The sequence below is a fragment of the Acipenser ruthenus genome, chromosome 4 (genome assembly GCF_902713425.1).
Source record: "Acipenser ruthenus chromosome 4, fAciRut3.2 maternal haplotype, whole genome shotgun sequence".
NCBI lineage: Eukaryota > Metazoa > Chordata > Actinopteri > Acipenseriformes > Acipenseridae > Acipenser > Acipenser ruthenus.
In genome coordinates, this window is record NC_081192.1 from 66278015 (window position 1) to 66422193 (window position 144179).

General features: G+C 39.5%; 3 protein-coding genes across 3 annotated transcripts; all 3 read left to right on the plus strand.

Moving 5' to 3' along the window:
• Nucleotides 1-2319: 2319 nt before the first annotated feature.
• On the plus strand, nt 2320-16157 carry LOC131736919 (uncharacterized). The gene is made up of 3 exons (XM_059022674.1): nt 2320-2395; nt 4495-4545; nt 14769-16157. The coding sequence occupies exons 1-3, from the start codon at nt 2387-2389 to the stop codon at nt 15342-15344; spliced, it is 636 nt and encodes a 211-aa protein (XP_058878657.1). The 5' UTR covers nt 2320-2386; the 3' UTR covers nt 15345-16157.
• Nucleotides 16158-18120: 1963 nt separating this feature from the next.
• Nucleotides 18121-21869, plus strand: LOC131736920 (uncharacterized). The gene is made up of 2 exons (XM_059022675.1): nt 18121-19101; nt 19977-21869. The coding sequence occupies exons 1-2, from the start codon at nt 18138-18140 to the stop codon at nt 19991-19993; spliced, it is 981 nt and encodes a 326-aa protein (XP_058878658.1). The 5' UTR covers nt 18121-18137; the 3' UTR covers nt 19994-21869.
• A 25788-nt stretch (nt 21870-47657) lies between these two features.
• On the plus strand, nt 47658-114411 carry LOC117399471 (receptor activity-modifying protein 3-like). The gene is made up of 4 exons (XM_033998679.3): nt 47658-48105; nt 72242-72271; nt 73123-73279; nt 110225-114411. The coding sequence occupies exons 1-4, from the start codon at nt 48045-48047 to the stop codon at nt 110478-110480; spliced, it is 504 nt and encodes a 167-aa protein (XP_033854570.1). The 5' UTR covers nt 47658-48044; the 3' UTR covers nt 110481-114411.
• The last annotated feature ends 29768 nt before the right edge of the window (nt 114412-144179 follow it).

A 144179-nucleotide genomic window follows, 5' to 3' on the forward strand; every position in this document is an offset into this window, starting at 1 on the left:
ATTTAAAGACATCCCTAAATCATTTCCAGATATCTAAAATACATTTAGAGATATCTGAAAATGATTTCCAGATATCTTTAAATGTAGCTTTAAATGAGATATCTAAAATGTTTTTGAGATATCTTTATATTATTTTCAGACATCTGAAATTCAATTTAAGATATCTCAAAATAACTTACTGTTCATTTAGAGATATCTCTAAATGAACAGGAAGTGATTGCAAGATATCTTAATATGAAATAGAGACATCTCTAGCAACTGACATTACCATTAAAAAACGTACCCCAAGCAATTGCCTTTGCTGTAATCTTTATTGCCTTAGCGCCATTCGTTATGCAGTACAGGCCTATTTAGAAACATTTACATTATTAAACAATTTTTATATATGTGACTGCAGTGTTTCATTATATATTCACAAAATGAAAAAGTGCACTTAAAATATTAAATGAGTTGCAATTAATTACGTATCACAGATAAGAATTATGGGCTTAACACAAGAAGGACCGGAGATATACTCATAGTTAGAAGCCCCGCAGCAGTCTTTCTGACGGCTGTATTCAAAACACTGTAAATAGAATAACGAAAGGAGAAATGTCAGATGTAATTTTTTTTTTTTTATTGAGTACGTTACATAAACACCTGAACAACTGAAGCATATTTGATATATTTTACATATATATATATATATACATTTATTTTACAAATCAAAACAAGAAAATGTAAATAAATAAACATCTGAACAGACATCGGTTTACCACATACATATTTATAAAACTGAAATGATATCAATACATTTTTAACTACTCAACAGCAATCGGTTTATTATCAGATGAGCAAAAGCAACTGACCAGCGGTTCTCAGCGGGGTTGCCAGCTTCAGCTGTGGGTACACGCTTGGCAGTCTCCCTCTGTTCCAAATGCTTCTTGTGAAGTTCCTGTGCTAACTGTAAAATATATTCTCTCCTTGGTAAATTCTGCTCCATGCATTCTTTGTAAAGTATCCAGGAGTTGATGGCTGCTAGGACCAATACATTGTAAAACACCTGAACAGGCCACCGTCGGGAGCCAGCTTTCACGGAATACTGTCCAAAACATCAACTCCGTATTTTCTTGCGTTGTAAAACTCCACGGTTTTTGACAGCCTTTGGGCATTTTTATGTACAGTAATAAAAAATAAAAAAACAGCTCCCTTAGTTTAACTTTTGTAACCTGATTATGTTAGCTACAGATGTTGAGACAACGCTGGTCTTGCAGGCAAACATTTTCTCATAGACACAGCTTTGTTGACCACTGAACTACATTCACTGAGGATATTTTTTACAGCATACACTATTAATCATTCAGCAGACTTGCCCTTATGAGCATAGTTCTCTATTTAAAGTGTTTCTATCTTAATAGCATTGTAATCAACCCTCTGGTGGTTCAAGCGGAGATGTCTTACAAGTTCTCTGTAGGACTTACCACTTTTATGGTGATCAGATTTCCTTTTAGGGGTATCCTATTGTTTGTTTCAGGATTAACTGCAATGCCTTGTGTTTGATTTACATGTTGCTTAGATCAGTGGTTCTCAAACTAGGGTACGGGGACCCCTTTAGTGTTTGCAAAAGTCCTTATTCACAGTATTTAGTTTGATGTCTCTATTCAAAATAGTTTGAGAACCTCTCAATGGACCACTCAGGCCAATGTGTGGTTTCATGTTAAAGCACACTAGAATGAAAGGCAACTCATTCAAAATGACATTAACTTTTGTTTTAGACAAATGCGCCACCTGCTGGTGAAACACTGTAATGTAATTTGTAAATACTGTATCATGTATAGTACACATTAAAATCATGAAATGTTTTATGGTCTGCACAGTCTTGCTGTAAAATAAACAAAAATCACTATCAGGCAAGAGATGACCACCTGGAACTTTAGGATTGAGATAGCATTTAAAAAATAAAACTATATGAACATAATTTAGATCTTTTATTTAACATCATGTTATCAAAGAACCTGCAAAATGATTTTATAAAAGTCTCCTGAAAGCCATAATAGATTTCACATTTTTTTCATTTTTGTCAGTTTTTCATGAAGTATACGGAAAAATACAAAGCAATATGTAATTCAATATGTTAACGTAACATTATTTAGCAGGTTTCATTCGACTTTATGAAGCAAAATTTTCACAGCGCAATGTCAATCCATGACATCATGGGAGCTGAGCTTCTAAGCTTTCCAGTCTAGCTGCTACAATGATGGAGCAATAGACTCAAAACGAAACCTAAGCTGTGAACTCTGTCACATGATGAGAGGCTTAACTTCAGGCGATCGTAGTTCCGGCTAGGAGTAAAGCATACACACACTGAGTCTTTGGAAAACCCAGAGTCTGTACTTTTAAAGAAGCCATGAACAAGGTAGGTGACTTTTACGGTGCCTGAGTAATATGTGAGTAACCTTCGGTGCGCTGGCGCCCCAAAATGAATGGGGCTTTAAGAGTTAAAGTGAAAGTCACCACTTGCAAAACAACACCTAGATAGACTTAATATCATCTGTTTTTTTTTCAAAACTGTTTACTCACTGCAGTGTACTGAGCTTCTATAATGCTTAAAGATAGTGTCAGAGAATCACGTACGAGAGAATAAAGTCTTGCGGCACATAAAATATCCAGCACTACTTTTATTTATTTATTTATTTTAATCAGAATGCGGCTCATAGTGCTTTCGTCACTGACACCCACTTCCTTAGAGATTGTTGTAGTGTTTCAGGCATTCTGCTCCAGAATAACAAGTTCTGCAATGTTCTGCCCCGCCTTCTGCTCCAGCTTCACCTATTTTTTGGAAATGTTCTTTGAGACAGGTGTATAACTCTGTGGCAAAGTGGTTTATTGTGTGTATGGTGCAGGAGTGCTGCGGTGCGTAATCAACAGACAGAGAGGTTTATAATCCAGTTGGAAAATGGTTTATTATTTGTTTAATCTAGGTCTGGTGACCAAATAATAATCCCCGGCAATACACAACAATGTGTAGTACATGGGGTAAATAATAACAGGGTTGCAGTCCCAAACAATAAACACGCGTATCCTTTCCACAATATACTAACACGGTCAGCAGTCCTGGGTGTGTGCAGTAGTGCTCGTGGTGGGTGATACAGGTTTATATGTGACAATAGTGTAGTGCTGTTCCGGGTTTTGTGCTGGCCCTTGGCGACGGCTCCAGACCGCGTTAGCCGTCTACTAATAACAAACAAGAACAATTATAGACAAAACAAACAAACACTCATGATACGTTTATCACAGATTTCACACGGTCCTCCTGTCTTAACCAAAGCGAAGGAACAGATCGCGTCTCTCCATCCCCTTTTATGCCATCACACATGACCCCTTTGGTAAATTAGTGCAGCCACCCCTCCAATCCGCGACTGCTGCATCGTTTCCCTTCCGGGTCGATGAGTTAATGCACCGGAGTTCTGCCCCCTTTCTAGCTGGCCGACTTCCCTTGAACCCTGGGAAAGAACTGTCGCGCCAGCCTGTCCAAGGTATTCAGTTCTCGCTACTTAGTGCCCTCACAGGTCGGGAGGGAGATTTACCACCAAGAATCACTGTATTTCTGTCACAGACTTTGTGTTTCCCCTTCTAGAACCTGTAGACCTCTTCTGACCAAAGGATTTCATATTTGGTCAGAATTGCAGCCTTAAGTTTTTCATAGTCCATTTTTTCACTGGGGTCCATTGCTAAGTATGTGCTGCGGGCCTTCCCTGTAAGCAATGGCACAAAATAAACAGACCAGTGCTCCTTGGCGCAATGATGAGCTTTTGCCAGTGTTTCAAAAGTAGTACTGCTCAATGTCATCCTGTTCTTATAAGGGAGGCAGTTTGGGGGTTTATAATCAGTCCCCTTGAATTGGACTGGCTCTGAACGACTACATCCCATTTGGTTGCTTCATCCTGCCTCTGACAGTTCAGAACAAGTTCTCATTGCAATTGTAATTGATTTGTTGCTGCATAACTTGCCACCATTGCTCTTGCTGCTGGGCTTCATGTTCCTGACGCTCCTCTTGGCTGTTTAGCAATCTCAGATAGTTCTGGAACATGCCCATCAAATCGGCAACGGTTGCATCTCCACCACTGGTCTGCCCCTGGCCCGAGCTCTTCTCCTGCATTCTCTGCTGCTGCTGCTGCTGCTGTGGCTTTTGCTCCCATCATTAATTAATATTAAGCGTGCTCACGGCTAAATTAGAACTGATGTCGGCATGCGCTTTTAACATGGCTGTGCCCATTCACAGCAGAAACACAAGATTGCCTGCAGGCTACTGGAGAAAGGGTAACTATTTTCTCATTCAGCTTTCAATGTTTACTTTAGTCCTTGTCTAATAAAAACTAATTAATTTAAAAGACTGGTCTGACGCTTAGTAGAACCTGGTGTATACCACAAAATATGTACACCTATTCTGCAAAATGAACACCATTGCCTACCGCTGATATAACTTCTTATTAACATTCTCTTTTCCTTTTACAGGCTACTATTCCTGTCTTGCTGAGAACATTGCAGCACCTTTCCCCTTCACAGGTAAGTTATTATTATACAATTTATAACAATATATAAATTTATAAAGCAAAACTGTTATAAGCCTAAAAAGTCCACCATGTGTTTAAAATGTCAGGGCTCAGGATTAGTGATGGAAAACAGGAAACTCTCCATCACATTTCCCTCCCCTTCTGGTTTCGTGCTTGAATTTGAAATGATTCATCAGATACCCTTCAGCTGAAAAAAGTTTTAGGAAAATAGTCCAAAAAACGTTCATAATGGATCACATACATAAATAGAGAAAAAACACAAATAACTATTTCACTTGTCAGGGTTGCTTATAGTTTATCTGAACAGCACCAGATATCTGAATGTAGCAATACTACTGAACTGTCCGTGTCTCGGTTGGTGGTTGTTGAAAGATGCTGAGCTCTGAAATCATAAGGCTGCTGCTAAATGTTATTGATCCAGTTGGTATCATGCACTGACAAAGGCTTAGACTATACTATAACTCTGGCACAAATTTGATGTGGCAAGTTGCTAACTTTGCACTCTATATAAATGGTTACATGCAACTTTATGGTCTATATAAATGGTCCTGTCCGGGGGGAGTTTTTTTGATATTATAGAAAAAACATAACTGATTCAGAAATCATAACTTTTTTCTTCTTTATTTTTTTTCTTGCGAGGAAGAAGAGATCCACTTACATATTTGTTATTTAATTTGTATAAAATCTTGTCCAGTGAGTTTTTTGGATAAGAATACCGTAACTGATTCAGGAATCATTATTGTGTATAATTATTGAGGGAAATTTGAGTAATTAATTGATATATTGTATGTGTCATTACATTTTAATTAAGTGCCACCTCCAGGTAGAAATTTGCTGGTTTGGGTTCATCCAGCTTTGGTCAGTTTAAAACTTAGCATTTAGTGGAGATATGGGTGACTGTAGAACACAGGAGTTTAAGACAACCAAGATGAATTAAAAAATAATTTATCAGTTTAAAATAGTTTATTAGAGACAAAACACAGGTAGACACTAAAATCAAATAATAATTATAATAAAAAAGTACACAAACTGTAACATAGAATACAGAAAAAATTGGCTTAAGTTTAGATATATATTCTACCCACTGACCTCCTACCCTCTTACTAAACTCAAAGAACCAAGTCTAATATAGATTCTATTAACCCCTCCCTAATATATGATTGGTAAATCACATTCTCTAGAATTAAAATATAAAACACAAATAAATATTACATTCAAACTGTACATTGGGTTCTTCCAATAACATCTAGTTATTTTTTTAAACATGTCTTTTCATTTTAATATTCTATCCATTAATATTAAACAGACCACAAAGAAATAAAAGGATATGGGCATATTAAAGGATATGGGCATATTAAAAACGATATTAGTATGGGTTTGCTTTTTGTTATAAACTGTAACATTCTCAATGGAATCCTATTAAGGGTGCTCCCGTATACAGCAGACAGAGCGGGCTCGCGTTTTACCATGATGGCAGTCTCAAAAAATTGGTACCTCTGAGGACCATCCAAACCACGGACAGCAACAGCTAAGATTACATTTTTCTACATGAGACATTTATGCAGAAATAAAGTTTGTAGCTAATATCACACTTCACCAAAGCACAGTTCTAAATTCATCCAGAGAAGCATGCACTCTTCACTTGGAACTCTGTACTCTGCTGAACAGTCACCCACAATGGGAAGACTCATTGTATTCCCGCCCAGCGAAACCAAAGAGCACCTCATGGTTGACCCCTCATGATGTACAGTACACCCTTCCTCATCTCTAAGGTGCAGATAATCATCTGTGGACTAGCAGTATGGATTCAAATTTGGAATTGTGAGAGTGTTGCACATGAAGAAACTATCTCTTGACACAACCATGTTTGAACTATTCTCCCTGTTGATGGCTGAACGTGGACTTGATCCCCCAGATCACATAGAGCAAGTCACATATCTCTACATCTCTGAGAGAGGAAATACAGGCTTTGCTTTAATTTGGGGGGTTTTCATTTTTACTTTTAGTCTGTAAAGCCGTCTATTCAAACCTGTTGCTGCTACTGAATTGAATATTTTCCTAAACTAGAGCTACAAATGAAGTTAATCATGTAATATGATATGTGATCTCTTCAAGCACTATTAAGATGTGGCAGCACAGCCTGTATGTTATTTCTGATTTAATGCTTAAGCCTTTTTGCATCATTCTTCTTACAATTATTTATCAGTGGTAATGGAGATTTGTTAACCAAAGAAAAAACGCATTAGACAATACCAAACAAATCAACTAAATATTAAAATCTGCAAATACAATTTTGAATAAAGCAGAGACTAAATATTTATAACATCCTCTTTTTTTTCTTTAATCAATATTTTTTCCCTACACCAATGGGGAAAAAAATGGGAATGGTCACAAAAACGAGGCTAGTTTTGATTTTCCAGATATTTTATTGAAAATGTAAAATGTATTATATATTTTAACAAAATGGTGGTGTGAGCAGTAGGGGGCTTGTGGGACTGATAGGTACCTGAAATGAAGAGACCAGGGTTCAAGTGTTTCAGAGTTCAAAACACAAATATATGTATTTACAATATGTACAGGTATTGCCAGAATGTTGCGAGGAAGTCACAGCCGTCCACGCAGAAAGTCATATCAGGAGCCAGGTGTAGCATCAGCTGGCTGCTCACGTAAGTTTTTACGGGCACTCTTGGTACAAGGATTAATGGTAGTCCTTCAGCCCCTGGTCACAAAGATAAATAAATCAATATCCACATAAAGTTTAGTGTTACTTATTACTGTGTCCTCGCTCCCTCATATTCACCAACAGAACTAACTTCCCTAACTCACAGTCCCCTGTATGGTCTAGGCTTCGTCCTATCAATCCAGCAATAGCCAATTGGATTACTGCTTAATCCCTGTATTGAGGTGGAACCAGGAGCACCTGTGTGACTGCCCTTACCAAGATGGCCCCCAACGTGACAGCCATTTTGGCAAGGGAAGGAAAATGCACCTCAATAGCAATACTCTGTTGGGAGACCAAACTTCATTCTTCCAAATAACCCTCACCCTCAGGGCATTTTAGTTTAGACCAAAATATAACAGAGGCAGTGCGTCCTGAAAATTTCAAAGTGAAACATTCCTATATTAACAGTAATTCTGACTGCTGAGAGGAACCAAGAGAGTTTTTTTTTTTCCTCAGTGGAGACAAGCCTCCTTTATAAACTTCTATCTATCTACTATTAACCACAGTCCTAGCAGTAGCATTTGACATGATCTAAGCACAGGTTTTAATTGGAGGAGCCCAGAGAGTTTTTCTTCCTCAGAGGCAAGTCTCTGTTATAAACTCACAGTGCTGTATTTTTATGCTTAGTTCACATCTATTGGACAGTAAACACTAAACAAAGACACAATTGGTCCACATGTATTTTATTATCCACCAAAATCAATACTTTGCATTGACAAAAGCAACCAATCCTGTACCTGCAAGTGGTGAGTTAGCCAATCACAGCCTGTCAGCTCACCTGCAGTTCAGATAGCATCTTTCAACAACAACAAACCAGGACACTGACAATTCAGTAATATTGCTCCATTCAGATATCTGGTGCTGTTCAGACAAACTATAAGCAACTCTGACAAGGAAAAAAAGTTAGTTGTTTAATAAAGTTATTTTTTTCTCTAATTATGTGTGCAATCCTTTCTGAAAATTTTTGGGACTAGTTTCCAAAAAGTTTTCTCAGTGGAAGGGTACCCGATGAATCATTACAAGTTCAAGTACAAGTAATGAGAATAATTGTTTTCTAATAGTGATAGTGCCCTCTTGATGAAGGCTCTACTGTGTGGTAGTTGACCTTTTGGTTTCTTATCCAATTTTCTGAAGGAGAATATATATTAAAACAGCTGTTTTATTATTAAAAATTCTAAAAAGAACAGTTCATTTCAGAGTGGTTGGTATGACAGTGGATTGGCTGACCTGGGGTGCAGCTAATAACCATTTTCCTGGCCCTGTTTACTTGTCAGTAATGTGGTTCCCTTTCAATTTGAAGATGACCGCCAGTGATACTTTTGGGATATGCCTGCTTGTCAAGTATTCACTAAGCATTTTATATCAAAGCTGCCGATAGGCCCCCCCACGGACGTCCTTGGTCCCGCCTCACCAAGGGATAATAAATAGTCACTGCGTGGAGACGTCAGTCTCTTTTGCCTTTCACAGACAGGTAGGTAAGGTGAGTATAACTCTAACCTTTTTTCCAGTTGTGATTGACTCTTTAGAGCTCCTTCTTCGAGTTTTTCTGGAGTTGCCTTGCCAGTAATTGCTGGAAGTAGGCTTGCCACTTCCCCAGAATCAGAAACTCGGCAACTGAAGGCTGAGCTAACGCTACACAACTGTGTTTCGTTATAAAAAAAAAACTTTCTTCAACAGCCTACATCGCATAGCGATTGTAGTTTGCTTTCTAACCTCTGAAGCTTGCTAAATGTTCCTTGCTATAATTTTCCTCTGCTTTTTGCAGCTGTAAAAAAAAAGAAGGGAGAACACAACCCTCCAGCAAGTCCAGCCTCACTCTGCAGCCGTTGTTGACTCGAGGGCTCTGGGTGACTTCAGTACGCGCGGTCTAGTGACCCTACAGGTTGTCGATTACTGTTGGTTTTACGATATTGCCGAGTTAAAGGGCCAAATGTCCCAAACAGGCAGCAGGTCCCCCCTGCGCCTGCCCCAGTTCCACCAGCACCTGCCCCAGAGCATACCCCGGCTTCACCAGTGGTTGCTGCAGAGGTTGATCAGCAGGACGTGGTGATGAGTGAGGAGGAACAGGATGCGCTGTCCCTAGCAGGTTCCTGGGATGAGAAGTCCTTCTTGCAGACGGAGACTCAGGACCCAGACCTTACTCAGGTAACGGTCCTCAGCTCCGAGCTTGCCTTGGAGCCTGAGATTCCAGCGCCCTTCGGGCACTGATGGAGAGGGCCGCCAACTTCCTCCAGGTACCCTGGAAGGCAAGTTCCGAGCAGCGCAGGTCTGTTTTCAGACTAGCGCAGACTTCAACCCCCCAGCCTTTTCTGGTGTTCCCGGACTTTGTGGAGGAGGACAAATCCTCTTGGCAACACCCGGCCTCAGCGTCCAGCATGTTCAAGAGCGCAGCCGCACTTGCCTCCAGAGCAGAGGCGGTAGGGCTCGCACAGTACCCTTCGGTGGACTCCACCTTAGCGGCCTTAGTGCGAGCTCCCCCAGTGGGAGGCCTGTCCAAGGATCCTGTATGCCATAACGGCCAATGCAGGATCATGTAAGTCCACCTTAAGAAGGCTTACGCGGCTAAAGTGCAGGTAACGAACACAGGAGGCCTCTAACGGCCTACCTTGATGGAATGCTGCGCTCTGTAACCCTCCCCGAGCTGCTAGCTTCAGAGCTACGCGTGGTCTCGGGCACTTTGTTACAAATCTCGGGCTTCCAAGGGCAAGCCCTGAGCAGAAGCCTGGCGGGATTGGTGGTGGCGTGTAGACAGCTCTGGCTGTTTGAAGTGAGGGTCCCGGATGCGAGAGCGAGAGGCATCCTGGCAGGTGGCTGTGATGCTCCCCTCCTATGGGGAAGGGGAAGGGGGAGGAGATGGCGTCTGGCAGTTCCCACGGTAACCCGGACTATCCCGGTCCCTACAGCACCACGGGACGACCTGAGGCACGGCCTCCAGGCCTCCGTGGCAAAGAGCCAGCAACAAAGACAGGGGAACGTCAGACGTGGGGCCCCAGTGCACCAGCGCCCAGGGAGACAGTTCCAGTGGAACTGCCCCAGGCAGCCTCCAATGCAGCCTCCGCCCCAACCTCAGCTGCCCCAGCAAGGGCCCTGAAGGCTTGCAGCCCCAGACCCACCCGTTCACACAACACCATGTGCACTACTGGCGCAATTGAACCTCAGACCCCTGGGTGCTCGCCACTGTACACACCGGCTACGCACTGCAATTGCACTCAGGACCTCCTCCGTTTCGAGGGATCACGGTCACATCCGTGAACGACCCTCTCCAGGTCTTGGCCCATGAACAAGAGGTAGAAACACCACTTCAAAAACAAGCCATCCGTCTCGTACAACACACCTCTCAAAGAGAGGGGTTCTACTCAAGGTATTTCTTGGTGCCAAAAAAGAAGAGCGGCCTTTGCCCCATCCTAGACCTGAGACACCTCAACGGGTTCTTAAGGGAGAGGAGGTTCCAGATGGTCACACATCGCAACATCCTCCAGTCTGTCCGGCCAGGCGACTGGTTTATAACAGTGGGCCTGAAGGATGCATATTTTCACGTTCCTATCCATCCAGCATGCAGGAAATATCTCCGCTTCGCCTTTCAGGGGAGCGTCTTCGAGTTCTCTGTGCTGCCATTCGGCCTCTCCTTAGCTCCCCGCACATTTTCAAAGTGCATGGATGCCATCCTAGCTCCCTTGCAGCTGCAAGGGATCAGGGTGATGAATTACCTGGACAACTGGCTGATTTGTTCCCAGTCCCAGAAAGGAGCAGTGGCCCACACAGCAATTGTGACGGAGCATCTGTCGAGGCTGGGTCTCACCCTCAACGATGCAAAAAGCCAATTAACACCGGTGCAGAGTACAGTCTATTTGGGTCTCTGGCTGGATTCCCTTACAATGCGAGCCTACCTGTCAGACGACAGGGTAGCTGCTATTCGCAACTGCCTGGCCCTGTTTCAACCAGGGTCCACAGTGCAACTAGTGTTGTGCCAGAAACTACTGGGTCTGATGGCTGCAGCATCCTCAGCCATTCAACTGGGGTTACTTCACATGCTTCAAGCGTGGCTCAATGCCTTTCGGCTACACCCCAAGCGTGACAGACACAGTCGGCTGACAGTGTCTCGTCTGTGCTGGAAAGCGCTACGCTGGTGGAGGCAAGCCCCTCACCTGAGAGAAGGTGTAAGGATGGGAGTCTGTGGCAATGTGCCCCGCCCCTGTGTGTATATTATGTGTTGTATGTTGCGTGCGTGTGTTAATGTCGGTGTATAGTCATTGGTACACGGGATATAAACGGGTCTGCAAGATCTACTAGAGGCGGGTAAATCCCCCTCTTTGTTGAAAGTGTACCTAGCAGCCCTATCTGCTTGCCATGTTCCCATCGACTGTCCCTGGGCGCTCATATACTGGCGGCCCGTTTTCTAAAGATTGCTCGGCGGTTACGTCCTCTTATAAACTCCCCGAATGGAGTCTAGTTGTGGTACTAGAGGCTCTCACTAAGACCCCATTTGAGCCCACAGATACCATAGAGCTGAAATATCTCTTTATGAAGACAGCCTTTCTGTTAGCTATCACCTCCGCTAAGCGGGTCAGTGAGCTACAGGCACTTCCGGTTTGGGCATTGAGATGCTATGTGAATAGAACGAGAGCGCTGCATCAGTCTAACCAGCTCTTCGTTTGTCATGGCGGACCCAGGGTCAAGCCCTCTCTAAGCAGCGACTGTCCCATTGGATTGTGGACACGGTTTCGACTGCATATACTAATGCCGGCCTACCCCCACCTGGGAGGGTGACCGCGCACTCTACCAGAGGTCTTCAGAGGTGCCTCATATGTACTGCGGCTAGCTGGACTACCCCGCATACATTTACAAGATTCTACCGACTTAATGTCGTAGATCCCTCTATCCCTTTAATAACAGGTTTGCAGTTGTGCCTCTTTTAACGTAACAACTTTGTTTAGAAGATATTTTATGCGAAGTATGTTAGTGATGTGGTCTTGAAATCTAAATGCTATATTAATGGTGTATACAGTACATTGTTAAACAAACACTGGCTGTGTGTAACTGTTGATGAACCCTCTTTTGTCTAGTGAAGAAAATGCATTTAACAGCCAAATTGGGGTACAACGTTAAGAAGATTTGAAAAGTGTTGTCAGTCAAAATGCAATAATAAGATTATACTGTTACTGGAGACTTAAGGGGACCTCAAGCCCTCTGCCATTTTTTTGCCTCCCCATTTTTTTGGACAACAGCCGCACTGGAATATACAATATTAAATATTATAATATTCATACTGTTTGAACATGTAGTCTAACCTGATAAATAACACCTGGTGTGCTTGGGAAAGCACTTGTCAATTTTGGAAAATGACTGGATCTGTGCATGGACCAAGAAGGTTATTAAAATAAAGGTTACATGTTTGTTAGGTTTGATGCACAAATTTAAGCAATATTATAACGTTGTATATTCTAGTCTAAAGTTAAACTTTACACATATATATTAAAACTTGATATTGATATTAAAACTTGCAAGCAGCGGAAAGGCCAACCCAAGCAACCACAGACAGCCATTATCAGGTAATAAGAACAACATACAGTACAATTCTCTGCAGATAACAGATATTCTGAAATGAGCCATAAAATTGAGAGTGAAATTTATTCCTTTATGAAAAGCACTTTATATGTTATATAACAAACCAGACGCAACTAAACTGCAAGTAAGAACTCCTTAATTAACATTTAAATGAACTTTTCTTTTAGGAAAAAAAAAAAAGTTACCCATTGTAGGGTTGGAATCTCTTTATATTGAATATGGCCTAAAATATGTTGTGTGATTTAACAAAATAAGCACTAGGTGGAGCTGATAGCCTACAGCTTTTTCACACTTGGAACACATTGGTAGCTAACCACATTACTTCACAGTTTGTCTGCTTCTGTTTATTATACACTCAACTATGTTGCATTTTGTAACACTATTGATATGTGTCCAGAACTGTCAACTCTCCCTTATTTGCTGTGACACTCCCAGGACAGATTTTCTCCCGTAAAAACTCTACTGTTAAACCCCTCTGTCAGCAAACATTTAATTTCTGCAAAAGGCATGTACAGTCTGTGGCTATTGCAGTTCCTGTCTGTACGTAGCAGGGTTTAGTACCCAGGGGAGCCCTGTGGCCGGCATGCATTCAGTAGTTGACCATCTACGATGGCTGCACATGCGATAAGCCTAGGGTGACCAGATTTTCAAAGCTCAAAACCGGGACACATTGTTAGATAATTGATAAGACTAATTAAACATACTAAATATAGGCTATTTAATGGCTATTCTCTCACTTAGTATTATCTTTTTTTTTTTTTTTAAGCAGCTAGCTAATTTCAGTACACTTCCGGGTGTATAATTTGTGGCTAATTAGTTTTACCTACCATATTGTGTTTTATATGTAATGCTTTATTATTATTATTATTATTATTATTATTATTATTATTATTATTATTATTATTATTATTATTATTATTATACATTATACATTAAATAATACATTCTGTAGCTTGTCATTAAAAATACAGTTTGGGTATTTTCCTTTCTTTATTATTTTTTTACTCACTGCGTCAGGATGGCTCTATTGGTGTTGTCTTTGATGTGGTTTAACCTTTAACCGGGTGCTGGCAGCCTCTCGCTGCTCTGTGTCTGGGCTAAATCCCACCAGAACTGAACAGCTACAAAATTATAGTTTTGCACATTATTGTAGATTCATATTGAATATAAACTAAATGAACACATGGCGCACTGAGGAATAAGCATGTATGTCTGTGTTAATCACTTTATAAAAATAATGTTCTTGATTACCCTAGTACTTTTTTTTATTGTATTTTGTTTTCACTGCAGGTGCCGTAAACTAAGTTATATAGGAAGCTGTTGTTGACGTTATTTTAACAAAAGGTATTTGAAGCATGTCGCGCTACAGGAAGTGGCTGAAAAATGTCAGGACACTGGGACCTTTGATGGAAAACTGGGACGTCTGGTCACCCTAGATAAGCCCTGCTGATCCAGTAAAAAAAATATTGATCCAAATGTCAAACTTCTTGGACCACAACATATTCTCACATAATCCTAAGCAACATTGGAAAATGACATACTTTCTGTAAACTATGCAGGACTGATTTTAACGATGAGACATGAATGATGATGTGTGTGGTAATCTCCCTCCCAATTAGAAAGGGTGCTGTGTAAGGGGGAAGGTAAGCTGCCTCCTAGATCTGCCACCTTGGTGGTAGGTGGAAACCGGAAGGTGACCATATTAGGAGGGGCGCGTAGCTGCAAGTACTCAGGACGATTCCATTGCAGTCAGCTGCGGGGCAGCCCTCTATTGGAGAAACCATGGCGACGCGTTGACTGCAGGGAGGAGTTTGCTGGGTACAAAGGGGAAGCAGCTACGTCAGTTCCTCCTCTTGTGCTGAGAAACTGAGCCACCAGCCGGAGCATTGTATTTTTTGGATTACGTGTTGTTTGTTGTGTGTTTTCAGAGGCGGAGTAGGAGCACGGGACTGCAGCCACGGAGCCAGTTCCAGACCACAGAGCACTACCTTCCCTTCACCAACATCAGCACACCCCATGTGGATTACAGAGCACTTTCATGCACAGGACACTCGGGATTTCATTGTGGACACTTTCTGTTTGTTTTTGTATTTTTGTTTGTCAGCCAGCTGTTCCCCCCAATACCCTCGCAGGTAAAGGGGAGGTTTATTTTAATAAACACAGTTGTTTTTGTGGGAGAAATACTGTTTCAGGACTGTTATTTATTCACACACCACTCGCATCCGTCACAATTGGAGTCAGAAGAGGGATTCATCATGGACGCCGCCGCATTGGGAGCAATATTGGAGGCGCAGGAGCAAAGATATCAGGAGGGTATGGCAGCTATGAAGGAGAGGATGCATGCTATGTTCCTGGAAGCCAATCGGGGGAGAGAACTGACGGCCGAACCAACGGTGCCCCTACCACGGATAAAAGTAGTGAAAATGTCGCTGGAGGATGATCCCGAGGCCTATTTAGTTGCTTTTGAGAGCCAGGCAATGGCAGCCCAGTGGCCTCGGGATTAATGGGCTATCCAGCTGGGACCCAACTTGATTGGGGAGGCCCAGGCAGCCTACCAAGCCTTGACTGACGAAGACGCCCAGAATTATGATCGGGTGAGGCAGGCCATTCTCCAGTGACTTTATATCACTGAAGAAACGCACCGCCGTCGGTTCCAGGAATACCAGCGACCCCCAGGGCTGCGACCTTGCGTGGTAGCGCAACAACTGGTGGACCATGTGACCCTGTGGCTCTGCCCCGGCACCAATAGCGCTGAAAAAGTGGAGTAGTGGTTAGGGCTCTGGACTCTTGACTGGAGGGTTGTGGGTTCAATCCCCGGTGGGGACACTGCTGCTGTACCCTTGAGCAAGGTACTTTACCTAGATTGCTCTAGTAAAAAAACCAAACTGTATAAATGGGTAATTGTATGTAAAAATAATGTGATATCTTGTAACAATTGTAAGTCGCCCTGGATAAATCAGCAGTCAGATTGGCTTAAGGGTTCGAGGATGCCATGCCTTCCTCTCCAGCGGTTGCCACCCCGGCTCAAGCCTCCAGCAAGCCCCGGGCGACTGGACCTCCACCATACATCACCACCACCAACCCCGGACCAGCACTAAAGCGTCACCCTATGGACGACCTCCCTCCAACACAATGGAGACCGAGGGCGACCCCCAGCGGGGTAAGAGTAGAGCACCCCTCCCCGTTGTCAAATCGGCAGCGGGACATGCAGGCTCCATGGGCACCCTTTCGCCCCACTTGTTACCGGTGCCAGGAGGTCAGCCACCTGGCAAGGAATTGCCCAGCAGCAATGGAGTGTGGCGTGGCTTCCCATTATGTTCTAACAGCACCAGGTAAGTCCAGGAGTAATGATTGGGAGGGGCCTTGCATTGTTGATGTACGGGTTGGTGATGTGAGCACCCACGCATTAGTGGACTCAGGGTGTGGGCAAACTTTAATTTTGAAAGCTCTGTTGAAGGGGGTACCTTGGTGGTCACGCGGGGTTGTGATCATTTCCTGCATTCATGGGGATAACAAGGACTACCCGGTGGCTGAAAAGTTGCCCTATCCAGTTATTTTGGGTTGAGACTGGCCACATTTTGATAGTATGATTTATAAAACGGTAAAGCCAGTCTCCGGTAAGGCCATGGGAGCAGCAGGGGAAGCTATTGGGAATATTTTTCCACTGCACACTGACCTGTTCCATTCCCGATTTCGCCCGAAAAAAACAAAAAGAGAGCGAAGGGTTGAAAAATGGGAAGGAACATTAACCCTTTGCGGTTCATTGTCGGACCAGGTCCGACATTGCAATTATTCCTATCCGGTCCATTGTCGGACCCTGTCCGACATCATCAAAATAACGCAAAAAACGGGTTCCTAGTCATTTTTTCTCCAGAAAAAAGCCGAGAAAGCCATTCAATGGCTGAGTGGGAGCGACAGGAGCCGAGACAAGCTGATAAAAAAATGTAAAAAAAATACAAGCGTATCTCATGATTAGTCATACATGCCCCTGGCATTTCATAGGGGCGGTCATAAGGAAACAAGCTGAATGGTACTGTATCAGCGCACAGAGACTATTACGGACATTTGCAGAGCTTTTTTGAGATGTTATAGTAATAAAATAATGACTTGGATTGCATTATTGAGGAGTTTGGTGATAAAACGAGTGATCAGGGGATGATCGATCGGTATGTACGACTATTATTATTTTTATTATTTATTTATTAGCATATGTGAAAGCGATAGCGAACGAAAGGGTGGGGCGGGGCTGGAGATGCCTAGTGAGTGCTTTGTTGATATGTAGGGCCTTTTAAACCCGTTTGACTGTGAAAAAAAAATACTTTTAAACAGCGCGTCTAAAATTAACTGAGCGTGTGAAAATAAATTGGACCTGACGCGCCTGACGCGCACTTAATAAATGGACTGCAAAGGGTTAATAAGACAAGGTTGGAGCTTGGTGGGGGATACTGCTCAATCAAATGTAGGGGAAAGGGGGTTGGGACTCAGTGTGATCTGTGGGGGCAGGTTACTGAGACCCCCAGTGCTGAGGCTACTTTAGCTCCGCTCGATATTCTGAAATTCTGGGACCGAGATGTGGACCTAGCATTGGAGCAAAAGAACGATCCCTCGCTGGTACACATCTGGGGGCAGGTTTGGTCTATTGAGGGGAAGGATGTAGAGGATAACCGGCCACTGACATATCCCCACAACATTATTGTCGGGCATTTACTATATAGAGTATCCCAAGCCATGAACACAAGTCAGATTGTAACACAATTACTTGTTCCCCAGTCTTTTCGACGTGAGATCATGCGGTTGGCGCACGATGTCCCCTGTTCGGGCCATTTAGGGATCGAAAAGACTCGGGAACGAATATTGGCTCGATTTTATTGGATGGGAGTGTTTAGTGATGTGGCGCGATATGTAGCGGAGTGTCCAGAATGCCAGCAAGTAGCGCCAGGGCGAGTACGCCCGGCCCCGCTGATCCCACTGCCCGTGATCTCAGTTCCCTTTGAACGCATTGCTATGGACATAGTGGGTCCATTGAGCCAGTCTGACTCTGGATATATGCACATTTTGGTAGTGGTGGACTACGCGACTAGATATCCAGAGGCAGTACCATTGAGATCCACTAGTGCCGCAGTAGTTGCTCGAGAGTTAGTACAGATTATAATGAGGGATTCCAAAAGAAATCCTCACTGATCACGGAACGAACTTCATGTCACAATTTTTGAAAGAATTATATAAATTATTGCAAATTAAGTCCATTCGAACAGACGGACGGTTTGGTGGAACGTTTTAATCAGACTTTAAAACAGATGCTGAAGCGGTTTGTTAACCAAGAACAGAAACATTGGGCTAAACTCCTCCCCTACCTAATGTTTGCAGTAAGAGAGGTGCCTCAGAGCTCAACCGGGTTTTCTCCCTTTGAGCTCCTGTATGGGAGGCAACCACGGGGCATTCTTGATCTTGTAAAAGAAGGGTGGGAGGAGCAAACAAAAACTTCCAAAAACATAGTCAAGTATGTAATCATGTTAAGAGACCGCCTGGAATTGGTTGGTCGTTTGGCACAAGAGAACTTAAAACTAGCTCAGCATCGCCAAGAGCAGCAGTACCACAAACAAGCAAGAATTCTGACCTTTCGGCCAGGTGATAAAGTACTGTTGCTACTTCCCACATCGGAATCAAAGTTGTATGCTAAGTGGCAGGGGCCATATGAGGTGATACGGGGAATTGGTAGTGTGAATTATGAAATTAGACAACCCGATCGCCGGAACAAGAATGAAATTTATCACATTCATTTGCTAAAACCCTGGAATGAAAGAGAGGCCCTATTTGTAGCAGGTGACAGTGTAGAAGAGGATTTTGGTCCCACTGTCAATCCACCAGCACCAACTCATATTCCGATGGGGGAACAGTTACTTCCGGATCAGAAACATGAGCTCCACCAGGTGGTGGAAAGGTTTAGTGCTGTTTTTTCTGACTTGCCCGGCAGAACTAATGTTATTTCTCATGCTATTATTACTCCACCAGGTGTCAAGGTCCGAGAGAGACCGTACCGGATCCCGGAGAGTCACAGGGGTCCTGTCCACAAGGAGGTGGAGGATATGCTCAAGCTTGGAGTCATTGAACCTTCCCGCAGCGAGCGGTGCAGTCCGATTGTGATGGTGGGAAAGAAGGATGGCTCCACTCAGTTCTGTGTGGACTTTCGAAAGGTTAATGGCATCTCCAAGTTCGATGCATATCCAATGCCCCGGGTGGATGAGCTCCTTGACCGACTGGGTAAGGCGCAGTTAATTTCGACCTTGGATCTGACGAAAGGATACTGGCAGATTCCACTCACTCAGAGCTCAAGAGAGAAAACTACTTTCTCTACCCCAGATGGCTTGTTCCATTTCTGGACCATGCCCTTCGGGTTGCATGGAGCTCCAGCCACTTTTCAGAGACTGATGGACAAGGTCTTAGCTCCCCATCATCAGTACGCAGCCGCGTACATTGATGATGTGGTGATTTTTAGCTCCACCTGGGAAGAGCATATTGTTAGACTTTTAGCCGTCCTTCAGTCTCTGAGAGAGAGGGGGCTAACAGCCAAACTGGGCAAGTGTACATTTGGCAAACAAGAGACCCAATATCTTGGCTACATTATGGGTAATGGTCGGGTGAAGCCGATCGCCTCCAAAGTCCAGGCGCTGGTGGAGACGGCAATCCCGAGAACCAAGTCACAGGTGAGCTCACTATTGGGGTTAGCCGGCTATTATCGCCATTTTATCCCCAAGTATGCCACCATAGTCAACCCCCTAGTCGAACTCACCCGAAAGGCTGCTCCAAAATTAGTTAAATGGACAGGGCAGTGTCAGGAGGCATTTGATATGATTAAGAAGCGACTCTGTCAAGCTCCCGCTCTAATTTCACCAGATTTCAGCAAACTATTCATCCTGCAGACTGATGCCTCCCACATTGGTCTGGGGGCGGTCCTGTCCCAACAAGTTGACGGGGTAGAACACCCTATTATTTACCTGAGCAAAAAAATGGCTCCTAGGGAAATTAACTACTCCGTCATTGAGAAGGAATGTTTAGCTATTAAATGGGCTACTCACGCTCTTCGCTATTACTTGTTGGGGCGTTCTTTCTCTCATCACTGATCATGCTCCTTTAAGGTGGTTACACCCGATGAAGGACAATAACGCTCGGATAAATCGGTGGTATCTGGCGCTGCAACCCTTCCACTATACTGTGAAACATCGTGCGGGTAAGGAGCATCAAAATGCTGATTTTTTTTCAAGGGAGGGGGGACCATTGGGGAATGTAGAGTTGGCCGAGTGTTCCTTCGGCATCACTCTGAGGGGTGAGATATGTGATAGAGAGAGAAAGGATCGATGCTGTAAATCTCCCTCCCGATTAGAAAGGGCGCTGTGTAAGGGGGAAGGTAAGCTGCCTCCTAGATCTGCCACCTCGGTGGTAGGTGGAAACCGGAAGGTGACCATATTAGGAGGGGCGCGTAGCTGCAAGTACTCAGGACGATTCCATTGCAGTCAGCTGCGGGGCAGCCCTCTGTTGGAGAAACCATGGCGACGCGTTGACTGCAGGGAGGAGTTTGCTGGGTACAAAGGGGAAGCAGCTACGTCAGTTCCTCCTCTTGTGCTGAGAAACTGAGCCACCAGCCGGAGCGTTGTGTTTTTTGGATTACGTGTTGTTTGTTGTGTGTTTTCAGAGGCGGAGTAGGAGCGCGGGACTGCAGCCACGGAGCTAGTTCCAGACCACAGAGCACTACCTTCCCTTCACCAACATCAGCACACCCCGTGTGGATTACAAAGCACTTTCATGCACAGGACACTCGGGATTTCATTGTGGACACTTTCTGTTTGTTTTTGTATTTTTGTTTGTCAGCCAGCTGTGTTCCCCCCAATACCCTCGCAGGTAAAGGGGGAGAAATACTGTTTCAGGACTGTTGTTTATTCACACACCACTCGCATCCGTCACACACTCAGAAAACCAGCGCTTCAATAACATCTTTCGTTGCCAAAGGAAAAACGGAGATCAAGAAAGTTACATATGCAGAGACCTTTTTTTAGAAATTCAGATTCATTGATAACATGCAGGGCCGGATTAACCTATACACAAATGGCGCTATAGGGTAGGGCCCCCAGCAGAATTGGGGCCAACGCAAGGTCACCGTTTGTTTGGGACATTTTACAAAAACTGCATGCTGGTGGACGGGCCCACACACACAGGATGAGAGGTGGACAAAAGCTTGCTTTTGGTTAATTTTGTTATTTAATGACAGCTAGGCATTTCTTTATCGATTACAGCATACCTGGTCCCTGAGTCTCTCACACAAGCAGCTTCCTGCTAATGTACAATACCAGATGCCCCATGCCCTCTACCTCCTGGGAGAGATCCGTCCCTAGTCATACGTCAGAGGCATCAGTCTGCAGGATAAAATGTATGAATCAGGCTCAATTTACGTATTTATTTATTTCAGTTTTAGGGCCAATTTAAAAACCTGTCCTGTCTCAAATGTTCACAGTATGCCTCTTCAAATTTTGGCTGGAATTTTAGAAAGGCAGATAAAGGTAAATGTGTACAATGTGGGAGGCTGAAGGAAATTCAAATGTGGATGTCTGCAGGTGGCAAGAACGGTTTAAGTCCATTGTTTCTGTCGCTACAAAAGAAAACCCAAAAAGAAGTAAAGGACAGAAAAGTGATTCACTTTTTTTGTTAAACTACATTGTTTTGTTCTACTGAATGCAATGCTACTACTGGTCCGTAGAAGGAATCTACGAACAGGTTTGGGAAAAAAAACAAAAAAAACATTGTTTTTGTTTTGCTATATATATATATATATAATTCTGCTGCTTTTGTATATATTAGTTGCTGGACTTTCTGTTAAACTAACAAAACCACTGACACATTAACCCCAGTGGATGTTATATTATGCACCTACTAACGCTTTTGTACTTTACTGCCTGGGACTGAAGCTTTTTTTATGTCTGTGATGTATATATTGCATCATTTTCTGTTCTATATCCCCACAGATGTTTGAATGTTAATTAAAATGATCATTAACAACAGTGAGATTTAATTATTGTCACTCGCATGTGATTTCTGTCATATGGTACAAAGCAATAAAGGCCTACACAGTTTAACAAGCCTCATGCCCAGCTATGATCAGCAAAGAAAAAAAGCCTACATAAAATGCTCAGATAAGTTATCTAATTCAATTAGAAGACGCTTCCTCATTATTATTTATTGGTACTGAAAAAATGTGTAAATTGAAAATAAAGTAAAACTTAGGAAATATCATCTTGCAATTAACAGGTTCCTATGATGTTGTGTACGGTGTACTCCCCTATTTCAAACTTTGCATATGATTCGTATCAAATTAGCTTTATACTGGGCTTGTTTGTATCCAAATGTCTCATAGGGAGCTCAAAGCAACCCACGAACACATATGAGTGAGTCTTAACGGGGCTGACAGACCACCCTGTAGTGTATGAACTATCAAGAGTACAGAAAATATAAATTGTGTTTATACTAAATTGCCAGTATAATACCATCATAATCCTTTCACACAGCCAAAGGGATCATGTGAGTGCCACTTTCAAACCTGTCAGTTAACAGATCGTTTTCATGGCAATGGTGATTCACCCATAAATTACAGCATTGCACACTGTCCTTTCTATTTGTGAATTCACTTCCTTGTCAGCCTGTAAAGTTAACAATTCCTTAACTTATTCTGGTCTCCAATTACTACCTTGTTCTTGATCCGCCATTGTAACAAAAAATACCCAACACGTCCGGTATACAGTCACGTGGGATATTGACTTTCAATCCACGCCCACTATAATACTTCAGTGTCGGCATAGTCATTCACACAGGATTTAAGACGGTTGAGTGTCTCTCACAAGGTGGTTCAAAGATGGCATAAAATATGATGGCTCTGTGATGGTATAGGCAATTCACACAGACCAAAATGCCACATCAGTGCCAGTTCTGAGCCGTCATAAGTTGTCTGTGTGAAAGGGGTATATGTCACCTTCTTTTTTAAATTTTTTGTGCGAACATGCATTTAAGAAAAATAAAACCGTGCTTAGTTCTTCTCAATGCTGTGAAAGAGAGGGCTGGAAATGTCCGCTCCACTCTCCGCTCCAGCAACTAACCCACTCCATATTCAACTGGCTTGCTCCGCTCCCCACTCTGTACTGCTCACAATTTCTGTCCCCAACGCAGGGCTGCATAAACCAATATGCCAATAACAGTATTTGCCATAATATGCATACGGACCCCAAAATATGGGTTAGCGTAGAGCCCCCACGTCCTTTAATCCGGCCCTGATAACATGTGTTTATATACAGCAATAGTGTGTTTATTTAAAATAGAAGATAGTTGACAATGAAATGTTACCTTACAGTGGTATTATTGATCCACCACATATGTGCAGTGTAATGAATGACATTGCAATACCACATTGTTGTGTATTTTGGCATTTTTTTTAATATATTGTTTTATGATGGACTTACTAAATTTATAGTTTTTTTTATCTTGTTATAAAGTAGGTGCCATTGATGATGAGGTCAATGTGAAGTACCAAACTCAGCCTTTAGGTGTGCTGTGTGATGAAAGTAATAATGCCAGCTGGACCTGTGTGCTGTATAGGCTGCTGCCAAATCAGCCACCTACACCTACAGCACAATAAGAACCAGAGTTTGTTAGAGAGCATATCTAAACAAACAGCATCATGACGACCAAGGAGCTATCAAAACAAGTCTGGGATAAAGTTCTGGAGAAGCACCAATCAGGGTTGGGTTATAAAAAAATATCCCAAACTTTGAACATCCCCCGGAGCACCGTTAAATCTATTATTAAAAAATGGAAAGAATATGGCATAACCGCGACTCTGCCTAGAGAAGGCTGTCCACCAAAACTCAGTGACCAGGTAAGGAGGGCATTAGTCAGAGAAGCAACCAAGAGGCCAATGGTAACTCTGAAGGAGCTGGAGAGATCCACACCTGAGATGGGAGAAACCGTCCATGGGACAACTATAACCCGGACGCTCCACAAAGCTGGGCTTTATGGAAGAGTGGCGAGAAGAACGCCATTGCTGAAAAAAACCCATATCAAATCCCATTTGGATTTTGCCAAAAGGCATGTGGGAGACACAGCAAACATGTGGAAAAAGGTTCTCTGGTCTGATGAGACCAAAATTGAACTTTTTGGCCTTAGCGCAAAACGCTATGTGTGGCGCAAAGCCAACACTGCTCATCACCCTGAGAACACCATCCCCACGGTGAAGCATGGTGGTGGCAGCATCATGTTATGGAGATGCTTTTCATCGGCAGAGACTGGGAAACTGGTCAGGATTGAGGGCAAGATGGATGGAGCCAAATACAGGGAAATTCTAGAGGAAAACCTGTTTCAGTCTGCAAGAGACCTGGGACTGGGGCGGAGGTTCACCATTCAGCAGGACAATGACCCTAAACACACAGCCAAAGCTACACTGGAGTGGTTTAAAACAAGAACCTGAATGTCTTAGAATGGCCCAGTCAAAGCCCAGACCTCAATCCAATTGAAAATCTGTGGCAAGACTTGAAAATTGCTGTTCACCAACGGTCCCCATCCAACTTGACAGAGCTTGAGCAATTTTGCCAAGAAGAATGGGCAAAAATTGCAGGATCCAGATGTGCAAAGCTGGTAGAGACTTACCCAAAAAGACTCACACCTGTAATTGCTGCCAAAGGTGCTTCTACCAAGTATTGACTCAGGGGGGTGAATACTTATGCAACCAACAAATGTCTTTTTTTTTGTTTAATTAACTTTTGAGTCACAATAAAAAATATTTTGCACCTTCAAAGTGTTAAGTATGTTGTGTAAATCAAATGGTAAAAATCCCAATTAAATCCATTTTAATTCCAGGTTGTAACACTACAAAATGTGGAAACGTCCAAGGGGGGTGAATACTTATGTAAGGCACTATATATATATATATATATATATATATATATATATATATATATATAGATAATGAACAGCCTGTTAGATAAAATAAAATAAAATAAATAACATATCTAACAACCACCTTTTTTAACATACCGGTACTTTGGTGAGTCTAGTTTTTAAATATTACCATGGTGGGCCGAGAACACACCAAGCATGAAGGGATTAAGAAAAAAAGCCTTTTTATTTTCAAAATAAAATGTAGTCTACTCTGAGAGCTTTTAAATTTGTGGGCTCTCATGCAGGGGTAATGTTAACAATATTAATTCCAGGTCAGTGATGTTTGTTTATGATCCAAAAATGCTTTGAGTAGCATATCAAACTAGATTTAGGAAGTCAAATAGACAAACTTCTCTGGATGTGTCACTACAATGGAATCTCTTGCAGAAGATCCTAAAGGGATAATCAAATCATTTCTCATTCAGCCTGTCTACATTTTCCTACCATTAATCAAAATGTTAGCAGGGCACTTGGGGAAAAACTGTTACAAAACTGAATTTGATTACCGTACTTAATGGCTGGAGAGCTGCATTGCACTAGGTTAATGTACTTAGCCTTAAAGAAAAAATACTTTATCTTACTGAAAATGTTACTATTATAATAGCAGTATACTCTACTGTAGAAAACCTAGCAGAAACAATAGCAGACCACACTGTTATCAGCGATGGCAACACATCTTGGTCATGATACAGTAGTACGCATTGGTTCTAACCTTTGTAAACCAGAAAATAAAATATGGAAGCTGGTTTACTTTTGCTAGTAGATGCTTATTCCGCACACTCAGTTGGAGTTGCTGTCATTACACCTGAAGTCCCTGAACTCAAATCCCTGGTTTCCTCTGTGGCTGTAATGTTGGTGTGCTGGATACACAGGTAGGTGGTGGCTGTGGTTGACTGTCACACTGGTGGGATTTACACAGTACACTCTCACGGCCCACTTTTTCTTTGGAATTGCAGAGAACTTTGTTAAAGGGAAATATTCAATCCCTAAGTCCAATTTTCTTACTTCTCATTTGCATATAATAAGTTCTATATCATTTAGTTTCTATTACTTTATTCTAATTTTCGCTCAGGTAAGGCCACCCCATTATTAAACTCACTTCCTGTGCAGCACGTATCAGGACCCCACCTAACCCCACATACAGCGCTCCAGATAAGGTTTTGGGTCATTAAGTAATTTACCCTCCAATTTAAACACTACAGTACATGCGTAAAATGTATTTTGGGTGAGTCAAAGTTACAGAATACCTCGATTTGAGCCAAGATCCTCAGATTCTGTGGGCTGCACAGTCAATACTGCACCACAGTCAGTCACACTGGGCTTGACTACTGTTTGTTCTTCCTATAGACAATAGATTGGTGATCACGTTTTTTGTGTGTGTGTACTGTTACAAAAACTTGGTCTTACAATAAATACTTCCCTTTCCTTATTTTCCACCTGAAAAAAATTCTATACTTTTTTGCAGCCAATTAGTCCTGCTGCCTTAATAATATTATAGTCCAAGAAGCTGCTACTCTCAATGTAGTTATCTACTGCCTTCCCCAAATCTCCTCTCACTAGTACAAGGCTGTTACAGTTTTTATAATTGTTTTTTGTAAATCTTCCTTTTCTCAGTCTCTGGTGCTCTCCCTTTCCAAGTTGACAGACACACTCCATGGAATTGTAATCTAAAAATATTTTTAGTCACTAGCAGGGATGTGCCGAGAGCCGTCACGGGCCCCAGGGAAGGTTGGTATGTGCCCCCCCCACCCCCACTATCTAACAGTTTTTTAATGAACTTCATTCCCGACTTGTCTCTACTCATACAATAGCCACACAAATATATGCTGCTGTTACACCACCTACACAAAATCATGATAAAAAAAATCTGATTTAAGAATATTTTTAAGCACTGTATAACTTTTAACCTGCAAAAGCATGTTAACGGATACGTCACTGCAATAAGGGGTCTGTCGGTCTGTATACCAGTTTTACACTTTACCGCAGTTAGGTACATTACAGTATTGATACTGTTACTGTTATGCTACAATTATTGTAATTACGGTATACGATATACAACGGTTAATGCTATTTTTGTGTTCCTATGAACAATGTGAATGAAAAGGCCATTTCCATATGAACACCTTTGTAATATTCAATGTCCTGTACAAAACAAGTTTCAGTACTGCTCAGCTTTCTCACCTTGCCTTACACTTGAACACTCAATCCACTTCAGCTTTACTGTCAATCACCATCCCATCATATCCATCATCTTACATTTTAACTTTCATTTTACTTTGAACTACAGAACAAGAAAGTTATAAGAACATAAGAAAGTTTACAAACGACAGCAGGCCATTCAGCCCATCTTGCTCGTTTGGTTGTTAGTAGCTTATTGATCACAGAATCTCATCAAGTAGCTTCTTGAAGGATCCCAGGGTGTCAGCTTCAACAACATTACTGGGGAGTTGGTTCGAGATTCCCATGATTCCTTGTGTAAAAAAGTACCTCCTATTTTCTGTTCTGAATGCCCCTTTTTCTAATCTCCACTTGTGATCCCTGGCCCTTGTTTTTTTTTTTTCAGGTCAAAAAAGTCCCTTGAGTCGACATTGTCAATACCTTTTATTGACAATCTTCTTTGTTCAAGACTGAATAGATTCAATTCTTATAGCCTGTCTGCATATGACATGCCTTTTAAACCCGGAATAATTCTGGTCACTCTTCTTTGCACTCTTTCTAGCGCAGCAATATCCTTTTTGTAGCGAGGTGACCAGAACTGAACATAGTATTTTAGATGAGGTCTTACTAATGCATTGTAAAGTTTTAACATTCCTTCTTCAATTTCAGTATCTCCCATATGGTATTTATAATGCACATTTGTATTGCCTGCATGCAGTACCTTACACTTTTCTCTATTAAATGTCATTTGCCATGTATCTGCCCAGTTCTAAATACTGTCTAGATCATTTTGGATGACCTTTGCTGCTGCATCAGTGTTTGCCACTTGCAAATTTAACAAGTTTGCTTACTATACCAGAATCTAAGTCATTAATGTAGATTACAAATCGCAGAGGACCTAATACTGATCCCTGTGGTACACCACTGGTTACCTTGCTCCATTTTGAGGTTTCTCCTCTAATCAATACTTTCTGTTTTCCACTCCCTAATCCATGTGCATGCATTTCCTTGAATCCCTACTGTGTTCAGTTTCAGAATTAATTTTGCAGGACTTTGTCAAAAGCTTTCTGGAAATCTAAATAAACCATGTCATATGCGTTGCAATTATCCATTGTCGATGTTGCATCCTCAAAAAAATCAAGCAATTTAGTTAGACACGATCTAACTATTTATATATATATATATATATATATATATATATATATATATATATATATACATACTATATATATATATACAGTATATATACACAATTTCCTAAAACCATGCTGGCTGTCTCCCAGGATACTGTTACCATATAGGTAATTTTCCATTTTGGATCTTATTATAGTTTCCATAAGTTTACATATAATAGAAGTCAGGCTTATTGGTCTGTAGTTACCTGGTTCGGTTTTGTCTCCCTTTTTGTGGATCAGTATTACGTTTGCAATTTTCCAGTCTGTCGGTACAACCCCTGTGTCAAGAGACTGTTGCATGATCTTGGTTAGCGGTTTGTAAATAACTTCTTTCATTTATTTGAGTACTATTGGGAGGATCTCATCCGGCCCAGGTGAGTTGTTTATTTTAAGAGCTCCTAGTCCCTTTAACACTTCTGCCTCTGTTATGCTAAAGTTATTTAAAACTGGATATGAACAGGTTGACATGTGGGGCATGTTGTCTGTATCCTACTTTGTAAAAAATTGAAAAGTAATCATTTAATATATTTTCTATTTTTTTCTCTTTGTCTATGTATCTCTTTGAATGTTATAATATAATATTGCAAGTTTACATATATATATATATATATATATATATATATATATATATATATATATATAGAGTGGCTCTCAAAAAGTATTCACCCCCCTTGGACTTTCTACATTTTATTGTGTTACAACATTTTTGCCACTGATCAACACAAAAAAAAGTCCATAATGTCAAAGTGAAAAATAAAATCTACAAATTGTTCTAAATTAATTACAAATATTAAACAGAAAATAATTGATTGCATAAGTATTCACCCCCTTTGCTATGACACACCCAAATAAGCTCTTAGTTGAATGGAGTCCACCTGTGTGCAATTAAGGTCTTTCACATGATTTCAGGTTAAATACACCTGTCTCTGGGAGGTCCCACAGTTGGTTAGTACATTTCCTAACAAAAACTACGTCATGAAGACGAAGGAACATTCAATGCAAATCCGGAATATGGTTCTTCAAAAGCACCAATCAGGGGTAGGATATAAGAACATTTCCAAGGCATTGAATATCCCCCGGAGCACAGGAAAGTCCATTATTAAGAAATGGAGAGAATATGGCACAACTGTGAATCTGTCTAGAACAGGCCGTCCTCAAAAACTGAGTATCCGGGTGGGAAGGGCACTAGTCAGGGAGGCCACCAAGAGGCCTATGGCAACTCTAAAGGAGTTACAGTCTTCCACGGCTGAGCCGGGAGACACTGTGCATACAGCAACAATAGCCCGGGTGCTTCACAAAACTGGCCTTTATGGGAGAGTGGCAAAAAGAAAGCCATTGTTGAAAAAAAACTCACATCAAATCTCGGCTAGAGTTTGCCAGAAGGCATGTGGGAGACTCTGAGACCAAGTGGAAGAAGATTCTATGGTCTGATGAGACCAAAATAGAGCTTTTTGGCCTCAACGCTAAGCGCTATGTTTGGCGCAAGCCTAACACCGCACATCATCCTGAGAACACAATCCCTACAGTGAAGCATGGTGGTGGCAGCATCATGCTATGGGGATGCTTCTCTGCGTCAGGGCCTGGAAAGCTCGTGAAGTTAGAGGGCAAAATGGATGCAGCAAAGTACAGAGCAATCCTGGAGGAAAACCTGCTGAAGTCTGCAAGAGACCTGGGACTTGGGAGAAGATTCCTCTTCCAGCAGGACAATGACCCCAAACATACAGCCAAAGCCACACTGGAGTGGCTTAAAAACAAAAAGGTCAATGTCCTGGAGTGGCCCAGTCAAAGCCCGGACCTCAGTCCAATTGAGTATATGTGGAAATAGTTGAAAATTGCTGTTTACCAAAGGTCCCCATCCAATTTGACGGAGCTTGAGCAATTTTGCAAAGAAGTGTCCAGATGTGCAAAGCTGGTAGAGACTTATCCAAATAGACTCATGGCTGTAATTGCTGCCAAAGGTGCCTCTACCAAATATTGACTCAAGGGGGTGAATACTTATGCAATCAATTATTTTCTGTTTTGTATTTGTAATTAATTTAGAACAATTTGCAGATTTTATTTTTCACTTTGACATTATGGACTTTTTTTGTGTTGATCAGTGGCAAAAACTCCTAATTAAATCTATTTTGATTCCATGTTGTAACACAATAAAATGTGGAAAAGTCCAAGGGGGGTGAATACTTTTGAGTGTATATATATATATACATATATATATATAAATATATATATATATATATATATATATATATATATATATATATATATATATATATATATATATATTCTTATTTGCTTTATTGACCAAACAATATGGCTGTGAAGCAAATAAACACAGAAAAATTATTTTTTGTATTCCAACGCTGCAGATTGAATATACTTAAAAGCCCAGTCACTTATTCACCAGTCACAAACACACATTGCAAGTGGGTGGATTCAACCATACTTTTTAAATTTTTTACTGATAACCCGGACTTACTGGTTACATGTTTCTGGCAATTCCCAGCAGGTTACAATTAGCATTTGTATGATTCATTCTCTAGCTCCCGCTTGCAGTATATTAACATTTCACCATTGAGACTCAAGCTGTGCAGCAAAATTGCTATCCATATGCATTAAATTTAAATATCATGCGTAATTCATATTTTTTTCAACTTGAAAGCTATCTGACCTCAGTCAGAAGTGAAATAGCAGACATCCATGTGTAACTGATGCACAGTGCAACACATTATATTAATGTTTGTCTTGACATTGAGGCAGACCACTGACCTTCCTTGGAGTAGATGGAAACAAAGCTTTAGAGTCCTACTACTATATGGTGATTACAGCATAAATTGGCTTCACTTGATCCAAAGTAAAAATACATAATTTCAGCAAAATAATATTAAGAGTTTTGTGAGAATATTGATATACTATTTTTTTTTTTTTTTAAATATATATTACCCATGAAAATTGCTTTAAAGTTGAGACCATGTTAAGCTATTGAATCAAAACTAAACAAAAAGGCATTTAACAGCTGCCAATTGAATTGTACAGTATGTGCCTGAAATAGTAACGCACTGCACTTTTTTTTTTACATGAATTAGTTGCATCTACATTTTTTGCCACTCTATGGATTTTAAAAGTTTAAACTGCTGCTTGTCTTCATACATAAAATACAGTTTACCAGATCACTTTGTTTGCATGACTTCCAATGTCTGTGTCCACTCCCATGGTTAAAACCAGTGATAAGCTTTTCAGGATTTTAAGAGTTAAGAAAATGTATTGGAAAACCTTGGTTATCCTACTTTAAATTACTGAAAAAAAAATAAAATAAATAAATAACAAACACCTCACCCGTTGTGTTCAATTGTAATTGCATTTGTATGAACTGTATCAAAATAAAAGGGCTCAATTCAGTAAATACATATAAGATTAATATTATCTGTCTGAATTAATTTCTCATGATTGCAGTGACAGTAAATTACAATATTGTTAGTTATGCAGAAATAGCTTGTTTTAGATTACAGAAAACAGTTTTAGAATGTGCAGGTTTGTGAAATGTGCACACCATGTGAAAAAGGTGTTTACCAAAATGTCACTGTAATAAAGCATGTTAATATTAATCAATTTTAATTTTACAAGAAAATGTAGAGTCAGCACAGTTTTATTAAATGTGATACAATTAACTTTGAAGCCCTTGTGATCTTGACCTCTCATGTAGAAGCAAAATTGCTAAAATAAATCATTTTAATATATAATTTAGCTATTGCATTTCATTTTGTGCATGTCCTTCACATTTCTTTTCTAAGTCACTACTAGGCACAAACCAATAACATTGTGACAGCTTTGAATATACAGCATGCCAGATGTATATACTATTGAGCATACAATGCACCATGCTGCCTGAAGACAGAATAAAGACCTGAGCAGCAGCAAGCTGAGGTATTGAAACCAATCAGCGGTTAGAAGAGGGCTTTATTCCATTGGTGATATAGATTTAAAAAGACTAAAGTTGGATCCCCAGCTGGTTCAACTGGTAAAGACACAACCATGTGGTATGCAGGGAGAATCATTCAATTGATTTGTATTCTGTGTGCATTGTTGACAATCTTGGATGGGGAGCTGACTGGGAGTTACATATTCCCTGGCGCTCCCTCGGGTGGGGAAATTCAATTCATTAGGGACCGTTTCACCTCTCCTTGCTACAACGGACCCTACAGGCCCGGAGTGCGGGACATCTGCAGGGCAGGCCTTGTCCATCCACTGCTGGGTTTCTGGGTTTTGCCAGGTGGGTAGGAGATCTCCCATTGCCTTTCAGTTCCCCTGAGCAGTTTTTGGGGGTTGCTGCAGTGTGGGAACACCATTTTCAGGCTTTGTTATCAGAGCAAGGTAGATATTGCTGTGTCCAGATATAAACCAAAGGCAGTGATAACCTGTCTGTGCCAATTGATTATGTAGGTAAGAAGGCAACTCACTTTACTTATTTATCACCACAAAATAGACCTGGAATTGGCCATTTAATTCTGGTATATAACGATTCCGTTGTTATAAACTGTTTTATTAGAATGAGCCATTTAAAAGGTGCTGAATAACAAAAAAACATCTTCTCTCATACATCACAATCTAAAACTGTAGCTCAGAAACCAATGAAATCATCATCAAGCAGTTTCAAAGCAATACCTCCAGCCATAAAATAATCCTGACCTTTTCAAAGTTATTGCTTGACCGTTTACTTTATTTAGGAAAGTTTTTATTATAAAGTAGAATGAAAAAAGAGGTTATTTTAAGGAATACTATTTAAGCACAAACATCTGCACTTAGAATACTTTGCAAACCTAAAACTCAAAAGTCTCAGATTTCATTAGGGTGTGAAAACAGGGATATCATGATTTTAAAAAGTCATGAATACGGTTGTAACCACAATTTTATTTTCCCTCTTAACCAGTGCTTCCCTCCCAGTTCAACAGTTCAGTTAATTTTCTCCCACTCTTTCCAAGTCCAGTATACCACTAAATAGTGTGCCAATATGTAGCAACCCCAAACTTTGACCAAGAGAAGGGAGCAATCTCAATAATATTTCATTAAATAATTACTTTATTAATTAAGTGGGTTTAATGACTACAACAATTTGAAGCAAGTTAAACTCCAAATAATTGAAAACACGTTCTTTCTTGAGATAAAGATCAAGGAGCAAGTGAGATAAACAAGTCGTTTAAACCATTAAGCACAGAAATTATATATATATATATATATATATATATATATATATATATATATATATATATATATATATATATATATATATATATATAAAAAAGTGGCTCTCTAAAGTATTCACCCCCCTTGGACTTTCCACATTTTATTGTGTTACAACATGGAATCAAAATGGATTTAATTAGGAGTTTTTGCCACTGATCAACACAAAAAAAGTCCATAATGTCAAAGTGAAAAATAAAATCTACAAATTGTTCTAAATTAATTACAAATATTAAACAGAAAATAATTGATTGCATAAGTATTCACCCCCTTTGCTATGACACACCCAAATAAGCTCTGGTGCAACCAATTGTCTTTAGAAGTCACATAATTAGTTGAATGGAGTCCACCTGTGTGCAATTAAGGTCTTTCACATGATTTCAGGTTAAATACACCTGTCTCTGGGAGGTCCCACAGTTGGTTAGTACATTTCCTAACAAAAACTACGTCATGAAGACGAAGGAACATTCAAAGCAAATCCGGAATAAGGTTCTTCAAAAGCACCAATCAGGGGTAGGATATAAGAACATTTCCAAGGCATTGAATATCCCCCGTACCACAGTAAAGTCCATTACTAAGAAATGGAGAGAATATGGCACAACTGTGAATCTGTCTAGAACAGGCCGTCCTCAAAAACTGAGTATCCGGGTGAGAAGGGCACTAGTCAGGGAGGTCACCAAGAGGCCTATGGCAACTCTAAAGGAGTTACAGTCTTCCACGGCTGAGCCGGGAGACACTGTGCATACGGCAACAATAGCCCAGGTGCGTCACAAAACTGGCCTTTATGGGAGAGTGGCAAAAAGAAAGCCATTGTTGAAAAAAACTCACATCAAATATCGGCTAGAGTTTGCCAGAAGGCATGTGGGAGACTCTGAGACCAAGCAGAAGAAGATTGTATGGTCTGATGAGACCAAAATAGAGCTTTTTGGCCTCAACGCTAAGCACTATGTTTGGCGCAAGCCTAACACCGCACATCATCCTGAGAACACAATCCCTACAGTGAAGCATGGTGGTGGCAGCATCATGCTATGGGGATGCTTCTCTGCGTCAGGGCCTGGAAAGCTCGTGAAGATAGAGGGCAAAATGGATGCAGCAAAGTACAGAGCAATCCTGGAGGAAAACCTGCTGAAGTCTGCAAGAGACCTGGGACTTGGGAGAAGATTCCTCTTCCAGCAGGACAATGACCCCAAACATACAGCCAAAGCCACACTGGAGTGGCTTAAAAACAAAAAGGTCAATGTCCTGGAGTGGCCCAGTCAAAGCCCAGACCTCAGTCCAATTGAGTATATGTGGAAATAGTTGAAAATTGGTGTTCACCAAAGGTCCCCATCCAATTTGACGGAGCTTGAGCAATTTTGCAAAGAAGAATGGGCAAAAATTGCAGTGTCCAGATGTGCAAAGCTGGTAGAGACTTATCCAAATAGACTCATGGCTGTAATTGCTGTCAAAGGTGCCTCTACCAAATATTGACTCAAGGGGGTGAATACTTATGCAATCAATTCTTTTCTGTTTTATATTTGTAATTAATTTAGAACAATTTGTAGATTTTATTTTTCACTTTGACATTATGGACTTTTTTTGTGTTGATCAGTGGCCAAAACTCCTAATTAATTATCCATTTTGATTCCATGTTGTAACACAGTAAAATATGGAAAAGTCCAAGTGGGTGAATACTTTTGAGAGCCACTGTATATATATATATATATATATATATATATATATATATATATATATATATATATATATATATATAGTAATAAAGTCATTCAAGGGCACTATATAAGCTTGAGGATGGAAAGAGCTTTATGTCCTGTGATTTCACTGTACAACCACTAGAGGTCTTGGCCTGACTACACGGGAGTCAGGAAGAAACTACATTGCCCAGAAGGTCACAGGGTTTGACTTGTTGGCCCAGTTAATTGATTTATTGTTGGTAGGTGGATTTAAATCAGGTAATTACAAGCCCTTTAAAAGGGACAGGTTCAACCCATCTGGAGGAGGTGTGTGTGGAGCTGGAGAGAAAAACTAAAGAGAACAAATGCGTTATTGAAGAAATTAAGTTTAATATTTGTTTTTGTTACGGGTAAACGGCTAGCTGTCCCGTGGTTAGACAGGGCTTCCTTATAAAAGCTGAGTTAGCGCTCCTTGCCGGAGTTAGGTTTTTGTTTTGTTTGTTTGTTTTGTTATAGTGAATTAAAATAAATAAATAAAGAACACCAAGAGTGTTGTTGAACTGCAATTCAAGTCTCCTATCTGTGGTTTACTACAAGACCTACTACACCTCAGGGTCATGTCATCACAATATATATATATTGTGAGACAGCAGGGAGGGGGTTAAAACCTCTCTGCAGTAAAAACATGTGCGGAATGTTTTCTGTTAATTGTTTTATTGTTAATTATCACCTGCACCTGGCTATGATTGTAAATTAGAGCCAGGTGCAGGGTTTGTAAGGAGAGCAGTCAGTCTGCTCTAGGCTGCTGAGTAGAAGGAGGCAGGAGAGGTGCTCTGTCTCCGAGTAGCCAGAGAAGAAGTAAGTGCGGTGTGACACCAGTGTGTTTTTGTAAGGACGGGAAAACAGCTTAGCTGTCCCGTGTTAGGAAGGGTGTTCCTGGAAGTTGAGTTAGTGCTCCAAGAGGAGCTAGGTGTTTATTTTGCTTTTGTATTTTGTGTGTTTTTGTTTACTTTTGTGTTTATTAAAAATAGCGCACTAGCGCTCAAAACTCCAATTCATTGTTCTGGGTCGTATTTTTAAAGGGGCACGAACCCGAGTGAGTTGTGCTTTGTCACATATGGTGGAGAATGCGGGCAGAGAGTGTGGGCACCCCTACGACCCAGAAAATGGATTTTAAAGAATTGATCGCAATGATCAATCGTAACACCGCTGCTCAGAAAGAGCAGACAAAGAAGTGGAGACAGGAGTGGGGGCTACCGGATCCGGAGCCGACAGAGCTAGACCTGCTACTCCAAAAGTGGGAGCAAGCAAGAGGTACCCTGCTGACTCCAGCTCCAGAGCCCAGAGAGGAGGAGCTGCCGCTTCCGGAGCCCAGAGGGGAGGAGCCGCCGCTTCCGGAGCCCAGAGGGGAGGAGCCGCCGCTTCCGGAGCCCAGAGGGGAGGAGCCGCCGCTTCCAGAGCCCAGAGAGGAGGAGCCGCCGCTTCCGGAGCCCAGAGGGGAGGAGCCGCCGCTTCCGGAGCCCAGAGGGGAGGAGCCGCCGCTTCCGGAGCCCAGAGGGGAGGAGCCGCCGCTTCCGGAGCCCAGAGGGGAGGAGCCGCCGCTTCCGGAGCCCAGAGGGGAGGAGCCGCCGCTTCCGGAGCCCAGAGGGGAGGAGCCCAGAGGGGAGGAGGTGAAAAGCATACCTCCACCACAGCCCCGACCACCACCCCTACAGTCCAGTTCGGCGCCGCTGCGTCCAGTCCCTCAACCCTTGCTCCTGGACACCCTGCCGGTCTTCCTGGACCTCCCTGTGCTGGACCTGGAGCCCAGGAGTCTGCAGCACTGGCCACAGCTCTGCCCCTGGTTACCTGCTCCGCTCTCCCCGAGCACCCAGACGTCGCTGGGCTGCTGCCAGACGTCGCTGATGCTCCCCCTGTTAGCTGCTTCGCTCCCCCTGGGTGATCGGACATCACTGCGCCAGTTCCCAGGGGAAGACCTGTGTCCACTGCGGCATCCTCCAGTGCCCCGGCCTACGCTTCGGTCGGCCCTGTTAGCCCGGTGGGGTCCCGTGTTGCCGGTTTGCGGTCCCTTCCTGGCAGCGCCGGAAGGACCGACCCATCCTCAAGCCCGCCCGTGGAAGAGGGCGGCAATGGACATTGCTGGACTTGAGGCTGGGTTGTCTTTTAAGGGTGGAGGGAGGTGGCCGTGGCATGGCCGGTGTCTTGAAAAGACATGGGGGGGGATGTCTGAGACAGCAGGGAGGGGGTTAAAACCTCTCTGCAGTAAAAACATGTGAGGAATGTTTTCTGTTAATTGTTTTATTGTTAATTATCACCTGCACCTGGCTATGATTGTAAATTAGAGCCAGGTGCAGGGTTTATAAGGAGAGCAGTCAGTCTGCTCTAGGCTGCTGAGTAGAAGGAGGCAGGAGAGGTGCTCTGTCTCCGAGTAGCCAGAGAAGAAGTAAGTGCGGTGTGACACCAGTGTGTTTTTGTAAGGACGGGAAAACAGCTTAGCTGTCCCGTGTTAGGAAGGGTGTTCCTGGAAGTTGAGTTAGTGCTCCAAGAGGAGCTAGGTGTTTATTTTGCTTTTGTATTTTGTGTGTTTTTGTTTACTTTTGTGTTTATTAAAAATAGCGCACTAGCGCTCAAAACTCCAATTCATTGTTCTGGGTCGTATTTTTAAAGGGGCACGAACCCGAGTGAGTTGTGCTTTGTCACAATATATATATATATATATATATATATATATATAATATATATATATAGTGAAAGATTTGCACTCACTCGGGTTCATTTGCCCCTTTTAAAACACTGACCCAACACAGGATTTAAGTTTTCAAAGTGTGTTGCACATTTTTTTATTTACAATAACAAAAATAAACAAACAAAATCTTACCTCCGTTTTGGAGTACTGACTAAACTTTGCAACCCTTTTACCCAGCGGTACTGGACTGGTTCGCAGGGCTGGTGGTCGGGGCTGTGGTGGAGGTGGGCTCCTCACCTCCTCCCCCTTCCCTGTATCTGACGGCAGCAACTCTTGCTCCAATGCAGGCTTTTCTTGTTCTACCGCAGGCCTAGTTCTGTGACCTCTTGCCTCAGTCTCCTGGTGCTTTCCTTTTGCGCTGTCGCGGCCTGATTCAATGCTCTGATCATTTCTTTATGTCCATACTTCTTTTTATTTTTTTCAGTTGGTTCAGATAGGGGCACTCTTAACCACTGCCACCATATTTGAAAGATTTGCACTCACTCGGGTTCGTTTGCCCCTTTTAAAACACTGACCCAACACAGGATTTAAGTTTTCAAAGCATGTTGGGCATTTTTTTATTTACAATAACAAAAATAAACAAACAAAATCCTACATCTGTTTTGGAGTACTGACTAAACATTTTGCAGATTCCCTAAACTAATACAAAAACAATACTTTTTTACACACAGTTTACAAAAACCCAGAATTAAACCAATCGTAGGTTTCACAGTACTTTCACCGAGGAACACACGGCTTTACACAGCCTGGCACAACAGCCCTCATTATAGGGTTTGTAACCCTTTTATGCAGGGCTTCATTACATTCAATGGGAGCCAGGTGTACCTCCTATATACTGTATAGCAAATCGATAAGTCAGTACTTAAGTTAAATCATCTAATAAAAGGCCCCCCTATAGTTAAAAGGACAGTATACATTTAACTCTTAGTCCAGTAGTTAATTGGTAGCCGACAGTGTCTGTCGCGTTTGGGGTGTAGCCGAAAGGCATTGAGCCACCCTTGAAGCAGGCGCATGTGAAGTAACCCCAGTTGAATGGCTGAGGACACTGCGGCCATCAGACCCAGTAGTGTCTGGCACAACACTAATTGCACTGTGGACCCTGGCTGAAACAGGGCCAGGCAGTTGTGAATAGCAGCCACCCTGTCGTCTGACAGGTAGGCTCGCATTGTCAGGGAATCCAGCCAGAGACCCAAATAGACCGTACTCTGCACCGGTGTTAATTGGTTTTTTGCATCGTTGAGGGTGAGACCCAGCCTCGACAGATGCTCCGTCACAATCGCTGTGTGGGCCACTGCTCCTTCCTGGGACTGGGAACAAATCAGTCAGTCTTCCAGGTAATTCATCAGCCTGATCCTTTGCAGCTGCAAGGGAGCTAGGATGGCATCCATGCACTAAGGAGAGGCCGAATGGCAGCACAGAGAACTTGAAGATGCTCCCCTGAAAGGCGAAGTGGAGATATTTCCTGTGCGCTGGACGGATAGGAACGTGAAAATACACATCCTTCAGGTCCACTGTTGTAAACCAGTTGCCCGGCCAGACAGACTGGAGGATGTGGTGATGTGTGACCATCTGGAACCTCCTCTCCCTCAAGAACCCATCAAGAGGTGTTTTCTACGAGACGGATGGCTTGTTTTTGAAATAGTGTTTCTACCTCTTGTTTGAGGGCCAAGATCTGGAGCGGTTGAAAGGGAGGTGGTCCTGAGTGGAATTGCAGTGTGTAGCCAGTATGTATGGTGGCAAGCATCCAGGAGTCTGAGGTGCAACTGCACCAGTAGTGCAGATGGTGTTGTGCGAACGGGTGGGTCTGAGGCAAGCCTTCAGGGCTCCTGCTGAGGCGGTGGTGGAGGCTGCCTGGGGCGGTGGGTGCTTGTGCGCTGGGGCTCCACGTCCAGTGTTCCCCCGTCGTTGATGAAGGCCCTTTGTATTCGCTGCCGCAGAGGCCTGGAGGAGGTGCCTTAGGTCACCCCGTGGTGCCGTAGGGATCGGGATAGTCCTAGTTACCGTGGTAACTGCCATCGCCTTCCTCTTCCACCTGCCGGGACACCTCTCGCTCTCTATGAGAGCATTGTAAGATTTCTTCTACCGCTGGTCCAAAGGTATGGCCAGAGGAGATAGGTGTATCTAGTAATGCGGACTTGTCCACGTCAGGGCACTTCGTATGAGACAGCCAAAGCTGTCTGCACGCCACCACCAAGCCTGACAGGCTTCTGCCCAGGGCTTGCCCTTGGAAGTCCAAGATTTGTAACAAAGTGCCCGAGACCACGCGTAGCTCTGATGCTAGCAGCTCGGGGAGGGTTACGGAGTACAGCATTCCATCAAGGTACGCCATTAAGAGGCCTCCTGTGTTCGCCAGATGCGTTACCTACGCTTCAACCTTCTTAAGGTGGGCTTCCGTGATCTCCATTGGCCGTTATTATTTTATTATTATTATTATTATTTATTTCTTAGCAGTACAAGTAATAATACAATTAAGAGCAAGATAAATACAATGACTTTGGTTCAAGCAAGTACAAGTGTGACAAAGTACAATTCAATAATACAGCAGATAACAGTGTCAGTGATAGTTACATCAGGATATGATTAAATACAAAATACTACAGATTAAACACTTTGCAGGGAGAGACAGAGAAAAAGAGATGAAATAGTGATCAGAAAGGTCCAGGGGGGTGACAGAGAGGGTGGAGGGGCAGCAGGCCCTGGAGAAGGTGAGGTCCAGTTGACGGCCAGCTTTGTGGGTAGGAGGGGATGGAGAGAGACAGTCGAAGGAGTGAAGGAGAGGGAGGAATCCAGCAGAGTGGCTGGGGTTGGAGAGATGGATGTTGAAGTCACCTAACAGGACAGTTGGGGTAGACAGAGAAGGGAGGGAGGAGAGTAGATAGTCGAGTTCATCTAGAAAGTGAGCGAGAGGCCCAGGGGGACGGTACAGTACAATTAGCAGGAGTTGACAGGGAGAGGTTAGTTGGACTGCATGAAATTCAAAGGTATTAACAGAGAGTGAGGAGAGATAAGAGGGGACAGAAAAGAGTAAGGAGGGAGAGAGGAGAAGACCAGTCCCACCTCCCTGTCCAGTGAGACACGGGGTATGGGACAGGACATAGAGAGAGGACAGGGCAGCAGGAGTTACAGTGTTATCAGGGGACAGCCAGGTTGCAGTGAGAGCAAGGAAATCGAGAGAGAGTTGGGAGGCAAAGGCAGAGATGAAATCAGCTTTGTTAGCAGAAGAGTGACAGTTCCAGAGTGCACCAGAGAGTGTGCGGGAGGGGGGGAGAGGCAGAGGGATGAGGTTAGAGGGGTTGGAGGAGCAGCAGCGGAGAGGGGGCAGAGGATGAGGGCGAAAGAACAGGGGATGTGAGAGACAGTCATAGCAGGACAGGCAAGACAAATAGGCACAGTGGGAGCAGTGGGGTAGAGGGTACAGACCTGACTAGTAGATGGCTTCTTCCAGAGCGCTGTTAGGTTCGGATCTATTCCAACAGTGTCTCGGCGCAGGCCTCCCCTTGCTGGACTCCCACAGCTAGACTCACGGCTCTTTTGTTGAGGCTCTTCGGTTTGCTGGCGCTTCTTGCTGGTGCGGAAATAGGCTGCTTGATTAATATTACAACTGCATGGCAAAAGAACCAACTAAACTGTATGGAAACCAATCAAATAGCAAATCAACTTCTAATAAATTTAACCACTCACCTGGTACTAATCACACACTAACTCAGCTAATTCAAACACCACCTTACAATGTTACCAAATGTAGTTAGGGCATACAGGATCCTTGGACAGGCCTCCAACTGGGGGAGCTTGCACTAAAGCCGCTATGGTGGAGTCCACCGGAGGGAACTGTGGGAGCCCTACCGCCTCTGCTCCCTCCATGGAGGCAAGTGTGGGCTGCGCTTTTGGACACGCTGGGTGCTGAGGCCGGGTGTTGCCAAGAGGATTTTACCTCTTCCAGGAAGTCCGGGAACACCGGAAAAGGATGGGGGTTGAAGTCTGTGCTGATCTGAAAACAGACCTGCACTGCTCAGAACTTGCCTTCCAGGGTACCTGGAGGAAGTTAGCGGCCCTCTCCATCAGTGCCCGAACTGAGGCAAGCTCGGAGCTGGGGACCATTACCTGGGTAAAGTCTGGGTCCTGAGTCTCCGTCCGCAAGAAGGACTCCTCATCCCAGGAAGCCGCTAGGGAGAGCACATCCTGTTCCTCCTCGCTCATCACCACGTCCTGTTGTTCAACCTCTGTAGCAACCACTGGTGAAGCCGGGGTATGCTCTGGAGCTGGGGCAGGCGCAGGGCTTTGGACCTGCTGCTGACTTAATTGCTCGAGTATTTGGGCCATTTGGCCCTTTAACTCGGCAATATCCCTTACCTGGTCTGCGTTTCTAGCTCTTTTTCTGCCCCTCGAGGGAGATTGTCACAAAGACGGCCGGAGTGGGTGGCGTCAGACCAGATGCAGGAAATAAATAAACAGAGAGATGTGGTTTGGTATAAGCTGGGCGCGTGATCGCGCTCAGCATTTAATAAACAGAAAATAAAAGGTTTTAAACACAAAAACACGGGACACAGCACTACACGCCAAAATAAAGAGACAAACAAAACGGACTACACAGACAAAACACGGTGAGCAGATTTTACTACTACTACTTCTTCTTCTTATTATTATTATTCTTAACATTTACCTCCGCTCCAATCCCGTTTTCCACTCACCGAACACCTAACCACGAGTGACTAAACGTGCATCTATTTATACTGTTTGTGCTGGGATTCAATTACTAATTAATTATTCACTTGAATCCCAGCACGTGAATTCATTACGTGAAACCCTGTGTTCACATATTATATTTTAAATGCACGTGCGTGATGTGCAATCCCGTGCCTAAATACAAATATACACTTTTTAAATACACGTGAAACACAGACCCGTTTATATCCCGTGTACCAATCTATACACCGACATTAACACACGCACGCAACACACAAATGCACACAGGGACGGGGCACATTGCCACATATACCCCCCCTTGTGCGCAGCACACATGGCCTCAACGGCCACCTCCCCCCCTTAAAAATCCAGCAGTCCAGGCCAAAGTCTCGGGCTGGGAAGGGAGGCTTCAGTGGGCCCTTGGCTGGCAATGCTGTTAGCACCCCTGCCGGTAGTGGCACGGCTGACAGCCTGCTGGTCCACTCCTGCAGCGAACTTGCTGCAGGGGATGCTGGTCTCCTGACCTCACCCCCTTCCTTCGTAGCCGGTAGCTCCCCTTGGTGGGGCTCCGACCACAGTACTGCCGGCAGCGAAGAAGCTGCAGTGGGAGCAGGTCTCCGGACCTCCCCCACGATCTCTGGCAGCGAAACTGCTGCTGGGGTTGGTGGTCTCCAGACCTCCTCCCCCTTCTTTGTGGCCGACAGCTCCCCTTTCTGGGGCTCCGGCCACCGTACTCCCCGTGGTGGAAGTATGGGAAGCAGAGACAGCTCCTGCTGTTCTGCTTCTGGCGGTGGTGGAGGCAGAGGCAGCTCCTGCTCCTCTGCTCCTGGAAGTGGCAGAGGCAGCTCCTGCTCCTCTGCTCCTTCCGGTGGTGGTGGCGGAGGCAGCTCCTGCTCCTCTGCTCCTTCCGGTGGTGGTGGCGGAGGCAGAGGCAGCTCCTGCTCCTCTGCTCCTTGCGGTGGTGGTGGCGGAGGCAGAGGCAGCTCCTGCTCCTCTGCTCCTGGAGGTGGTGGAGGCAGAGGCAGCTCCAGCTCCTCTGCTCCTGGCGGTGGTGGAGGCAGAGGCAGCTCCAGCTCCTCTGCTCCTGGTGGAGGTGGAACCAGCAGGTATTCACCCTCTGCTGGTGGAGGTGGGAGGGGCAAGCAGTCCTCCCACTGCGGTGGAGGTGGAACCAGCAGGCATTCACCCTCTGCTGGTGGAGGTGGGACCAGCAGGTATTCACCCTCTGCTGGTGGAGGTGGGAGGGGCAAGCAGTCCTCCCACTGCGGTGGAGGTGGAACCAGCAGGGATTCTCCCTCTGCTGGCAGCTTGGGTCCTAGGGCTGTGGAAGCCCCGACTTCCCTCTCTTCGGGCTGTGGACGCACCGACTCCTCCCTTTTGGGCTGTGGACGCCCCGACTCCTCCCTGTTGGGCTGTGGACGCACCGACTCCTCCCTGTTGGGCTGTGGACGCACCGACTCCTCCCTGTTGGGCTGTGGACGCACCGACTCCTCCCTTTTGGGCTGTGGACGTTCGGGCTCCCCCCACTCAGGCGTAGGACGTTCGGGCTCCTCCCACTCAGGCGTAGGACGTTCGGGCTCCTCCCACTCAGGCGTAGGACGTTCGGGCTCCTCCCACTCAGGCGTAGGACCTTCGGGCTCCTTCCACTCAGGCATAGGACGTTCGGGCTCCTCCCGCTTGGGCTGTGGACGCTCGGGCTCCTCCCGCTTGGGCTGTGGACGCTCAGGCTCCTCCCGCTTGGGCTGTGGAGGCAAAACCAGCAGGCATTCTTCTTCTGCTGGTGGAGACGGGGACAGCAGGCATTCTTCCTCTGCTGGTGGACCTGCTACCTGGGCTGCTGTTCCACTTATAACTGCCTCCAGGTAGCTGAGGACCAACCCCACACCTTCCTCCCAGGTGCTTACGGTCTGCTCCCTCGCATATGCCTCCCATCGCTCTCTGTCCATAAACCGCAGGAACTGGACGACTACTGGGATAGACTGGGCCTCCAGCCCAGCATTTTCCAGCATCCAGTCCCGCACTTTGATTGCGTCTTCTGCCATTTTTTCCCCTCTTTTTTTCTCTTTTTTTTTCCAATCCAAAAATGCTGTTCCTGCTCTGGCCTGAGTCCTGGAGGCGCTGTAGATCCCACGCAGGACACCACGTGTCACAAAGACGGCCGGAGTGGGTGGCGTCAGACCAGATGCAGGAAATAAATAAACAGAGAGATGTGGTTTGGTATAAGCTGGGCGCGTGATCGCGCTCAGCATTTAATAAACAGAAAATAAAAGGTTTTAAACACAAAAACACGGGACACGGCACTACACGCCAAAATAAAGAGACAAACAAAACGGACTACACAGACAAAACACGGTGAGCAGATTTTACTACTACTACTTCTTCTTATTATTATTATTATTCTTAACATTTACCTCCGCTCCAATCCCGTTTTCCACTCACCGAACACCTAACCACGAGTGACTAAACGTGCATCTATTTATACTGTTTGTGCTGGGATTCAATTACTAATTAATTATTCACTTGAATCCCAGCACGTGAATTCATTACGTGAAACCCCGTGTTCACATATTATATTTTAAATGCACGTGCGTGATGTGCAATCCCGTGCCTAAATACAAATATACACTTTTTAAATACACGTGAAACACAGACCCGTTTATATCCCGTGTACCAATCTATACACCGACATTAACACACGCACGCAACACACAAATGCACACAGGGACGGGGCACATTGCCACAGAGATCTAGAGTGATTGTGGTGGCGCTGTGGAGCCTGCGCATAAGGAATACTTTGTGTAAGGCTCGGAGGGTGGGGAGGGGAGGCCTGGGATCCGAAACTGACAATGGCTCTCCTAGACTGGCTGCAGGTTTCTTGGCCAACAAAAGCAGCAGTCTTATTTTCAGGGTGCTCTCTTTGGACCCTGCCAAGGCAGCAGAGGCGTGCTCGATGCCCAGGCACCTCACACACAGGGTGTGTTTGTCCTGCGGAGGCAATTTCTGCCTACAGGACGCGCATGGGTGGAAATTCAACATTTCAGTCAAGGTGTGCAGCTCTGGAGCATCGACGAAGCACCGAGGCGTCGAGGCTGTGTAACACCAAGGCACCGAAAAAACCCAGAGGGGATCGAGTGTGCTGGGTGACGCGCCACAGACGTCGACGTGCCGAGGCGGCGAGTCCTCGAGGCACAGAGGGTATCGAACACTGAGGTACCGAGGCTATAGAGCACCAGGGCCCTGACAGACTCGATGTACTGAGGCTATGGAGTGCAGGGGCACGAGGCAACCGAGGGCACAGTGTGCACAGCTTAAAGCATCGAAGCGCCAAGATGTGGAGTCCTCGAAGCGCCGGGTTACCGTTGCTCTGGGGCAGCGCGGGACCAAAGGCGAGGCGTGGAGCTCAAAAAGCCTCGAGGCGTCGAACTGCCGAGGCACCGAGGATGCCGAAGCACCGAGGCTATAGAGCACCGGGGCATGAAGCCACCGATGTCGGGAAGCGCTTGAGCACCGAGGGCACCGAAGCACCAAGGTGTCAAGGCTTTTGTGCACTGAGGGCGCCTAGGCACTGAAGCTCTGAAGCACCGAGGACCTGAGGGTACTGCGGGCGTTGAGGCCTAGACACTGGGGCGCCGAAGCACCGAGCACCAAGTATCGAGGGCAAAGCACCAATGTACTGGGCTGAGTGTCTTTGTCTAGGCTTCTTGTAGTAACACAACCAGGGGCAGTGCGTAGCTTGCAACGGTGTGGAGCCTTCAGACAATTGTAGTACGGTCACGTGACCAGTGCAGCGCGAAGCTTGCAGTGGAGTGTAGCATCCAAGATGGCATCCGGACCGTGTGGAGCATGCAACTGGTGCAGCGCGTAGCTTGCAGTGGGGTAGTACAGTCATGGACCTGGAGAAGGGGGAAAGACAGACAGAAGAAAAGAAAACACACCTGTGTTTCTTTTTTACACATGAACACACCTCTTTATGGGCGAGTGGTGATGCGTGCGGTCTGCTCAACACTAAGGCCAAGGCTCAATGGAGGAAGTGTGCGGTTGTTGTTTATTTATTTATTTTTAAACTGCAATGCAGTAGAAAAGAGACACTCGACAGCAAGCTTTTTATTTCTTTTTTTTTTTTTTTTACTGTAACAGTAAAATCAATAGTACTCTGCCTATCGGCGGCTTTGATATAAAATGCTCAGCGAATACCTGACAAGCAGGCATATCCCAAAAGTATCATTTGTGATCATCTTCAAATTAAAAGGGAACTTGGGATTTACAAATGTTCTAAATTCATGAGAAATGTGTTTATAAGAAGTACTGAACAAAACAAATATATCATAAATAATTACAACTGATGCTATACAAGTGTGCGGTATCTGTGTATCAATTTGAATCAGTTAACAGTAGATGAAAATGAAATGCAATACAATATTAAATGTTTATCAACACACTGACAAATATATGTATAATGCTCATTGTGGTATCCTTGCAAATCTACACAAATGTGAATGTCAGGTATAAATACAGCATATAAAGTACATTCACATGTTAGTATTTCAATATATTTGGTAGGCTAAATGCCAAATATATGACAGATATAAAAAATAAAAAGCCACAAATTATTGGTTTAACAGCCTCCAGTTTGCACCATGCCAAATGTTACCTCAGATAAGATAGTCCAAGAATAAATCGGGGTCTGAAAAAAATAAAAAAGTAAAAAAATTATATATATATATATATATATATATATATATATATATATATATATATATATATATATATAAAATAAAAATAAAAATAAAAAAATATATATATATATATATATATATATATATATATATATATATATATATATATATATATATATATATATGTGTGTGCATATTCATAGCGGGCAATATGATTAAATTATTTTACTTAACCCGTGTTCATATAGGATACCTGAAACGTTGTGAAGTCGCATGTTCTAATAATATAATATATTAAACGCGTAGCCTATTAATGTTACCATAAATTTAGTTTCAACCCCTAAACATACACTTTGTTCCCATATTATGTTAAGTTGCCTTGCTAACTTCTCGTCTCAGATTCCTTATGAAGGATGACAAAGTGCTGGGGAGGAAAGACCACTGTTTATTTTGTTTACCATGTGATTTCCTTCCTCTATACCGTGGGAGACTGGATTGCTGACAGTAAACCGCATATCAACTTGAAGGAGCAGGGCAGACCACTCACACATACAACGGGCACATGCACTGACATGCTAGTAAACCAACCACACTTTTATCGGATTTCGCTATTTTAAGGATAACTCTGTGACACTGACGTCTGTATTACAAAGCCATTGCAACTCGAATGCCCAAACCCTGGTTTCTATTGGAAAGTTGGCTTTGCATAACACGGAGAAAATACTGGAATAAAAATTGACATAAACACTTAATATATATATTTTTTATTTGTATTTTTTGTAAAGGAGGTCTTGTACATGAATGATGATGTTTTGCTTTAAGCATTTACTCGCCAGCTGAAAGCGTATTGAACGCATCCCGATTCAACTACCAGGTCGTCTTCCTTATGATCGTAATGGATAAAAATGCCTTCTTTGTGTTCAAACTTTTTGTTGTTGCAATATGGGGTAAGTACTACCATATTTACTTATATATATATATATATATATATATATATATATATATATATATATATATATATATATATATATATATATATGTACACACACACACACACACAAATATATACACAAATGTTCGGAATTGACATCTGGGGTGAATGTAATGCAAACCTGTATACAATTCCCTTAAGTGTCCTCTTTTTCATGATTGATATTAACTGTCCAACACCACCAAGAGTATATTTACTTTCTGCTCATTGTTATGTAATATAGTGTGGCAATGTTTATACAGTACTGTATTTTGTCTCATTTTTTTGGTAGTGGGATCTTCAGATAATAGTAAATCAAACTATTCATTGTATTAAGTAAAATGCATTCTTGTTGTGGGCCAATAACAATGCATGCTAATAATAACAAATTCGATTTAACAAAGTATTTTATTAGGTAGGTAGGAATACAGTTCCATTGTGTTAGTTTTGAAGAAAGAAAGTATCCTGTATTATACATTGGGATTTTTAACACCTGTGAATGTTCTAAAAGCCATTTTTGTCCTTTGGGAAATTCAGGCAGCCTCCGGTAAAATATCGGAACTTATTTTTTTTATGTATCAACTATTTGAATTCTACTTACCAGTACACCTTTGAATACTACAGGTTTCCGTACAATTAATGTTCTCATTTGGAAATACACGAAAAAAAAAGTAAAGGTGTGATCTGTACTGTATATAATCGTGTAAGAAGGGTTTTGTATTTGAAATACCAAAAAAAGGTTAAAGTTGTAGTGTACTATGCGATTTAAAAATCACATTCATACTAGCATTTAAGGTTGTTAGCTTATCAATCGCTCTTGAAATTATCAGCTCTCTGTCATTCGTTTTGTTATCAGTATTGCAAAACATCTTTTGGATTATTTTATGGTTTACTTTCTGAGCTATAATAGATCTTGAATATGCCATGAATAAGTAGACAAGATACTAAAATAATTATGCAATTTGGATTTGTAGTAAAATAATAAGCTTTTCAATGAACAATATAATCAACCCTGTGAACTTTGCCACATGCACCAGCAATCCAGGTTACACATTAGTTTGCAGTACAGTTTAAGGAAAAATCTAAATTTATCAAAACTCAGCTCTTCTCTATGTAACAACTGTCAGATGTGCACACTACAATAACATAGTACTAATTAAATCGCTGAACAGTATTGTTGCAAAATATATGCAATGCCCTGTAACCAACAAAAAAAAACCTGGTTGCTTTCAAAACTTACAGTCTTGAGGTGTAGATGTATGTTGGAAAGTGTATTTGCCCACATGCTTTAGACACTGTTTTTTATCTTGCACATTGGTCCCATTAAACGTTTTATACTGTACAGACTATAATTTAAATCTTCAATAGCTTAGCAGCAGTAAGAAAATTAGATACTGAATAAAGACTGATTAAAACACTTTACCAAATAACACTCAAGTTGCTGTTCAATAACATTTAATTATGCCCTCTAACATACAAATCTTGTTTTTGTTTCTGACCTCACTCACCTTGCCTTTCCTGTGCAGTTTCTGATCCCCCTTCGAAATGCCACTCTGTCAAAAGGTCTGATCTATAGGCAGTATCACATATAACACCAAATACAATAGTAGGTGTAAGCATGATTTTAATGTATATCTATTGCATTATCTTTAGCCTGTACAAAACAGGGTAAGAAACTTTGCAGTTTGATGACATGTTGTTGTTGCTGTTCTGAACATGCTGTATGGAAACGGTTGAAGGTTAAGTAGTTACAAATAAATATTGGGCCACATTTTTTAGACAATATCCAAAGTGCAGTAATAATTGAGAAAAGAAAATCATTGGTACAAAACTACAAAGAAACACATCAGATATTTACTTTGACATATTTAATAAATATACTGTATGTTGTTTATTTTCCGTTTTGTAACTTGAAAGGGAATTTTTTACTTTTTGAAAAATATACAAAATAGAAAAACTCTTGTAGATTGTCCTAAGGTACCCCAGAGTGCAATATGCACTATTTTTAAAAATGTATTTTGCTAAAGAAAAATCTAACTGTTAGTAATACTATTTAGACCAGCAACAAACAATTGAACCTTATTACTAGTTTTGTAAAAGCTCATAAATGTCACCATTATCATCATATCTTGCACTTCATCCATTACCTCAAGTAGGCAAATGTTTTGGCTTAGTTTCTTAAGTTTCTCTTATTACTACTGTTGCCATGGACACATTCTCCCTAGTCAAGGAAAAAAGCATTCAGCATTGTGGAGCACTGCCACAGAAATGTATAACTGTCAGGAGTTTCAATGTTTATATGTGAATTCTATTGTTAGAATGAAAGCATTTTTCAACAAAATGATTCAGAGATTTCCCATACTTACAACAAGGTGGCAGAGTTGGAGCAAGAAACGTCTTCTAGCTTGGATAAAAAAAAAACATTGATCTAGAAATCTTTGCTCTGTGTGAGTAAATTTGTTATCTTTATTAATCATGACAAACAGCGCTGTTTATTAGAGGTGATGGGGCAGTATTTAGATAGGTGAGGATAAGTGAGGGTAAGTTTGAAAAGTGACTTTTTTTAAACGGGGACACTAACTTTAAGTACTTAATAATAAACCAAAGAGGTGTTTTCCATTGGATATGGAGTGTTCATAAGAAATGTTTGGCACATGATCTTGTTTATTTTTATAAGGGCCTGCTGAATAATTCACAAATGAGGGTGTATGTGCTGAGGAACACATCCAACAGCTCATTATGAATGTCGACAAAGCAATACAGGTGCTTTTTACTGTTAAAAACGATCAACTCCGTTACCTGTTTAATTTCTGTTAATGAGAGATTCTGTAATTGATCAGCTTTAATGTAAAATGTACATCTGATTTGTTTCTATATGTATCACCTAGTGACAGGGTTCATCACCCCAGAAAGTGTAAGCCTAATAAATTCACCTCTCAAAACAATTAGATAAGATTGATATCATGTGAATCGTCCGCTCCATCAAAATCCTTCAAAACCTCGATTTGTTGGCGTCTTTGCAGAGCTGCCAGAATCTTTAATTGCTGCAGCTCAATAATGTAATCTGTATTTACCTGATAATATCATTAAGTGTTTTACATTAACTTAACCATTCCGTGGTAAGATCTTACTTGGAACAGAGTCAGTATACATTTGATTCAAGTATTTATGTATTTTTGCTCTTCGTGTTATTATTTTTTGTACCTCTGTCCGCCCCTTTACACGTCTTTCCTGCTTTTCTTTGCCAAGTAATACATACTTCTTATTTTTACCAACATCCTTGTTCTTAACAGAACTTTCCTATGCTGTGCTTTTCCTACCCTCAGTCAAGGTTAGTCTTCTTTTGTCTTGCATGTATGCTTGCAATAATAATAATATTTCTTCCATCAAAAGCCAAACACTACTATCCCAGAGTTGTGGTTTAATGAAATGAAACAGCTTAAAGGATGATAACCCAGGCTTAATAAATCTTAATAGAACCTTATAAGCACAAGCAACATTATCACTTTTCTGTTTCATATTCTGAAAATGTCTTGGTCCTTTAATGAAGCAATGCATTTTTTTTTTAAATAACCACAATTCTCAAAAAATTGTTCTTGCTGCCAGGAAGCCATGTGATGTCGGTCAGATTCCCTCCAGTGGTTTAACTGCAATACAAGTATGTGACCTACTGATCAGAAAGGGATTAGATACTAGGCAGTTTAATCTTTCAATCTATATATTTGTATTTTTGAAAAATATACATATTTTTTCAAAGAGAAAAAAACAAACAGTCTTCAGTACAAAAGAAGGGAGGTCAGTAAATGCTAATACAATATAAGAAATTGATTTTGGTTATCATTCCTTTAACTTTAACAGATGCAAGAACCCATTGCTGGTTCATCCCGTAATTGGCTCCATGACATCTAAATATTACATTTGTCATTGATGGCCATTATCCTTTTTTTAATCAGTTTTTATGATGTTTCGCTCATTCTGAGAGGTTCTTATTTAAAGTTTAAACTCATCATATTGTGTTTTTTTTTTTTTGATAAGTTTGTGTTAAAGCGATTTAACAATGAGTTGCTCTTCAGTTTTAGCTGCATGCCATATGTACCTAAATAAAATCACCCAAAGTATATTAGTAAGCGCCAGCACCATTTAGTGCACAGCAATGTATTGCCAAAAAGAAAAAAAACAACTTTATCCAAAGTGGCAGATAACTACAGTAAGTGGCACTGACTCTTACTTCTATGAATCTTTGGCTAATCTAGAATATGTCTGGCAGGCACACCGGGTGAACATTCTTCTTTTATTTTCAACCACTTTTAGTGACCCCGTTTGTTTGAAAAACACGTTATATAGTATGTTTCGGTTTTTTTACCTGTGATTACTGCTATGTAAAATAAACAAAGTAAACATGTTAATGTGTGTAGCTATTTATGTAATTCTAATTATAATACTGTACTGCTGTAAGTGAAATTATAATTATTATTATTAATTTCTTAGCAGACACCCTTATCCAGGGTGACTTACAACTGTTACAAGATATCACATTATTTTTTACATATAATTACATTATTTTTTTACATACAATTACCCATTTATACAGTTGGGTTTTTACTGGAGCAATCTAGGTAAAGTACCTTGCTCAAGAGTACAGCAGCAGTGTCCCCCACCTGGGATTAAACCCACGACCCCCCGGTCAAGAGTCCAGAGCCCTAACCACTACTCCACACTGCTGCCCAATTATAATTAACCCCAGGTCTGCTTCACTCAGATGGACTAAGAAAATGTAATTGTTGTCAGCATCCTTATTCTTTTCCATCTAATTGGACGTGGGTACAGGGTTTAGTGCTTGGCACCAATCATCTTTGTGGGAGATTACCCTTAACGAAAGGTCAGAATTGTGTTGTACAGTTCTGCAATTTATTAACAGTAGTACAAATTGAGCAGCCCACACAGTGATACTGAAGCAAACCGTGACCCAGCACTCTGTTCACCATGAAAGGTCAAAGATCTGTCACTTGGCAGATGGCATTCAGTATATGCATACAAATTGGACAGTATTTATGTGTGGGTCATTGTTTTTCATTTCTGATGACACTTTTGAGGTAATCCCAGGATAATAATTAAGTAGTTCTGTTGGTATCATTTTAATTATTTTATTTAACCAAGATTTTAACAATATCTTTTAGGAGGTTTTCTGCAAAACAGCAGTGTTCACACTAGTTAGCACACAATGAACCATATAAATATCATGTAATTACAAATATGCATGTAAGCTAAGAATAGATGGTAAGTAAACTATGGTATGAATAGTTTATATTAGCCATGACAAATCTGTCAGATTTGGAAGATCAACCATACAGCTACATTTTGAGTAAACACCTTTTTTTTTTCACCGAAGATAATGTAAACTTTAAACGTGACTTTTCTGTGAAAACCCATTTGTTTTCAGATTCAGCATGTAAATAATAAGGACTGGTGAAAATTCTCTGATTTCCGTTCCCCAGAATGCTTGTGACGAGGGAAAATTATTGTGTTTGTTTATTTGCTTCTGTTACGTTACAGCCCCTAAAAGATTCAGGACAAATAAATAAGTACCAGAGATTCAAAGTGGGGATATACATCTAAAACAAAATCAGTTGGAAGATGCACATCTAGAACAGCTGCAAATATACCTACGATGTTACACATCCCATTCAGAAGCACTCTTACTGGTTGTGATTTAAAAGCGTACTGCAACCCTAACCTTTGCTGCTTGCGACAACCCTTTGTGATTAAATACGGTTCTGTTGAACTTTGTACTGCCTGAACCCTGGTAGAATGAAAGCACATTGCACATTACATAGAGTTTGTATATTTTAAGCATGACATATTGGGTAGAAGAATTCAGAGTCAGTTCTAGGCCTTCTAGGAACCAGGTTACCCGATTCTTGGAAAGGGTTAATTACACTGTTTTTGCCCCTAAATTACTACAAACTAATGCATGCATGTTTGTGGCTGTAGGTCGAAATAATCAAGTTTGAAGGTCATTGTACGTCATGGCTGGAGCAGGGGAGAAGGGAAGGGAAGGGAATGCAAGCCAGCTGACCACACGCATTGCTGTGTGTTCTGCTTTCACATTTTTTAAATGGTCATTTTGAGAAATAAACTTTGTTCAACAGCTGACCCTGCTTTAGTACAAAGCTCATGTTACATACTGGTTTACATAATAGTAACATTGCTCTTAAATTACTGTGGCTGCTGACCATGGAATCTTGTGCAATTAAACCACTTAAACTCACAATGTACCAAAATCCGGATACCCGAGTACCCTATGTGATCCCTAATATATATTTGAAAAGACCAAAATGAAATGTTTTTTTAGCTGTTTGAGTAAATTATTTTGCTCAAATTGCGAAGTGTAAAATACAGACTAAGAAAAGATCGAAGCAGAAGACAAAAACATCTGCATCGGTCTTTGTATAAAGCAATTTAAACAAATTGCGAATTGGAAAATGACAAACAATCAAATAGTGAATTGGAGAAAAATAGAAAGCAGCATTGTTCTTTGCGTAAATCGATTTAAACAAATTGCGAAATGGCAAATGACACACCAACAAAGAGAGAATCGGGGAAAAAATTAAGGCTGCGTCAGTCTCTGTGTCAAGTGATTTAAACAAATTGCGAAATGGAAAATGACAAACTACCAAAGAAGGAATCGGAGAAAATAGAAAGCTGCATCGGTCCTTGTGCCAAGCTATTTACACATTTTGCAATGAACAGGAAAACAACAAAACATAAAAGCAAAGACAGTTTCTTCAGTCTTTGTGTAGTATTGTTAAGATTTGTTTATTAGGAGATGCCTTACTTTTGTTAATGCATTGACAGTTCCTGTGTACATTTTGAATATGCTGCTGCATTGATCCCCAGGGCCCTAGCATACCATCAGTAACTTATATTGAATATGATCATATTCTATAGGTGCAATCACATTCATAGCCTGGATGTGCCACCACAAGTTGGGCATAATTTAACACAAGCACCACTGGAGTTATAGGCATAGAACTGCCATGAGCTGTCATTTTGATGGCCATATTAAAAACAATATAATTATTGCAATGAAAGATCAAACGATTCAATTTAAGTCGTAGTTGTATCCAGAGACAGCTGGACAACTGAAATAACGTAAATAAGTGAGAAACATTAAAAAGTGGATAACATTTTTATCATTTTAATAAACTCTGCCCCCAACCCCATGTGATCTATAACCGACCAGAGGTAGTTCCATTCCAGGTGGTCAAAAGCTTTTTCAGTATCTAATGAAAGGACAGCACACGGGGCTTCAATGTCCATAGCCGTATGAATAATATGAAGGAGATGGCGAACATTATCTGCTGCTAACTGGATCTTAATAAATCCCAATTGATCACAGTGGATTAATTTAGTCATATAAGTCTCAAGTCTACGTGAGAGCACCTTGGCATACAATTTAACGTCTGCGTTTATCAATGAAAGGGGACGATAACTAGTAGAGAGAGAGGGGTCAGTTTCTTTTTTCAGTAACAGTGATATAATAGCAGTATTAACATCTCTGCGAAAAGAACCCTCCTCTACAGCCGCCTGCACCATCTCCAGTAACAGGTGTCCCATTTGATTCCAAAAAGTAAGAAAAAAACTCTGGGAGTATGCCATCAACCAAGAGATTTACCCTTACTCATATCTTGCAAAGCCTTTCTCATCTCCTCCAGAGAAAATAGAGCTCCCAGCACAGCTCATTCGTCACCCGAGAGGTGTGGCAATTGAAGGCTCTGAAGAAACTGCTCACATTTGTCACTATCATAGAAGATATCAGAACTTTATAGTTCAGAATAAAAGGAGGGAAATTCAGTATTTATTTGTAGCAGGTCAGATACTATGTCTCCTTGCGTGGTCTTAATAGACTAAATATCTGCAAAACGTTCATTGCTACAAAGCCTTAAGGCTAGGAGGTGAAGGGCTCTGCTACCATTAAAATAATAATTCTGCCTAGCCCTTTGGATGAGGAACTCCACAAATTATAAAAGATATATAAAAAAAAAAGATATTATAAAAGATATTAAAGAAAAATAAGATACACCAATAAAAATGACATACAGTATGTATGTACAGTACAATACACATAGTACACATAGGAGGCTGTGTTGTCCAGTGGTTAAAGAAACGGGCTTGTAACCAGGAGGTCCCCGGTTCAAATCCCACCTCAGCTACTGACTCATTGTGTGACCCTGAGCAAGTCACTTAACCTCCTTGTGCTCCGTCTTTCGAGTGAGACGTAGTTGTAAGTGATTCTGCAGCTGATGCATAGTTCACACACCCTAGTCTCTGTAAGTCGCCTTGGATAAAGGCGTCTGCTAAATAAACAAATAATAATAATAATAATACAAGGGTTGGGCAAAAATTAGAAACGTCATACCATTGTTATAGTTTGCAGAGCTACCATGGGAAGCCAGAGTCTGTAAGGGGGGCGTATATGTGACCTACCACCTCAAAGTCCTTGAAGAAAGTTCTGCAGCAAAATTCCCAGGGATTCATGAGTTTTGAAATTGTTCTGTATGAAACATAGGGCTCTTATTCACTATACTGGGCTGTTTCAAAGAATGTTTTGTTAAAGCCCATTTGATTAATTAAATACAGTTTAAAGAACTGTTTTCAAATTTTAGAATTTTATTTAAGTTGGTTTTTCTCAATTTTCAAATAACTTAATAATAACAGATCATGTTTTTAAATAAAAAATCACGTAAGTCATTCGGCAACAGGCTGCTATGCTATGCTGTGAGTGGAAGTCTGTCTTCCCAGTACTGGCCTGTATACTGAAGGATATGCAGATTCTAAATCATAATTAAAGAGAAATAGATTCCACTTGTAATACAGAATACACCCAGGGATTCTATTTGCAGAATAAATGATCATTTGTAGAGATAGCCATAATACAACATGGTTTATTATCATGCATTTCCTTTCAAGACAATTTGATACTGTATAATCTTTTGGCAAGTAGCACTAAACAAACAACAAGCGATTTAGTTTGGCAGCTGTTTCTCTTTACTGTTATCAGTAAAACATAGTTATGAGTCTATATTAATAGAACTGCTTGTAATGCTGTACATTTATCTTTTTGATTTAATATTCCCTACAGAATATTGTAATATATCATATTTAATTATATGAAACAGTTCAAGTCTGATTAAATTCCTTTTAAAAAAGCTAACGGTAAAACTGTGAATGTGTTCAGGAGGATTAATGATAAAAACAAAAAAAACAACTCTGGACCTAATTGTTGTTAAAGAATGCCCTTAGCAAGTTTTGGCAAAATGGTACATGTCCAGATACAGTATATACAAAACTGTACGTACACCTGTATATATGCACCCGGTGGGGGGGAATAAGTAATTTCTGATGAATAGAATATCAAAAAAGATCTTGAACATGATTTTGTATACTCCCACCCAAGATAACAGATGTTAATTTAAAGTGAGTTCCGATGTTTCTTAAGAAAATACACAAAGTCCTTTTCTTCAATTTATAATAGTTTTATTATAATACATGCAGGTAATCATGTCCCAAGCACAGAACAGACAGATTCCAAATTCTTATGACTTTACAAGATGTTAAATACCCCTTAACACAGGGCGGTTCCCCTACCTGTTTCTGGTATGTAACCAATGGTAAAGCGACCTGTTAATTGGTGTTGGTATTTTTACGTGCCCCCCACCCAGCCAAAGCCTGAATTTCAAAGGTCCTTTGGTGGCGTTGGTTAATTTAACCATCTTCTCAAGAATATGCAACTTCAGATGACATTACCACTCGCTCCCACTTCCTCTGCTAATCCTTATGAACTAACAGTGCATAGGAGGTTTGTGAATTTAGTCACTCAAGTGCACGTAATGTGTGCTGTAAACAGACAGATCATTTAAACCAAGCAGAATAATATCTGCTGTTATTTCTCTTCTCCATGTTACAACAATAACTTATTGTGAACGAAGGAACCAGGTCACTGGTCACCCGGGCAACAGCTGCCTCTGCATTAATACCAGTGTTGGATGCCAGGGAGTATCTCCTGAAACATTTAATGAGGAATACAGTCGTCTCTGCATATAGAAACACCTCCTAAGAAAACACTTTGCCTAAGAGAACACCCTTGTGGTGAAACAGATTTTTCCCATTGTAAATGCTCCGGCCAAAGGAATAGGAACTTCGCTTAAAAGAACACCTTTTTGGCAGTGCTAGCAGTTCATTCACAACTGATACAGCACTGTTTTGTAACCAGAAAACTCATCATCAAACTTAAATTCAAATGGTTTATTCAGTCTTTTCAAATATCATTGCAAGAGTGTCTTGAGGCACACTGATTGGTTTATTCAATCTTTCCAGAACCGCTGTTATATCATTGTCTCGCTTTGTATTCTGATTGCCATGAGTGCACCTCACCGCTACAAAATGACATGTAAACAAATGGTGAAATGCGCCGCTGTTTCTCCTGCTACAAAAAGTTGGAAATTGTTTGAGCTCCTGAAAAAAACCTGAACCAGACACAAGTCGCCAAGCAATTTGGTGTTTTCCGTTCTGGTGAGTTGCTTCACCATTCTGTTAAATAATTTTGTATATGTCTTGAATATTGCTCATCTACAGGTATTCATAATTAATCTAGAGCTGCTACCGCATTTTTTAATGTGTGTAGGGATGCTGTGTTAATTTAGTTTGACAGTTAGTTTATTATTATAGTTTATTCCAGGGCTGGCAATGGAACGTGAAACAAGCAATGTGATTGGTGAAGCAAGGTTCCAGCTGTCCGTATATTGGATAGATATGGACAGTAGGAGCCTTATAATCGAAATCAGTGCACTACCTCACAGAATTTAAAGTAACAGTAGCCATCTTGTTTACAGTTACAGTAAAGCTATAAAACTGAGTGATCAATTACCAGCAATAAAATCTCAAAAGTAGTAAGTAGACATGCTGATTTGTACGAAGAACAATTAAATGAATTGGAAGATAGCAAAACAGAAAAAAATACCAAATAAATAAATAAAAATTGTTGTCTTTATACTCACTCACCCCAACTTTGTCACTTCAAATGATTTTTGTCTTTTTACTGGTTTGTAAATGCTACAGAAAAACACAAAAATACACTTCTGCACATTATCCACCCCTCAGACCTTGAAATATTACTAAAATCCAAGACATCATTATTTTTTTTTTTTACTGCCATTCTGCTGAAACAACAACGTCTTGCAGTCACAGAAAAAGAAAATGAATTCAGTGCCAATCTCTTCCTCCTGGTGGATCTTTTCAATGGCAATGTAAAATTCAACACATCAAAAATAAATACAGGGTGATTAGAAAGTAAGTTTCTAATCACCCTATAAATTTACTTACTTTTGCAAGTTTCAATTAAATCAATTTACTCAGCTTAACTTATTGTGCAGTTCAAAGTTATAAATGGGACTAGTTTTGTAGTCCCTTTATTGGCGTAAGTATATTTAATAAAAAACAATTTTTCACTGTTTGACCTGGATTATAAATGCAATAAGGCCCTTCAGGGTGTCTGTATACGTCGAATATACAGACTTCTCGGGGTTTGGAAGCACTTGACTTCGTCTTGTGCAACACAACGCCCCGAGGCGTCTGTGTATTCGGCGTATATAGTAAGTTGTAGATAGTAAGTCATGTGCACAAGATATTAGCCTCCCTTTTTAATTTCCACCATGTCCCTTTAGGTCAGTGGTCTCCAACTGGGTACTACTGGGTCAGTTTCAACCGAGCTGTCAGTTACTTAATTGCACCAATTATTGGCTTAATCAGTCAAGATTAACAGGTGTTCCAGATCTTTAGCCATTGATGATGTAAAGACACCTAGAAAAACTGCAGGACAGGGGCGATCCAGGACCAGTGTTAGATATTCCTACTTTAGGGGTTCCATAATAATGAGATCATTGAAAGGAGACAAATAATATGTACAAGAGCATTTTCCAACCAATCAATCCATTAACTTTATAGATCTTTAATATCCAGTATGACAGTGACTGTTGTAAACTTGTAAAGGATATATATATATATTAGGCTGTTTCAGAGAACTTTTGAATCCTCAGCAACCCACTGGTGACTACACATATTGTCTGAAGTGAACCCACCTCCTGTACCAGTTAAGCAGTGTGTTCTGGAAAGCCTGGTCAGAACATGAGTCAGGTAAGGGCGCAGTGGCGGCCTTACCTGACAATTCCTGTCTTTTTCAGAATTGTCAGCTCTTACCGTCAAATGAAACATAGTTTTTTTGTGTTTAATATCCATTCTTTTTTCACTGGAAGACCAATTTTAAAACATGATATTTATTTGCAATGGAAAGTACATCCCTCCATTTAGATTGTAGTCTCTGTATATCATAAAGGAAGTTTTTGGTTTGCTATTTATTTTTTTATTTGTGGCACAACTCTTATTTTTTGTATGAGAAAAATGGTCTACTATTATAACAAACATTTCCAAGTAAGACCACATTTTAGATACCTTGTACACATATCCATAGACTTCTCATACATAAAACAAGCTATTATTATTAGGCTAATACATTTTAAAGATTTTTTAAAAACATGAATACTTTAGTTATGTTTATATTAGGCTAGCTATCTGATTGATTATTAATAACAACATGAATATATTCATAAATGTATTTGTATTTATATTTATATTTATACCTTACAATATTTCCTGAAAGTTTTGTTGAAAAATATTGATGTTTGGGCAAATTACAAGACATTGTTTCACCTCAGTGATTGCACATAATACACATGGTCATTCTCATGGTCTTTATAAGCAATAATGGACACTACTCTCTATTTATTTTCTCAAAATAAATATTAATAGTAATAGTTACTCATTTAATTATTATCAGTAATAAGGGGGAAAAAAAACATACCTGATACATTTAGTTCATGAAATAGTATATGCTTATATCCACAAATTTCGTGATATTTATAAATGTTGTAAAAACATATATATTAAAACACATGAGACATAATTATATTAGAACATTTATTCTAATAAGTCAAATACATCAGATTTACAGTGTTTCCCCATTTTTTATTTGCTCTAAACAAGTTCCTGTGACGTTTTGTCTCTGCGGGCTCCTGTAAACTGTCTCTGCCTTTTAGACACCAAATGCCCCTCTCAGTGACATCTCACGAAAAAAAAAACTATCAGGAAGTGAATGTCAGTCCCTCCCCTACCCATTGATGTGTGTTTCAAGCCTATACTGCAAAGTATGGTGGATCCTGTAAACTATTATGTTTACAGGATCGCAATCCTAGAAGGCCACTTCAGTATGATCATGTTAACACAATCCCGGTCCTTAAAGGGTTAAACAAGGCTCTGCCAGCCATTCTTACTTATAACGGCATGATAATATATATATATATATATATATATATATATATATATATATATATATACACACACACACACACACAGTCAAACCTGCTCATTTGTGCTTTTATTTAACTGTACTAAGCGACCACTTGTCTAACGCGACCAGCGACCACAATTCTCTTACCCATTAACAGACTCAAACCTGTATTAAGCACCCTGTGGCGGAGTGTCACGCCCCTATATATGTATTTGTATTATTATTTGTATTTTTGTTTGCGGCGCAGGTCAAAGCACCGTGTATTTGTTATTGTTTTGTATTTATATTTTAAAAACTTTGTGAGGATGCGTGGCTGATCAGCTACTGATTATTTAACTAGCTGACAGTCACGCATCCTTACTAAACTCGTGCAGACTGTGGCCGAGGGGTAATAAGATAATTAACAGCTAGTTAACCCCTTGGCCAGAATATAAGAACCTGCAGCTGTCCGTGCTCGGGAGGAGAGTGTACAGCGGAGAGTACGGGGAGCGGAGAGAGCGAGGAGAGAGAAACTACATTTAAAAACAACTGCTAAGTATCGTGCTGGTGCTAAAACCAGCACGCTTATTTGTTTGTTTTGTTGTTTGTTTAAATCTTTTGTTTTATTATTTAATAAAACGCTGAGCGCCGTTGCGTTCAGCTTCACCACCATCCATTCATTGTTTCTGTTACTTCCTGGTACGTGACGTCACTACCCACACGTCACTGCAACAACAGCTCGGTCACACACCCTTACACAGGGCTATTGTTATAAGAAAAATATGGTTTTAAATGGTATGTCCTAAATTCAAAGGAATACGGTAACCATTTTAGTGGTCTTTTATCCGTAATCAATAAAACAAAAGCACTCTCTTGTAAAGGAAGAGAGAAAACGTGGAGAAACAACAGGTCCTCCCTAGATGACAGAATTAAAGTTATTAAACTTGTAAAGACAGTAAGTGCCAGAAAAACTGCTGAAAAAGTAGGCACTAGAAAGACGCAGATACAGCATTTTGAAATGGAAAGAACTAGGGCTTGAAGTTTTAGGTTTTTTTTTTTGTTCATGTGACCGTGTTTTAAGCTGATTCAATATCTTAAACTTGGAAAAAGCTGTTAATTACTAAACAGTCGCTTATTTTTACCTTAATGTCCTGATTGACTTGCTAATTCTGTTTGACATTCTTCATTATTCGAACACAAGAGCAAGCAATGACATTAATCACTCCCCCCAGATGCTACTTTAACTTGCATTTCGTTCTCGCACTTGCCTGGAAACTAGGTAGCTTCCAATGTGTCAGTTTCATGTTGTGTTGTTCTTTCCTGCTAATTTAACAGAATGTTCTCATAATTAGGCAAACCGTTAAAAGGACAATAAACACCGAAAAATTCAAGCAATACTAATAAGAGTATGAAAACAATGTGTGTGGTAATCGAAAAGCTTTTATGCTTATGCTGGCGTTAGTTTCAGGATGCAATGAATCAACACGTACCTGAAAGGCAGACATAGGGATTGACATTTGCAAAGGATTTCAAACAATTTTGTGTGTGACCTCATTTGTTTTGTAAATGCATTATCTAAATGAATGTTATTAAATGACATACTTCCTTTTGATCATATTACATCTTCTGGCTTTTACAGTGTAGGTAAGACATACATAATTATAGGAAAGCATGTCAGAGACAAACAGAAAATTAATAAGTTATGGGCCCTCTTTTAAGAGACCACCTGTGTTAAGAGGCCACTATTAGACTGTCCCTTGAGTGGTCTCTTAATACAGGTTTGACTATGTGTGTGTGTATATATATATATATATATATATATATATATATATATATATATATATATATATATATATATATATAATCGTTATAAGTCTGAATATTGGCAAATATTAAGATTTACTGGTAAATGTCAACATTTACCAAGCAAAACGGTAAATATGCGAAATAAACATAATAACGCTTTACTTTGGACATTTACCGGTAAATCTCAAGAATAAGCAAGTGGCTTTAGATAATGACTGAATGTTGCTTTCAAGCATTGTAAAGCTTCAGGAGTACTGTGTAGCTCCAAGTGCCACAAAATATGTCAATAACTAAGTAAATATATCTATTAAGGTTTTAAATGATTTAATTTACATTGAACAGAATTTTATTTTTCATCAAACTACTACTTATTTGTAATACAATATCCTTCAACACCATTGTGAATTGTTTTATATGCACATTTACCAGAATGTTGGTTGTTCTGCATAAGTGGATCACAATATTGTTCAGTACCATGTTGAACTAGTTTAATGCACAATTGTGCAATACTGTAAGCTCCATAATGATTATTTTGTTAATGGAAAATGTGTATGCAGAAATACATATTGTTTGACATCAATGTTTTTTGTTAATGGCAAAAATCGTATGCAGAAATAAATATATTCCTCAACATCAATGATTATTTTGTTCATTGACAATTTACATGTAGGAAGAAATACATTCTTCAATGATATACCTGCATTTGCCAATAAGCTTTGGTAAATCATAAGATTAACTGGTAAATGTCCAAAGAGAAATATATTTCTTCATAATTTCAGACATTTACCACCTTATTTGTTGACATTTACCAGTAAAACTTAAGATTGACCATATTCTGACTTTTACCGTAACATATATATAGTCCTATCTTTGTGTGTATTTTAACAGTTCCCTCCTAAATCAATGCTGCTGCTACAGTTGTGTCACGAATAGCTTGGTGGTGACGTCAGACCAGGAAGAAATACACACAGGCTCAGTACTGTGAGTTGAAGCGCTGATGTGCGTTTTAATAATAAATACAAGATTTAAACAAAACAAAAACACTTAACAAAAGCAAACGACATGGTGGCCAAAACAAATAGACAAAACACAGTGAACACACATTAACAAGTAACGTAGTGGTTTAAAGCCAGCACTAGTAGCAATTGTTATTGATATCTTTCACTCACGTTCCTCCTCTGAACAAAACACAACCCCGAGTGAGAGATTTCTGCCTCTTTTATGCATCCGTGGCTGAGCTCGATTGCTTGTTAATCATTCAGTCGGGCTCAGGCACATTCTGCAAGTTAAGTGATTTCACAGGGAAGGTAATTAATTCCCTTCCAACCTAAAACACAACAAACATACATTTTAAACAATAATAACACATAACACAAAACACAAAATACGCACAGGGGCGGGGTGTACCCTGTCACATGCTGGTTTTGTTTTTACTGTCTCCACACACTAAAAAGTTTTTTAAGATGGACCTATCCTAGGTTAGCTTTTACCGAAACCTTTTACTGGCCAGTGTACAATATATTTTATATTAAATAGGTATGGGAACTTACCCTGGGCAGTAAAGGGTTAAGATATGGTGGACTGGCTGGTGGGCAGATTTAGGTATCCTAGCTGGGGGTGAATCCAAATACTCCAATTCAGGAAAAACATGCACTAACAACCTGGGCATTTGGCTGGTTTCTAATGTGTCTGTTAATACTTAAATGTATAAAATAACCCCCCCAATATGTAACAAAAGGCAATAGGCGTAAATGGCAGCTAATTAGGTTTCCCATTTAAGAAAGGAATTTATTCACATTTTTGTCAGTCACAATATTGCACCTACAGAATGATAATATAATATACTTTGCTTCCAATGTTTTATGCTACAACTAATCTTGGACTGGCCTGTAGGGACCATTCACTAGGAAATGAGAAGATAGTTCTGTCACTATGCTTAATTGAGCCTTGCCCTTTCTGCCAGACTGCAAGCAAACATATGCTTTGATGTTCAAAGCAATAATGGTTTAATGATGTGATATGATTAAGAAATGGACATAGACCAATGCAACTTATGTCATAGTAAATACAAATAACTCAGTCACTAAGTTAACAGACTGACTGCAATTCTTTGCTATTATTACTATTTCATTTTCTCAGACTGTCCTTAACAGTCTCCTATGTGCTACATTTACATTTACAAGCCTCAGACCATTATGAATTTAAGAGAACATAATTCTTACAGTTAATATCCTTGGGGACAACTGTTGAGTCTTGTACAATTCTGAAGCCTAATTGAACACAACCAAATGGCAGATAGCCATTGATATGGTATGGGAGGCTGTGTTGCGGGCAGTGGCCACAGTTATCTTTTATTATCCAGTAACTTACTGTAACAGGAAACAGCCATTCTACATTAATATGTTCCCAGGCTGGGACCTGTTTTTTAAAACCCAACAAGTTAATGGAACATATTCACTTCCTTGGCTCTTAACTGTTTTTTGTCAAATAGGGGGTTTCCTGATGGTTATTTTGATGCCAGGTGTAGGGATTTTCTAAAGTGGTGCTGGTGGGGGGAATTAACTGAATCACCATGGGACATGGTGGCTGTTGGGATTTCCAAGCAATATGGAGTAGAAATCTAAAGTATAAAAAATGATGGGCTTGATTTTCAAAAGGGGTTACATTTTTGGTGGAAACAGCAAAATCCGCTGATTGTTTCCACCTGTTAATCCATTATAAAATATCCTTCTATTTTCTAAAGTGATACTTTGTTTCACCCGCTGGCAGATCGCATTTCATGCTTCGTTTTCTGCGGTTCATAAGAGCTTTAAATTAATAAGTAGTAAGCATTTAAGCAGTGTAATCTGCCAAAACAATGGTTCTGGTTGAAATGTGTTGGCAATGCTATATAAACACAATCAAACTATATCCCAAAACAAAGAAGACCAACTGTAAAGGCAAAAAATGGCAAATTCTTGCTTAAGGGGCTTGAGCTGATTGTGTCATTTGTAGAGTCTTATCAGAACCGCTTGTTTAACTTAGGACAACATAAAACAAACAAACAGGAAAAAATTGCTCTCCAGAGATTATAAAAAATATGGGGTAGGGGTTTATGTAGCATCCCATTAAATTCTCATACAGTGCCTTGTGTAAGTATTCACCCTCCTTGGACTTTTCCACATTTTGTACTGTTACAACCTGGAATTAAAATGGATTTAATTGGGATTTTTACCATTTGGTGCAAAATATTTTTTATTGTGACTCAAAAGTTAATTAAACAAAAAAAAGACATTTGTTGGTTGCATAAGTATTCACCCCCCTGAGTCAATACTTGGTAGAAGCACCTTTGGCAGCAATTACAGGTGTGAGTCTTTTTGGGTAAGTCTCTAAGAGAAGAACCTTTTTCCACATGTTTGCTGTGTCTCCCACATGCCTTTTGGCAAAATCCAAACGGGATTTGATATGGGTTTTTTTCAGCAATGGTTTTCTTCTCGCCACTCTTCCATAAAGCCCAGCTTTGTGGAGCGTCCGGGTTATAGTTGTCCCATGGACGGTTTTTCCCATCTCAGGTGTGGATCTCTTCAGCTCCTTCAGAGTTACCATTGGCCTCTTGGTTGCTTTTCTGACTAATGCCCTCCTTACCTGGTCACTGAGTTTTGGTGGACGGCCTTCTCTAGGCAGAGTCGCAGTTGTGCCATATTCTTTCCATTTTTTAATAATGGATTTAACGGTGCTCCGGGGGATTTTCAAAGTTTGGGATATTTTTTTATAACCCAACCCTGATTGGTGCTTCTCCAGAACTTTATCCCGGACTTGTTTTGATAGCTCCTTGGTCTTCATGATGCTGTTTGTTTAGATATGCTCTCTAACAAACTCGGGGTCTTCCAGAAACAGGTGTGTTTAATCTGAGATCATGTGATGCTTTAATTGCACACAGGTGGACTCCATTCAACTAATTATGTGACTGCTGAAGGCAATTGGTTGCGCCAGAGCTTATTTAGGGCTGTCACAGCAAAGGGGGTGAATACTTATGCAATCAAGACTTCAGTTTTTTATTTGTAAATAATTTTGGCCCATTATGGCCTATTTTGTGTAGATCAGTGACAAAAAATCCTAATTAAATCCATTTTAATTCCAGGTTGTAACACTACAAAATGTGGAAAAGTCCAAGGGGGTGAATACTTATGCAAGGCTCTGTATCACACACTACCCCATGCATTATTCTCTATATAACATACTGGCAGATTTACTCACATTTCCCAATAAAAATGTGATAACTGACATTCATTAATCTGGCTGCCAATAACTATATATATATATATATATGTTTTTAAAGTAGGATTTAAAAAGCAAAACTGGACTTCAATACAACATTCAATACAAATATTTAATAAAACGAAAATGGCCTTCAAAATAATCATAGTGGAAAATACATAAGAAACAGAAAATTATTCATGGCTATACCGCAGCTTTATAGGCAAAAAAAAAACCCTAAAAAAACCCCTGAAAAAACCCAAAACAAAACATGCGTATTTAAATAATTTCAATTAATTCATGCCTCCCTCTCTCTGCCTTGAGTCACGTGTCTGAAACAGCTCCTCATATGAAAGCAGAACCCTTATATTTAGCAGCATTTGTGAAGAGCTGATTTTAGCATGTGGTGCTGCTGAGAATTAACCAACAAATCTGATTCTTTTTTTGGGACATTTTCAATAACCGTTCTATACAAGCTTCAACATGTGTACACAGTGTCATTCTGGACACACTAGATGCCTGTCATGGAAAAATCAGGTGTGTCAGTTCCACTTAAAACCTGCCTCCCACACCACCAGGCAATCTTCTTAAACCCTTGTTGTATCCCATCCCGATTAATATATCCACAGATATTACAATTGTGTTTTGTGCTGGGATACCTGTTGCCCTAAATTTGTCACTAAGTTTGCTACTTTATAGATAGTCACAATAGTTTTTCTCCATCCTTGATTATAACTTGGCTGGAGTTACTACTATGACACACAATGTGGTGTCTAAAGGGGATACATTTAATCACGTATGGTTCTCATACTGTCACTGGGAAATGACAAAAAAGTGCTTCAAGAAAGTTACCTTACCATTCGAAGATGACCGCCAATGATACATTTGGGATATGCCTGCTTGTCAGGTATTCGCTGAGCGTTTTATCAAAGCCTCACCGACAGGTAGGTAAGGTGCGTAACTAACCTCTTCCAGTTGTGACACCTTCGAGTTTTTCTGGAGTTCCCTTGCAATTAATTGCTGAAAGTAGGCTTGCCACTTCCCCAGAATCAGAAACATGGCAACTGAAGGCTGAGCTAATGCTACGTTTCGTAAAAAAAAAAAAAAAAGAAAATCTTTCTTCAACAGCCTACATTGCGTAGCTTGCTGCATGTTCCTTGCTATAATTTTCCCCTGCTTTTTGCAGCTGTAAAAAAAAAAAAAGAAGGGAGAGCACGACCCTCCAGCAAGTCCAGCCTCGCTCTGCAGCCGCTGTTGACTTGAGGGCTCTGGGTGACCTGAGCTTTCTCCATTAGGACTTGGCCTTAATGTTGAGCAGACCGCGCGCATTACCACTAGCCCATAAAGCAGTGTGTTCGTGTTTAAAAAAAAAAAAGGACAGGTGTTTTCTTTTTCTTTCTGTTTTTCTCCCTTCTCCAGGTCCGTGACTGTGCTACCCTGCTGTAAGCTACGTGCTGCTCCATGCCGTCCGGATGCCATTTTGGGTGCTCCACTCCACTGCAAGCTTCACGCTGCACTGGTCGTGTGACCGCACGACAACTGTCTGAAGGCTCCACACTGTTGCAAGCTACGCACTGCCCTTGGTTGTCTTTCTGCAAGCAGCCTAGACAAAGACACTGAGCCCAGTACCTTGGTGCTTTGCCCTCGATACTTGATGCTCTGTGCTTCTGCGCCCCAGTATCTAGGCCTCGACGCCCGCTGTACCCTTGGGTCCTCTGTGCCTTGGCGCTGTTAGCGCGCAAAAGCCTCAATGCCTCGGTGCCTCACCGCCCTCGGTGCTCAAGTGCTTCCCGAAATCGGTGGCTTCATGCTTTGGTGCCTCGGTGCTTCGGCATCCTCGGTGCCTTGAGAGCTACACACTTCGGTGCTTCGACGCCTTGAGGTTTTATGGAGCCTCGGAACCCCAGCGCTTTGATGCCGTCAGTTCCTCGAGGCTTCAACGCCTCGAGGCTTTTTGAGCCTGTGCAACGGCGCCTTCAGTGCCACGCTACCCCAGAGCCTCAGTACCCCGGTGCTTCGACGTCCTCGGTGTCTTCGAAGACTCCACAACCTCACCGCTTTAACACCCTCGTGGCTTTGAGCTCTGCGCATTGTGCCCTCGGTGGCCCCAGAGCCCCTGCGCTCCATAGTCTCGGTACCTCAAGACCCTCGGTACATCGAGACCTTAACGTCTCGGCGCTTTGACACCTTCGAGGCTGGGGAGCTCTACGCATTGGCGTCCTCAACACCCTTGGTGCCTCAAGGACTATACGCCTCAGTGCTTCGACGCTTCAAGGTTTTTAAGCCTTGCGCCCCTATACCCCCGAGACCCTTGGGCTCCTGGCACTCCATAGCCTCGGTACCTCGGTGCCTCGAGGACTCACTGCCTCGGCGCTTCACCGCCTGCAGTGCTTCACCGAGCACATTCGATCCCCTTGGGGGTTTTTCGGTGCCTCGGTGATACACAGCCTTGATGCCTCAGTGTTTCGGCTCCGTCAACACTCCAGAACTAAACCTGAACTGAAATGTCGAATTTCCACCCGTGCACCTATTCAACTGGTGTTACTTCACATGTGTCTGTTTCAAGCGTGGCTCAATGCCTTTCAGCTACACCCCAAGTGCAACAGACACCGTCGGCTGACAGTGTCTCGTCTGTGTTGGAAAGCGCTACACTGGTTGAGGCAAGTCCCTCACCTGAGTGAAGGCGTAAAGATGGGAGTCATTTACAACTGTCAAGTGGTGATGACAGACGCATCCAACTCCGGTTGGGGGAGGTCTGGGCAGGTAGAGGATTCCACGGATCCTGGTCAGGCTGCTGGACGTCTCTACACATAAATGCGCTAGAGCTGAGAGCAGTCCACCTCGCGCTGCAGCATTTTCTCCCTGTGCTCCGCAACAAACATGTCCTTGTCAGCACTGACAACATTTCAGTGGTTGCATACGTGAACCACCAGGGATTACACCGCATAGCCTTTCGGGTGATGATCTGGGCACAGAGGCACCTCCTGTCCCTCCGGGCTGTACATATCCCGGGAGTGGTGAACTGGGAGGGGGACCTCCTCTCCAGGGAGGGTCCTCACCCATCAGAATGGCGGCTACAACCTCAGGTGGTGCAGCGCATTTTAGAACACTTCGAGGAAGCCCAGGTCAACCTCTTTACCATGGCAGAGACGACCCATTGCCCCCTGTGGTTCTCCCTCCACAGCTGCGGAGGTCCACTAGGTGTTGACGCCCTAACGCACAAATGGCCCAAAGCACCTTTATACGCTTTCCCGCCTATACTGCTGCTCCCTGCCTTCCTCGAGAAGGTCAGGAGAGAGGAAGCGACAGTTCTCCTGGTGGCCTCCAGATGGCCCAGGAGAACCTTGTTTTTGAACCTCTGCCAGTTGCTGCAGGGCCAGCCTTGGCAGATACTGCTGCACATGTATCTCCTCAGTCAAGAGAAAGGCACCCTCTGGCACCCAGAACCGGGCAGAATTGGTTTCAGTTGTATGTATTGCCTAAATAAGAAGTGAAATAAAATCAGTTTAAAAGAATTATCTCCAAACTTTAATCTGATAAATACTATCACAGACTCTTATGGGTGTGGATTCGATTATAAAAGTCGAGGGAATTTAAGCATTAATTACGTTCGATTTTCTTTTCGTCGCTGAGGCAGTTGTGGTCTGCAGTTCCAGGGTCTGAGTGTGGCGGTGGACATATCTGAAGAAAGTTGGGTTTGTCATGTGGAAGCGAGATTATAAATGAGCATCTGTTTTGCTTGGACAATTGATTTTTATAGGTCGGGGTTAAATGAGCACCTCGATATATAAGGCTCAATTTCTTTCATACTCAGGGTTAAATGAGTACCTTGATACATAAGGCTCATTTTCTTTCCCCTACACTTTACCGTGTTTACAGGTTCGTGCCCTGACATGGACTGTGTGTGATTGAACTGCGATCTCTTTTAAAGTATCATTTGTTCTATTGGCTAAAGTTGGACAATACACTTAGCTCAGACCTGGTGTATACTGGACTGTAATTGATTGATTAATGTACATGTATATTGAATTTATTGAAGTAAATAATGGATTAGAGGGGGAGGTACTATGCATGTACATTTGTAGGGTATTGTTAGGCTATCTTCAATTAGAGAGGTGTATAGAAAAATGCATTTGTATTGTATATGCTTGTTAAATTCAATTATTCTATTGAGATAGCTGTCTGAAGGATGATGCATGACTGTTGCATTTGATTGTGTATGCCTTTTTATTTACTCTGCATATGGTATATTGGGTGGTTATAAGGAACAAGGGTGGTGAACTGTCAGAGGTTTCAGGGATAAACATTTTGGTTAAAGGGGATTAGTTATTCGAGATTGTGTACAAGCTTTTTGGTAAAAATAATGATGTAAAGTAATAATGTGTTGACTTACCCAGCATTTCTTGGATCTGGCACTCATCTGGGGGGTAATTAATGATGATCAGTAGGATAATCACTATTGACCAGTGCGTCAAGAGTTGAGTTTGTTACAACATCTAACATTAGATTCCACTAAAAAACTGAGAACCACCATCATGATAGCCAACAAATAATTAAACTGTTGCACATCAGCCTAGATATCCTTATTGGATTTACTGTCTAATGGTAATACCTAGAGCATCTACAATTGTAATACAGAAGAATTATAATATTGATACAAAGCTGACATATTCTTTGTTTTATTTTGTAGCAAACAGCTTGATGACAAGTGGACTTTCAGGTAAGCAGCCTCACATATTTTCCAATTAATTAGTCTCCACATTTGTTACTATGCTTAACTACTGTTTTATAAATATCTACTGGTACATCTGTATCTCTTACTGCCTATCTGCTAACCTCTGTCTCACTGCCAGTCTCTCTAAATTACTTTTTGAAAGAAGGCTTGGTGCTGTATCCAGCTAATTCACTAACAACTTGAGGCCTGAGTTCACATTCATCTCAAGTCGGAAGTAAAAAAAAAAAATAGCATACTTTACTGCAATTGTCAGTCTCTGTTTTAGAGGACTGAATATCAACAGGTATTAAGGTGAAGATTAATCAAAGCTCTCATGAACTGAACTGTGCACAGTCAGTTGCTTTACAGAAATGTACATTCAGTATTTCATAATGGGACAGATAATATACATGTGAAAGTACAAACATAAAAAAATACCAAACAAACAACACAATGGATAAACAACTAAAGTCATATACCGTACTTAAATATTAAATATATGCAGTCTCAATCTCTCGAAGTACATGGGCGAGACTATTTTATTTATATGGACCTAAATGAGCAAAGTGTAAGTTAAAGATGCACTGTCTTGTCCTGAAACCTCAACCTGAAGCTACTGTCATTATGAATTAAATAACATGAGAGCCAATCGGATAACTGGACATGTAAAAAAAAAAAAAAAAGTGGAGAGACTTTTTTGTTTCAATTGACGATTAAAATCAGGTTACAAATAACCACCACACAAAAATCATACCTGGATGTGTGCCATATAGTCATAGTGTAAGGTCTCATAAGACATGTAAGGTCCCAGAAGGCATGTTACTGAATTAACTTTGTCACTGTTTGACATTTTGCAGCCACAGAAGACAAACATCAACAGATCCATAAACCAAATGTAACTATATGTAATGAAATTGCCCTGATGTTGGAGATGTCGATATGTGAAGATGACTTCAAGAGGGATATGGACCTTGTAGATCCAAAGAACTGGTGTAACTTGACATATTATATCAAGTAAGAGTCCTTTGCCTTTCTTGTCTTTAATATTATAGTAATTGCTCCAGGAGAAGCGCCATTCAACATTTCAAGACCTTAGAAACCACATTTGGGCAACTCGTTCTGGTTTAAAAAATGTGGCTTTTAATTCTTGTTAAGCACAAGTGCCACTACTCTGGATTTGTTTGTGGTTACAAATGTTAATGTTTAAAATTTTACTGCGCCCATTCATTGAGGCCAGTGAATGAAAAAGTCAATGAAAAAGAGACGGGCTGGTCTGCATACGTTGTTAAGGCGGTTTCACACTGGAGGTGAGCTAACAGTGACTGGAATGTATGGGTACATCTACCAGAGCATGTGAGCGGAGTGGAGCGCCCATAAACACCGGAATGGTCTAAAGTGAAATGGACCAATCAGAAGCAAGGTCAGTAATATCAGTAAACTTGACACAGGTCATAATACAAATATATGAGAAATTGATTCAGGAAGTGCAGCAATATCCTGTGCTCTATGATGTTTACTAGCTGCCAGTAAAAATATGAGACATCTATACGGATAGGGTTACGTGAAAGTTTCTAGACTTAAAACACTCACCTTTGATGTAGATACAAAATTCGCTCACATCGCTCGCCTCCAGTGTAGGACCGCGTTTACAGAGCGTTTTGCCTCATCGCATCTCACTGACGGGACAGAATCCATACGAGCAGTACATCACACAACACTGTTATAGTTACAGTCCACCCTGGCCAGCCAGGAAGGCATTGATTCAACACACCAGCTCTGCAGGGTGTAACAAATTCCTTAATGGTTACAGGGATTCTATTTGCATTAAAAATTTGATCAGTCATTTACACAACAGTGTGTGCTACTTTAGGCATTTGTTGTCTTGTTAACCACATGTTACGTTTTTTTTTTTTAAACGGCCTGAACATTACATTGATTTTCATACTGAGTTAAGGGAAGGATTGTCAGATTAAATTTGATTTATGCTAGTGATAAATTTAATTTAGCTTGAAATGTTGTTGTTAATCAATGAATCCTGCCATTTTAATTATGAAAACGTTATTATAAATAATTCATTTACTACATACCGTCAGTTACTACATAATGTAATGATCTACTGTTCCTTTCTATTTAAACATTCAGGCATCATTTATCCATTTATTTTCCTTTATTCTGTATACTTTCTAAAACTATACATTGTAGGACATTGTAGTTACCATGGCATCAAAAGCCTATACGTACCTCCACTGTTTGACAAAGGTATGTTAAACATATATATATATATATATATATATATATATATATATATATATATATATATATATATATTTAAAAGTAGAATTTAAAAAGCATAATTGGACTTATACAACATTCAATACAGAAATGTAAAAAGAAAATGGCCCTCAAAATACTCACAGTGGAGAATACAAAAGAATCTGAAAATTATTCATGGTTTATTCTTAATGGCGTATGTCCTTATTTTAATCCACTTTGCAACTATGGGGCTTAAAAAAAAACTATATACTGTAGTAACAAAGGCATAATTACAGGCATGTCCCATGAAAGATGATGGACAACTCTATCCTAACCTGAAGACAGTGAAAAAGACTAGTCGAAACTTTGTCAAAGTATTTTTTTAGCTTTTTAAAAATATTGCTACTGTACATATGCTACACTTGGGTTTTCTAGTTATGGATTAACTAACCTGAAGGCCTGACAATCACCATGCATCACCAAACTGCCTTTCACATTCTGCTGAACAACTCATGCAGTCAACCATGTTGATTCAGCACGGTTAACCATTGCAAGACTTGGCACACCCTGTACACTTATAAACTGTACTGTACAGGCAGAAACTGACCCAATCATTTTTAGTCTTAGCAAATTGGACATACTGTAGTAGAAGATCTTCACATTGCATATTAGTCATTTTGTGTATTCTGTATTTTTCCTCATATGACAGTGTATTGGTGTTCATATAGACATAAATCAAACTCCATTTGTCACTGAATACTGAACAGTAGAATCATGTATTATTGACTCAGTGACATCTGCTAGAATGAGTATCGATTCTCTTTTGAGAAACATTATGCCTCTAGAGAAGGTCGCAATAAATGTAATCTACTTTCAAGTCTGACTCAAATTCAGGCTTACATATAGGTCCTGTTGCAGTGTTTGAAGTTGAAATCATATTTATGTTTGAAGTCTTGGATTTATGTGACTTTTGTGTTTAGAACACAGGCTGACCACATTAGCTTTGAAAACACTGATGGGCTGCAGGATAGAGTGTGGTGGCGTCAGACCAGGAAGAAAACACACTCTCAGGGCTATGGGTGAAGCGCTGGTACGCAACTTTTAATAATAAAACAAAGATTTAAACAAACCCAAAACACTGGTACAAACAAAACGGCGAAGTGGCCAAAATAAACAAACAAAACAGACACAGAACAAACAAGTATCGTGTTGGTATAAAACCAGCACTGGTAGCAATTGTTATTTTGATCTCATGACTCAAGTCTCTCATTCCGTCACTGAACACACTAACCCCGAGTGAGAAATTTGTGACTTCAACACAGCTGTGCCGGGACTCAACTGCTAATCATTCAATATGGCCCCAGCACAGTCTGTCTGCACGTGAACTAATTGTGACATCCCCGTGCCCACATACTAACATACATTTTAAATCACCTGTGCTACATAAACCACACTATATACAATAACCCCGTCACAGGCTGTATATTTCAAATTTAGTCCTGTGCATTTATTGAATTAAAATGTAATGCTACTGTTAATGATGTCAGAATGACATGTGTATCATGGTTATTAGAGGAACCAGACTACTGAACAAGAAATTTGCATATGTTTTTTGCTGATGTTGTTTATCTGTGATTATTATATATTTTTTTCCCGAATATACTGTATGGAGGATAATTTGTGCTAATATTAATACATAATTAAATCTAAGTCAATATAATTTGAAAAAAAATGCTTAAAATGAAATAATCTCTATTTCCAAAATAATAACGTATCCATACCTTTTCATATATAAAGAACTATGGGGTCTATTCATATAGGGTTAATAGCTGTTGTAACGAGCATTTTGGAAGGTAACCAAAAACACTAATTTTATACAGTATATCAAAAACAAAAGTCCAGAAAAAAAATGATTTACGTAAAACTCGAAAATAGCTAAAAATAATCACCGATAAATACAATTAATAAAACCTGAAAAACAGAAGCCCTAGTTATAGAACATCCAGTTTATCAGGGGTTAGTAGCAATACATTAGAGAAGCAAGTTTAATAGATTCTAAGGCAATGAACAGCTTTTGTAAAAACGTGTAATGCCTCTTTATAACTTAACTGAAGTAATTCCCTTCTGGTAAGTTAGTCTAGCCTGTGGTTAGAAAAATAATGCGAATGATGAAATTGAATGTTCCGGACAAATTACTTTTTGAATTGTTCTTGATCTTGAAGAATTGGCTGTGTGACATTTTGAGAAATCTGGCACATGGAACGAAGTGATCACAGTATTATTATTATTATTATTATTATTTATTTCTTAGCAGACGCCCTTATCCAGGGCAACTTACAGTCGTAAACAAAAAAGACATTTCAAGAATCAAGGTGTATTTAGCAGACACCTTTATCCAAGGCGACTTACAGAGACTAGGGTGTGTGAACTATGTATCAGCTGCAGAGTCACTTACAATTACGTCTCACCTGAAAGACAGAGAACAAGGAGGTTAGTGACTTGCTCAGGGTCACACAATGAGTCAGTGGTTGAGGTGGGATTTGAACCAGGGACCTCCTGGTTACAAGCCCGTTTCTTTAACCACTGGACCACACAATGAAATACAGTGACTTCAGTTCTAGTAAGTACAAGTATATTACAAAATACGAATCAATATTGGAGCAGATAACTGTCAGTGATAGTTACATCAGTATGATAAAACAGCACTTTTTATGTGTTTATAGCTGAACATTATATTGTGGTTAAATACTGGGAACACTTGTGTTATAAATGAATCACGGTAGAAACATTTTTGATTACCTATGAAGTGAAAATTTTGGTCTCATGGTCTATTTCATATCACACATGCAAAATAAACTTCATACTCCAAATACACTTCATACCGTTATGCCCTCTGCAGACCCGATTGGCAACAACTCTGCCACGCAGAACGCTAAAAACAATTTAAATACTCAGAGGATATATTTCAAGCCGCAATCACCTACCAAAATCGACAAATACACCACTGGCCAGTGCCATGTGTCAGGAAGACACATCTCCCTGCACCATTCTCCTATCCTGTGAGGTTGTGAGATACCAGGCTGGACCAAGCGACGCGCCCCAGAAGTCTTGACCAGTATTGATATCACAGACAAAAACGATTATGTACCTGGGATTGCTGAAGTGAAAGCGAGCACTGAAATTGTCTTTCAGCTGTACAATAAAGTCTGTCATCGTTAGGAGTCATTTTGAGTTACGTTTCACTTACAACATATTGGAATGTTAAACTAAACTAATTTGTCTCAATAGCTACAACACAGATGCTATGTTATTTTACTAATATTTATTTGTAGGTTACAAATACTATCACAGTTGTTACTTCTTTTTTCCTTTTTGGTTAGTTTTCAACTGGCTTCACCAGGTTTTTTTGGGGCAGGGGGATATTGCAAGTGGCTCTGCGGCTGCCCGCGGGTCATTTGGCCCGCTGTCAAATTTAATTGCCGTCCAATACTATACAACAATGTTCCTCACAACTATCAATATGCACAATGTTGATATGACTTTGACCCCCAAAAATATCACAAAACATTACACAACTACAATTTCTCAGACAAACAAATGCCTTCCAAAACAAACTACAGCACGCCACGTTTCTGCATATTCTAAACCAAAACCCATACATTTAAAAATAACGCCTATGCATTTTTTCAATATACTTTGTTTCCATTGACAACCAACTCGAGTGCTCTCCAATTTGCCTGAATTCTCCCAGAACTCGAGTTGATAGACAACTCGCGTTGGTGAAAAAGGATGCGTTTCTGATTTATCACATGATTTGGCAGAAAAAACTACCAATTTCCCTCAGAAATACTTGCGAGTTAAAGGTCAAAACATTAATTAGCTGCAGACGGTATTAGTCAAATTGTAACGATTTAAAAGATAAATCCATCCAGATATTCTTACGCATTTGTTCACGCAGTACATATACCTGTGACAGACTGGTATGCACACCATTTGACCACCCTACTACAATAGCGAGACGTGGAGTACAAGCAGCGATTGGAAAGACTAACTTTGTAAAGTATGAATATTATGCTGTGATTCTATGATGCATTACCAACTGTGAACAATGTATTTCCTTTTTCTGAAATCCTGAATGCTCTCGCATTCGGATACACTTCATGGCAGCGATGCTCCTGACAGCGCATTGGATATGCATCACAGCAAGGTGTCACTGTCCTGAATTTGATGTTTATATTTGATGATAAATAACAATATTACTACATTGTACATTCCTACCATGTGGATTTTTGAGATGAGGATTACAGGAACAAGAGTGACTAGATGAAAGTATTGCTGAAAAATGAAACATTGCAGTGTTTGTAAAATGGATGTGGTTTTTTAGACGATTCCTGTCAGGACGTTTCCTCCCGAATTCTGGACTGGTCTACACTTGGAGAGTTGAATCCATAATAATTTAATGCTAAAGTAAGGGAGAACATTGATACGACCGGTGGGTATATAATCAAACAAACGATAAGTGGTAAATTCGAAAGCACAGCAAGACTGGGTTTATACACCTATAGGTTAATTGGAACTTGCTGATAATAGGCATGTAGATTAACCAATGGATATTGACTAATGAACGACACTAATCAGTATGGATTCCGACCCTTCCATAGTACTGAGACAGCTACCTTGTGTGTTGTTGATGAGTTACTTAGCATGCTAGATAACGGGGGTTCAGCAGCCTTTGACACAATAGACCACAGAGGGTGGAGCAGGATATGGGCATCTGCAGGACCGCACTTGTCTGGACCAGGTCATTTCTGACTGATCGCTCCCAAAAAATAACAATGGGCCCCTATTCCTCTTCTGCCAGGCCAGTCACGTGTGGAGTCCCACAGGGGTCCATATTATCTCCCCTACTGTTTAATGTCTATGTTAAGCCGCTGGGGGAACTTTTCTGGGGAACATTTCTGCCTCAGACAAAACAAGTAGTAAAAACTTGCATGTTCCATCTATGGACAATCAAAAAGATTAAACCATTTCTCTCTGACAGAGACTGTGCTACTGTTCTGAATGCCCTCGTAACATCTCGTCTTGACTATGGCAACGCCCTGTATGTGGGTCTGCCTCGATGTCGAGCCAGACTGCTCCAGTACATTCAGAATGCCTCAGCTCGACTCTTGATTGGTCGATCCCATTGGGACCCAACTGGATTTACATTGGCTTCCAATTGAGCTTCGTGCACAATTCAAATTACTGTGCTTAATTCACAAAACACTTTATCAGCAATTTCCTCACTATCTGACTGAGAAATTGCAGATTTATAATCCTATTAGGAGTCTGAGGTCCTCGCACACCATGTCCCCGTGTCAGCCACGTTTTAAACACAAACGTTTTGGAGCTTGTAATTTTTCGGTCCTTGGTCCACAGATTTGGAATGCTCCAAAAAAACTCCACCTTACCGCTGAAATTCTACCTTTTAGGAAGAAACTAGAAACATTCTTATTTCACAAGTTATGCTAATTCAGTCAGGAGAATGTATTGTCAAATGTTTTGACACTGATACTTTATGCTGTTTGCTGTTTTTTTGTATATGTATTATTGTCATTTGACTCATAAAATGATAGTGCTTTATAGTTTAGTTGTTTTATAAGCAAGGTTATAAAAAAAATACTGTAGCTACTTTGGTGTAAATAGTGTGGGTGGTGGGTTTTTATTTGTTTGGCATGGATGGGGTTAATTCCATCCCTGCTGAATACATGTGTGGAATGTGGCTCGTTCTTAATTGAATAATTGATCATGAATTAAGACCCAGCCACATGGTATAAAAAGGGAAGAAATGCTTTGTTTGGGGGTGGGAGTTTTGTGAGTGTATGGAAAGTTTATGAACTGTTTTAGTGAAGGCCAATGCCCAGCCTAAGCAGTAGTGCTTTTGTTTAAGCTGTTTATTTTGGCCCCTGTGCCTTGTTTGTTTTTGTTAATTTTCTTTAAATAAATATGCGCTTCAGCACTTTCTGTGTCTGAGTCTCTCTCTTGCCGGTAACCAGCCTTGCCAGTGACGCTACCTTTTCACACGGCTACACATTTTTTAAAAAACGTAGCCCTTTGCAATAAATAACGAAGCCCTTTGCATAGCACCGAGTTTTTTTTTCATCCTATACACTTTTGTTATCTTCATTGCTGAAGCTATGGTTCTGCTGGATAAAGTATATTATATATGTAGGTTTGTAATAGGTTTATAATAAATATATATGAGGTCAAATATGTTTGGCAAATAATACATAATAATACACTTTTTAGGGAATGCTTTGCGGCAGCAGTTTTTCTTTGTGGTTCAGCCTTAGATGAATATGTAATTATGGGCGTTCCTGCATAAATTCGCAAAAATGAGGTGCAAATGAGGGCTCTCAGATATTACAATGAGATGTATTAAAGCTGCCGGCAGTTGTGAGACTTACAATTGCATCAATTTGTTAAGACAGTCGCAATTAGCAAACCTTTAAAAGGCAGTATAACATTTTGTGTTAATTGTCTAGGATATTAATTATGCCAAGTAATAAAAAAAACAGCTAAAATCATTTTAAAATAATAGTTTCAATTTAAAATAATATTTTATTTGCATTGTACACCAATGTTATTTTATGTTACCGGTAGCCTATAGGTCAAAGTAAAAAAGAAAGTGTGCTAGGTATTCATTTGATTTTACTACTGTACTGTATAGGCCTGATGCAGATTTATATATTTATATGTGTAGCCTACCCAAAACACATTAGTGTTATTTCAGCGTAATGATTTATACATTTAAAATACATTGAGCACTATAAATGTTTGTGTGTGTGCAATTTTATTGTATTTTTTCAAACCCGACATCTCCTTATGTTGGACCTTATGTCCGGTTTATTGAGGGGCTACTGTATGATTATGAAAAGCTTTTTGATACAAACACATTTTTTATTTGGGGGTGAAGGTTGGGGCCCCACTATAGAATCTGATGGGATTAAACTGCCTTTCATTATTTATTCAAAAAAATGTCGCACGACTCTCGCAATACTAGAGATCTCGCTAAGAGAATGCAACAAATATTTAAATTAGTATATTGGGGCTCTTGTCATTAACATATTTTCTCTTCATACATATGACAAAATGTATACTTTGCGAATTGTCACAACGAAAATGCAAATTGCAGTATGTTTGTGCTGCGACTGGCCTATCTTAGTACATCTACTCCTCAGTGTTTATTCTCAAAGACCGCTTACCTTCCCTAAATAAATCTACAGTATCTACAGTGGAAGCTGGGGGGTTGACAGGCAGGAAAATACCAATATCAGAGTCTGGTAATGCTGATTATAATAGCAGTCTGTCTGTCTGAAAAATAAAATAACTAAATTACATTGCTTGACCATGTATTTTCTAGCATGTGTACTTACTTATTTTTTCAGTGTTCCTACTGCCACTCCCGTAGATGTTACAAAAAGTGTAAAATACATAAGAACATAAGAAAGTTTACAAACAACAGGAGGCCATTTGGCCCATCTTGCTCGTTTGGTTGTTAGTAGCTTATTGATCCCAGAATCTCATCAAGCAGCTTCTTGAAGGATCCCAGGGTGTCAGCTTCAACAACATTACTGGGGAGTTGGTTCCAGACCCTAACAATTCTCTGTGTAAAAAAGTGCCTCCTATTTTCTGTTCTGAATGCCCCTTTATCTAATCTCCATTTGTGACCCCTGGTCCTTGTTTCTTTCTTCAGGTCGAAAAGTCCCCTGGGTCGCCATTGTCAATACCTTTTAGAATTTTGAATGTTTGAATCAGATCACTGTGTAGTCTTCTTTGTTCAAGACTGAACAGATTCAGTTATTTTAGCCTGTCTGCATACAACATGCCTTTTAAACCCGGGATAATTCTGGTTGCTCTTCTTTGCAATCTTTCTAGAGCAGCAATATCCTTTTGCTGGATACGAGGTGACCAGAACTGAACACAATATTCTAGATGAGGTCTTACATAAATGAATGAATAGAAAGTCCTCAGAAAAAGGCAGAGCCTAAGGAATACTAGTCAATACCAGAACATGTTAAACTAAGCTGTTTCAGAGAAGTAGTTTAAAATTATAAAATTATAACCAGATTCGTACTCTGTGTCATGTTAATATAATCTGTATATGTCATCTAAACTGCTTATTCGGGTACATGGACATTTATTGGCACATATTCATGGAACAGGAGCAAGGACACCATGGAGTAACAACCGGGAATTGAAATAGGAATTGTGTGCTTGTGACTTTAGAAAGAGGACAGGATTTCCCCTTGGCTCACGGAGAGCCACCCTCGCGGAGGTGAGACCAAACAGATCGGCTTTCAAGGCTGGGAAGCAACTTACTGTGGTGAGAGAATGGGAAAACAAAAGTGTTACGATAGACTTGGCTGGAGGGTCCCGGCTGGCACTCGGGAACCTTCCTCTCGGAGGACGAGGCCGGCGCAGCCGACCTCCAAGGTTGGGAAGTGAGTTTCACTTGCCCCCAGAGGGAGATCATTGCAGAGGTGGTGCAGCATAGTGGAGGAGGAGGGGAGATCGTGGAAAATGAAAAAGCAAGACAGAGAATAGGGGTGCATTCCACAGTTTAAATAGGACGATTAATTTTGGCAGGACATAACGGGGGGTGGAGCCCTAGCTCCTGCCTCCCGAATCACACGTGGGGTTACAATTAAAGCTACATAGAGCTAATATACTGTGACAATGATTAACTAGCTTACCTTTTTTAAATTTTTAGTCCATGACTGCATGAGAACATAGCTAGATTTTGATTAAGATATGTCTAAACTCATATTAGATTAAGTTTCCTCTGGCCACAGGGTTGATGTGTAGCAGATCAAAAAGAAGTACAGTACAGATAAAAGTACATTTGTTTTACAGAATTGTAGCTATTTTCTCCACCATGCATAGCTATTCACTATAAGGGCTCAAACTTGTAGTTTTTAAAGAACTGCACATTTTAGAAAACATGTATTTGCTTTTAAATATGATAACTGGTTTTAAACTAGGTGAAAGAAATCTCTGTTTGCAAGCCATGCTTTTGGGCAGTCTTGCAATTCCTGGGACATTTCACCTGGATATTTAAGTTCTCCTTACCACTTCAGGGCCTTCTTTCATGTCAGTAACCAACCAGCTGCTTAATAACTGATATGCTTTGCAGCTAGTAAAATGCTTTGACCCTCAAAGACACTGCTGGGTTGAAATTACCACGTAAGTATAGCAGTAACTCTTCCTGTAGTGCAAAGCAAGCAAACTTAGAACTTTCTTTAACCTTGTGTAGAACCAGATGTGTGTTTTAAATTAAAATAAATGCTCATTTAGTGAATGAACGTGTATGTTAAGGTTTAGAATGGTTCAGAATGGCTGAAACAAAATTTAATGAGTTAATAAACTTCCAGCCATGTATTATTATTATTATTATTATTATTATTATTATTATTATTATTATTATTATTATTATTATTATTATTATTATTTTCTGTTATGCAGCATTATCAACTCTAGAGAGTTAGGGATTACACCCGGGGGAATTATACGCCCGCATAATTTTACGCATAAAACGTATCAACACGCATGGCGCATAAATAATATCGCCGTTAACAGAGAAGGATAAAAATGTTGGATCACACTGAGGATCAAGAGAACATTGATCGATTTTGCCAGAAAATACCTCGACAAAGGTCCCCCCTTGCAAATATATCAGCAAAAGAGAGAGTAAAAGATTTTCATTGCTTTGTTTCGTACACTGTGGAGGTGGCACCCGGTGCGATCCAGAGCGCTCTACCGTCAGGTAGATGCAGTAAATACAGCTGATGCTGAGCGCAGCAACTCGCTGTATAATCTTGTCCCGTTCAATCGGAAAACAGCCCCTGAATTTATTGGTCAACTTCTGTTGAAGACCGCAAAACCTGAGTAGGATCATTTCCTACACACACACACACAAAAAAACAAAACAACTCGGAAGCTCCTTCCTTGATGCCAAGTGCCAGTGCAGTGTTTGGCTGTTCCGTGAATCCTCCCTCAAATGTGGGAAATTATTCTGTTTTCAATTGCCAAATGCCAATTTATCTCAAAGATTATACTATAGAAAAGTACAAAATATATGTATTCATTTTTTCAGTGGAAGGATACCTAATACATTTCAAATTTTTTGCTTAAAAAAGCTAGTTTGTGTAATTATTAAAAAAAAAAAAAAATGTAGCCATTTTATAAGCGAAATAACCCACTTCGGGGTTGTGCCTCACAACGCACCCAGGGCATGTGGTAAGAATTGTCTTGCCGCACACCCAGTCGTGGGTTATTTCTTACATATGTGGAGAAGTGTGGAGTAGTGGTTAGGGCTCTGGACTCCTGACCGGAGGGTCGTGGGTTCAATCCCAGGTGGGGGGCACTACTGCTGTACCCTTGAGCAAGGTACTTTACCTAGATTGCTCCAGTAAAAAAAAAAAAAAAACTGTATAAATGGGTAAATACTGTAATTGTATGTAAAAATAATGTGCTATTTTGTAACAGTTGTAAGACGCCCTGGATAAGGGTGTCTGCTAAGAAATAAATAATAATATCTAATCGAATCAACATGTAAAAGTGATAATCGCTCATCACTCATAAGAAACTATTTATTCCAATACCAATTAATCAACTTGAAAGGAATCCGCTTTGAAATCAATAACAATCACATTAAACCCTGATAATTTTTTCTATCAACAGTTATTATTATTATTATTATTTTTTTTTTTGCTGATTGTTTTAGTGAGTCTCCGTGGATCCCTTGACCTTGAAGGGATACTTGATATCATCTACAGTTTCCTAATGCTACCTTATTTCTGTTTAATTGATTTTAAAAGATATGTTTAATATCATATTGTTTTGCATGATTCTCTATTGTTGTTTTCTGCAGATCATTGTGTACCATGGAGAAATTGCATCTGGACAGACACCTGAAGACAGATTGTGAGGAGATGAGGAGGAAGCATATTAGTACTGCGCTATGCATTGCAGTCCAGAGCAGCATGGAAGACTGATATGCTTCCCCATCTTACTTCCCCACAATCAGGCTTGAGGAGTCTTTTCATATTTTTTTTTGCTGAAAAAGTAAGTATGGTAAAAAAAAAAAGATCCAAGCAGAATGCCAATAAGGAATCATACACAATGTGTTAGGATAGTAAACAGCTAACACATTAACCTTTAGGGGATTCTAGGTGATATTTAGTATCCCTTTAGTGCCAAGGGATTCCCCAAGGCTCACTGAAGCAAATCAGGTTTATTTTTGGTCATGTGACAAAAAGGTAATATCATCAACACAGTATTCACGTAATTAGATTGAAGCTGCTATTTAAACACCTCTGTTTGAGCGATCCCCCACTGAGTCAAATGTTCACACTTTCTATTTTAATAACTATGTGTAAATGTGGATGGATACGGCTGTCAGTAACACCCACCACTGGGTAATGAAACGACTGCTGGTTAAGATTGTCATTTTTGTGTGTGACTACATTGAGACTGCAATGCCTGTACCAGCACACAACTGTTGTAATTAGTGAATGATGCAGACCTTTATAAAATAAGTTGTTTCGTTTACTCTTTAAATTTTTTCCCCACATGAAAGCTGAAAATTGGACAAAGCTACATTAATGCATTTTGTCCAAGAACCAGATATTTTCCAAAAACACATTTTTGCAGTTCACTGACCACCTTATGATTTGCAATCGTTCGGACTGGTTCATTTTTATGGCAATTATTTAAATATTGTGTGTTTTTTGCTTTTTGACATTTTCTGGAGCTGCTCTTCTGTTCTTGTTGTCTGCCATGTACATATGAAGCCAAAATGTCTTTATAGATGTTCATGTGGGGTAAAAGAACCTCCAGGGATTAGAGGGATTTTTACTTGTCCTTCGAGGGAAACTGTTGCAGAAGTGAAGCAGCATAGTAGAGGAAATGAAAAGCGAGACAGGAAATAAGTGTGTGACCTACAGTAGGGATTAAATAGGGAGTCTGACAGATACTTTGACAGGGGGCAGAACAGGGGGGATGAGCCCCAGCTCCTGCCCCATGAACCACACACCAGGGTAACAAGAGTCAGCATCCTCTGGTATGCAGCTGTGTATTGTGTGTAACAAATAAAAACTTGAACCTTTGTATCTTTCGATGGTCCTGGCTATTACTTCCTGAAACCGTAGTCAAAGCAACTTAACACAGAAAATATCACAATATATGTGTAATTGCAATAAATTAAATAAAATATCTGAAGTAACAGGGACCTATATTACTCAACTTTGTTATGACCCTATTTAAGATATAGGGATGTTTATTTAAATAACCCAGGAAAAAGCTCAGTTAGATAAATACATTTTATTTCCATGAGTTCCAGGTGTGGCGACAGGAAAAAACTTACTGACAAGCCAGACTTTTGCAGACATCCGCAAGTGTTCCTTCAGTTTTCCACCAATGTATTTTTTACATCACCACAGCTGTACTTTGCACTGTTTATGAAATGAGAATCTTCATTCTCCAGTGCTGTTTAAGCCCAGCTTTTCATAAACACTAATATGACTGCTAATAAGATGTTACAATTACTGCTAATAAGAGAATTGTGACAAACAGAGCTTTGGAGTTTTCTGCTTAAGCATGAGCCAGCCCCTTGTTTATTTTCTTTAGAGGTCAAGTTACATTAAGCCAGTAACTGAAACCCCCAATTATTATCTAGTTCATCGCTAATTCACAGCACACAGTTTTTAAAACTCCCAGTGAAAATATTTGCTTGATTATTCTGTTTCTTCTTCAGGCCAGTAGAGTTTTTAGTTGTAAGTGTGAGTATGTTAATTGGTTTAGAAATTGACTCAATGATAGTTGTCTAAAAATAGAATAGACTACTTAGAAATAACCTTTATTTCATTTTATATTTGATTACAATGGGATTATTCTGAATGATATTTTCAACAGATAAATAACATAGGAATTAAAATCTGATTTGTCTGCAATTTTCTGATTGTATAGTAGTTAGTTACAAAAGCCCTATTCATCAATGTTGGGCCAAAAAAGTTTGTTTGGTATCCATTTTACAGAAAAAGCTTTGTCAACAGGGGTGTCTTTCATTTAAATAAGAGTGCTTTCTATGGTTTACGTACTGTTACTATATGCATTAAACAGGTATATAATACAACAACAACAAAAAAAACACTTTGGTGAATATTTATTTGCATGTAGATTTATTTCTGTACTATGTATGAAACAAACTTAGGCGCTGGGTTGTATGGGCCCGTGTTTGAGCTTATATATAATAATTGTACATACCTTTTGATGGGAACGATATCTTTATACACAATATGTTTTTAAAACTCCACCTCATAATGGTAAAACATGCGAGAAACAGCGTACCTATGAAATAACATTTTACAACAGATTAGTTAAACAGGAAAATCAGCGTTATTTCTCCTTCATTAGAAGTGAAAGTTCTGAGCCCTAGTCCGGTGCAAGCCTTTCGCACAAAGTGACAAAACCAGAAAGGGTCAGATTGTGTCAGGGTCCACTTTCTTTTGTCATTTCCATATTCAATATTATGTATGTGTATTTATTTTTTTTGTATTCAATTTTATGGTTGTGTGTTGTTAGTCTCCCAACCAAAACAAAAAAATGACTTGTGAACCACGATGTTTGAGCCAAGAACGACTGAATCACTTGGTAATTCTGCTCGTTCAAAAAGAACCTTACCGATGAAATAGACAAAATCTCCTTAACAACTTCATTTTGCAAACTGAAAAGCGCTGAAATGTTTTTGCTCTACTAAGTGGTAAGTTGTCTATGCACTAATCAAAAATTACTTCTATCTTTGTATAAACACAAATGTACAATTAAGACTAGTATAAATGCTTATTACGCATCAATTTTGTTTCTCCTGGTTTGATTACTTTGGTGTAGAAGTTCAGCTGTATGCGCTATGTTCTGACCATATGACATGCACAATAACAATAGGGTATGAAATGGTAGTTTATAAAGTTTTTTTTCAAATGTCCTTATAGTTTGCAAAGCGATTTAATTTATAATCCAAGCTACAAAGGCAGTAGTGTGGAGTAGTGGTTAGGGCTCTGGACTCTTGACCGGAGGGTTGTGGGTTCAATCCCTGGTGGGGGAACACTGCTGCTGTACCCTTGAGCAAGGTACTTTACCTAGATTGCTCTAGTAAAAACCCAACTGTATAAATGGGTAATTGTATGTATGAAATAATGTGATATCTTGTAACAATTGTAAGTCGCCCTGGATAAGGGCGTCTGCTAAGAAATAAATAATAATAATAAAGCATGACTGAAGTCGTACTTCAGCTGTGTATATGCAGTCAATCATTATAATGTAATTTATGCATATTTTCTTTATTTATTGATTTTATTATGTTTTATTTACAGTAATTGACTCTGATACCCCAGTCCATTTTGTCACGACACACCACTGCTGGAAATACACAAGCAGTGCTGTCTCTCACAGTGCCTGAGGGTCAGGTTGCCGGCGGGATATTTAACATTGGGCAGAGCCTAAAAGGTTAACCCACATACATAAAGCAATGCGGTTAAAGCAAAAGAATGACACAAAACTGTATTACATGTATACAGTTCTGTATTGCACAGATGTTGTTTTGAAGTGCCAAATTGCCTGTAGTCAACAGGGGCTGCGCAACAGTGGTAGCCTAGTATATGAATAAAAAATGTATTTTTTTTCAATAATGTACTGTTGCGGTCATAAGCAGGCTACTGTAAAGAATGCTATAATCAAATACAGTGCTGAAAACATTGGCAGTATTATACACATAAGACGCTTATTCCGCATTAGGAAATTGTGGTCCCCTGCAACTCTCAGTACTGCATTATTCAAGTAAACTGGAGCTGTGCTTGGTAGCCTATACAATACATGAAAGAAATAAAATTCTTCAATAAACTGTAAAAACAGACAGTTTCTTTTGCTTCCCAATTAAACCTAATTTCTTTAGAACGCACCATGTTTTCATTAAAAAAAGCAGTTCAGGAAGATTTAAGTCATGTGTTTTCTTTCTATGTTTATATATTAACTGTGTCTTAATTCGCATGAACTAGCGAATTGTATTTCCAAAATACTGTAGTCTAGAGTATTTTTGAAATTCGCATACACATACTCTCATAGACCTGAAGCAGTAATTACATTTTCTGAACTTTTGGTTCTTGGAATAAACTCTTTCAAACATGAACTGGGTGAGTGACTGTTACAGACTTCACATGTGAGGCTTTCCCCCAGAAGACCTTTACAAGATTATTGCAGTTGAAGTAACTTTTTCCAGATATTCAGTTTCAGCCCAAAAAAAGTTAAATGGCAGAAATAGTTGTATTACTTGTGGATAGGCTGATGTCTTAGAAGATACTGATAGAGGGCCTGATTCTGATAAAACACAGTAAAACACAAACCTAAAGAGTAAAGTGCTTTACGTTTGCATGGGATTGCACTGTCCCCTAATGTTGTGATTTTGAAGGGTGTTTGAGGTGGGCGCTGGCAGAATTCTGTTAGCACTGACCAATGAAGAAAAAGTGGCGGGCAAAAGCTGCAAGCAAATCCGGAGCAACTGACTTTCCCTTTAAGAAAACAATAGCCCTAGCCAGTGCTCCAGATACGCTGAGTACTAGATGTTTTACGCATTGAAAAAATAGGAATTACGCATACTATTTAAATGTAATGTGTAAAGAATACACATAGCAATTTTGCTGCACAGCTTGAGTTTGCATGTTATTAAGCTTCTTGTACTTTGTTGGTTGACGGCGCCTCGATATATATATATATATATATATATATATATATATATATATATATATATATATATATATAGTATGTGCATGCAGGCCTTTTGGTTAAGTATATTCCATCACAGCTTTGGAATTCAAAAAATATATATGTTATGTTTCTGTGCCGTATTGTTTGAGGTCAATAAAGCAAATAAGAATAATTGTTTTTATTGTAAGACCAAGTTTTTGTACAGTAGTTCAAAGTAATATTACAGTTAAAATGTAAGGCTGTAGTTAATATATACCTCATAAGTTAGCATTAAAGTATGAATAGTATTTATTGAAAGTACTCATGACTTCAAGGTAATCTTGCATTTTAATCACATAGGGGTCTATTCATAAAAGTACTTGCTGATTGTCCTCGTTAATCACATTTTGTTTAAAACTAATGAAAGTCGTCCATATTGATATTCATAAAATGATCTGTGAAGACGGGCGACTAAGCAATTTATGAATGGGCATATAGTTGTTCAAGAATGAAATCCACCTTCTCCTGGTAGCTGTTGAAAACATAGTCTAAAACCATGTCGGGATTGTACTGTTGCACTTCTTGACCTAACCAGGCAATAAAATGGTCAAAGTTGGCATAACACAGACGCAGTATGATAATTTATACGGTTTGACTATTTATTTTTCTAAATATTAGGCAGTGTTAATCTCGGGGACAACAAATTGTATAACAGTGCACAGCAGTTTTCTGGCTGAGGACCTTTTTTAAATGTTCAGATTCCTTGTTTTGACAATGGTGTCATCTGAATAACAGGTGAGAGGGGCAGAATGCGTAATTTTGTGTACTACATACATTGTTATAAATTGTGTGTGAATATAATCCAGTACATCATTCATTAAAGGTAAACACATTTTTCTCAGTGTTCGAGGTTTGCCCCGTAACCAAAATCAGGCCCAAACATTTCTAGTTATAATATGTGGTGCAAATTATGAAGCTTACCTAGTTATGCTCCTGTATGGTCAGCAAGGCCAAGGATGATGTGGTCCCTTTGACCCAAGCTAGTGAGAAAACACCAGACCCACAGAGATTTAATATCTGTGATCAGGCCTGTGTTCACTCACATGTTAACATCTCCCTCTAGTGATCAGCAGAATCTTTGAAAAATGAATTGTTATGCAATAGCAATCATTTAATGTAGCACCTGGAAATAAGACAACAAACTTACCTTGCAATGTGTGTGTGTGTGTATGTGTGCATATATATATATATATATATATATATATATATATATATATATATATATATATATATATATATATATATACACAGTTGTAGTCAAAAGTTTACATACCTCCGTGGAAATTTATAATTTCTAGACATTTCTCAAAAAATGTTTTGCTTTTGTGGATGAGGAAAAAAAGTTACAATATTTATTTCAGCAATTTTTTTGCAAAACTCCAAAACTGGTAATTCAAAAGTATTCATACCCTTTGATGTCATAATAATATTGTCTACAAGGTACTGTAAATTTCAATATGATAATGCAGAACCTAATTCTAGAAAAGTCTAGATAATGCTGGATTGTAAGTGAACATTCTTAGAGAGTATACAAGGGTTAGGCATAGGATGATTGCTGTCATTATCAATAAGTCAATATTGGGAAAAAGGTAAAGAGCTATCTGAAGACCTTAGGCAGACAATTATTTATTGTCATAAAGCTGGAGAAGGATACAAGAAGATTTCCAAGCATTTGAGTATCCCAATTTCAACTATTGTTTCTATTAATAAGAAATACAAGACTCATGGTACTGTCATAACGCTCCCTCGGTCTGGAAGAAGGTTCTTTCACCCAGAACAAGTAGAAGAATTGTGAGGAAGGTTAATAACAATAGATTGACTGCCAAAGATATTCAAAGTGAACTGGCTGCTAGTGGGACTGAGGTTTCCATTTCAACCATAGGGCGAGTATTGCATGGTGAAGGTCAGTGGGTGCAGGCCTAGGAAAAAGCCACAAGGACAAATTGCTTAAAGTTTGCAAAACAGCATTTGAATGATGGATGAGTTCTGGTCAAAGGTTTTGTGGCGTGATGAAACAAAAACCAAGCTATTTGGTCACGCTGATAGTTGTTATGTTTGGAGAAAGTCTGGTGAGGCGTACAAAAAAAAAGAACACCATACCTACTGTCAAGCATGGAGGTGGTAATATCTTTCTATGGGGCTGTTTTTCCTCTAATGGCATAGGAAATGTATTTACAATACATGGTAAAATGGATTCCATAGCATACCAAAATATATTGACCAATCATCTGAAACCCTTTGCTACAAAACTTGGTTCAAAGTGCAACTGGATGTTCCAACACAACAACGATCCAAAGCCCAAATCAAAATCTACTTCAGAATGGTTAACCCTTTGAGTAGTGAGTTCTAAAATGCACTGCCAGCCCAACGGAAGTGAGTACAGCGTACAAGTAAAGCTATATGTTTGTATGTATGTAAGGAATACTGACGAAATACAGACAAATCATTTTTACCATTAATAAATAAAACAAATAAATATATTTTTTTATTTAGTCATAAGGGAAAGGTTTTGACTAAAAAATAACATGTAGGCAATAAACAATAAACAACAGGGTGGAACAACCACAACAACACGTCCTAACAAAAAAAAAAAGGCGAGAGAGAGACATGAATAAATCATATCCGGGTAAACAGGTTGTGGGGGCGGAGGGAGTAAGAGTGTCTAATGCTTCAGCGTATGATACTCCTTGAAGCATGGAGCAACGCACAGAGCTTGGCGTCGCCTCTTTGCTATCACTTGATGTTGATGGTAAATATTCTTCACTTATGTCTTCACTGACACACTCGCTGACATCCGATTCAGTGAAATAATTGTATGTATTTGAATTTAAATTGGAATCTGAGTTCAGTATTACTACTAATAGTAATTCTCACTGAGCGAATTTCGCCGGTTTGCAAACACTGTTGACATTTTTGTGACTGGGTTTATTATATGTAATTCAGTCTATATCTGGCAGAGGGCACAAGAGACCAATAAAAGCTGTTACAGAAACCTAGTGTTACAATATTATGCGATCAGGAGTTTTGTAGGCTCAGTAGTTCATGTTTAAAGTTGCAGAATGTACCGGTATGTTCATACTCCCTGGGGATCAGAGAGCAGCGAACGTACCGGTACGTTCGTACTGCTCAAGGGGTTAAAGAAGAATAAAATCAAGGTTCAAAGTCCCGATCTAAATCCGATTGAGAATCTTTGGTATGAGTTGAAGAAGGCTGTGCACAAGAGAAGTCCTCAAAATGAACTGGAACAATTTTGCTTTGAAGAATGGTCAAAAATCACTAAAGAATCATGCCAAAAGATCATTGACAAATATCCTAATCAGTTAAAATAGGTTATTATTGCTAAAGGTTCCTCAACTAGCTATTAATTTAATTTTCCTTGTCAGGGCAGGAATACTTTTGAATTAGCATTTTTGGAGTTTTGCAAAAAAATTGCTGAAATAAATAATTGTAGACATCTATTTCTTGTAACTTTTTTCCTCATCCATAAAAGCAAAACTTTTGCTACAAAAGATTTTTACTATAATTATTTGTATTTGAGAAATTTCTAGAAATTATGCATTTGCATTGGGGTATGTCAACTTTTGACTACAACTATATATATATATATATATATATATATATATATATATATATATATATATATATATATATGTGGCATACTAGGGGGAGGACAAGAGAGAAATGTAGTCCAGGAGGGGCTAAAGGACTACATCCCCCAGAATGCCACTGGAGTGACCCAGGAGGACGTTCACCTGGCTCTAATTTTAATGAGGGACACCTGCCTGTGATTAGCAAGCAGGTATATAAGAAAGACACAAATGTTGGTACAGGGCAGTCTGTGTGAGAATAAGAGGCTGTCAGTGTTCAGACCCAGTTAGTGTGTAAAGTGGAGGGTTGTTTAAATGTTAAACCGTGTGTGTAACAGTGTTTTTTGTAAACGGCTGAGCCGTCCGATATAGATAGAACTTGAAGTAAAAAGTATAGGTTAGAACTTCATGTGGTAGTTAGGCTTTTGTTTTGTTTTTGTTTTTATTTCTGTAAAATAATAAAATTGCACGAAAGTGCTTAAAAAAGTATGTTTTAAACCAGGGTTTCCCAATCCTGGTCTTGGAGACCCACTGTGTCTTCTGATTTTCATTCCAACTGAGTTTGCAGTTACTTAATTAAACCCTTAATTGACTAATAATCTGCTTAATTAGACCTTTTTAATTGTTTTCAGCTCCTAAAAAGTTGCAGATTTCAAGTTACTTATAAAATCGCATATTTAACTTGAAATCTCCAACTGTTTAAAAGCTGAAAACAATTCAAAAGGTCTAATTAAGCTAATGAATTGTTCAGCTAAGGGTTAAATTAAGTAATTGATAATGCAATTGGAATGAAAACCAGGAGGACCAGGACTGGAAATCTTGCTTTAAACAGTAAAGGTGTTTGTGGAATATGCGCTCCTTGCAAGGGAGCTGGCTCTTTTGTACAGCGGTATCAGCGCTATGCTTTAGTGCGAGAGGTCCCGGGTTCGCGCCCGCCCTCCGCCTGTGTGTGGACTGCCTCACCCTGTGTGATGCGCCTTCCTGCGGGAACCAGGATCGCTACAGTTTGTTATATCAATAACAAAAACATTGTCAATATAAAAAAAAACAAGTTAGAAAAACGCAACAGCCGTTTAAAGTGGTGATATCAAACACAAAAGTCCAAGTTAGGAGAAGCAATTAGGCCAATCTTGTCAAGCATCAAGCAAATAGGCACAATTGGAAAGGTGCTGGGGCCCAAGATTCACACAATTCTTGCTTCTAACTTGGCGCCTTTTTTTGATCGCTTCGCTCCACTTTATCGCTCCACTTTATCGCTCCACTTGAAATGCTCTTTGTATGACTTGAAGTGACTGAGACACACACTCACACACTGAGACACACTCACACACTGAGACACACACACACACACACACACACACACACTGAGACACACACACACACACTGAGGCACACACACATAAACTGACATACACACACACTGAGACACACATACACTGAGACGCACACACATACACTGAGACACACACAATGACACATACACACACACTGAGACACACACACACTGAGACACATATACACGTTTATGCTACCAAGTGGGGTCTATGATTCTCCACCAGCTAAGTGGGCACCATGACTTCCCAACATTTTCTTTAAACCAAATATATATAGAAAATTATGTTTTAAGCTCAACATTGATAATATTTGTTTAAATTAGAAAAAATATATTTAAAAAATAAACCACCAAGTGGGGACTTAAACCACGTTTACGCTACAAAGTGGGGTCCTGCACAGCCTGCAGTAGGACTGTGTCTGAGCCGCAGCCACTCTGAGACCTGCTGTTCACAACCATTACACAGACATGTTGCAGATTCATCTTCCTCTTTCTTACAATTCAGCATTTAGTAGTTCTGAAGTTCTAATTCTTTGCTCTAGATTACAGAATCTTTGCAAATGATTATGAGAATGTTTTAAAAAGCTAATTTGTAATTTTTAGCTAAATCAATTATAACCATAAGATTATTCTACTTATAGAAATATCATATATAACGTCTAAATTATAATATTTACCTGACATATAATTTTAAAATACATTATTTATATGTCACTATATACAAAAAAAAATCTAAATGGAGAAAGAAATTTGTATTTCAGTGTGTGAGCATCATTCTGTACTATGCAAGTGGGGACTTGTGTTGCTCAATACTATCTAAGTGGGGACTATAATGTGGGGGATATTTATATAAAGGATTATGAACCTGGTAAAGTTTAATACTGATAGAAAATTGAAAGCACAGTTAGCAGCCTAATTACTATAACTATTTTATACCAGGTACCTACAATGTACTGGCATAGTGTACTTATATTGCACAAACACACAGCCATGTGTGAGCGTCGTTTCGCACTATCCAAGTGGGGACTCCAAACTATCTCAGTATTAATCATTATTAATCTACTCATCAATTTTCATTCATATCCGTTATTGACAACTCTAAGTTATAACTCTTGGCTCTAGATTACAGTATGCTTGTAAATGATTATGAGATTTAAATACTTTTAAAAGATAATGGGAAACACAGTTTCAATATTGTTTCAGTTAAACTAATTATAACCATAAGATTATTTTGATGAAAGATTTTCATTAACTGCTAATTTTTTTATCTTACTAAATATCAATATATAAATATCATATTTAATATCTAAATTATAACATTTACATAACATATCATTTTAAAATACATTGTGCCTATATACAAAAAAATCAAAATGGAGAAAGAAATTCATATTTTGAAACCTGAAGGATGCTGTGTGGTCTAGTGGTTAAAGAAACTGGCTTGTAACCAGGAGGTCCCCAGTTCAAATCCCACCTCAGCCACTAACTCATTGTGTGACCCTGAGCAAGTCACTTAACCTCCTTGTGCTCCATCTTTCAGGTGAGACGTAATTGTAAGTGACTCTGCAGCTGATGCATAGTTCACACACCCTAGTCTCTGTAAGTCGCCTTGGATAAAGGCGTCTGCTAAATAAACAAATAATAATAATAGAGCCCGGTGTTTTTTTTGTCTTGTGTCCAAGCAGTTTCTGTTACCATGAGAACAACTATGTGACTGACAGTACTGAAAGCATGGGAGTCAACATTACTTCATGCTCTGTGGAATTATCATTGGTGATATTTGTGTTAGATGCATAGTTGTTTCAGTTATATTTCCCTAAAAACCTTTGAGACTTGTTATTTGTGCAGTGCCAAATCACAGAGCTGGATGACATTTAAAAAAACAAATCTGTAAAAGCCTTTAAAGCCTGAGGTTAGTACATCTGCTTGTGTAGAAACAATTACCATGATGGGCTGAATGGCCTTTTCTCATTCTCAGACTTTTCTTATGTTCTTAAGTAGCACATACCACCCAGTTTAGCACACCATTTACCCCTACTGGGGGAACTAATTTAAAAGCACAGAATCTAGTCTTTTTGTAAATGTTCCCAGTGTTTCAGATCCTACTACTTCACCTGGCAGGCTTTTCCATGCATTTATACTGCAACTGTCTGTGTAAAAAAGTGCTTCCTACCTTCTATTCTAAACCTGACCCTTTGCGGTCCATTTATTTTCACACAAGCTGTTTATTTTACACACGCTGTTTAAAAGTAATTTTATTCACAGTAAAACAAGTTTAAAAGGCACTGCATATCAACAGGACACTCAGTACTGCATCTCCAGCCCCGCCCCACCCCTTGTTTGCTGTATTTATCACATATCTCTTCATAGTAGTGCATACTGATAAATCATCTCCTGATCACAAGATTTATCACCAAACTCCTCAATAATGCTGTCCAAGTCATTATTTTATAACTATAACATCTCAAAAAAGCTTGGCAAATGGCCGCGATTTTCTTTGGGCGCTGGATGTTTATGTCCGTGTTATGTCTGTGGTGAAGGGACTATGCGTATTGCTCAGATCCGCCTCAGTTTTTTTTTTCCGGAAAGGAAAAATTGTAATTTCGGACCTGGTCCGACATAGGATCGCAAAGGGTTAATTTTACTCAGCTTCCACTTATGCCCTCTTGTTCTTCTCTTTGCTAAATCTGAAGTAGTGTCTTGGGTTAACGTTATCTGTACCATTTATGATTTTAAAGACCAGTCAAGTCCCCTCTTTACCTTCTTTTTCAAGGCTGAAGAGATTTCATTATAGTCCTGGGTTCAGCTAGTTGCCCTTCTCTATATCTTCTAAAGTGCAATTTTTGTAGTGACCAAAATGGCACACAGTATTCTAGGTGGGGTCTAACTAGAGCATTGTATAATCTGAGCAATTCATTTTGAATTAGCTGGGCTGCGGTTTCAGAGTCCACTGCTCCCGTAAGTTTGGTATCATCTGCAAATTTAACAATGTTGCAATGTGTATCATGGTCCAAGTTATATAAATGAGAAACAGTAAGGGTCCAAGTACAGACAATTGTGGTACCCCACTAAGTGCATCCTCCCAATCTGATTTTACACATCTCATAATTACTCTCTGCTTTCTGTTTTTTTAACCAGTTCTGTATCCAATTATATGTCCTCCCCAGTATTCCTGCTGATTTGAATGTACAGTACGTATACACCTTTCATGTGGGACTTTGTCACAGACTGTCTGAAAATCAAGATAAATTATATCAGAATGAATGCCTTCATCTACATTAGTTGTAACATCCTCAAATAAGTCAAGTAAGTAGGTAGGTAGAAGGCTTCATTTCTACTCGCTGACTGATTGGTTTTCCATCAGTTGAAAAGTAAGATCGGGATTTTGACTGCTATTGTGTGTTTGCGTGTTCTAATTGTGTGTTGTTAATACACATTGCCAACTGATTTGCTTGTTTAATTTCGCTTGTTAATGATGTTTTCAGATAATGATGATAAGAAAGCTATGCTATGTAGTCTGTGTAATGTTCACTGTGGTTACACAGGAACTTATAGCTAAATTAGAAGAACATATTGCTACCTTATGGGACATTATTAAATCTGGGCAATTTACTGAGGACAGTTTTAATAAGTTTAGACAGGTGGGGTGTGTATCTTGGAGGGTGTTCCCGAGCCCTCAGTTTCTAGCCTAGATGCAAGGGCTTACCCCTTAGTTACTAGTGAGGTGCTGGCACACAGGACTGCTCCTTCTCTTTCTCCCCCACATGATACACAGGGGTGGATAACTGTAAGAAAGGGATCTAAAGTCAAGGCTGCTCCATCTGTCTGTAAACTTGTTATTAGGAATACATTTGATGCTGTTTTGCAACATGAAGTTCTCTTAGTAGGGGATTCCATTGTTAAATATGTTGATAGAACCTTCAGTAGTGCAAAGAAAATAAGTGTCAAATGTTTCCCAGGGGCCATAGTCAAATATATTACTTTTCAATTAGATAATCTAATAGAAGGACACAATCAGGTCTCTGCTGTGGTCTTACATGTGGGCATAAATGATATAAGGTTGAGAGAATCTGAGATCCTTAAGGAATATTTTATAAGTACTGATTCAAAAGTTCAAAAGTTCAAAGGTGAGGGGCTCCCGAGTGGCGCATCCGGTAAAGGCGCTCCGCATGAAGTGCAGGATGTGACCTATAGCCTGGACGTCACCGGTTCGAGTCCAGGCTATTCGATTGTCGACCGTGGAAGGGAGCTCCCAGGGGGAGTCGCACAATTGGCCCAACTTGCAGAGAACTTGGAGAATTATCTTAAGTGTTGATTAAGTATCTCCAACCCTGAGGGTGTTTCTGAGCTGTTCTGTAATAGTCACATTCAAATTAAAATCTAAATTACTTTCAAAATAAAATAAAGACTATTAGGGAACAAATTCCAGTCTATGGTTCTGATTTAAATATTTCAGACAGACTGGGGAAACCAGTGATTGAAACATTTTAATTACTGTACATGCTCTAAATATAATTTTAATGCAAATGAAACATGCAACTAGTACTTTAGATCCCATTCCAGCAAGGTTTCTGAAGGATGTCCTTAGTTACCTATGTAATAATATTCTTGCGATTTATAAATAGTTCAATGGAAAATGAAATAGTTCTAGCTTCTTTTAAAACTGTCTTGGTAAAGCCCCTTGACCCATTACAAATGGTCCTTGAAAAGGTAGTGTTAAAGCAACTTAATTGATTCTTGAATACTAAAGTTTCAATCGGGGGTTTCGTTCCCATCACAATACAGAAACTGCCCTGGAAAGAGTAACCAATGATTTATTGATGAGTGTAGATTCAAATGTATATCCATTCTGGTTCTGTTGGACCTTAGTGCTGCTTTTGATACAGTGGATCACTCCTTTTAAATTGACCGTCTTAAGGGATGGGTGGGTCTGGCAGGTAATGTACTAAACTGGTTTAGATCTTACCTTTCAAACAGAAAGTTTTTTGTTTCTCTGCAGGAGTCAGTGTTAGGTTTAGCAAGCATTACCTGTAGTGTTCCTCATGGTTCTATTCTTGATCCAATGTTATTCTCTTTATACCTGCTACCACTAGGCCAGATTATTCGTAAACATGCTTCACTGCTATGTTGATGAGACACAGTTATATATCTCTGTGAAACATGGTGATAGTATCACTACATCAGTCTTTCTTAAGTGTATTATTGACATCAAAATTTGGATGTCCCAAAATTTCTTGCAATTAAACTCTGATAAGAAATTTTGATAGTAGGTTCTCAGCAACAACTTGACTTGGGTGACTTAACTCCTAATTTAAAATCCGAGGTGGGAAATCTGGGTGTTATCTTTGACTCTGCTTTAAGTTTTGAGTCACATATTAAAATGATTACAAAGGTGTCTGTTTATCATCTAAGAAATATTGTCAAAATTAGATCATTTTTGTCATTCTCTGATGCTGATAAAGTAGTATTTCCTCTAGACTGGACTACTGTAACTCCCTGTTTGCTGGGCTTACTAGCCAGGCCTTATCACAGCAACAGCTTGTGCAGAATTCAGCTGCAAGGGTTCTCATTAGAACAAAAAAGAGAACACTCATAGAGCATTTACAAGGGTTAGGCATAGGATGATTGTTGTCATTACCAATAAGTCAATATGGGAAAAGAGCTATCTGAAGACCTGAGGCAGAAAATGATTTATTGTCATAAAGCTGGAGAAGGATACAAGAAGATTTCCAAGCATTTGAGTATCCCAATTTCAACTATTGTTTCTATTAATAAGAAGTACTAGACTCATGGTACTGTCATGCCTCCCTCGGTCTGTAAGAAAGTTCTTTCACCAAGGACAAGTAGAAGAATTGTAAAGAAGGTTAATAACAATCCAAGATTGACTGCCAAAGATAGGTCAAGTATTGCATGGTGAAGGTTTCAATGGTCGCAGGCCAAAGAAATAGTCACTCTTAGGAAAAAGTCACAAGGACAATTGCTTAAAGTTTGCAAAACGGCATTTGAATGATGGAAATGAGTTCTGGTCAAAAGGTTTTGTGGAGTGATGAAACACTAATCAAAATCTACTTCAGAATGGTTAAAGAACAATAAAATCAACAAGATTCTGGAATGGCCTAGTCAAAGTCCCCTAGTCAGAGGCTGTGCACAAGAGAAGTCCTTGGAATTTGAATAAACTGAAACAATTGTGCGTTGAAGAATGGTCAAAAATCACTAAAGAATCATGCCAAAAGCTCACTGATAAATATCCTAATCATTTAAAAGAGGTTATTATTGCTAAAGATGCCTCAACTAGATATTCATTTCATTTTCCTTGTCAGGGTATGAATACTCTTGAATTAGCAAAATTGCTGAAATAAATAATTGTAAAAATCTATTTCTTGTAACTTTTTTCCCTCATCCACAAAAGCAAAACTTTTGCTACAAAAGATTGTTCCTATAATTATTTGTTTTTGAGAAATTTTTAGAAATGTATACATTTTCATTGGGGTATGAAAACATTTGACTACAACTGTGTGTATATATATATATATATATATATATATATATATATATATAGTTTGAGAAAAAGGGAAACTGCTGTGTACCAAAATGATCAATAAGAAAAAAGAAAAAAAAGAAAAGGATATTTCAGGTACTTAAAAAGGTAGAATAATTGATTACAACTCAATTATCAGGACTTTTTAGACTACAAGTCCTTCATTGGCTGAATACAAAAAAAAAAATATAACCATTAAGTTTACAATTAAAAAAAAATAATAATTCCAGCGGCTCCTCTTGGTGTTGTCTCCCTGTCTCTCTGCATATTTTTGTATGTATTCATTTTAGTAATTTATCATCATATACAGCAGTCCGTCATGCATCCGACTGCTGTGGTGCTATAGTAAGGGTGAATATTATAAAAAGGAAGGGGTTTGGCAATTGCCTCCAAGTAGTTTTTCTAATTGGTGCAACAGGAAGATTGACACTGGGGCGGGCTTAATTGTCGGTCGATCTGGCCCCTCAATGGTGCACTGTGTGTTCATGCTGTAGTGGGCGATATGGTTCAGTCCACACAGGGCAAGAAAAGTGTTTTTTTTCTGACATTTGTTATATATTTTTTAATAAAATTGCATCTCTAAACAAAGGAAGCCACGTTGGATTTTTTTAGGACGAGAAAACCGTGGAATGTAAATAATTATGCTAAACAAAATTGCCGTACCACAAAAACACAAGTTCAATACTTGGTGAAATCAGTTAATGCCCAACTTTACGTATCTGATCAAGCGGTGCCCAAGTTTTGCAAAGCCAGACCAGTGCCCTATGCTCTGGAGGAGGCTGTTAATCAGCAATTAGAAGCCCTGGTGCAGCAGGGAATTATTTCTCCTGTAGCACACATTGAGTGGGCAGCACCCATAGTGTGTGTGCCTAAGAATATGTGGTGATTAGGTCACAATCAACCCTTGGTTAGATGTAGATCAGTACCCAATTCCAAAACCTGAAGTTGTTCACCCGGCTAGCTGGTGGAAAACAGTTTAGCAAGTTAGACCTGTCTCAAGTCTACCAACAGGTAGCACTAGCTGAGTAGTCCAAGGAATACCTAACTGCCAATACACATAAGGGGCTCTTCAGATACAACAGGTTGCCTTATAGTGTGGCTAGTGCACCTGCAGTGTTTCAGAGAATAATGAACCAGGTCCTGCAAGGTACAGAAGGCACTATATGTTATCTAGATGACATATTGGTTACGGGAAACACAGATGAGTCACATTGGAAAAACCTGGAAGCTGGGTTGAAACGATTAAATAGAGTGGGTATGCATGTAAACAAACAAAAATGTGCATTTTTACAAGACAGCGTCACTTACCTGGGTCACAGAATAAACAGTGAAGGTATAAGCCCACTCCCGGAGAAAACAAAAGCCATCGCTGAGGCCCCACCTCCACAAAATGTTAGTGAGTTGAGGTATTTTCTAGCTTTACTGAATTACTATGGTAAATTCAGTCCAGATCTGTTCACATTGATTAAGCCAATGACACAACTGCTAGAACAAGGCAGAAATTGGGAGTGGTCAGAAGCCTGACACGATGCTTTTAAAAAAAGCACAGAGGCAACTGTCATCTAAGTCAATACTCAGCATTTACAGGTACACTGGCGTGTAATGCATCATCAGTAGGGGTAGTTGCAGTGATTTCTCACAAAATGCCGGATGGTACAGAGAGGCCAATTGCTTATGCTTCTCACACACTGACTAAAACAGAGCGTGGCTATGCTCAAATTGAAAAGGAGGCATTAGGTATTGTTTGGGGTTATAAAATTTCATAATTACTTATACAGAAGAAAGTTCACCTTAATAACTGACCACCAGCCCCTGTTAAAGATTTTTGGTCCAGAAACAGGAGTGCCTTCATTAGCACTCCCTCGACTCCAGAGATGGTCACTGATACTAGCAGCATATCAGTATGAAATTCAATACACAGCGTCAGGGAAGCATGCAAATGCAGATGCACTGTCCCGCTTGCCTCTAAAAATTGATTCACCTGGTAGTACTGCAATTTAGAGTGGCATTTCTGGATGAATATAAATGAATGAATAAATGAATTGCCTATATCCGCTCAGGACATAGCTAGGGAAACAAAAACAAACCCCCTGTTGGCCAAGGTTAAGCACTTTAACTGGCTGGCAACACCATGTTACAGATGAAGAACTGAAGCCCTTTGCAAACAGAAAAATTGAACTAACAGTGGAAGGGGATTGTGTGTTATGGGATTTAGAGTGATTGTGCCAAAGGTATTGCAACAGCAGTTGCTGTGCGAGTTGCATGGAAATCACTAGATCAAAGCTATTTTTGGTGGCCTGGCTTAGATGCCGAAATAGAAGACATGGTGAAGCAATGTGAAACATGCTTAAGTAGCCAGAATATGCCATACATGGAAGTGATCGGCAAATAATTCACATCGACTTTGCTGAAAAGCATAAGCAAAGGTTTCTGATGGTAACAGATTCTCATTCTAGGTGGCCTGAAGTCATTCCCATGTCAAAACCAACCACAGAAAAAACAATTGAGGTTTTGCGGAATTTGTTTGCCGTGTATGGTCTCCCAGAGGAGATTGTCTCTAACAGCGGACCACAATTTATTTCAGATGATTTTGAGACTTTTTTTTTACTCAGAAATTCAGTAAAGCACACTAAAATGCCCCCTTATCACCCGGCATCAAATGGTGCCGCAGAGCCTTAACCACTTCAACTCCAGATGTAAAAATGAAACCACTTCACAGGTACCAGATTTTGAAAATATTAATAATAATGTTTTCAAATCTGTAATTTCTATAAAATGTTAACATATGATGAATATAACACAAATAAATGACTTAAACTGTGTTTTTTATTAACCCCTTTATGCTGCTGTGTACTACATACCAATATTCAATATAGAGATAAAAACGTTTTTTTTTTTTTTTTTTAACAATGAAAACAAAAACGCTGCTAATAACGATAATAACAATAATAATCAGTAAACAGTAATTATTAAATAAAAATCAAACAACATCAAAACGTGTGCCAGTATCGTCTTGCTCTGTGCCATTTATTGAAATGTTCAATACAACAGAACCCGGGATTGCCTTTGCAACTACTGCACATTTTTCTTTTGTCTTTTCTTTTGTTTTCATTTTCGTAGCAGACCCTGCACCTTTGTTGCAGTCTCTGCTTCGCTTATGTTGGAGGGATAGTCTAAAATGCGTGTACACAGCTACTTTGCACAGGCATTGTGATGGATCTGACTGCCGCATTGCCTGTACCCAGTGCTGTGTTTTGAAAGTATTTCGTCACAGCACTGCCGTTTCAAACCAAACAGCTTCCCGTTTGCAGCTGGCTTACCTGTAAAGTGGCTACATGCTCTTCTGTTTGTACAGTTTGTACTGTTCTTGGCTCCACATCCTCTTCATCGTCATCGCTGAGTGATAATAGCATCAGTGTTGCTGGTATCGAAATCCTCCAAACCAACTTCACTCCCGTTGCTCATTATAGAAAGACCACGTACGTTGCCATGTTTAACTTTTGCTAAAAACTATATAAACTATAACTAAACAAGTAAAAAATAATAATAATTTAAAACACGATATATATATATATATATATATATATATATATATATATATATATATATATATATATATATATATATACTTGTAAAAGCTGAATGGCTTCCTGCAATATATCTCAGCCTTCTAAACGCCCACAGTTAGATTGGAATCTCTACATGACACGCAATTGGATAACAATGTCACCTGACCCTCCCCCAACTTTCATTGCACATTCCAGAGTACTAGCAGTGCTTTAGAGAATGAAACCTGAAAAGCTAGACTGAGAAACCGATCAAAGAATAGAATGGGAAACTTGACGTACGCAGGTACGGCATGGTACTGTAAGTGGGTTTTCAATTGACGTATGTGCGTACGTCATGGTGTTGAAGTGGTAAAAAGAGCTCTAGATAAAAGTGCACATTTAGGGTGGTCCCCCCTAGAATCTAATAGGATTTAAAAGGATGTCCTATAATTATCAAAAGTATGTATGTAGTCTCACAGGATTCGCTGACGATGAAAACTATGAACAAAATAATCTTCAAGAAGCTCACGCAGCAGAAGTTGCCGTATCATCTTGTATTTTGATTCTACGAACATATTACATCTCCCTGAAGGTATGCATACATTTTAAGCAACAACTAAGTCTTACGTTATAACTATCATGGCTGGTGCAACCCATCGAAAGTTAGTAATGTGTAAAATCAACGTTCGTACTTACGCTTTAACTAAGCTAAGTAAGAATTTACTCACAGCTGGTGTAACCCAGCCCAAATGTACAGGATAATGAGACAATGTTGAAAACACAATTTTAGTTTTTTATGTGAAACAGTGTGTATACATAAGTTTGTGTCAGAATTCATACCAATAATGGTCTAAACAGAGGTTCCTTCACCTGTAATAAGCAGCAATGTCATATTTTGTATATATTACCACCAGAATTTTAATAGGTTGTATTTGAAAATATATGGTACCAGTCTTGATCTTAATCAATTGCGCCCTGTCAAAAAATAAAAAAAATTTTAACACTGTATGTAGTCCACAGCACAGCATATTGATTATTAGATTAACCCAATTCCAAAAGTATTGAGTTAACACTGCTTCAGCATTTTGATGTCATTAAAGCGACTGAAGTTGTTAATTTTCTTCCATGTCTATTGCTTTAGTAATACTTCAAGGTAGTTGAATAACTTTTGAATTGTTTTTATATACCTAGGGCTACTAAAAACTGTGCCTGATAAACGCTATCCTGACAGACACAGTGGCAGCTCATTCATTTTAGAAGCACATGGACTTTTATTCGAGTCAGGCTCTGTTCATTTCATTGATGTAGAAATTAGGTCTACAAGATTAAACCTAATGTTTTCCAGGTAGGGTCCAAGGGATTATTTTTCAGATCCTGTGTGACAGGAGTATTTTTTTACTGGTTACAAGTATTGAAAACCATGTTTTTCTCAGTGACTGTATGTGTATTTCCATCTAATCCCTCCTGTGGTTCTAAATTATTATCATCATAAAATAAAATATGGAGTACTTCTGCAGTCTTAGTTAATGACAGGTATAACAATTTCCTGTCAAAATATTAAACCTAGTGTATTTATCAGTTTGACAGTTTTACAATTTTTTTTCATTTTCGTTTTGAATATATCTTCTAAAATAAAAAAAAATGGTTGTTTAGTGTTCCATTGCTGTGCTGCACTGTGAAAGTACAACGAATGTGCCTGCTTTTCACGTCCATGCACTGCATACCTCATTCCAGCGGTTATAGCAATTTCCATGTTAAACTCTGATTCTCAAACATTAATGTCTCTGCAATGGTAGGGGTAGAGTGATGTCCTTTGGAACACAAATGCTTTGTGACATTGAGGCAATTTCCATGAAAAAAGAAAAATAAGTCTCACCTTTCTCACTATGTTGGTAGTACTTTCGGGTTGTGCCTGTTTCCATGTAGTTTTCTTTCAGCTTGCAAAATTCTCGTTACAAATGCAAATAACCTAATTAATATTAAACTATGGGAGGGTATATTTAAATGTTTCTGCCTGAGTTCCAATTTGGCCTTGTGCGATTACTGATATCATGTAGCTTTCTTAAACTGTGTTTACACAAAAGTTTTTAGCTTGTATTGTATTGAAGAGCAGCTTCCTGTTTGGTCAAAGAAGCTTGCCGGGGCTACTTCCAGCAGACTGTAGGTGTTAATACAGAATTTCTTGGTATGGCCTTTAGATATCGTATAAATTGTGCAAGGTTACGTCACAAATGGGATCTTCACTGCTGAAGTCACGTGAATATAATGTATGGCTTTCAGACAGGTTTCAATGCAAAAAATGACAATGGAGAGAAAATTTGCAGTTTCTAAACTGCATGGAAACCCCGCCATAGATACAGTACAGGTTCCTTAAGTTTAATCCTTCCTTTGTTTTTTTTCACACAGAAAGAGCTTAATTTGTGTAATGCCACACAATTGCATTACTTTCAGCCAATAATATTTATTACATTAAAAAGCTAAATTATGACTGAAACCAGCTGAAAAAAGAGTTGATGAGATCAAATTAAACATCCAAAAGCAAAGTGATCAAACACCAGATGTAATAAAAAAAATAGCCAATGATTTTAAGTGCAGTACTACATCCTTTAATGCAAGCATGAGACTTACAGCCATAATGTCAAACATCAATTTAAAATCATATGACATCAAATTTGGAGCAATTGGAAAGAGGTAATTACTATGCTAACAATGGACAGACGTAAAAGAGCGGATCTGGTAGAACAGCAGAGTGGAAAAATAAAGAGGACCACTGGTTAATGTATGTTTCTCAAAACATTGCTAATTAAAATCTATCCGATCAGCAGAGCTAATCAAGCGTTTCAATTGAGTGTTTTTTGTTACATGGCACAAATCTAGAAGCAGACTGCAGCGATCAATTGCAATTGTGTTTTGTGGCTGTTTTCCATTCATGACCTGTTCATTGCTACTTTAAACTCCCATTAATGTGATGAGCGGAATAATTTGTATAAGTGAAGGAAACAACTGCAGCAAGAGACTGTAATGAATGGAAATTGTGTTTTGTAATTAAAGACCACTGTTTTACCTTCGTGCCACATTTAACCCAAATAGCATACCTTGTTCAAACAAAGGGAACTTTTTTTTTTAATGAGCACCTTATCTGCATGCCAGCCAGCACTTAGTACAATGATATGGCTGTTATCCAAAAACGGAAAATGAACATTACATGGTAGACTGATTGCACATACTGTAATTCAAAGTTCCTCATAAGTGTTCAGAATTTACTTTTGTAATCCCACTGGATGTTTTGTTGGTCCACTGCTGATAGCACTCAAATTGCCAATCATGTATCAGGAAGATGAACTTCTTATGCCTGAGAAATAAGTGCTGACAATTTAGAAATAATTGATGCCTTGTTTATTTTGATATTTGCAGATAAAATACTGTTTTACAAATGTTTAAAGAAAATGTTTGTGGAAGGTTACCGTCCATCTTTTTAGCATAGAAAATAAATATCATTACTGCCATTGATTTATTTTTATTAATAATAATAATAATAATAATAATAATAATAATAATAATAAAAAATAAAAAACTTAACCCAAAATTTAACCCAATAGCTAGGAAATGATAAAACACCTTACATTTTTGTCATGAAAAGTGCTTGTAAAAAATATTTGCAAAATAGTGTGTTTTCCACATTACCTGAAAAAAGTTAGATGTGGAAACCTGCAGTTTTTATCCCATTTGATTATGTATGCAAAAATGATTGCCGGAACAATATATTTCTAATGGTCAATGCTAGTTCTGTGTAACCAGCAAAACGATTTTCATATAATAGTTAAACTAGATAAACAAAATAATACATAACATATAATTAGGACTTCTGATTTTTGGTTTTAAAATAAAAACCGATAAAACACCCGATACAAAAAAATGAAATCGGTGTATATCCAATAAACAAAGGAACAACATTGGACCCTTTCACTGTGAACAAAAATAATCTACATAAATAATAATAATAATAATAATAATAATAATAATAATAATAATAATAATAATAATAATTTCCTACTGCAGTTGGGCAATGTCCCTCCTTCCTGACTTGTATCTTGCCCACCCTAAGTACTAGCAAATTCCTACATATGTATAGTTCTATCTTTATAGTTCATGTTGTGAGAATATTCAGACTTTTTTAAATAGCTTAGAGTCAAAACTGACAACCATTTTTTGTTGTTTGTAACAAAATGTGTGTTTTAATTAAAACATGATTTATAATAATAATCCATATTTTGAATAAATACTGTAAATCCCGTTTGCAGCTCATGAAACCTTTATGAACTGTTTTACAGAGGGTTGGAAGTACATTCTTATTTTTCAAATCACTGTTTAACCAAAGCAAATGTTTATAAACATTGCGACTTCTGATGTCTGCAGTGACATTCTTGGGACCTTGGGGCAGCAACTGGGGCAAGAGGGGCGGCAACCAAAGATCCACTGGCACTGCAACTGTGAATCCTGGAGACCTCTTAGTAGCTTCTCTTAACCCATGCCCAACAGGCATGGTTTGGATGGTTGTTGGGGTGGTGGTGGCAGTGGTTGAATCCTTCTTTCTGATGGCCCCTTCTCAGTCAGCAGCTAATGCTGATTACTATTTCCCACAGGTGGTGCTGACTTAGGTAGTTCTAGCAGAAGTCCAACCACTTCTAGGTTGACCCGTACTGTCTAGGCTTTTCTTCCAGCAATGGGCATCCTTCCACTTGTGCTGGAACACAAGGGCTATTGGTTCTGATGTGGCTGGCTCTGATGGCGAGTCCTCTATCCTCTCATGCGTCAAAGTGCAAAGTGCATAACTTACAATTCTTTTCCCTTTCTCTCTTGCAGGGAATACAACGCATTCTCCACCTGTACTGAGCAAAACGCTGAGGGAATAGGTTGCTTCTGGCCAAATCCGCTCGTCGAGAGCTTCATTATCAGCATCCACAAACACTTTTTCTCAAACTGTACTTCGGACCAAGTGATTTGGGAAGATCCCCCGGACAACATGCTCACCATCCTCATTTTAATTCCTGTGCTCCTGACGGTTGCCATAATAGCCCTGGTGGTGTGGTGCGGTAAACGCAATGACGTCATGTTGTAATCCAGACCGCACAGAGATTAGGGTTTTATTTGCATGTTTTCATCCTGCCAAGCAAAAAGTGAAAGAATGCACTTCTCTGAAAATCATTTCTTTTTATTTAATTGGTTGCTCCTCCAGAGCTATCTGAATCTATTTGCATTTTATGGGATCCACAATAAGGCCAGAAGTCTACAAAGTTATCTGTAGATTAACTTTGGATAGGAAGAGCATACATATGTGATTTGTGTTGGAAGCATACTAACACAAGGGCATGGTAACCATTTTAGAGATAATGGAGCAGCATGAGCACATTGAAAAAAAAATAAACAATTAAGATGCTCTTCATAATAAGGGGCCAACATTCATAGAAAATATATATACATTGAAGACAGTGCCGAAATTAAATTATTACTGCCTGGCATTTGCAATGCTGAGCTCTGTGGACTACTTGCCATTCTGTTCTGCCAGAGTATACTGGAAATTGAACCCATAATGATCAGCTTTTAATCATTAAAATTATTCTTAGATTTGCACAATAAATGGCATTCTACAATAAAAGTACCTTGCATGATTTGTTTAATTTCTGTGTTTTTAATTGAAGAACTGTGATCCATTATGATGTTAATTATTAGTATGGTGTATCATGGGCACTAGCAATGGAAATGGATTTGTGTTGTAATGCTTTGCTGCAGATTCAGCCAGAATATTAGTGAGTCTTAGCAGGAAGTCAACAAGCAATCAGAAGGTCATAAACAATACTGTTTTTTAGGGGCACTAAAATGATACCAAGGGCTTAACAGAGGACTATAATAAATGTCACTGTATAACATTTTACTTTCCATCTATTTGTCAATTCATACAGTATGGTTTGGTACCATATTTTGATTATCTGTAAATCTTGTACTGTTCTAGTACTTAAAGAGTATACTTTTAAATATTTAGTTAAAATAACTTATATGTTTTTCACATTAAAGAGTAAGTAGGTTTCAATTTGCAGTGCCCTCCTTCTTTATGATGTTTGTAATATGTATGAGTGGTTCTAATTGCCAGTACCTTTTTACTTTTCAATATAGTCAACATTGAGTTGCTTTGACCTGAGTTCAGAAGCTGCTCTGTGGTTCTAGTGGCAAACCATAGACATATGTAGCACAGGCTAGATTGTCAAAAGTGTTTTATAGTTGTAAGTGTGCCATTTGGTGCACACCTATTGTGTATTGTCAGCAATACAAAAGGAAACTACAATAGTGTTCTACAATAGCTGTTCACTAGATGGTGCTTACTATTGTAAAGACACACCCAGTACCGGACATAAGTCCAAGGCCATCATGAAAATATCCCTTAACTGCCTAGATCGAGAAGAAATCAAAAGGTTTCTGATTGTAAAACATACATTCCAAATATCTATATTAATCCATTTTAAACTAAGTTATTGGCAAGAAATTCCATTTAGACCTGAAACAGCAACTCAAGTTGTGTAGTTGTAAACTATTTTTTGAGCTTGTCAAATAATAATTTTGTGATACCTACATCTAATGGAATAATTCCACCTGTGCAATTATTTCTGGACAGGCACAATTTTTTTTTTCAGACCTTTTGAAGCAATTGGTAATAGATATTCTTCTATTAACACAATCGTGCTTCCAGAAGGCTTCTGCCTTAACCTTGCAAGAGGGGTCAAATGTTCCCCATAACTCTGAAATCTCTGTCGCACGGCACCCCTAGAAATGTTCATTTCTTCTTTGTGAAGAGCTGTTATTTGAGCTCACTACTGTATTCAGTTTTCCTTTTGTTGTAGTAGGATTCTTTTTAAAGTTCAATATGTGCAATCTCAAATACTTCATACATAGGAAAATAAAGAATCCATTAGGTTTAGGAATAACTAAATTATGAATAAAATGGTTTGCTAGTACACCACTTGATTTTCCAGTTTCATGACTAAAGGAATCCCTTGCCAATTCTTTTTGAATGATAAAAATGCAGAAATCTAAATTACTACATATTTGGTAATGTCTACAGTGTTTTAAAAACAGAAACCTTTGTAATTTTTTTTTTTTTACAATCTATGCAGTTGAGGAACTTCTTGGTGGTGAGCTGTGACGCTTGACTGGTACTGTGTGTCTTTGACTAAACATAATATTTGAGCAATTGTAATAGGAACCACTCAGAATTATTGCACATATCTTATAAAAGGTAGAGGACACAATATCTGTACAATTTGAAGCTTTACATTCTGTTCTCTAATCTTGGAAAAATAACAACTTCTGTTTCAGCTAACACATTTCAGTCAGCAGCCCCCCTCCTCAACTCTTGAACTAGATCTAGGTCATCAGACCAATCATTAATAAGTTGCTACTTCAAGTGCATAGTCTATAGGAAAATGATGATTAGCAAAAATAACTTTGCATGGATAAGATGTTGCAAATACATTTGTAATATTGGTATGCCAGCAGATATGCAGGAGAGCTTAGTTAAGATAACATGTGTGGGCATGCACTTATAAAAGTGTGCAGCCATCTACAATGGTATAAACATAGGGAAGTGTAGTCAGCATAGTGAAACAAACACACATGATGAACAATTATAATTGCATAATACAATACAAGCAAGGGATACTGTAAAATATCCATGGACATATATAATGGATTTATAGGGACATTTATGGCCTTTCTTTTTTTCTTACACCACAAGGTTTCATTTCTGTTAAAACTAAAAAGCTTGTTGTTGCAATTCAAATTCAAACTCCTTGGCTGAAGTGGCAAAAAAGAAGAATTAACCTATTTGCTTACACTGGTCGATGGTTGTGGATCAATGAGGAAAAACAAAACAAAACAAAAAAACACAGACACGTTATTTATTACAGACAAAATGCAAGTCACAAGTGTAAATATCATTAAGAATCAAACAAAAGACAATGGTATATTCTGAAGAAACGTCGTGGTGCATGCCCTTAAGGATGACTTCTTAGAGCTTAAGGGGTAAGGAATGGAGCTCTGGGAAGGATATAAGACTGTTTCCCAGAGCACGTAAAGAATTAGAGGAAATGGGCTGACTATGATTTTACCAGGAGTGGTACAGGACTTCCCTGCTCTTGTATTGTTATGACTGGGCTGCTGCTGTTTTTGCTTGTATTCCCTCCCAGCGAGGGTATGTTTTATGTGCAAAGGACGTGAATAAAAAGGATGCTAGTGTCTTCAAAACTGTATTGTGTAAATTATTGTATGCTGAGTAAGTTTTAAAAAAAACTTTTTTTTTTTTTTTTTTTTTTTTTTTTTTTAACTGTCCTTAAACAAAGGTCGGAAAATCTGAGTGCTCATCCCCTCTCTGCCACATGACAAGAGAAAATCTAAAGACAGTCACAGTTTTTGAAAGGAAATAATCATTTTACCAGGAGTGGGCAAGCCAGTTTAGATATTGTACTATAAGACCTGCCCTCAACTAAACCTTCAAACACTAAACCTTGCCAACATACAGACTCAGTACCACAGATCTTCACTTTGACTTCATTTTTTGTTTTATTTATGTACAAAATCTATATATCTATATGTGTACAAAATCTAAAGTCAAGTCTCAGTAGATAAGCAGAGTTGGGTATGGTATGTTCCTAAATGTGGAACCTTCATTCTGGGTCATAGCTCAATCAATCCCCTGGCATGGAACGAGATACAACTAAAAGTCTACCATGTGGACATTAAAGGAATTATTCCTAGTAAATGAGAAATGAATACCAAAAAATCGATTCCGCTCAAAAAGTCAAACATATTAATATCTGTTTCAGTATTTCTACACATAAATTGTCATCTAATTAGTGCCTAATCAATAACAGTATATATTTAAAAATTACTGTACTACTTGATTACTGCCTCCAAAAAAATAATAGTAATATATTACTGATTACTTCCATAGGTGTTATGGATATAGGTTATATTTTGCAGTGATGCAATGCTATGCAATATGCTTCTCTTCAGTATATATATATATATATATATATATATATATATATATATATATATATATATATATATATATATATATATATAGCTGTTTACTTTTTCCCATATTGACTTATTGGCAATGGCAGCAATCATCAAAAATATACACTCTTAAGAATGTTCACCTACAATCCAGCATTTTCTAGTCTTTTCTAGAATTAGGTTCTGCGTTATCACATTGAAATCACTAGCACCTTGTAGAAAATAATATCATAGCATCAAAGGGTATGAATAATTCTTTGTTTTCGAGAAATTTCTAGAAATTATAAATTTCCATTGGGGTATGTAAACTTTTGACTATAACTGTATAAGGAAATATATGTATATTTAACATTAGCTGGCGTTATGAAACATTTTCAGTAAATAGTATAGGTTAAATGTAATCTAAAAGCTAAATTCAAAATGTAATCATTAAAATACAGTTTGTTGTAGTTGTATTACTGATTTATATTTGAGCTGCTGTAGCTTTACGAGTGTGGTTTTATGTGCTGCTGTGCTTGCAGGGGCGGTGGAGGAGTTATGGTTGTAGTACATGGTTGTCATATTCCTGTTTGTATTATTGAGAAAGGCATAATCAAGTTACTGTATATCCGGGAGACACAAGAATAAATGTTACCTGGATTGGTCTCATAAACATCTGTCTGGAAGTGGTCTTCTTTCACCAATTGGCCGACTGCAGTAGCATTATGTTAATACTTTGTATTACAGGCTGCACCACTTTATCGGGATGCCTCAAGAGATGTAAAAATATCCTGAATAAGCTGCTGTCCTAATTAAATGAGAGGCATTTGAGAGGACCCTAGCATTGCCCTGAACTTGTAGCTCATTAGCTTTGCACATATAGGGCATGAAGTTAAGGTCATGAAGGGCAAGGCAATGTTGCTTTCATTGGGCGTGAAGATTCAGGGGCACCAAGGCAGTTCTAGGGGGCAAAAAGGCAAAACATAAATCCAGCCCAAGGGCACCAAGGTGATTTCAAACTCATAAAACAACAAAAAAGAAAGAAATCCTATTATGTTGATGACATTTTAATTCAAACAAACACAAATCAATGTTTTCTGAGTGAGTCACAGACTTAATTGTTACAAAAATAAAATAGGACACTTTTCCATTGTAAAAATAAAATGGCATAATAAAATCCAATTTAAAAACAACATAAACTTTCAAAAAGAAAAAGATACAAAGGGTAATTTGGCAAAAAAAAAAAAAAAAATCAAGGTATTATTTTTACTAAACTCGGTCACACACCTGACTAATACATAGATTAGATTAGGCTTGTACACAGCCTTAGTGATACAGAATGACTGGAATTTAATAACTACAGTGGTCAAATGAGTTGTTCGTCTGCAATGTCTGCGGAACTGTAGTTTACTAACCGCTGTTACAAAACCTGTACAAACAACGCGACTTTGAAAAAAAAATCGAAATATAAACTTCATCAGTGCTCTGCATCACAATGATGAACAGCTGGATGTACATACTGTTAGAGGTTTACATTTGAGAGACTTTACATAGTTTCACAGCTCTTGAAACGTACAGTTGCAAAGGATTTACAGTTTTGTTATGGTGCATTGCTGGACAAAACAAAAAAAGGTATGCTATTTTTAAGCATATGCATTCTAACCCCTTTTGTGAAAGCATACATTTTACTAGTTAAAAAGTAAAACTACATAAGGTAGTGAAAATGTATTACACAAAATAAATGAAAACAGAAATCGACCCCAAATAGGTTATTATCAATAGTTTAAACATATCTTAAATTATTATTATTTTTTTTAAAAGTCAAAACATTTAAAAATGCTTTTTTACTCACCAAATTTGATTACAGTTCTCCTCCTAGTGGCCATCTTGGATTTAAGTTTTTCAGGCTACTAACTTTAGCTTTTAGAATTTAAAAAAGTAAAAGATTTGTCACTGAAATATGAAAACTTTTCATTAGAAAAATTCATTCTAAGCTAGACTGTGATTTTAAATTGATAGAGCTTGTTTTTTTATTACGCTAGAGCCTACCCCTAAAAACACATCTGTCAATCTGCCAAGACTGTCAGGAGGGCGTGGCACCGAGACAGACACTGTACTGCCAAAAAATGCATCGGCGTCATTTTTAAATGCATGGGTTTTATTTATAATATACAGAAACGTAACATATTGCAGCACGTTTTAAAGGGCATTTATTTGTCTGTTACAAAATTATAATTATACCCATTATGCAATATTTTTTTGTAGTATTTATTAGAGGTCAAAAAGTCATAATAACAACATTTTACATATTAATAATCTGTAAAGAATGTTATTATACAACATTGGATTAATGAATTTGCCACTGAAAAAGCAGGCAATGTGAATATCTATATAAATAATTAATATGAAGCATTTTTTAAATGTTACAAATGTAATCCAATTTAAACTAAATCAGTGTATTGCAAAGTCATGTTTTCCACGTGTTTTAACTTACTTTCTATATTACATATTTCAACCATCTATAATACTTGGGCACTGCGGTAATTTCTGCCGGTGCCGTTAGTTATTTCGCACCTTCACGTTGCCCGAAGTACACCCAGGCCTGGGATTCGTGATAAGTGACTTTTTGCAACTGTGACCTCGGGCGGATAACATCCACTTGTTTTTGCTTAAAAAGCTGTTTTGAGCATATGTACAAACAGTGGCGTAACTTTGGTTTCAAAAGTGTGGGGACAGTTTCTGTAGCTGGAGCATGCTTGAAGATTCTTCCATCTGAAATAATAAAATATGTTACAAACAAGTATAATAAAACATTGCATCCCTTCTATGTCTATTAAAAGATCCAAAGACATTCCTGCGGCAATCATTCAAAACAATACATTGTTGGCACAATGTTGTCATGAGTGATGAGTGTGGCAAATAGCTATATTATTCAGTTGCTTCTGAGTCATGGAATTACAAAGCCATGACTTCAGTCTTCAAAGAGCACTGAAGCTCTGCTCAGACTGGAATCTGGATCCAGGATCAGATCCCTTTACAATCGGTCCCTGAGGCAGCGTTGAACGCTAGAGCGACTGTGGCATAGTGCAGATTTAATGAGAGGGATGAGAATTGCCCTTGAAATATATTTCTAGAAACGTTGAGGTTTCCACACAATTGAAATACTCAAGATAAATACAGTTTTGCTATTAAAATTATGCTAGTATTGTATTGGTATAAGAAAAGGGTGTTTTTAAAAAGTATTTTCAGCTTCCATCCACTTAAAATATGCAGATATAGCTTGAAACTCAAACCACAGTGTATCGACGATAATGTAAATAACACCAAGCTTTAAACGTGTTCCTGCTTACAGGTAAGAACTCTACTGGCAGGAGTGTGGAGTAGTGGTTAGGGCTCTGGACTCTTGACCGGAGGGTCGTGGGTTCAGTCCCAGGTGGGGGACACTGCTGCTGTACCCTTGAGCAAGGTACTTTACCTAGATTGCTCCAGTAAAAAAAAAAACAGCTGTATAAATGGGTAATTGTATGTAAAAATAATGTGTAAAAAATAATGGAATTGTATGTAAAAATAATGTGATATGTTGTAATGTGATATGTAAGTCGCCCTGGATAAGGGCGTCTGCTAAGAAATAAATAATAATAATACTTTACTATGATAAATATGATAATGTATGTTATGGTAATTGTTTATTTATTAGTTTAAAAATTAGTTGAGTAAAATGTGACCAAGAGTGAGTTTTTGGAACATTGATAAATAGAGATGCAGGAGTCTGTGCAATGTATTTAAACACGCAAAATAATTTAGAATCAGTAATGTATTGTGATTTGGTAAAATAACTGTGATAGAAGTTCTTGGTAATGTGTTTATTTTTTTTTATTTTTGTTTATTGATGTCTATATTTATTTGCACAAGGCACAAAGGTCATTGTTTTAAGTTTACTGTTTCAATTTAAAATGAACAGTTTAACTGTAAGTAGACAGATACCTCACTGTGATAACATTAGTAAATAACACGAGCTATGGTGAATTACAAATAAACCATTTCCCTGTGTTTTGGATACAGCAATGTAGTGCATCCTCCTCTATCTTTGTCCATCTGTCTTTAAAGTACGCTCCATGGTCACTTTCTCTAGTTAAGGTGTGTGCAGCTCCAGGATCGGATTAACTTCGGGTCAGTGGAGCCTGATCCAGATCCTTGTAGTAAAACACCATCTCATGATCCAGCTCCAGTGATCTTGGATCCGATCCCATTTTTCTTCCCATTGACTTCTATACTAACTAGTGAGTATATCAATAAAGTATAGTGAAATAAAAGTTTTAGTACTCCTGCAATGTGAGGGGGACATTTCCCCATCATTGAAAAAGTGAGGGGGACATGTCCCCCATGTCCCCCGTGTAAGTTACACCTATGTGTACAAACCAAAATCAAACCAACTAAAACTGGTTCTAAAACCACTTCCTTCTGCTAAAAGTGACCCACTATAATGTCACGAAATGCTTACTAACAGACCGCCTGTAAAGGGAGGCAAACTCTGTTCATTAGTGAAAGTAGGAGATTCCCACATCTTCTAGGTGGAGTGCCACTCCCAGTGGGCAGGCGCTTGATCGGTACATTAGCACTTGTAACAGTTATTTCAGGGCTTGAAATCTACCTGCCGAGACCTGTGAGTAACTGCAGCTCTGTTGCTCGGAATCAACCTGCCGAGACCTGTGAGTTTACTTGCAGTGCCGTTGCTGTTGTATCCTGTACTACTTTCTTTGGTCTGTTTGTGCCTGAATAAAGCTCTTTTGGTTATTATTAAGAAGAAATCCAACCATACATTAGTCACACTTATGGTCATAATATACGACTTGAACAAGAAAAGTATTTTTTACTGTTTTCATTACTTTTCTTTTCAATTAGAAATAAAAAAATCACATCACATTATGAATACATGTTAAATGCATCATTTGAAATATGAGTAAATTGTTTTTTTTTTAAATTCCTAAACAAAATGAATCACTGTGTTTTATTTTCTGCTTCAGCATGGGGCCAGAAATTCAAGCTCCTGAATTTTTGTCAAAACCACAAGAAGAGTGCATTGCCAACCTCCTCATCCTTGCCTGCTGTGTGTCATTTTCGGTTCGACTTTGTTTAGTAAAACTTTAAGTCCTATTTTTTCCATTTCAAAATGCTGTATCTGCGTCTTTCTAGTGCCAAATTTTCCAGCAGTTTTTCTGGCACTTACTGTCTTTACAAGTTTAATAACTTTAATTCTGTCATCTAGGGAGGACCTTTTGTTTCTCCACGTTTTCTCTCTTCCTTTACAAGAGAGCGCTGTTGTTTTACTGATTATGGATAAAAGATCACTAAAATGGTTATCGTATTCCTTTGAATTTAGGACGTACCATTTAAAACCATATTTTTCTTATAACAGCCCTGTGTAAGGGTGCTTAATACAGGTTTGAGTGTGTTACTGGGTAAGAGAATTGTGGTTGCTGGTCGCGTTAGACAGGTGGTCGCTTAATACAGCTAAATAAAAGCACAAATATAATTGGGAGGAATTCAAAGTGGTCACTTAGACCAGGTGGTTGCTAAATAAAGGTGGTCGCATGAGCAGGTTTGACTCTATACATATAGTTACAGGCGGAAGTTGGCCATCTAGAAAGGGGGCGGAGCTACAGTATACCAAGTCATCGCTCCAGAGGGAAAGCGATGAGGCAACAGCGGATTGGAGGAGAAACGGTTGCACTCGCTAACCAAGGGGGCGTGACTGACAGTACAAAAGGGGACGTGGCTAGGTGATCTGTTCCTTTTTTATGGTTAAGCTGAACCAAGAAAGGAGTACTATGAGCTACCGTGAGTGTTTTGTTTGTTATTGTCGTGTCTAAAATCTACTTGTTTCTTCTTATTAGATGGCTAACAGGATCCAGAGCTGTCGCGTAAAGCCAGCACTAAACCCGGACAACACTTCACCACTGTGCACAAATAAATTGTATTTCACCACGAGCACTATATCACTCACTCTGGACTTGTGATCGTGTGTGTTTGTTTTGGTGCGTGTTCTACTGTGTTTATTCTACTGTGTATTATTATTTCGGGGCTGCAACCCGTTGTTTTGAATCAGTTCAATACACATTGCTGTGTATTGACTGGGATTATTCTTTGCGGTTGCCAGACTGGGATTACAAATAAACATATTGTTTGGACTGTGAACTTTGTTGTCTGTCTTCTGTTTCTACACTACACCTGTACACTGCAAACCACTTTGCCACAGACGCTTTCTCTTTTTCTGGCACTATAGACAGAAGGATATGAAGAGTTGAATAGCCTCTCTCTTGTGATGTCTTCATATTTCACTGATAAGTGTTTTATGATACGGTCACGATCGCCAAGGCTTGTAGCAATGCGTGGTCTCTTGATGACATCGTATGTGTCTTCAATGCTCACATAGTACTTGGGAGATTTCTATTTAGTCTGTCGCTTCTTGATCAGCTTCTCAATGTCACCACACTGTAGAATTTCATACCTGTAATGAGGGAAATATAAAGTAACTAATTTGTAATCTTGCAGCATATTTTGATAATTATAATTATAATTGATAATTATTTATTTATTTGGCTTTTTTTCCAAAGCTTTTTTCTTACAATTAGTTATTTTACATACAAATTTTACATACAAATTCTGGTATCCATTTATACAGTTGGGTTTTTACTGGAACAATCTAGGGAAAGTTAAAGTATGTTGCTCAACAGTACAGCAGCAGTGTCCCACCTGAGATTTGAACCCACCACAACAGTACAGTAATATCACATTCAAATTTCAATCCACTGAAATGTTTTTGTTCTGGACTTCCATAGCTAAAGAGAAAGAATTGATAATGTGGGCAAAAGGTTTTAAAAAAACAGAATGGTATGCAATACTTACTTTGTAAACAGATAGTAGGCATGTCTTGACTTTGATTTGGGATCTTGGCTCGCCTTTTTGATCTCATCAATAGTTGCATTGTATTCCTCCTTTGGTATCATTTACTTTGGCCACTTCTCATACTTTTTGTAAAGTTCCTTTCTGAACTTAATTTCAAAATCCTGAGCCATCTTAAGCAGTGTTTAGTTCCAGTGGCGTGTCGTGACAAAATGGACTGGGGTAGCAGAGTCGTCGCGCCCCCCACTACTTTTTTTTAAGTGGCAGCTACCTATAAGCCACAGATACCTTTCATAATTTTAATTCTGAAAGTGACGAGTATATCCTTTCCCTTCCTGTGTCAGCTCGGGGATCTCCCTTTTTTAACAATCTCCAATTTTTCAGAGAAAGTTTTTCTTGAAAAAGGATTAGTAACCAAATCGACTATGATGTCTCTGTTTTCTGTTTTTTTTATTTTAGTGTAAAATAAAATTCAAAATGATTTGATGTTGTAAAGGTATTTGTATTTATCAATGTATATTTATAAGCAATATCGTGCAAATCCAGCTATCCTCCTAACTGCAGTGCTAACCGCAGAATATTTATGTTTTGGGGTTGCTCACTAATGATTGGTCAGCTGTAAGAGCTTTTACTTTCCCACTGGTTGCTAAAGCAGGCCCTTCAAGTGAGGCAGAGAAAACCCTGGGAGATTTATGGCCCGCCTCTGCTCACTCCTGATTGGTCGTCTGTCTAAAAAAAAAGGACATTCTTCGACTTGCCTATTGGTTAAACTCACTCAAGATCTGTAACGGAATACCCTCAACTGTTTTTTTTCTAGCGCCTGGTCGTTGTTTTAGAAATGCAGATCTCTTATTGGCTGATCACATCCACTTCAGGTAACCCCTAGACTCTTAAAAAACCTCTAGTAAACCCTATAAGTCATCTTGGATAAAGGCGTCAGACAAGTGAACAAATAATAATTAGAGTAGTATGTTTCATAGTATAAGCAAGCACACTGTACGCAAGTGAGTGAGGCAATGTAATGTCATTTGACTGACGGTTTACTTGGCACTGTCTGGTCAGCAGAGAATACCTTGAAGGTCCTGACAGCACTCCACTGTTTAGTTCGCAAGTTAGTTAGCCTGTTTTTTATCCATATGTCGCGTTTCAAAAACCTAATTGACTGTCAGAGACTGAAGCCTACAGTCAGTTTGATTGACAGTACCTAGAAACATTGACTGTCAATAACAACAGTGAATAAGTGTTCCTCTAGTGAGCCTTTAGAATATGCTCAAGCAATCCAATGAGTGGGTAGGGCGTTTCTTAACTTTTAGCGCGCACTGTCAAAGCAAGTCACCGGTATGCCGATGCAATCCACGTCCCCTCCCTTCGTTCCCCTGTCAACCTAATTGTTGATGGCCTGTATCTCACCAAAAATTAATTGGGAGTTTTATTTAAAAAAGCAACTTGAATACTGTAACATGTGAAAAAGAAACTGTAAGTGGGGATGTGTCTAAAGAGTCTGTTTGTTGCAAAACTCTAATACATGATAGATTGGCTGTGCCTTGTGTGTTTGTTGGAAGCATAAAATAAGCATGGGTTCACAAGTGATTACAATCACAATTGATCCAAATGTATTTTATTATCCACCAAAAACAGCCAATCAATACTTTGCACCAATGAAAGAAACCAATCCTATGCTCACAACTGCCGAGTCAGTCGTTCACAGTCTGTCAGCTCGACTGGAGCTCAGACAGCATGTTTCAACAACAAGTAACCACGTCTGTGGGAGAAATTCGTATTTATCATTAAATGTACTTTGTAAAATGGCATTTCGAATCTTAAACTAAGGGACTGAGAAGCTATGATGTTAATTAAGTTTGTCTTTTTCCTTCCTTCCCCCTTAACATTCTCTAGATCTACTTCAAAGGACTAGATATTAGTAACAGGGGGGTCAGAAAGATTTAAACTTGTTTCTATTCCCAATTTAAAAGTTGTTTTAAGTATGTTTTTCCCAATAAAATGGAGATGTTTATTGTGTTGTTATGAAGTTTAAAGTAAAAATTATTCTTAAATGATTTTACTTGAATTATTGTAAAACGTGTTTAACATGCTTGTAACTGTAATTTAGTTGGGAGAATGAAACTGAAATGTGTATCCTTTATGAACAATATAACTAAAGGTAGAACCAAATTAAATTTTGTTCTATAAATGTTATTGTTTTTACTGTTATCTCTCCATGGAGGAGGGGATGCTACATGTGTTAATGACACGTATTGCTTGTGTAAAAGGAAGCGTCATTCAAATTCTGCAAGCCAATGAAAAGACTGATTTCGGTCAGGGCTTCCTGCTTTATCCAGAAGTGATTGGATCACCAAATTAAACTGCTCTTTGAGTGCTATATTTAAAGCAAAACAAGCATGAACTTGTTCTCTTGGACTCTGACTCATCTCGTCATGAAGTAACCACCAATCTTTGCTTATAATGGGGACCCATTCAAGCATCGTATGTATCTTCGTCATGAAGAAGACTGTTAAATTAATCCCTGCCTAAACACCAGGATCCCAGTTGTCCTCCGTCGTGCATCTGGTTCACGCTCCCTGGCTAGCCGCACAGTCATGAATCCTCATGCTGGTATACAGAGAACAGAACAAACAAATGAAGAACTGGCTTTTCCAGACCCCTTTTAAAGGCAGGTGGCCAGGGTTAATTGATAATCAATTATTCAATTTACATCTGGCCACCTGCTGCACATTAAATTTTAATTAGGCAGGGAGGAAAGTCTAACCTCCCAGCCCTGTCATATCTAGTACAGACTTTGTTTTTACAAAATTAAACAAATTCTATTTACAATCAAACAAAAACACATTTTATTTATAAACCCAAAACAAAATATATTATTCACAGGGTCAGACCTCAGCCGTGCCACACTGCCAAAATGTTTTTTCCAGCTAAAATACCTCATTAGCATATACCACAGCCGGTTAACACGTGGTATTTTACTATGCATTACGGCAGTTTACCAAGCCTGTTTTCTGGCTGGGGTATTGTATAAAAGATCCAGCAATCCACTTTTATTTGATTTGGCCCATTATACTGCAACCCTGCAATCCCTGTGTGCTGGAACTTCAGAATCTTTATTAAAAAAGAATGACTGAGCAGGAGTTCACTGCTGCTGGTCCTCAGAAGGCATGACTGCGCCATAAGAAGTTCTCTGCAGAAGAACTGGAGATATTGGTAAAAAAAATTGTGCATCTGCTGCAGCAACTGGAAGTGGACCCTCCAAGGAGCAGGAGCTTACCCCTCAGGAGTGGCTGGTGGCATCCTGTAGCCAAAGCTTCAGGGTGTGGTTGGAATAATTTACACCTTCAGGATCCAGGTAATTGTGTCTGCTAAGGTAACACCATAATAGCTGAATACATGTTTTTTTAAAAATTTCCAAAATAATACACATGCACAGTTCATAGTTTTTGGTACTACTACTGTTCACTATATACAGCTCTGGAAAAAATTAAGAGACCACTGCAAAATTATCAGTTTCTCTGGTTTTACTATTTATAGGTATGTGTTTGGGTAAAATGAACATTTTTGTTTTATTCTATAAACTACTGACAACATTTCTCCCAAATTCCAAATAAAAATATTGTCATTTAGAGCATTTATTTGCAGAAAATGACAACTGGTCAAAATAACAAAAAAGATGCAGTGTTGTCAGACCTCGAATAATGCAAAGAAAATAAGTTCATATTCATTTTTAAACAACACAATACTAATGTTTTAACTTAGGAAGAGTTCAGAAATCAATATTTGGTGGAATAACCCTGATTTTCAAGCACAGCTTTCATGCGTCTTGGCATGCTCTCCACCAGTCTTTCACATTGATGTTGGGTGACTTTATGCCACTCCTGGCGCAAAAATTCAAGCAGCTCGGCTTTGTTTGATGGCTTGTGACCATCCATCTTCCTCTTGATCACATTCCAGAGGTTTTCAATGGGGTTCAGGTCTGGAGATTGGGCTGGCCATGACAGGGTCTTGATCTGGTGGTCCTCCATCCACACCTTGATGACCTGGCTGTGTGGCATGGAGCATTGTCCTGCTGGAAAAACCAATCCTCAGAGTTGGGGAACATTGTCAGAGCAGAAGGAAACAAGTTTTCTTCCAGGACAACCTTGTACTTGGCTTGATTCATGCCAAAGCAGCCCGATTCCAGCCTTGCTGAAGCACCCCCAGATCATCACCGATCCTCCACCACATTTCACAGTGGGTGCGAGACACTGGTTTGTAGGCCTCTCCAGGTCTCCGTCTAACCATTAGACGACAAGGTGTTGGGCAAAGCTGAAAATTGGACTCATCTGGGGGTGCTTCAGCAAGGCTGGAATCGGGCATATTTGTCTTTGTGAGGGACGCATGAATCAAGCCAAGTACAAGGTTGTCCTGGAAGAAAACTTGCTTCCTTCTGCTCTGACAATGTTCCCCAACTCTGAGGATTGGTTTTTCCAGCAGGACAATGCTCCATGCCACACAGCCAGGTCATCAAGGTGTGGATGGAGGACCACCAGATCAAGACCCTGTCATGGCCAGCCCAATCTCCAGACCTGAACCCCATTGAAAACCTCTGGAATGTGATCAAGAGGAAGATGGATAGTCACAAGCCATCAAACAAAGCCGAACTGCTTGAATTTTTGCGCCAGGAGTGGCATAAAGTCACCCAACATCAATGTGAAAGACTGGTGGAGAGCATGCCAAGACGCATTAAAGCTGTGCTTGAAAATCAGGGTTATTCCACCAAATATTGATTTCTGAACTCTTCCTAAGTTAAAACATTAGTATTGTGTTGTTTGAAAAATGAATATGAACTTATTTTCTTTGCATTATTCGAGGTCTGACAACACTGCATCTTTTTTGTTATTTTGACCAGTTGTCATTTTCTGCAAATAAATGCTCTAAATGACAATATTTTTATTTGGAATTTGGGAGAAATGTTGTCAGTAGTTTATAGAATAAAACAAAAATGTTCATTTTACCCAAACACATACCTATAAATAGTAAAACCAGAGAAACTGATAATTTTGCAGTGGTCTCTTAATTTTTTCCAGAGCTGTATATATATATATATATATATATATATATATATATATATATATATATATATATATATATATATATCAATTTGTTATCATTAATATGTACAAGTGCAATAGTATAAATCAAGTTTAATTTTATTCTTCCAAGCAGTTTTATTTCACCATTTGTTTCACTTACACAGAAAGCATTCCAGCTTTACATTCCAGCTACTGTCTTATGTTTGTCCATTGTTTATTCACAATACAGATGCATCCACATGGCATAGTCCTCCAGAAGAGCTACAGGAATCTTAGGATCTAGCAGATGATGTTCCGGACGAACCCGGAACGAGTCAGGAGGAGGAGGAGTCATCAGCCTTACCCGTGACTGGTAAGCAGCCGGAGGCAGCAGCAAAGTCACCCGCTGGCATTGCGAACGAGAATGACAATGAGGAGAGTCCGGTATCCAGGACATCCACCTCCTGGAATATGATATTGCAGTATACAAGCAGCAGACATTTTATTTTTTTAAAACAACCTGCAGGAGATCTGACCAACTACACCCACTGCCATTAACAATCAGACCAGGAACATTGATTGTTTAGCATCACAGGTTGGCTTACCTGTGTATCCTGTGTTCCGGGGTTCTGTTGTGTTGTTAACCAAGCCTGTAAAAAAGAGAGAGAAAAAAAGACTTAAAAATGTTTTAAAAATGTTTTTTCTTTCCTTGTAAACGTGGTGCTTGCTGGTGTCCATCGTGCAGAGTAGGTGCACATATTCTGAGCAATGGATATATTCAAGCACTAGCGAGTTATTTAAGAGTTATATTGCTTTATTACTACCAGTAAACTTGGGTTAGTTCTTTTAAAACAGTACTTACCCTGTCATTTTTTTTGTTTGTTTTATGTATCGTCATTTTTTTTTTATTTGCCTATTTTTGTTTTACTCTTCATTTCAACGGAGGCTGAATAAATCCCTCATTCTTTTGCACTTGAACAAAGTCTGATGTCTACTTCTTGCCACTCCTGCTACACCACCTGACCACATACCTTTACATTTGGTGGCAGAGGTGGGATCCAGTGGGCATCAGGGAGCAATATTGCACGGACATTCAGACAAAATGCCACCGAAAAGAACAAGAGATGAGAAGATTGAGGCAGCTGAAGCTGGAGCCATGGTGGCAGAAGAGAGACTGGGAACGAAATGAGAGCGGAAGCGCCCCAGGAAGTGAGCGGAGTGGCAGAACTCAGTCAAATGCTACAGAACTTCCTGACATCGCAGCACCCAGGAAGGCAGACAGGAGCGAGAGGCGATGCGACAAGAGCAAAGATGGAAGTCCATGCAGCACCAGTTCAGACAGCTGCAGGAGGAAATTAACTGTGAGAGGCAGGAAAGAGAGGCAACAAGCGGATCAGAAGCTGGTTCACCAAACCACACCACAGTACCGGCACCAACACCAAGACTGGCGCAGCAGGGGAAGTTTGTGTGGAGGGGACCAAAGATGCAAAAATATACAGAAGGTGAGGACATTTAACACTTTTTAACAACATTTGAGCAGTGGCACTGGCATGCAAATGGACAATGGAAGACTGGGCCATATATTTGGTACCGCTATTGAGTGGCAAAGCTAGAGTGGCTTATGTCTCGATGGACATGGAAGACACAATGGACTATGCAAAAGTCAAAGAGGCAATCCTTGAAAAGTTTGAAATAAATAAAGAGACTTACAGACAACAGTTCAGGTCCACCACAATTTTAAGTGGTGAAAAGCCAAAAGAACTCCATGCACGGCTCAAAGACTTGTACGAGAAGTGGGTCTGTTATTACTGTAGTCAGAAAGGTCATATTATGCCTGAGTGTCCTCTTAGGATGCCTAAGTCTATTAGTTTGTGTTAAGTTCCTTGTTCAAGTGAGGTTTAGAATCAGGGGTGATCAGACTGGAAACCTTGGTTAAGGTGGTGTGGAAGGCTGGCTTGCAGTGGTGAGGTGTGGTGACGTCACGGACCAGGAAGTAACTGAATCAAAACAGTGGATGGGCGGGTGAAGCTGAATGCTACTGCACTCAGCGTATTTAATAAATAAATAAACAAAACAAAAGATTTAAACAAAACAGCAAAACAGAAACCAAAGGGCACAAGGGCCAAACAAACCAGACAGACAAACAAGTAAGTGTCGTGCTGGCTACTAGGGCCAAACAAACCAGACAGACAAACAAGTAAGTGTCGTGCTGGCTACTCCAGCATGTTTTAGCAATTGTTATTGTCTCCTCTCTATCTCCCTGTACCTCCTCTCTGTACACCCAACCACGCAGCACGGACAGCTGCAGGTTCTTATACTCTGGCCGAGCGGTTAACTGGCTGTTAATTATCTTATTACCCCTCGGCCACAGTCTGCACGCGTTTGGTAAGGATGCATGACTGTCAGCTAGTTAAATAATCAGTAGCTGATCAGTCATGCATCCACACGGGGTTTGTAAATTATAAATATAAAAAACAATAACAAAAGACGCGGGGCTTTTATCCGCACCGCAAACAAAAATACAAATAATAATAAATAGGGGCGGGACACTCCGCCACAGGTGGGCATTAATGGGAAACAGTGGGAGGCTTTGTTAGATACCAGCAGCAACCAGACTTTAGTACAGGAGAACTGTGTGGCTAGAGAGTTGGTGAACCGAGAAGGAAAACCAAGAGGATAAGGTGTGTACATGGAGATGAAGACATTTATCCAAAAGCAGATTTGTATTTGGGTGTAAATGGGCAAATTTACCTGGTTACAGTGGTGGTGGTGGAAGTGTTACCATATCCAGTGGTGCTAGGGCAGGATATCCCTATTCTAGCTGAGTTTCTGTTGCAAGACAAGAACTGTAATGTGGTGGTAACAAGATCGCAGGTGAGAGAGAAAACAATAAAAGATAATTCTTGGGATGCATTGCCTTTTTTAGATGAGCGATTTAAACAGTCTAAGTCAAGGAGCCAGAGGCACAGAGAAAAGTTTAAATGTACACAGTTAAATGAAGCACTGCCAAACCCATTAAATATTGTGGAGTTGCAGAAGGCCGTGATGGTGGAGTCCACTGGTGGGATTTCCGCCAAGCCCAGCACCCCCACGCCTTCTAAGGAAGCCAGCGGGGTTGCCCATTTCACCACACTCGACGCCAAGGCTCGGTGCTTCCAAGAGGACCGTACCTCTTCCAGGAAGTCAGGGAACACCGGGAAGGGCTGAAGGCAGGGCAATGCTGCCTGCGTCCTGAAGACTGAGAAGCGCGGTTTGGGTGCTGTCGTCCAAGGTACCTGTAGGAACTTGTAGGGCTGGAGCAGGGGGATGGGCCAGGACTTGAGCCATTTGGTCCTTCAAATCGGGGATGTCCTTTGCCTGCTTCGATTGTCTCGCCCGCTTAGCACTCCGTGCAGGAGATCTAGAGCGGCTGCAAGCATGAGGCGCCAGAGCCTGAGCACAGGGAATGCTCTGCGAGGGGCTCTGGGATAATTGGATGATTCAGTCAAGCTAGCTGGAGAAGCTGCACCGGTAAACCTGGCAAGTCTGCTGCATAGAACCCGAGGCTCGAACGGTGCACAGATCTCGCAAAAGGAAGCAGCCGTCTAATCCAAATTGTCTACCACAGTACGTTCGGAGGTGGCAGATGCGCTTGTTTCCTCTGTAGTTATGATTAGCACGTCTATTAGCCAATCATATTCCGCAATTTATTCAGTTGGCTTGCATGAAATGCTGGGTAAATCTTCCTTTTAGCCAATCACTGGACGTGTGCCCACAACCTTGGATGCTATGAGAGTGAAAGGAATGAAGTGCGGAATTGGAGTTGTGGGCTGAACCAGGGTATCCAGAAACCATATTCATAAGAAGAACATAAGAAGAACATAAGAAAGTTTACAAATGAGAGAAGGCCATTCAGCCCATCTTACTCGTTTGGTTGTTAGTAGCTTATTGATCCCATAATCTCATCAAGCAGCTTCTTGAAGGATCCTAGGGTGTCAGCTTCAACAACATTACTGGGGACATGGTTCCAGACCCTCACAATTCTCTGTGTAAAAAAGTGCCTCCTATTTTCTGTTCTGAATGCCCCTTTATCTAATCTCCATTTGTGACCCCTGGTCCTTGTTTCTTTTTTCAGGTCAAAAAAGTCCCCTGGGTCGACATTGTCTATACCTTTTAGGATTTTGAATGTTTGAATCAGATCGCCGCGTAGTTTTCTTTGTTCAAGACTGAATAGATTAAATTCTTTTAGCCTGTCTGCATACGACATGCCTTTTAAACCCGGGATAATTCTGGTTGCTCTTCTTTGCACTCTTTCTAGAGCAGCAATATCCTTTTTGTAAAGAGGTAACCAGAACAGAGCATTGTAAAGTTTTAACATTACTTCCCTTGATTTAAATTCAACACTTCTCACAATATATCCGAGCATCTTGTTGGCCTTTTTTATAGCTTCCCCACATTGTCTAGATGAAGACATTTCTGAGTCAACATAAACTCCTAGGTCTTTTTCATAGTTCCCTTTTCAATTTCAGTATCTCCCATATGATATTTATAATGCACATTTTTTTTGCCTGCATGCAATACTTTACACTTGTCTCTATTAAATGTCATTTGCCATGTGTCTGCCCAGTTCTGAATGCTGTCTAGATCATTTTGAATGACCTTTGCTGCTGCAACAGTGTTTGCCACTCCTCCTATTTTTGTGTCGTCTGCAAATTTAAGTTCAGGATTCCCATTTGAGAGAGTCACACACCATTTGTACATTTAGGGAGTGGAAATATTTCCTATTATGGAACACATGTTCTCTTTCACAAAGCTATATGAGTATAATCAATAATTTCCATCACAGTGCAGAAGCCACTATCCTCTGGGGAAGTTAATATACTATACCCTATGGGCTTCAAAATGGCATGCAGTACCTGCTGGAAACATGTCAAGAATGTAGGTTGTGAAATTCCAGCAACTGCAGCCTCAGTGGTTTGAAAAGAGCCAGAGGCCAAATAATGTAATGAGCACAACAGCTTCACTAAATTAAGCACAGAATGACGTCTGGCAGTGAGTGGCTCTAAATCAGCTTTGATTACATTATATAAAGCCATGATAGTGTCTGTGTTCATCTGGTATCTGGAGATACACAGTTTAATGGGCTGAAATGAAGCTTTTTATTGTGTGTTTCTAAATCATTACTGTCTGCTTCCCATTGGGAGTAATTTTAGCAACTAATAAAGTGGCAAATTTACCACCCCTTAGTGAATCCCAAATGAATACACCGTGTAACAATTTTTTTTTTTTTTTTTTGTTCCTGGGTAGTAAGTGTTATTTCCTAATTGCTTATGCCTCAAAAGTATAGAAAATGGCTATTATTCCCCACAAACTTTGCTTTTGTGACCAGGACAGTGATATTTTGAAATTGACCTATTTTCCAGAACATTCCAGATAGATTCAGTGCAGAGTAAATTTGGAGTAACTTCTAGAACTTTCTAGAACTTTCCAGTAATATAAATAGTAATATAAATACAGGGGCCTTAAGCCCACCAGTTCAGTTTAGTTCCAGCTGCCTAAGTGGATACATATCTGCATTTTTCTAAGATGGCATCAAGAGGCTGCTGGACGCCTTGAAGTATGATGAGTACGGCTGGGAGGTCATAGGAGACTTCAAAATGGTGGCATTCCTGATGGGTCTCCAAGGTGGTTTTACCAAGTTTCCCTGCTATCTTTGCCTTTGGGATAGCAGGGACACCAAGGCCACTACCACAGGCGGGACTGGTCACAGCGGACCGAGTTCTCTGTGGGGAGGAACAACGTCAAGTGGGAGCCACTGGTGGACCCCCGGAAAGTGCTGATGCCACCAGTGCACATCAAATTGGGCCTTATGAAACAATTTGTCTAGATAAGGAGTCGGCAGCCTTCAAGTACCTTCAAGACTTCTTCCCTAAGCTGTCTGAGGCAAAGGTCAAAGCCGGTGTCTTTGTTGGACCACAGATAAAGAAGATCCTGGAGTGCAATGAATTCCCCAAGAAGCTCACTAGTAAGGAGAAAGTGGCTTGGAACAGCTTTGTCGCAGTGGTTCGGGGCTTCCTGGGCAATCACAAGGCCGAAAACTATGTGGAGCTGGTTGAGACTCTGGTGAAGAACTACGACACAATGGGCTGTAGGATGTCCCTCAAAGTCCATATCCTTGATGCTCATCTTGATAAATTCACGGAGAACATGGGAGCGTACTCGGAGGAGCAAGGCGAGCGCTTCCACCAGGATATACTGGACTTTGAACGCCGCTACCAAGGACAGTATAACAAGAACATGATGGGAGACTACATTTGGGGGCTAATTCGTGAAAGTGATTTACAGTGTAATCGTAAATCTCGAAAAACTACTCACTTCTAAATCTTTTGTAGTCATTTTTGTATTACTTTAGTATAAATACATGTTAATTTGGATTCATATGTTGTTTTTTTCTGACTTTATGTGAACGAAAAGACACAAATATCACTGTCCTGGTCACAAAAGCAAAGTTTGTGGGGAATAATAGCCATTTTCTATACTTTTGAGGCATAAGCAATTAGGAAATAACACTTACTACCCAGGAACAAAAATTGTGTTACATAGTGTATCAGAGGCCTCACTAGCGGAATTTCCCAGGTGGTTTTAAGTAATCCAACCTTATTAATTCAATGCAAATGAAAGAGAAGCGTAAAAATGCTACATTTAACAAGAGGTAAATCCCATTTGCTGTGTGGAATCAGGAATCATGTGTAAAACAGAAGAAATACAGCACTGTAGACACGTATTTTAGTTTTCTTGCTTTTTTGTCATTATTTCCAAGTTCTCATAATTGTTTGGTTGAATGTCTTTGCCTTTATTTTATTGGAAGCTACAATTAGAAAATAAATAAATAAATCACTAGATAACTCCCAAATATGGTGTTGCTGTGCATGCTCCACATTAATAACGTATTTTGAAACCTTCTTAAAGTAAATGTTTGTATTATTGCTAATGAAGCTCTGTTGGTCTAAACACAGTTGGATTAAGGAAAGAATCGGGAAGCCCTCTCCATCATTAGCTTTCGCTGTTTGACATACAATAAAACCTGAATTAATTAGTCACTAAAGGGACTGAATTTGTGGCTATTTAAGACACATGCATAAGTTATTTATCGACTGTCTGTTTAGATGGATTACATACAAATTGGTATTCTTAAAATGTATACTATTGTTAAAGAAGCCATCAAAACAGTTAAAATAGAACCTGCTGCTGCTGCTTTTTAAGGGGTGTGTGGCAGGATAGCCGCAGAGGGAAGACTCAAAGACAGAAAATGCAGTGAAACAAAAATACTTTAATTGACAAACACAAATAAAAAGGCACAAGGGCCAAACAAAAGGTTTAAACATGAAACAAAGGCTTTCAACAAAACACGGAAGAAAATAAATCAAATTAAACAAGTATTTCTACAGACAACACTTACTCTGTGTCTCTTCGAACAAAACCACTCCACCCAGGCAATGCGGAGCAACAGGCAACCCCAGGCGATCCGGACGTGGTATCCCTGAGTGGAGCGGCCGTGGCATCCTTGGGCGGTGCGAGGCTGGCATCCTTGGGAGGTGGGGCTGGTGTTGCTGCCGGTTCCTCCAGCAGCAGTGAAAAGGCCGGCAACTTCAAGGCTGGCTCCTCCAGCCCCAGCAACTCCCCAGAGGTCAACAACAAATGACCCCCAGGTGATCCAATACAGGAATCCCCGGGCAGTGCGGGTGTGGCATCCCCGGGCAGTGCAGGTAGTGCTGCCGGTTCCTCCGACAGCAGGGGAAAGGCTGACGGTTCCTCCGACAGCAGGGGAAAGGCTGCCGGTTCCTCCGACAGCAGGGGAAAGGCTGACGGTTCCTCCGACAGCAGGGGAAAGGCTGACGGTTCCTCAGACAGCAATGGAGGGCTGTCCTTCCATCCTCCCCCCCCCAGGAAAAAACAGGGGGTTTAGCTTGTAACTCCTCCCCTTCTGGCTCTGTAGATGGCAGCTCCACCCCCTCGGCTCGCAGGATGACAGCTCCACCCACTCCGGTACCTGGAATGCTGGTATCTCTGTCATATCTTCAGCCAGGTAACGGAGCACCATGGCTGTACTCTCATGGAGGGATGCTGGGTGGTGCTGTTTCTCCCAGGCCTCCCATTGCTCCCCATCTCGATACCACAGCGCGTTGATAGCCAGTGGAAGGTCGCTGCAGAGGTCCCCCTCCGCGTCCAATCCCAGATTTCTTGGGACAAGGGTGAACCCGGTGGCACTGGAGCTATCGGTGTTGCTGCTGATGCATGGGCCGGCGCATAGGGGCATCGGGCCCAGTTGTGCCCGTCCTCCTCGCAGCGACCACACCAGTCAGCCGGTGGCTCCTCTGGACATGCCCGCCAGCGATGGTCCTCCTTACCACACCAGGAGCACCATGGGAACAAGCTGGCTGGGTCCTCCAGCTGTTGCTGTTGCAGCTTCTGCTCCTGTTTCAGCTTCTGCTGCTGCCGCTGCCTGCTCTTCTTGCCCATTTTTTTTATTATTATTTATTTTATTTCCCCCCCCCCCCAAAACAAAACAAAAAACTACACTTCCGCTCTTAGTCTCCAGGGGGCACTATCCCACTCTGACACCACTTGTGGCAGGATAGCCGCAGAGGGAAGACTCAGAGACAGAAAATGCAGTGAAACAAAAATACTTTAATTGACAAAAACACAAATAAAAAGGCACAAGGGCCAAAGAAAAGGTTTAAACATGAAACAAAGGCTTTCAACAAAACACGGAAGAAAATAAATCAAATTAAACAAGTATTTCTACAGACAACACTTACTCTGTGTCTCTTTGAACAAAACCACTCCACACCACACTCTCAAACAAAGGATTTCTACTGGCTTTTATGGTTTGTGGCTGCAGCCCAATTAACCAATAATTAACAATTAACCACTTAAGGCTCCAGCCACATTCTCACATGTATTTTGCTGGGGGGAATTTAACCCCTCCCTGCCAATCCAAAACAAACAAGAATTATAATGAAAATCATAAAGTAAACAGTAACAATAATAATAATAAAACACACATTATAGGGCAAGCTGTCACCCCATCACAGGGTGCTTCTCTCATTCACTTGTATGAAAAACAGAAATCTGTCCTGGGGTTTAATCCTGGTTAAGTTCCTTATTCTTATATTGTTGTTGGGACCTTAACTAAAAAATGTCAACAAAAGGAAAACAATGAAGTCTTTCTGTATTATAGGAAGAGGTAGTGGTGGGCCATTTTAATACATTTTAAACAGTTCAAATCAAAATATCCCCCTAAGGCCCCAAACTTCTCACAGCACAAATAGATTAAATCTACATCTGGTACATTATACAGCATCTACAAGGTATATACTGTAGCTGTATTCCAGTTCCAATACATCTATTTTCAGATGAATATCTAATATATATATATATATATATATATATATATATATATATATATATATATAATCCTTTTTGTGCCTCAGGTGGCACATAAGGCTTCAATGAGAGAGCACCACTATTGTTGATCTGCAGTCTGTCTGGTGATGGTCTCCAATGTCAGTCTGCATGCTTTCATCTCTTTCTCCACTGTTCTCCTCCATGTTTCCTTTGGACGACCCCTTGTCCGCCTTCCATCTAGTGTCCACCGTAAGGCAGTTCTGAGTAGTGTGTCTGGTGTCATTCTGCACACATGCCTGAGCCATCTCCATCTTCTTCTCTTAACAGCTAAGACTAGAGACCTTGTATTTGTTTTTTGGTGGAGCTCTTCATTTGAAATTGTTCTTGGCCAGAACATTCTTAATATGTAAGTAAGGTGAAAAAACAAGCTTAGTTTACTACGGCACATTGGGAAGCAAATACATACCAGAGGTTACCAAAGGTTAGTTAAATGCACTGCATTAGTTATGTTCCTATACCCTCTAGTAATAACTGATTAGACTCTGTCCTGTCACAAATACTTTTAGTAAAACAGCTTGCTAAAATGCACTACTATTTTTTTTAATACCGTAAAATTAGGTAACAAATTGTAGCACCTCCTCGGGGGCCGAGACAGGAGAAAGCGCCTACAGTAAATGGCACTGGATCAAAACACCACAGAGGGAATTACGCCCAAAGAATTTGAGTAATTTTAATTTACAGATCCAATTAAACTCCTTATAATTCAAAGTTTCTCACAAGTTCGTTTTATAGGTTAGTGGTACATAATTGGGATGTAACCAGAAAAGAAAAGGCACACAGATGAGAATAAAAAGTCATACAATGTTTATTTGGGACATAGGCATTAAAAGTAGGAGGGTCAATCCAAGCATGATAGCAAATTTTATATAAAATCAATTAATTACTACATACAAACAGCAGCTTCAAGAAATACAGCAGTTTTGTGCTGTATTGGATAGTACTAATATAGAAAACATGTGCAACTATTACTTATTAATAAATGCAAAAGAAAAGAACAAAACTCATAATAATAATAGCAAATCAAAATGCATCAAACCAACAAAACCACAAATGTGCAAACCTTGACAATATTTAACCATATATAGCTATCTCCTTACAGCACGCACAAAGCAGTACCGTCATACAACTAGTTTTACACAACGATTTGGGCATCATTTAAAAAAACAAGACAAGTAGTTTACTGGGTGAATTAACACCTGCTAACACAGTCCAGGTGTATTTAATTACTGAATCTGTTGTAATTACAGTGCTCACCCGTTATAACACGGTTGTTGGGGTTCATAAGTAAGAGACGGCGTTATCTGTGTTTCACCTTATAACGAATATTGGCATTTTTGTTACCAAAATGATTTACAATCACAAGCCAAAGTGTGTATATATATATATATATATATATATATATATATATATATATATAAACTGCTATTTCACCAATTTAAAGTTCACACCACTATTTTATTTAAATTGTATATTTTCTTGCTCGTTTGGTTGTTAGTAGCTTATTGATCCCAGAATCTCATCAAGCAGCTTATTGAAGGATCCAAGGGTGTCAGCTTCAACAACATTACTGGGGAGTTGGTTCCAGACCCTCACAATTCTCTGTGTAAAAAAGTGCCTCCTATTTTCTGTTCTGACTGCCCCGTTATCTAATCTCCATTTGTGACCCCTGGTCCTTGTTTCTTTTTTCAGGTAGAAAAAGTGCCCTGGGTCGACATTGTCAATACCTTTTAGATTTTGAATGCTTGAATCAGATCACCGCGTAGTCTTCTTTGTTCAAGACCGAATAGATTCAATTCTTTTAGCCTGTCTGCATACAACATGCCTTTTAAACCCAGGATAATTCTGGTCGCTCTTCTTTGCACTCTTTCTAGAGCAGCAATATCCTTTTTGTAACGAGGTGACCAGAACTGAACACTATATTCTGTTGGAGGCTGTGTGGTCCAGTGGATATTCTAGATGAGGTCTTACTTGCATTGTAAAGTTTTAACATTACTTCCCTTGATTTAAATTCAACACTTTTCACAATATATCCAAGCATCTTGTTGGCCTTTTTTATGGCTTCCCTACATTGTCCAGATGAAGTCATTTCTGAGTCAACATAAACTCCTAGGTCTTTTTCATAGATTCCTTCTTCAATTTCAGTATCTCCCATATGATATTTATAATGCACATTTTTAGGAGGCTGTGTGGTCCAGTGGTTAAAGAAAAGGGCTTGTAACCAGGAGGTCCCGGGTTCAAATCCCAGCTCAGCCACTGACTCATTGTGTGACCCTGAGCAAGTCACTTAACCTCCTTGTGCTCCGTCTTTCGGGTGAGACGTAGTTGTAAGTGACTCTGCAGCTGATGCATAGTTCACACACCCTAGTCTCTGTAAGTCGCCTTGGATAAAGGCGTCTGCTAAATAAACAAATAATAATAATAATTGCCTGCATGCAGTACCCAGTTCTGAATGCTGTCTAGATCATTTTGATGAATAAATTACTAGATTGTTTTGATAAATAAATTACAAGATTGTTTTGATGAATAAATTACAAGATTTATTAGGGTGGCAGCCCTGGGACTTGAAATAGGAATTATATGCTTGTGACTTATATGCATGAGACCGAAACGATCAGCCTCCAAAGCTGAGGAGCAAGTGCTACTTTCCCCCAAGGGGAAAATGAAGAGAGGGATAGATGTTAGACTGGCTGGTTGCGTAGGAGGAGCGAGAACGTAATAGGAGCGAGTGCAGTGGGCGTGTAAACGTGAACGGACATGAGGCAGAATGGATAGGTGTAACCACTGAGAGGTGGTTCCTAAAGGGAAGCGAGAATGATCGATGAGCTGGAGAAATTTGAGTGAGTGAATGAGTGAGTGATTGAGTGAGTAGTGTCTTTTGGGAATAATGCTGATCCACGGCCAATGTTCAAGCAACAAGGTGTAGTAGAGCATCAAAACAAATTCCCCCAAAACAGAAAATTTAAAATATATATATTTATGGGTCAGCGGGGCCGAGGCGGCAGACTTGGGATTGTACAAAAAAGTAAGAGCACAACAAAACAGAGCACAGCGGAGAATAAGCGGCATGCAGAGAGGTATGGCAAAGCACACCAAACAACATATATTAAAACAAACATTTCTCACAACCAAAGCACAGAAAAATGTAACAATGGAAGCAAAAGCATGGCGCTGTACAGGGAAGCACAGACGGCACAAATGAAAATGCAAAAAACAGACAGAGAATGAGTGTTCGACCCAGGGCTTAAATAGGGAGGTTAATTGATAGATTGGCTTGATTAACTAGGGAGGAGTCCCCGCACCTGCTTTTTTATGCAAGATGGGTAGTCTCACTGCTTTGAAATACATAACAATCGCTGTGTAAAATGGGGGGCAATTAAAGGGCGTACTTGCAGAGCACAGTGAGGTGATTTTTTTTTTATAACGATTGAGAAGCTCTGAGAAAAACCTTGTCAAGTTACTGTTTTAATAACTGTAAACGCACTAAATTGGACAGGTGTTTCAACATAAAATGTTCAAAATGTACTTATTGAGCATGTATTAATTACAAATACATGCAAGTAGCACCAAATGGCAGAATATAGAATCTATTGTAATGCACTGTGGTCCATAGGTCACGTTCATGTAGGGTGTGTTTTATTGTGGTTTTATATCAGTGTGGCCCTTCTGGCGTCCTCTGAATGCCTTTCCATTTTTCATTTTAAACCATTTAAAGGCAACACCAAAACGAATAATAATGTGTATACAATGAGTGAAAAAAGTGGAGGGGCAAAATATAGAGTCAGGAAAATACAATACAATTTAAAAATACAGTGTGTGTGTGTGTGTATATATATATAATAGTGATAGCAGTATCTTGTGAAGACAATAGACCATATTCATGCATTTTTGTCAATTTTGTGTCATCTTTTTTTTATAAAACCTTACAATGCATCCTCCAGTGCGTGTAAGAAGAGTTAACAATTTTATACAACGTGCATATTGAAAGCTGCATCAAAAGGCGTTTTATGGAACTTGGGCATTGTAGGTATCTTATTCTGGATATCTGTCACATTTCCTGCCTTTTTATGCAATTCTTCACTATACATTAATTTCTTGATCAGCAACTATGTTAAAGCTGCTGCGCACACTTCTTCTATATACATTTCTATCAGTAATTGTTTCTCCCTATGTTTTAAATACACAGCATGATAGAGCAGCCATGTTTCTCAAAGTTCAATAGGGGAAATGACTGTGATCCACCTGTAGTATAGGGCAGGTAAGTAGGTGTCGGTGGAATATGACAGGTAGTACAATCAAGTAGTGTGAGTAACTTTATATAGAAACTCTACTTCTGTCGTATATTCTGTTCCCGACCTCATACTAGCCTGATACAACATTGTATTGGTATTTCGAAATGAGCTGCTGGTCTTCAATTAAGGCAAACTGACTGAACAATGATGCCAAGTGACCTGAATATGGTAAATGTGGACTAACTAAAAGGAACTAAAGAACCACTATGGCACTTGAAATGTTTATATAAACTATACACGTGCCTATTGTAAAGAGCTGTTGGCAATAATATCAGACAATTAAATACAATGGCCCATCTGTTGTGTAACTGCCTTGAGTTCAAATTTCAAAGACTTCTGTATTTCAAAAGAAATAAAACAGTTAATGGGTTACAAAAGCACATAAGCCAAACATACAATTTTCCAAGGCGATTCCCAGGTTTTTCTTGGTACATTACTACTACATACGAAAGGCTCTGGGAATTGTGATTGCTTTTTGAGTTTGACTGTGTCACTTTTTCAAAGGCACTGCAAGGCTGGCTCAAGCACATTAATAACAACAAAGCAATTTCATAGCACCCATCATTCAAAACTGCACAATACATAGAGAAACTTTGAGCTTCTTTAAGCTAAAGTGGGGCAAGCCAATGAAGAACCTGGTGGGTAATGAGCATTCCTGGTTTTAAATGGCAAACAGAGCTTAGAATAGAGGACAGGAGCAGGTACGATTGAGTAGCTTCACCAATTGCAGCCTGTTGATGGAGCCAAACACATGGTGACAAAAGCATGATCTAAAATGACACCATCAACTCCAGATCAACAATTGCATCCATGTTACAAATAGCACCTCTAGGCTGTCCTTCAAATGTGTGGAAGAATTTAAGGACAATTGTCGTGGAAGTTTCACTTCTTTGAACCTAAGTGTGGTAGAAGTTTACTTGTTTATATTTGATGACCCTGGAACAGAGACTAGTAGGAGTAGCAGAGACAAGTTGGAGTAATCAAGTTTAATGGTTTGCAAACCCGAGAACACTCTCAACACACGTGGTGTTAGAAAAACATCGAGTAGAGTTCTGACTGCGCAGAGTCAGTAAGCATAATATATACCTTGTAACCTACAGTTATTGCGAGCCAATCACAGAGGCTTAACTCAATATACGTTGGATAGCAACAGCTTGGAAGATTAAGATGAGACCAATCATATACAACAATAACAACCTGTCTTATTTGCAAGCATCCTGTCTGTTATACCTATTCTAACTAAGTCGGTGACATTTCTGAGAAGTGTCACAGATGCAGCTTGCGGTTACAAAATAAAGAGAACTTCCTCTTTCTAGCTAGTAGTCAGTATCTTTCCATCCCTTATATGGGCCGCCTGCACCTGCTACAAGAAAAGAGGAAACATGCACAATAACAACTACCAGTATATGATGTATACCTAAATCTTACAACGCGTATTAACATTTAAACCTTAGCATGCAAAACCTAAACAATCATAGCAGTAGCAACAATGTAATTATCCCAGTACACAATCTGTGAGCCAAGGAAGATAACCTCTTTCAAACCCCCTTCATAAAGGTTGTGGAAATATCTATGAGGACCAATGTTTCACCACCCATGATTCAGGCCCCAAACGGACAATGTTATAACATTAGTAAGATATAGCTCAGAAAGTTTTTACCTGAACTCGTTGTTCGTTTTATAACATTAATTAGGTGTAAGACAAAACAGAACATTTAAGGTTGTAACTCTGATTGGTACAGTACATGCATGAATATTTTCACTGAAATGTAGTTTGTGACAGGAATGCTTGCTAGCATTAGAATTAGAGTTGTGTAGACTATTGATTTTGTGTATTGACTATTGATTTTGATATTTAGTTGACATTTAGTTATGTCTTTAGAGACTTCTGGTGAACAAAATGTATCCCTAATCATGTTGGGAGAAAAATCAATCCACAACAATCAATCTGAGTTTTAGCATATTTCAACAATACATAATAATTTTACTATAACTGTGAGATTATACTGAGAATGCAAACCTGTTCCCCTTGAACATTTAAGTATTCAGTAGTAGTATAAAGAAACTTATTTTTCTTTCATCTGACGAAGATCATGGTCTATTTTAATAATCTTAACAATGGTAGATCTTAATACTGCAGACCTTAAATATATAAACCAGATTGTCTGCAGACACCATTTCAATGTATTTTGTATTGTGTGTAGTTAATAAGTTTTCATTCTGCTAAACCAAACTATGCCATTTTCTTCACATGTGCAGTCTTGGTGGCGACGCCCATTCACTTTTCACTCCCTGATCTGATTCATTATTTATGGTTGAGCTGGACAGTCATAAAGTTACCTGCAATAAAAAATATATATATTTTTGGGGGGCAAGTATCTGAGCTTTCAGAACACTGGCAGCCATCGTTCTGTGTTAGTTGTGTTCAGCTGATCTGAACTCCCATCGTTGTGTGTTTGTTGTGTTCAGCTGATCTGAACTCCCATCATTGTGTGTTTGTTGTGTTCAGCTGATCTGAACTCCCATCGTTGTGTGTTTGTTGTGTTCAGCTGATCTGAACTCCCATCGTTGTGTGTTTGTTGTTTTCAGCTGATCTGAACTCCCATCGTTGTGTGTTTGTTGTGTTCAGCTGATCTGAACTCCCATCGTTGTGTGTTTGTTGTGTTCAGCTGATCTGAACTCCCATCGTTGTGTGTTTGTTGTGTTCAGCTGATCTGAACTCCCATCGTTGTGTGTTTGTTGTTTTCAGCTGATCTGAACTCCCATCGTTGTGTGTTTGTTGTTTTCAGCTGATCTGAACTCCCATCGTTGTGTGTTTGTTGTGACTCAGCCATTGTTGCGTTCAGCAAAAAAAAAAAAAAAAAAAAAATCATTCTTACTAAAATATTGAATTACCGCCCACAAATCGCTCTTTGGATTCTCTATGCAATTACTGTTGGAACCTGCTTCCGTCCCAGCGCCAGTCTCCCTCAGTTTGCTACAGGTTCAAGAACCGGTCCTTACTCTGCTGCTTTCCTCCGCTATAACATAACTGAAGCTGCAGGATCCATGTTTAATAAATCCTCATCCTCAGCTCCTTCCTACATACTTGCGTCTCCAATAGTGCACAGATCGTGCATAGACCTTCATCAGCATATGGCTACATCTTTCTGTAAAAAAATGACTAACAGAAAAAACTTTGTTAAACCAACTAATTAAACCAGTTAAAAAAAATCATATTTTATTTAAATAGTAAAAACAAAAAAGTCAGTTTTCTAATATATGTAATTACATAGTACAGGTTACCACAGTAATTCACCACAATAACTAATTCCTTTAAAATGTGTTTAAAAAAATATGTCCCCCATTCTGGCATCTATGCAGCTTGTGCAGCCTGCATTCACCTACTTATCCCCTTGCCGCCTTATGTGAACAGGGGTCAGCGGCAACACAAAGCGAAGGCACACGCGTCTCATCTTCATTGCTGAAGTCTTGTGAACATATGGTAATTTTTATTTTTTACTTTTTAGTATTTCTAACTTATTGCTATGCACCCCCACCCCCCAGTAGTTTTATAGTCAATATTTGCACAGCTTTCCAGCATGAGAATGAAATTTATCCCCTTTTAGCTGTGTGTGATGTGTGTGCTACGTCACATTCTCGCGACACTGGAGTTTGTAAACTGCATATAAACCAAGCCATTGACACATAATTTGAATGGAATGAAGTAAGCTGTTCAGTGCCAAGCAGTTATGATGGCTTAGACACACTAAAAACAAGTTCACAGCCAGGTAAAGAAAGATAGAGAGACAAATGATGATAACTCAGTAGCTACAAAACCCCAACAAATAGTATCAGGAAAGGAAAAGTAAAAATGTAAAAACACATAAAAGAAAAGGCTTTGAAGTTACTTATATTGTTTTTCCAGTTAAATACAAATATAATTTATTTAAAGCCAGTTATGAGTGGTTTCCACAACAACCAATTCCAATTTTAAAGGGAGTCATGTGAATGTATTGGGAAATAATCTGAAGCACTGAAAGGATGCTAGCTGAGCTTTTACCTGCACCACTGAACTGATTCTGAGATGAG

What these genes read in the sequence shown, in the direction of transcription:
- LOC131736919 (XM_059022674.1), top strand. An exon ending in AGCACCTTTCCCCTTCACAG is followed by an intron (nt 4,546 to 14,768) that starts GTAAGTTATTAT and finishes GTGTGTTTTCAG; the next exon opens with AGGCGGAGTAGGAGCACGGG.
- LOC131736920 (XM_059022675.1), top strand. Translation starts at nt 18,138, where the DNA reads ATGCTGAAGCGGTTTGTTAACCAAGAACAGAAACATTGGGCTAAACTC.
- LOC117399471 (XM_033998679.3), top strand. Translation starts at nt 48,045, where the DNA reads ATGATCGTAATGGATAAAAATGCCTTCTTTGTGTTCAAACTTTTTGTT. An exon ending in TTTTGTTGTTGCAATATGGG is followed by an intron (nt 48,106 to 72,241) that starts GTAAGTACTACC and finishes TTTATTTTGTAG; the next exon opens with CAAACAGCTTGATGACAAGT. An exon ending in AACTTGACATATTATATCAA is followed by an intron (nt 73,280 to 110,224) that starts GTAAGAGTCCTT and finishes TCTCTCTTGCAG; the next exon opens with GGAATACAACGCATTCTCCA.